The sequence below is a fragment of the Scomber japonicus genome, chromosome 18 (genome assembly GCF_027409825.1).
Source record: "Scomber japonicus isolate fScoJap1 chromosome 18, fScoJap1.pri, whole genome shotgun sequence".
Classification (NCBI taxonomy): Eukaryota; Metazoa; Chordata; class Actinopteri; order Scombriformes; family Scombridae; genus Scomber; species Scomber japonicus.
In genome coordinates, this window is record NC_070595.1 from 1040709 (window position 1) to 1184887 (window position 144179).

General features: G+C 39.9%; 1 protein-coding gene across 1 annotated transcript; it reads right to left on the reverse strand.

The window, feature by feature from the left end:
* Positions 1–111414: 111414 nt before the first annotated feature.
* LOC128378531 (transcription factor Adf-1-like) lies at positions 111415–112870 on the reverse strand. The gene is made up of 4 exons (XM_053338094.1): positions 112741–112870; positions 112325–112597; positions 111849–111962; positions 111415–111701 (listed from the first exon to the last, which is right to left on the reverse strand). The coding sequence occupies exons 1-4, from the start codon at positions 112868–112870 to the stop codon at positions 111415–111417; spliced, it is 804 nt and encodes a 267-aa protein (XP_053194069.1).
* Positions 112871–144179: the final 31309 nt, after the last annotated feature.

Sequence of the window (144179 nt, forward strand, 5' to 3'; positions counted from 1 at the left end):
TTAAAATGATCATTCATCAAACACTGAGACAAACTTCACATTTAACCTAAAGTTACAGTAATAAAACATAATGTTTATGTCAGTTTGTCTTCATTGCTAAAATTGTAGGAGGAAAACTCTGCCCTTACGCGTGTTTAAACGTGTTTAAACCAATTTCTCTACAGAATCATGCAATATTTTCATTTTAAAGAAAACATGGCATTCACAGGGCTGGTCACAACCTTGTATAAAACTGAATGTTAACTAGCTAACATTTTTTGCAACACAGGCAACCTGACAAAACAATATATGAAGTTCCAACAATGACAGCTTAATGTTTCCCACAAATAGATTAATTTATTCATTTATTCATTTGTAGTTCAGGAACTCACCTCCTCAAGTCCTTATCTCTGCCTCCTTGACTTGATTTCTCAAACTGACAGAGTCGCATTCTGCTTTTGTCGGTTATAATGATGCGTTCAAAAGCATCGGTAATTTGGAAAACTCCAACTTGAAGCGAAAAAAAAACTCATAACGGCAAATATAGTTTGAATAAAGATACGACTTACAGACTTAATTAACGTTGAAAGAAGAAAGAGAAAACACTGAAAGACATTGTTGGTCAATAATTGTAAGTTATTTTTATATATATATAAATTAGTTAATTTATTTAACCTTTGTTGACATCTCAAACAAGAAAAGATTTTATTGATCCCATATCAACAAACAACAAATTCATCACAGTAGACACATTATTTATACTATACAAGATATAATATTTAAATATAATGTATTAAGAGAAAAAAAAGTTAAACTTGACCAGGCCGAATTCCTGCTGGTATTTAAGAGTGTCAGACTTGTCAGACTGATCTGTAACAACTCTCAGAATTCACCATCCGCTTGTTGTGTTGTAATATCTTTTTTTCTCTCAGATGTATGAACAGTGGTGTTTCTCTTTGTATCATGGGTGCAACAGACGGCTCACCCTGGGATGAAGGGTGTTGCTCATGATAGACATTTGCTTAATTGTGTTTCCTTATATGTGGGCCACTTTAGGCTCACATCCGGATTAGTCGATGCTAACTTGCCATATTTTGGCCAAGACTGGCCCAAATATGTTTCAACAAAGGTGGGCCAAGTGTATTTCCTTATATGTGGGCCACTTTAGGCTCACATCCGGATTAGTCATTGCCATACTTGCCGTATTTCGGCCAAAGATGGGCCATATTCATTTTGTGATATTTGGCCCAAATGTAGCATTTACTACATGGGCCAGTTTAGGTTCACGTCTGTTTTGTCCGGGCCAGAAGAATGCCTACAGTGCCGGATCATTGCCTTAAGTGGCCCACATCCGCATGCTATCTGGGTATGCTGTCTCCTAATTGTACAATAATATTTGTTTAATATTCAACCCGGCAATGTTTTGTGTGTGTTTTCAGACAATTTCCATGACACATTCTAAGCAGGTGCCCAAACCCCCTCAGCTGGCTCCTTGATATGTGAAGGAGCACCAGCTCTATTCCGGTCTCACCCCGATGTCTGAACTCCTCATCCTGTGCTTAACATGATGACAGCTGTGCATAATGTTACAACACTTCTCCCATTAACTGTATGCTTTCCTCTGGTTTTTCACTATTGTTGCTTATAACCAATTTGTGTATGCTGACCCTCTCTGCTGACAATACTGCACACTCACTTGTGTTGCCACTCTATTACATTTTAAGTGAGTCCAAATGTTCTTCTGTTGCCATCATGCAGTGATCTGACTGAGCTTCTTCACCTACAGGCTGCATAGACTGTTTTTATTTTGACATTTCATTTTACATTTTACATCATGATTTAAAAAAATCGTCAAATATATGAAATTAGGCTTCAAAGTTGTGTAAAAATCAGACTACATTTACACGTGCCTGGCTATTTTCATAAAGGGACATTTCATCCTCTCCGTTTACAAAAAAAACTGCATGCACACCAGTCCGTTTTCAGAAAAGTTTCTGTTTACACTAACCTGTGTATATATGCCAATCAGAATCCTGCATAGCAACAACAACAATGTCACTTCATTCCTCCACATAGAACAGCACTTGTATTTACAAAGGCAAACAAATACAATGGGATTGCACCAGCATAAATGCGACTGCTATTCTGCATGCATCCATGATCACCATAGATTATAAACATAGACTGTAGATTATAAACAATCGCAGTCGCATTTAACCCAGGAGCAGTTTCCGTCGCACAATCTGCCGTCGGCTCCCCAAATCTCAGTTTTTCTCTGTTTACATGCAAACGTGCAAACGGAGTTTTCAAAAATCTCCACTCTGTCAAACCATGGTTAATGTCTCAGTTTTTAAAAATAACCGGGTACGTATAAACGGGGCCTCAGTCTCTTTCTCTGCTCCCAAACGCTGTGGGAGTGTCCACCAAGTTCACTGAAACCCCGCCCCCTACCAAGTGTCACCTGTCAATCAAAGTCACCACCTCTACCAGAAACATGGACGCTATGTCTGAGAGCTTTCTGCTGCTAACTCAGCTACTAGCTCAGCGGCTAACTGGCTAACTGTAGACTGTAGTAGTAGTAGTGTGTGCTGAATGTATTTATACCTCTACAGCAGCAGGGGCGGGTTTATGCTAATTGGTGATTTTCATCTTTTTTAGAAATACATTTATGACCTATTTAATGTGTTTAGAAGAAAATGTCTGAATTCACTTTACACGGTCTTTAATAGTTTTGATAGTAGTTATGAGGATTTCTTTTTATGATGTAGCAGTGAAGACTGATGGCTCTAATGGTTCTACAATAAACCCCACACTTCCATAAAGTTCTGCTCATTTTACCTTTACATTAAATACATTTACATCATTATTGCTATGTTATATTTTAAAAGCTAAAAAATACACTCTCTAATCACACGTATAAAGCAAACCCTTAGCTCCATCACTGAACAATAAAGCACTATTAATGGACATGCTTGCCACACCATCATTCAACATGATCACTCCTGCATGGACATGAAATTCCAGGCAATTGAATACATCCTCATAATCATGATCACCACCTTTTACAAGTGGAGGCCAAATGGATATATAATAACCTGTGCTTCCCCTCTTGGGTTAATTGAGCAGTTCATGTTTTATTTAAACCACACAAATGTCAAATATCTTTGTAGGTACATCTGTATCTCTGCAGAGAGATGAATGAATGGAGAAAAGAGCTTCTCCTTCAACGCTGTTTTATTTTAAAGATAATAGTAAATGAAGGTAGTTATTTCAGTAATCACTATGTGAAATGAACCCGTAAGAGATACTGAATGTATTAGACTTTTAATCTTCACTGTGTTTGTGCTTATGCATGTGTGTATGTGTGTATACTATGATTATAGTGCAGCTCGGGGACAGTCAGTGATGACACTGCATCCTGTTACACACACACATGCACACACTCATGTTCTCTCTCGTGCAGCATTTCTCTCTGTCTGTGCTACATCAGGGCTTTCATCTTAAGTGAGTTCATACAACACACTCCCAGTATCTCATTTAAGAACACCTCATACACACACCTGGAAAAACCACCACTCACAATTCCTTCACTTCCTTTTTCTCAAGTTAGCAGACAGGTCTTTTTCTCTCCCTACATCATGTTCCTTCATGCTCTGCAGTCCCAGAAGTGTGTGCTCATTCTCTGCATGGCTCACTATCTCCTGTTGTTGCCTTTTAACACAGCACCGTGACTGATGATTTGCCAGCGATACGCAGCTCCAGCTCTTGTCATGCTGGCACGTAGCTCGTTAATTTAACCACCGCGCCATCACTTCAATTAGATAAGGCTGCTAGGTGTGCCTTCCTGGGCTGATAGTGATCACTCCTTTCTGCAGGAAGCTGAGAAGATTTGTGTGTGCATGTGTGTGTGTGTGTGTGTGTGTATGCGTGTGTGTGTGTGTATGCGTGTTTCCATCTCTTTTTTGTGTGTATGTCAGTAAACTGTTTCAGGATTTGTAATACACTGAAGTTTTTTCAGCCAGTGAAGCGAATGGATGCTGATGATAGTTGATTGTCTCTCTGTCCAACACTCATCAGTGCAGAGCAGGGTGCTATAGTATACCATCATAATCATCAAGTGTTCTGTCTATTATTACTGTTAGCCTACTTGTTTAAAAGTATATCACATACTGTAACTGCAACATTCATAGGTCAATTCCAGCTGCAGACCTTTGTTGCATTTTGGACCCCTCTCTCTATACCAATATGGACTGCCAAATAATTAAAATGCCAGAAAAATAATCCTAAAAAAGGTTCATTATGACCATCCTCCTACACAGTGGAGAAGTTCAGTGAGGGGGATGATAGAGAGAGGGAGGTACAGTTGGTCTGGGGACAATCTAACCAGAGCCGTCCAAGTCAGAAGCAGTTAGCATTTCCCATAAACCACTGGTCGCCATCATTTACGTCATCAAATCACAGTCTTTACAGCAGTATTTTTCATTGGAGCCTGTACATCTTTCATTTGGATTACATTGCTAAATTACTGACTCCAACTCTCCACCTCTGTCTGAGTAGAAAGGACAGAATGTCAGTTTCTCCTGATGAGCAGGTTGGCACCCAGCGGTGTATCTCCTGTCATCAGTGTATGAATGCATGTGAATGGGTGAATGTGACATGTGCTTTGAGTCTAAAGACTACAGAAGCGCTACATACATAAGTACAGTTCATTCACTTTTTATTTCATTCATCTTCCACATATGTGGAGAGGAGGCCTGCAAATAGTTCTGTTCATTTGTTTCTAAGTAAGCCTACACATGCCAGTGGACTTTTTTCCCTCCTCTCTAAGAGTTTGGTATTTTCATTTGTTATAACAGGTAAACATAGCAATAAAATGTCAGCAGTTTTCTTTATTGTAATTCTATAGTTTCATTAATGCAGCATGGATTATAGTTTTATAGCTGTGTTACCCTTATTTTAAAGTTAAAATATGTTTTGCAGGGGCCACAAATGTCTCTTTTGTTGGTAAAGGTTGCAGACCCCTGCCATAAACTATTCAACATCTTAATGCTAATTCTGGTTTATTTCAATCTGCTATATTATCTATAAATATGGCCAAGACAGAAACCACCTGAGATGAAGACAGGAGTGCTGTATGACATATGACATTTGGGTCATGCATTTTATTTTAAATATATAGAATTAAATATAGATTCATCCCCTCCTTCCACTGCAGTCATTTTCATGCTGTCTCTGAAGCTTTATTGGGATGAGATTTATCTAAGGTAGGTGGGGTGATTTAAACATTACGTGCTGGTCAGTGATTGTAATCCAATCTGGAGCACGTATGTGGGTCATTCTTCACCCCTATCGCAGTAATAATGACAGCTGCCATGGCATATTGTTTTTCAGTGAACTGTTTTTCAGTGCTGTTTGTCCCACTACAAACATTATTTTGCTAGTCTGATAGAAACATGCTTACACCAACATATAGGAACCAATATGATAAAACAATCAGGAGAGCAAGACCCTATATAAGCTCTAGCTGCTATTCTCTTTTAAGCTCTGTTTATTTGACTACATTTTGGCAAAAAGATATCCTGAATTTACTATTGACAGTTCCTATTTTCAATGTACCGATGCAAACTACTGTATCTCTGGATCATTTTACTGCTAAAGAAAAATGTGATAATGGTCATACAAGTTCTGAAGACTCTTTTTTCCCCTGATTTCTCTAGCTTTATTGGCAATGGACATCAGATATGTGATATCCTTAAGAACAATAAATCACACTGAATTATATCAATATTCGTTTATATCTGGTCAGATCTGACTCAATTGCAGAAGAACACAGTGCATATTTTATTCCCCATCTTCTCCCTGTAGTGTTAAATTCCTTCAGAAGAAAAAAATTAATGGTAAAATTTTCACCCACAGTCTGTGATGTTTCAGGTGAACTCCCTTTCAATTTGACTGAATTGTTTGGTGGTTGGATGAACATCTTACTAATTGTGTTTATTTCAATTAAAGGGAAATTATTAAGTATGATGAGATTTAAGGAGGATTATTGGAGCAGCAGAGAGATAATTAACCAGGTACATGGAAAGTGTTTATCAGTATAATTACAAAGGGAACAGGACTATCAGATTATCCAAACTACTTTATTAAATATAAACCAATCATAACCTAAACAAAAAAGATTTCCAGTGAATTGAATGATTACTTTACAAATTATAATATGGACTCAATAATGAAGGAGGGTGAGGATGATGACATTATTATTATGAATTCCAACACCAAGGACCTAATTGACATACAATATAAAATGTATATTGGTATAAAATGTTAAGAATAAAAATCCATTGATTGTACTGATATTGACATGACACAGTAAAAGGTTACAGAGTAGCAAAACCACTGACCCATATCTCTAACCAGTCCCTCCAAACGGATTTCTCAACATAATGAAAGCAAAGGTCATTCCTATCTACAAAATTACAGATAGGCACTTTTTTTATTTATTTTTTTTATCTCTGGACCAGTTTCTGTCCTTCTGCAGTTCTTGAAAGTTTTAGAAAAAATCAATATGGTTTCAGATCTAATTGGTCCACTGCAATGGAAGTGATATCCATATAATATAAAATAAAGCATATACTGTAGGGGTATTCATAGATTTATAAAAGGCATTTAAAACGATTGATCATAGAACATTAATGGGGAGACATGAAATATATTGTATTGTGGGGTAGCATACTCATGGCTTAGTATTTTGATAATATGTGTAAATAAACACATACAATACATATCTATATGTAAAAACCAATGATAAACCTGACTTGCTGAGGATCACATGTGGGTCAAAGTGCTGGGTCAAATGTTGTTTATATTGTACATTAAGTGCGATGTATCCGCATTTCTGTGATGTGATTTGTTTGCAGACGATGTAAATGTATTTTGTTCTGGCAACTATTTGGAGCAGTTTCTGGGTACAGTGGAAATGGAATAGAAAACTTTAAAATTATGGTGTGAAAGTTGTCATTAAATTGAAATAAAACATACAAACAAACAAATACATTTACAATATTTTCATGTAGAAACATCAATAAAGAAATACAAATCATGGTAGATAGTTGAAATAGAGTTTATGAAAATACTGTTTTGAGAGTTGTTATGGACCACATACTATGGAAACCACATATAAATCATATGAAGGCATTTCACAACACAAAAGACATCCTCAATCTATTCATTCAATTCATTACATATATTGTACTCTTCTTTAAAATTCCATACATGACCTACATTGGGAAAACACATACAAAACAATCACACATCCAATTTTTATCTTACAGAACAGAGCTACAAGAATTGTAAACAGAGCTGATTATCATGAACCAACCAGCATATCATTTATGAACTTCTTTAACTACCACCATCAGGCCAAATATGTTAATGTCTTAAATGTTTTATTTTTACTCTTTTACACAATAAATATGAAAATAAAGGTACTGTAGCATAATTTCACTGAGAACACCCATGCTCCCCAGAGGATGAACCCTTTTTATTTATTTTACTGCCTCCCTCAAGTGACAGACATCTACTTATTTTATTGTGGCATAGCAGTGACAACAACAGGAAACAGTCAAACGGGTTAATGGTGAATCACAGTGTCAGGCTTACATACTGTGATTTATACATTCTCTACACAATGTAAGTATTGGGCTGCCATTCACTCAGTACAGCACACACACACACACACATGCTCTGTACATTATCCCTTATTAATATTTTACAGTAGAGTGCAAATCTCTTACCAGTCACCAGGTCAAACATCACAGCGATAGTCACAAAAAGCCATTGACCAGTTTTAACAATGAGGCCATTAGTTATAAGTTCTATTCAATAAAATGTGCTCTTACTTAGGCGTCTGCATCCCTGCCTTCTCTGCTCTATGCTCTGATTCATTCTCTTATGTGGTGCAGTGTTAACCTCTCACCCCAGATGATCACTCAATTGGAACCTTTCCACTTTAAAGAAATCTCTCAGACTGCATTACAAACTGTGGCTTAAAAAGACTAAAAGTACCACCAGGCTAGCAGCTCTGTGAGACCCCTCATCACATAACATTACATTCTTTTGGCAGATGCTTTTTGACGAAGTTTTGAATGAACTAGTAGTACTAAATAGACTGGTTTGAAGATTCATTCTAGGATGTGCTGGGACACATAATCAGTGATGTTCCTGAGGTCATCGGGTGTTTCTGGAGACACCATCACTCAAGTGATCCAGCCAGGGTTGATCAGATCCCATGCAGCATTGGCCCATGATTCGGACCTCATGATCCAAAGCCACCTAGAGGTCTTCTATACAACCTCTATGGTGGACTTGATGGCTCTCCTTTTGTCAGCTCCTGTGATGCCAAGGAGGGTGTAGAGCATGCACAATGAGCGGCCAGCAAAGCCTCTACACCCTACCTCAATGAGCTCACAGAGAGCTTTCCAGCCGTGACTCCGACACTGTTCCACCAGCTCTTGGTACTTTGACCACTTCTGTTTATTTGTTTCTTCTTTGGCAGGCATATTCAATTAAAATTCACTGAGGTCCAATTTGTGAAGATTTCCTCAAGTGAAGGTCTGGAACATAATCATGTCTGGTGTTATTAGGGCCCCAGCGATGACCAGTGCGAAGCCCTATTGTATCTGTAAACCGACATGCATGGGAGGGTGAGGGCCCATTCACCGCTGCTTGCAGATTTCATTTTTATTTATTTTATTGTAGTTCTAGTGGGTAGATCATAGACCAGATGTCACTATTAGGCGGACCGCAGGGTGGATCAAGACTCAGATGCTGACCTGGACCTGTAACTGATGAAATACTGCGGATTGTTAGATTTTGTCTGAGCGTTTCTATTCTATTCTACAGGCGCAACCACTGTGCATAGTGAATCTTAACATGTGACGCTAATCATCTGATCAAATCTGTGCATTCTTACATGTGGAGAGACTCGACTGTCAGTGAGATACACACAGAGAAAAGAGGAGGGACAGAGCAATCCTCAATATTTCATCAGTTACAGGTCTGGGTTCGGATAGGACTATTAATGTCCTCTGTTCTATGGAGTCCTCACAGGGGACATAGGTTAGTATGATGTGGTCCAGGAACTGGAGCTGCCTGCCCAGGTCTAGCCCAAGCTCCCAGTCTGACAACTTGTAATGCAGTTGTCTAACACACGATGCAAGTGCTTGTCAACTGCATTGCAAGTGTGTTTGTTTTGAGAAGTGAGATATGAGATGGAAATTATAGCATGGCATGTTGAAGGTGCAGTGTGAGAAGATGGTTTTCAACCTGCAGTGAAAGATAGGCAGTGACTGCTGTCCTGACTTCAGTGGGTAGTTCATTCCACTGCTTGTGGGGCCAGAACAGGAAACATCCTTGGTCAAGATTAAGGAGTGCAAGGTACTCAGAGCCAGTTGACCTGGATGCAAACTAGTGTTGTGAAGCTCAAATGTTGCGTTGCCTCAGTGTAATTGGGTACAGACTTCTCAATATATTAAGTATTTCTAGATTTTTAATTATTTGAGTGTTTGATGTAGCATATTTTTCAGGTCAGTATAGGGCAGGACACACTAAAATTACATGTGGATGCCGGATAAATCAATATGTTTTAATATACTCCCAAAATATTAGGTGATAATTATTATTTAGTTCAAACCACAGTGATGTTTTAGCAAGTATAATGTTAACCAGGTATGATGTTTACCATGTTCTCCATCTCAGTTTATTGTGTTTGCATAGTAACATTTGCTCATTAGCTCTAAAGCACAAAGTACAGCTTACTGTAGGTTGATGGGAATGTCATATTGGTTTTTGGACACAAACCAAAGTAATGGATGAATTTTGGCCTAATAAGGGAGCTAGATGAAAAATCAGCTAGGTCATAAAAGTTATTAGTATACATCATCTTGAAAGCATGAATGTCTGAACCAAATTGTGTTCTCATCCATCATCCATGAGGTAGATTTGGAGATATTTTACTGAATAATTGAAAAATGTGACCTGCACAGTCACACAACACTATTTGCTGCAACACACTATATTGAACACACACACACATGCACACACACACGCGCACACACACACACGAGCGCGCACGCACACACACACACACGCACACACACACACACACACACTGTTCCTACAATATAGAGTCTTATGCTGTAACTGTATAAAATACACTCTTCTGATGTAAAGAACTGTGTTTCTCTGGGTTAAGAATGGCTCTCAAAACAATATATTATGTCCTCATTCTTCTATTGCTATTTTATTCTCCAAGATTACCACAAATGTGGAGTCACATGTAAATTTGCTTTTGCTTATTTGTTTTTTCAGGGAATCCTAATGTGAGCATTGTCTTTTCAGCCTACAGCATTCTGGCAGTAATCATTCAAGCATTAAATTACTTTGAGACAGCCTACTGAGTGACCAGGCAGCATGCCAATAAAGCTGTATGAATTTGGAAAGTGTGTCCGCTGTAGTTTATGTGTTACAACACATGAAACCCTCAACACCTCCTGGTCTCTAGCCTTATCACAAGAAAGGGACAGCAAATGCCATTCCACAATACAGTGCTTTGCAGATTGTGTCACACCAAAGTCATACAAACAAGAAGGTACCATTGCTCTTACTTCATATTTGGATGAGCAGGGTTATATATAATTGGGTGATGCAACACAACTCTACTACTACAAATAAATTTAACTAGCCATGACATGGAGCTTTCCATAACACAAGCTTTGACCAATGGACTTTGGTCCAAGGTTCTGCCTTGTCTTCCCACTGTGTTATGTGAACCAGAACATTTTGGTCATATTCTGTATATTTAATCCAACTGTCCTTCTGTGCTTTGATGAATACATATCCTTTGTTATTAATGTCTGTGTTTGGTATGCTCCAAACATACATTCTTTTCCCCTGAGAGTATATGGACTTTAGATTATGATATGACTTCTGGAGCAGTACAAATACATAGGTTGAGGAACATACCCCAAAAATTTATGTAGAACAGAGAAAACAAAAATACAACCTGTGATGTGACGAGCTGTTGCATTCCTGTGGTGAAAAATGCTGTTCCCTCAAAGATCAGCACAATCAAGACCGCTTGCGTTCCCTTAACAGCAAATATATTTTTGTTGTTTGCCTAAAACAAAACATGGCCTCTGGTACCAGATTGCTTTCTTCATTTTTGACTGGCTTTCCACTGACTGCTGACCAGTGACCTTTGACCCCCAGTGTCTGCTGTAACTGGTTTGGGAATGGTTAACAAAGTGAGATGGTAACCTCTGGTTACCATGTATGGCATAAACATTTAACCACCTGTTACTATGTTGATTGAAGTTTCAAAAAAGCTAGTAGGTGGACCTTGATGTCAAGAATGAACTTTTACACTTAAAGGATACATTAACAAATGTTCAAGTCTGTCAGTCAAGTGTCCATATGATCTCCTTCAAATGTGCTTTCAATGGAAGTGATGGAAGTATGGAAGAATCATTACAGCAAAAGAAAACAAGTTCCAATGGTTTTGGGACTCTTGATTGTAGTTTTAGGACTGTCATGGCCTCATGGCTTTTGGACTCTTTGTGTTTGTTCTCGTTTTCCAGTGTGTTACTTTTGTTTTTGGCTTATTTGGTTTTGTTTATTAGTATTTGGGTTGTGTAAGAGTGTGCTTTCTGGATTTTGATTTTCAGTTTAGTTTCCCTTCTGTGTTACTGCACTCGTGTCCAGCCCATTCAGCATCAGGTTCATTAGCCCTGCTCTGCCCTCAGTATTTTTTCCTCAGCCTTCACACCTGTCCTGTATGAGTCCCATCTGTCCTGTCCCCAGTGTCCTCCCAAACAATCAACTCCCAGTCTGCCCTTGTGTAGTCACCTGTTCTCCATTGACTTATTAGTTCAGTTAAGTCTTGCTTTTCAGTTCAGATCCTTTGTCAAATTTGCATCAAGTCCTTTCTGTTCTGTTCAGCCTGCTTTTGGTTTTAGTGCAGTCCTGCAGTCCACTCCTTTTTCTGCACTCATGCTTTTGCCTTTGGTCTTTTGCATTTGGGTCCACCTGTTCTCTCTGTTCTTCCTGACAAAGATGGGCTTGGGGAAACTGAGAACCTTTAACTTTTTTGTTTTGTTGTCCTGATGTACAAACTACATTTTGGCCCAACTGCTGATGAGGCTATGATAATGTGTTTACCCTTCAAATTTAAATTATTTGCAACATTGATACAATGGTCCCACTGCTCAGCTATTATCACTCTTGATGAGTTTCCTTGAAATACAAGTAACATCCCCACTCTCCCCCACCCTAACCCTAACCTTAACCCTTACCCTAACCCTTTTTATGCAAAAGTCTTAACATGTGTATGCAAAGGTTAGGCAAGGCCCGTTATTTTATCCTGTTCTTTTCTTAGTCCTCCACACTGTCCAGCATATTATGGATTCAGCACTTTTCCAGCAGGAAGGGCAGGACCTCTGTGTGTGTTTATGGAAATTAACAGATGGTTCCACACACATATTATAGCAATAGGTTCCTGTTTAAATAAGTGGCTGCACACACACATGGCAAGAGGGAGAAGCAATAAAGTAAATAGAAGGCAGGTCAGATGCGTCAGGCTGAAGTTTTTTTCTTCTTCTCTCTTGTTCTCCATCAATGATGACAGTGAAAACAGTGTGGCTCAAGAAAGTTTGACTTTACAGTAACACAACATTGTTTTATTGCAGCTTTCGACAGCTCCAGTTATCACTTCATGACTCACCTGACTCTTTTTTTAGAAAATGTAATTTCTTCTACAGTCTATACTTACATGAGTTTCCAACTTGACCCACTGCACTCGTCAACTATCTAAAAATAACCATATGTTGTTACTTTTCCAGCACTGATGCAACCCTGCGATGCCCAACAGGGTGCAGTGATGACTTCAGCCTACAGGGGGAGGACTGACAGCAGGGCTCTGTCCATGGTGCTGGGGCTTAGTTAGTGTTGCTTTCGTCAACGAAAATTATGACGAAATATCTTCGTCAACGAACCTTTATCACGTGACGAAAACGAGACGAGACGCAACGAAAATGCTGGTCACGTGACGATAACAATAATAAAATGTGTAATCCCATTTTGTTGACGAATAAAAACGAGACGAAAATATTTTGTTTTTTTGGTTTTGTTTTTATTGTAGCTTATTAAAATGCAAGATATTTTTTCTGACTGATTTATTGCCCAATATCGCCGTGTATCTCACTTCTTTCCCCCGCGTCTTTGTTGTCACTTTGTAGCCGCTCCACAGAGGGCACATGGCTAATTAATATGCACGTGTTGACCATACAGTGAACCCTCGCTATAACACGGTTCACTTTTCACGGTCTCGCTACTTCACGGATTTGCATCGTGCATTGTGTTCTGCATTCTGATTGGCTAAACAGTCTCTCCGCTTCTTCTCTACCTGTGCGTCAATAACGTTGAGGTTTAATATGTACACTTACATAAAACAGCTTGCCAAATTTACGTTGCGTACGTGCAAATTCTCTTGCAATTTCAAGTTTCTCTAAAACCCATAATGTCGACAAAACGTTCTGCACCGACAAAGGCACCTGCGGTCGGGCCCAAAAGGCAGAGGAAGATGCTAACTATCGCAGAAAAAGTTAAACTTCTGGACATGCTAAAGGAAGGTAAAAGCTATGCGGCTGTAGGTCGGCATTACGGAATTCATGAATCTTCCGTTCGTTCCATAAAGAAGGAGGAAAATAACATAAGGACGACAGCAGCAATAAGTTTTAATAAGGATGCAAAAAGGGTTGCAACTGTCCGCAACAAGACCATGGTAAGGATGGAGTCTGCATTAGCTTTGTGGATTAATGACTGCAGAAAAAAAAACATTACGCTGGATACGAACTTTATCTGCACAAAAGCTAGAACACTGTATCAAACCTTTGCTGACAGCGACAGTGACAGGGAAGAGGAGGAGGATGCAGATACCGGGCCATCATCAAGCGCTGTTCACGCAGTACCAAGCGCATTTAATGCTAGCAAGGGCTGGTTTGAAAAATTTAAGAAACGCTTTGGACTTAAAAATGTTTCTCTGCACGGAGAGATCGCCTCTGTGAATACCGCTGGAGCAGAAGCGTTCGTGAACAATAAATTTAAAGCGATCATTTAGGAAGGGGGATATAAGCCTGAACAAGTTTTTAATATGGATGAGACAGGCTTATTTTGGAAACGAATGCCCTCCCGCACCTTCATCATGCAGGACGAAGCCAAAGCCCCAGGATTTAAAGCCCAAAAAGATCGTTGACTCTGGTTATGTGCGGAAATGCTGCAGGTTTTATGATTAAACCAGGGCTTATTTATAGGTCTAAAAATCCCAGAGCACTGAAAAACAAAAATAAGGAGGATTTGCCCGTTTACTGGATGCACAACGCAAAGGCTTGGATGACAAAAGCGCTCAATCTGGATTGGTTCAAAATCTGTTTCATCCCGGAGGTCAAGTGTTATTTGAGAGGAAAGGGACTAGACTTTAAAGTGCTTCTGCTCGTTGACAACACCAGAGGTCACGCTGATGATTTGGCGTATGATGGTGTGCAAATCGAATTTCTGCCACCAAACACTACACAGCAAATGTGCCAGTGTTATTTTTTTGGTGTTGGTGTAAATTAACAGGGGTTACCATTAATTTTACTCAGAATTGATCAAAATTCCCCCAAGAGTCAGCTCCTGATAGTGTTAGAGTTGATATCCATCGTTCTGAGAATCACTCTGAATTTACACTCTGGCTCGTTCAATTGGCCACACCCACCATTTGAATCGCTTGCCTTGGCAGTGACTGGCACACACACCCTCACTGGTGGCACACACGGAGTCAGCACTCAGACTGCAGTCATACTTGCTTCGTCCAAATCTCTTCTTTCTATGGTAAGTTAAGTTTCGGTCGATAAAATTGTCGCTTTTGGATTGATATTAGCGTTTTTTGTGGTTGATTTTGGCTGCTAGCTAGCTAGCCAACTTCGCTAGCTAGCTAACGTTAGCTTAGCTCGCTAGCACTGGCCAACATGCTGCCTGGACCAGGGTTTATCTAACATTAGTTTCTCAAATTATTAAAAGTGTCTATAAAGGAAAGGCTTTTTGAGTAATAGGAATTTATCGAAAAGATACACACGATACAAATATAGTATGACAACATTACCCATGTGCATGGCACATTGTAAATAGGCCTACATTGTGTTTGGTAGTGTTGGGTTAAATGTAATTGTGTAGTAATACAGTGTTAGTGTTTTTTTTAACATTTTCATCTTCCTTCATCACCGTCAGTGTCATGTTGGCTGCCATGTGCGTGGTAGTCCGGTAATTGTACAGTGTTCAAATTACCCGCCCACTCCACCCCAGGCGGGAAACACTGAGTGTAAATGTAAGAAATTACGAATAATAAGTTATGCCATTCTTGTCTTTGAAGCAACATGCTGGTTCCTGTAGAGTATAAAGGAGTCAGCAAATGGGTCAGGGTACCACAGGTGGAGGAAGAGTACAATTACTCCCAGTTTTTGCAAGCAGGTAACTGTTAGGTTAATTTGACTGTCATGTTTATTTGTGCATTTAGGGTTTTCCAATGTTTTTCCTAGAGACTACAGATGAAAATTAGCTTTCCTGCTAACTCCGGTGTATAGTTCATCAGCTCTGTTCATTAATGCATGTTTGTCCCTCCCAAATCTTGCTTATCTACAGTATCTTATGTTTTAGTGCTGGCAAAATTCAATTTGCCAGGTTCTGCTTCCTTGGGCCTGAAGGATTCCTCTAACGTGGAAGTGGATTCGGACATATTCGATGAGCTCTTGAAATCATCTGGGGTGTCATTCAAGGCCGAAGAATGTGATGGTAAGGGATTGGGGGCTTATATTTTTAATTTTTGTTTTCTACAAAAGGTAAATTGAGCTGTAACTTGTTTCCTCTCATGGTCAATTGCGTCATTTACTATGCAAAGCTGTGTGTTTTCTTAGGTAGCAATGCTGAGGAGTTCACAGAGGGCTCATCTTTATCAGACTGGTCACCATCACCATCACGTGCATCCCAAGGGTCATCATCAGGTTCTGACTCAACGCTGATACTGGAGTCTACCAAAGCTAGGAAAAGACAACTGGTTGAAGGACCCTTGGATAGCAACGTTGCAAGAGATGTAAGTTAACCACCTGATATTGACCCTGATGTTAATTAGACCGATGTCAAACCTTACATTAAAATTTCACAATATTAGTACTGCAGCTTCAGTAGGTATCGGACTGAAAACCCAGAGCTCCGTTATGTTAGCTAATTCTCATTTATCATGCACCCCTTAACCAACTGTTACATCAGCTCGGGGTACAGGCTGAAGTATCTACTGTACCTGCAGTGTGAATGTTATGCTATTGTCATTTCAGAATGTTAGAGACGCTCTGTTTTCAAAGCCTGGTGGAAAAGAAATATTCAAAGAGTACGAGAAAACAAGCTCCATCAGTGATGTTGCAAGAAGAAAGATGGTAAACATTCTTGTGGCAGATATGGTGGAGAGCCATGGGTAAGTGAATGCACTTGCAATAACAGGTTGTAGTTGTTTTTTTGTTTTGTTTTTTACCTCTAAAAGTCGCTGCCAATTATGTCTTCACCCACACCCATGTGCACATCAAGGTTATTATAGTTTTAAATTTTTCATTAGTTTTTATTTTTATTTAGCTATTCAATTTGCTTTTTTGTTTCAGTTCAGTTTTCGTTCGTTCAACAAGTGATGAAGCAGTTTTAGTTTAGTTTTTATTTTGAGGAATTGACTCAGTCTTAGTTTTAGTTTTTCAGGTTTTAGGAGAAAGCCTCTGTGAGACCTCTGAAAATTAACTTTTTCCCTTTTAGTTGCATCCCATAATGTTCCCATCACGTTTCCATTCACTCTTATTTACCTGTGGGTCATACTCTAAGTTGTACCACATTGAGCTGTGGCGTTTTCTTCCAGCAACTTTAGCATCTCTAACTACAACTAAGCTGATGTTATCTGATATTCACTTTAGTTTTAGTTTTTTTATTATTATTATTGTAGTTTTTATTTAGTTCTTATTTTTGAAAAAAAAGTCATTTTTATTATTTTCTATTAACTAATTTTGGAGAAATTATCTTTTTTTTTCAGGAGGGTCCCTCCGGTGAATGTGCGGATCCTCTACGCACTTGGGATTACAACACTGTTCCCTAAATTGAAGGACCCTGATTCCAAGAATGGCTATGTGAGTATAAACAGTAATGCATCCCCATACATTCTGTGTTGTAAACTGTTTTTGTCTGACATTTGAAGTTTGAGCATGGATTGTATCCTGGAAGGTCTCTGCGCTTGAACTGTGGAGAGCCTGGTTGTTCATTTGTTTTTTGTACATTTTCTGGTTACCAACGTCACCTATCTCGAGCACTTAAAGACTATCTTGATCCAGATCCCGTCAGCAGTTTTGAATCTGAGCCTGTAGCTGGACCTTCCACACCAGTGAATGTGGATCTTCCTGTGAGGGTCACTACACATGTTCCAGTTGAAAAGAAGAATATACTGGACATGTGCAGCTCTGTTATTGCTCAGGTTCAAGCCTCAGGTGTTCCAGAGAGTACTATGCAGTGTCTAGTTGGCTCAATGGAGGAACTGGTTAATGACATCCATGCTCACACAAAGGAAGCTGTTGTTAATTGTTTGTCTTCTGATGCATCTAAAGAAACTTTGGAGAGAGTTGAGAGTTGTTTTGATCAACTAGAAAACCCATTTTCTTCTCTTAACACAGAATCTAAAAGGATGAGGCATTTTGAAAAGAAATGGAATATAGTAGAACCTGTAGAGCATGTTCTGGGTGTCCGTTTTGATGTAAGAAGAGATAGAATAACAGGCACGTATAGGCAAGTTCCAGTCAATGATAAGTTCATGTACGTACCTATCCGGGGGTCACTCTCATCTATGTTTAGTAACACTGAACTCTGTAACAGTTTCCAAGAAGTAAAACCACACCAGGAGGGATTTTACAGAGATGTGATGGGTCCTACTTTAAAAATCATTGTTTATTTTCTCAACAAGAACCTGCTCTTCAGATCCAGCTCTACTATGACGATTTTGAAACTGCCAATCCATTGGGCTCAAAAAAGGGAGTGCACAAACTTGGATGTGTTTATTTTGTTTTGAGAAATTTATCACCAAAGCTCAATTCTGTGTTAATGAATATCCATCTTGTTGCTCTCTTTCACTCAGAGGATCTTAAGAAATATGGGTTTGAGCCAATTCTGAAGCCACTTATTGATGATCTCAAGATTTTGGAGACTGAAGGAATACAGTTGCCCTTTTCAGCTACATCTGTGAAGGGTTCAGTCATTCAGGTTACAGGAGACAATTTAGCTCTACATGCACTATTTGGTTTTGTTGAATCATTCAGTGCGACGTACTGCTGTAGGTTATGTCTAACTGATAAAAGTCAATATCAGTCAGTTTTCAGTGAAGATCATCCAGGTTTAACTCTACGTTCAAAAGACCTTCATGTTGAACATGTTCGTGTCATCCAGGAAAATCCTGCTTTGAAATCAACATTTGGTGTCAAACGAGACTGTCCACTCAATTCACTCCAGTTTTTCCATTCGTCAAACAATTACGCTGTAGACATAATGCATGACCTGCTAGAAGGAGTGGTGCAATATGAGTTAAAGCTGGTGTTTCAGTATTTGATCACAAATTCAATATCCCTGAGTTCATTGTCTGAAAGAATTGTTAGCTTTAATTATGGATACACTGTCCCTGTCTCCAAGATAAATTTCTCCCTAGGGAGACCAATAAAGTAACCTAACCTAAGGATACACACAGAGAAAGAACAGGCCTGGTGGTCTTAAGCTGGATGACAACAGCAAAGATCTTGGACTTAATGCAATCCAGTCTTGGTGCCTCCTACGCAATGCCCCGCTGATATTTGGAGATTTAGTTAAAAGAGAGGATACCTTTTGGCAATTGTTACTCCTTTTAATTCAAATTGTAAACATTGTGTTTTCACCAACTGTAACTCATGGTATGACTTGTTATTTGAAACATTTAATTTTTGAACATCACAGACTTTTTAAATCCATCTTCCCAGAGCACAATCTCCTTCCAAAACATCACCATATGATCCACTACCCAAGCTGTATTAGAAGAATTGGACCACTCATACACATTTGGTGCATGCGATTTGAAGGAAAACATAATTTCTTCAAGAAATCTGTTAAAAACTTCAAAAATATTGCTAAGACTCTGGTTAAGAAACACCAGGCTCAGTTAGCATTTCATTTTGAGAACTTCTATTTCCAAAGATTACAGTTTGGTCCGATCTCCGAAGTCCTGGTCAGCAGTATAGTGGGTGGAGAGGTGCTGAATGAAGCTTTTGATGTGTTGTCAGTTTCCACCACTTCCTGGGTCAAAAACTATGGCACAGAGTATCAAGTTGGGATGTATGTGGTTACTGGAGTTGAAAATGAGATGCCTTTGTTCAACAGGATTGACAGTATAATTGTTAAAGACAACAATGCCTATCTTTTGATTTGTAAAGTCTCAAATATTTTTTTTGATGATCATTTAAATGCGTTTGGTATTGAGGAGAAAAATGAAGTTTTCACAGTGACCTGTGTAAATGAACTGGTATATTACAGACCTTGTGATAGGCAATTTTCATATGACACCGATGACCAAGTGTACCTTGTTCCATACTGTAATTATATGTGAATCCATGCAAACTGTTAATGTGGTGTGGTGGCCATTTAATAAGACTATTTTTCTAAAGAAGTGTTTGCCTTGTGTATTTTTTGTATTAAGTTTGGCGGGTGGTTGTGTTTAAGGGTGGGTGGGTTTATTGGTAGTCAAATTTTACACCCATTGGTCTGAATGCATTGGTAATCAGTGTAACATTTTATTGAAATGACACTAATGTAGAGTACTATTGACACTACACATATTAGCTAGTGTTAATTTTGAACTCCTTGCAGTGTTTAAATTACTATAACTGAGTGTAAAAATATACACTGACACTAGTGTAGAGTACTATTGACACTAAATAAGTGTTGGCCAGTGTTAATTTTGAACTCCCTACAGTGTTGAAATAACTATAGCTGAGTGTAAAAACATTAACACTAGTGTTAGTGTTAAATTAACACTGAAAAGAGTGGACGCATATACACACTTTCTTGGTGTTAAATTTAACACTCTCAGAGTTGATTTAACACTGGCGTTTTTGCTGTGTACATCCCTTATTTAGCCCATGGACCAAGGCATCATCCGTGCTTTCAAGGCTCTCTATACGCGCAACACCCTGCAACATCTTGTTGACGCTATGGACTCGGATCAAGATTTCTCACTAAAGGACTACTGGCGTGGATACACCATCGCATCATGTCTCCAAAATATTCAGAGGGCCATTCAGGAGATGAAAACTGAAACTTTGAATGCCTGCTGGAAAAAACTGTGGCCAGAGGCAGTGCAAAACCCAACCAGAGGCTCGCTTGACGAGATCCATCACTCTGCCGTAGATACAGCTGTGAATCTCGCTAAACAGCTTGGAAGAGACGGCTTTAATGACATGACTCCGGATTAATGCCCTGATTGATGCAGACGCACAGCCGCTGACCGATGCAGACCTGGCAGAAATGACAAAGCCACCAAGCGACAATGAAAGAGAAGAGGAAGAAGAGGACACAAGTGTGGATAAAGATGAGGAGGATGGACTAACACTTGGTCGCTTAGCAACCATGCTGAGAATGGCCACTGAACTTCAGCTAGCAGCTCAAGAATGGGACCCTTTGATGAGCCGTTCATTACAGTTCTCCAACGTAATCGATGGTGGCATGTCGGTGTATAAGGATCTTTTTGCCCAGAAGAAAAAAGAGCGACAACAATTGCCTATCACTATGTTCTTCTCTCGAAAAAACACACCTGCACCGCGGGCTTCAGAAGAAGAAAACGCTGCAGAGCGGAGTCAGGATGCAGCGGCTTAGTCAGAAGAGCAGTGAAATACACGCGAGTCACTATTTGTCCGACTGTACTTTGTATTTTTTTTCATAATCATTTTTAATTTTCTCCCGTTCGAATCCAATTACTCGGGTCGCGGTGGGGCAGTGCTGATCTCCGCAATTTGAAGCCTTCAGTTCACATTGATAATTAAAATTATTATTTGACAGTACAGTAGTTATTTGTAAAAAAAAAAACAAAAAACAAAAAAAAACGTTTATACAGTACTTTATTTGTTAAACAAATGCTTGGGCCTGTAAAAAGGGTTTGTTCTTTGGTTTCAATGTATAATAGAGTATTTAATTGTATAATAATAAATAATAATTGGAACGTAACCCCCGTGAAAAACGAGGGTTCACTGTATATGGTTGTGTCCAGGCGTTCCGGGGGCGCAGTATGAGGTGTGTTTACGCACCATTCTTGGGTCCGGTGTGATATATCAATGGAAAATTGCGGAGAGTTGTGCGTGAATATTTTGGGTGTACGCCATTTTTGTCTTTTCACAGTATGCAAAAATGTAGTAGCAGTTTTACACCCTTTTTGACAAATTAGGCCCCAGATTTGTAAGTATATATTTACAATGACCAGTTACCCTCACTCATGTAAACCTATCAGTGGGTGTTGTTGTTTGCTTTCTAAAGATAACAATATGTGTACTGATTTTTGTTGTTGTTGTGTTGTTTGTGACAACCAGTCTTAAAATAACACCTCCAGGAGGTTACAGTTTCATCTCTCTACCACTAGGGACTTATACTATATTGACGGGGTTAGATAGAATAACATTACTGAAAAGAGATTAATACAGTTTTCTTTGACTAAAACTAGACTAAAATAGTCAGGGACAATTCTGACTAAAACTAGACTAAAATGCTCAGACTTTTCGTCGACTAAAACTTGACTAGACTAAAAGGAGTATGAACTAAAACTAATAAAAACTGAAACGACCGCTTGACACAAAGACTAGACTAAAACTAATGGATGTGATTGTTGATTTATGTCTCTAGGTAGTGATTTTCAATGTCATTTTTCACCCCACCTTTCACTGGTTTGGTTTTTGTTTTGTTTTTTTGTTCGTGCTGACTTAGTCTCTGCACCATTTCACATTCATACAATCCCCTGCAGTCATTAATAAATGTTTCATAAACCTTAATAAAGCTGTCAGAGAGCAAACAGTGTGTATTCTATTTATTTATGGGGGGAAAAGACATTCACAATATTTTATGATCATTTCATAGAATTTGAAGAATAGTATTCTTCTTAGTGCCTGGCCGATTTATTGATTAGCTGATATGAGCCTTTCACAGATATATTGGTATCGGCAGGTTACATGTTTTTCCATATGCAGAGAGAAATGCAGAAATTGATGCTTGGACAGATTTACACATGGTGTCATTACTTAGTTTGTCCAGCAGAGCGCGCTTCGACTCATTGTTCACAGTACTGTCAATAACATGTTACTATGCTGTTCATTAGTTACCGTATTTTTCGGACTATAAGGTGCACTTAAAATCATTTAATTTTTAACTTATAGTCCAGTACGCCTTATATATTAATTCTGGTTGTGCTTACTGACCTCGAACCGATTTTATGTGGTACACAGTGCTCAAAAATCTGTCAAAATGACGCATTACGGCTGCCGTAGTCAGGAGCCGCGCAAAGTTGGGAGCAGTGGATGACAGAAGGTGAACACACATTCACCAAGACAGGGAGGCAATGCCAGGCAAGTTACGGCACTATCTGCCAATGGATCGTGGATGCCTGGGCTAAGGTATCAGTCTCAAGTGTCGTCTGAGCTTTCATGAAGTATGTATGAAAATAGACACGTTCATTGATATTGCGCCTTATAGTCCGGTGCGCCTTATAGTCTGATAAATACGGTACTTGTTTAATAAATCAGCCTCTTATCAGTGAACAATTCACATAGGTCTATTCATATCGGCCACCATATTGGTTATCAGTGAATTTTTCCACTTTAAAATCAGTAACGGTTTCTAAAATCCCATATTGGTCGGGCTCTAGTTTTAACGGTGATTTTTAAAAACTTTTATTTAATAAACACAGGTTAATTTTGTACATGTCCATATATAAAAAATGTGTATCGGCTTCACCCAAAAAAAAAGTAAAAGATGCATTTTATTCCCATTTTTAACAAGCTCACTGTGAAATTTGGCTCCTATGTGCAGATGAAGGAAGTCATAAAAGTGAAATTGTTTTACTAACTTGATATATATAAACACACAGGCCTATTTTGGGAACAATACAAATACAAAAAAAGGTCAAAGCATCCTGTGATGAAATTCTGCATTCATATAGCGCTCTAACCCGGTCACACATTGATAGCAGCAAGCTACCATGTAAGGTGGTGACACAAAAATCTGGAACAATTTGGGGTTCAGTATCTTGCCAAAGGACACTTTGACATGTTGACTGTAGGAGTCCCTCTGATTAGTGAACAACTTACTCTACCTGGTGTCACAATTGATCCTATATGCTGTTGTAATGTCACCTCCAGATAGGTACTGCTATTCCCTTTTGAGTCCCTGTCAAAAGGTTGCTCTTCGCTCTTTTTAACTACTGTTGTGTATTAAGTCACGAATTTCAGTCCAATGTTTGTTAATGTATCAGTCAAGTTACACAAACAATGGAATATGGTTTCAATTAAGTAGTTTGTGTTTCACAATGTTATAATTTGGCATCAGTCCTCATGTGTTCAGCATATTATCTGCCTAATAGTTACAACAAGTGTGCATCATTAGCTGCACTAAACAGATAGTCATTAGACTCTGTCAAGGTGAGGTAAGAAGGGTAGAACTATTCTGTATTAAATGACAGTCTGCATAATTTGGTGCACTTGTGCACTGTGCGTGTGACCACAGAACATTGCAACAGAAACATAACATAAATATTGTTCCACATGCTTTGAAAGCTTGGTATCGGTCTATCTCACCACTTCAGATGGATTAGAGGAGCTGGCAGCTTGTTCTGAGACTGCAGGTTTCATTTGTCTGCTCTCTGCTTCAGCTGAAGTTATTTTGTTGAAATTTCCGGGGTTCATTTTTTCCAATGTTTCACTAAGATTTTTGTTAATATAGACATCACCTTTTTTACACATACTCTGGCCTGCTGACCTGCATCTTTAACATCCCTTTATAAGATTTGATTGCCAAACATCATCTTCATTTGGGGTGACGGCACTGTCACATTTTTAGATTTTATTAGGTTATGTTTTGGCAAATTGCCAAAAGCCCCATTCAGACAGGACGCTGGATCTTCCATAAATCTAATCTACTTTTACACTACTGCTCACAAAATGCTTTTTGCTCTTATTGCTCTATTTTTAAATGTCCTTGTTGACAATGGTGGTGATTATTTTTAAGTCAGTAATTGTCATGAAAAAAATTATCCACTTTCTACTTCAAATGATGGTCTCACACCCTTCAGATCATCAAAGTCACTAACTGTCAAATAAAAGACCTTATAGCCACCTATCCAATGGTATTCAAGATATTTTACTCAAAACCCAGTATGTGTACTAAATTTCAGGCCATCCATCCAACAGTCCCCCCTCAAAACTACAACTGTAAACCTCATTATGGTGGCGCAAGAACTAAAATCAAAGATTAGATTTTTGTACTACATATATCGCAACCGCTTGACTTTGTACTGAAGTCACTTTAAAAAATTGACGGTAAAAGATCAAGCAGTTGTGATATCTAGCATAACAAGCTAGTGAAGCTCTGTGAACAGTACCATGTTCCTGTGCATGTGCAGTGGTGTCTGCCTTACAAAGAACTTCTCCCCTGAGACAGAAAATATCATCTCTATTATAAGTCTTTGGAGCCGTTCCTTAACAAACTCAGATGACACCACAGATGTAATGATTGGTATTTCTTGTAAAGCTTCTGTAATTTCTTCCTTTACTATTTACTATTTTCCTTTACACACTTGGAAATAGTTCCAAACCACAGACATAAGCCCCGTTTCCACTGCAGGAACTTAGGAGGTGGGACCTTTACACTCTCGCTCGGATCTCTCAGCTGTTGTGTCTCCAGCAGAGTAGGACCTAGGCTGTGTTCGAAACCGCATACTTCATACTTCTATACTACATACTTCCTGTAGGATGGAAGTATGTAGTATAGAAGTATGTAGTATGCAGTTTCGAACTACACACTAAACAACCAGATAGTAAGCAGACCGTTTACACTGTGGCGCCGGAAGCGGGGGGGCCACTTTTACCCTCCTGCCACATTATTTTTAAACCGAATCAAAAGGTCCCTATATTACATTACTTGCGGTAAAAAAGAGTTTTACTCATCACTTTCACTCATACGTTACGTAAAATACAGAGTGGCCATAGAGAGAAAGAAAACAGCCTCCAGCAGGCACTCAATTGTGCGTACAGACTCCACAAACCTCCCGCCTTCCTGCCTGTTACTGCCTCACCAGCCCTCTGGCTCTAGCACCAGCAGTAATCCCAACAAACAGTTATAAAAATAGAAATAAATAAAAAAGTGAGCCAAATTGTGTGTCTATCTGGTTCGCAATCAAACAATTTCTAGCGCTGTGTTTTTTTTTCTTCTCAATGGCCCCTCTGCGGCTCCGTAGTACACAAACAAAAGAAAAGAAGAAGAGAGTATTTACATTTTTAATCCAATAAAATCACATCATACAATTCAAAAAAACAATACAATCATTTACTCGATACATTGTGTGTTGCCTGTTTGAACTGCTGTAGCTGCAATAGACTGCATAACCTACTCCTGCAAACATGTCAGAAGAACCGGCGAATAAGAACATAAAACACTTCCAAACAAACTGCCGACTGCCGGAGTTGGCAATGAACCCAGCCAGGCTGGTTCCGACTGCGTGGGGGATTGTTGCCGAGATATCGAGACGGGTAAAGCTGTACAGCTAATCATCGGCAAAAGGAGACCGCTAGATCATTTGGCCAATGCAGACTGGTACAAAAACAGAGAGTGGTTAGTCCTGTGTAAAACCACCAAGTGAGCCTTCTGCGAAATATGCAGATTTGCTGCTATCAAACAGCTTGTCACTTTCTCCAAATGTGGAGACGACAGCTTTGTGAAGTCCGGAATAAATAACTGGAAAAAATGCCCAAGCCTACTAGACAGCCATGAAAAATCTCAATTTCACAAAGAGTATGTCCAAAAATAGTGCGTGTACTTCTGCCAAACACCTGTCAATATTCAGCTTGTAAAACAACAGCACATTGAGCAGGAAAACAGAAGAGAGGGGATGATGGAGCAACTTCGCTGTCTACAGTTTCTAACCCGGCGACAGGGACTCGCAGTCAGAGGGCATACTGATAAGGAGAGCAATTTCAAAAGCTAGTTGAACTGGAGAAAAAGCCCACTCTGAAAAGCTTTATGCTCACCGGGAAATATGCATCACACGAGACCATCAATGAACTTATAAATGTGATGTACCGGGAGTCTCTCACCACTCTCTTAATGGAAATAAAATCCAATGCAAGACACTATGGGATTACCGTGGATGAAACTGGCGATGTTGCTGGGCGTCAACAGCTGTCTCTATCTGTCCGATGGGTATCTGCTGACTATGTTGTCCATGAGGACTTCATAGGAATGTATGACTGTCCAAAACTGACGCGGAATCAATAACCCAAACGATAAAGGACATATTACTTAGATGCGGCCTTGACATGAGAGGGCAAACCTACGATGGAGCATCCGTTCTTCAGGGACAAATGTCAGGTGTGGCTAAACGGATAAAAGACATAAATCCAAAAGCACTCTCAATGCACTGCACTAATCACAGTTTAAACCTCATACTACAAGAAGCTGTGTCAAAGTGCAACATTGTGCGTGGTGCCTTCAGTTTAGTTCATGACATACATGAAATAATAAATAACTCACTGAAACGACTTGCCATCTTTAACACTATCAGTGCTGCATCTAATGTCACACCTACTGGCCTCAAACCGCTCTGCCCCACTCGTTGGACAGCCAGAACCAGTGAAATAAAATCCTTGCTGGATAATTATGAAGCGGTGTATGTCACTTCTCTCACGCTGAGAAGTGACAGACCCCACCGCACAGTAATATAATATATTATGTCATCCATACATCCCAACTCTCTGCATATTGATAGCGGCTCCTTGACGCCCGCAAATGAGACACAATCTCCCAGAGTCAGGAGTGAACGAGCAAGAGCGCGCACTAGAGAGTGACTGCGGGCGCTTGTGTGTGTGTGTGTGTGTGTGCGACTATCAATGCAGCGCGTGTGAGAGCGCAGCGTCCTGATAGCTGTGTGATCTCACTGAAGATGTCCCAGTCCTACCTTTCTTCTTGTCAACCAAAGGCCTTTCTGTCATTTTAAATCTCCCAGATCTGCGCAGAAACACACCATTCCTCCAGCGGGTCTAACATAAGGGGCGGGACACAGAACTTGCTGGGAAAGACGGGGCCGTTGGATTTATGTCACAGGTGCGCCGCGCCGGGCGGAACAATAATCGTTTTATGTCAATTATTACGTTTTTATAATCGCGGGAGACCAAAATCGATATCGCGATTAAAATTCAATTAATCATCCAGCCCTACCGCTGATATCGATACAGGACCAACAACAACTAGGTCCACCGCCAGTTCTACGCAGCCGAAGATAATGGGGGCCTTCGGGAAAACAACAAAGTACAAAAGGGACAGTGTCCATTGGAAAACCTGTACTGATGCAGTGACAAAATACTTGGCGAAGGAAATGGTCTCTTTCCACACGGTGGAAAAAAAGCCCTTTAAGGACATGGTAAAGGTCCTAGATGCCCAGTACGAGCTGCCTGGACGGAAACATTTCTCACAAACAGCCGTCCCACATTTATATAATAAAGTTAGAGACAAGGTTCAAGCGCTGCTGTCAGAGGCAGACAGTTATTCCTTTACAACTGACATGTGGTTGTCAGTTAACATGACACCATATATGTCCCTGACCACACCATTACACCTGAGTGGAAACTTGAATCCAAATGCCTCCAAACAACATATTTTCCTGAGAGTCATACGGCGGACAATCTTGCTGCTGCGCTCAGAGCTGCACTTCAGGACTGGCAACTTGAAGAGAAAAAACTTTCAGCCATAACCACTGACAATGCTGCCAACATTTCTGCCGCAATCAGGTCCCTACATTGGCCGTGGCTTAATTGCTTCGGTCACAATCTAAACTTGGCTGTCACAAATTGGCATTGCATGACTGAGCGCACCCCCCGGACAATGCCGTAATATTGTCAGGGCCTTTTCACACAGCTGGCAACGTAAGCGTTCCACAAGAAGCAAGTGGAGTTGGGACTCCCAGAACATAGTCTCATAACGGTAAGCATAAATGTGTATCTGAATATCTGAATCTGTTAAGGTTAGATGATGTAACTAAGAATAAAATGGAATAATATACATTAATGTGCTTATTTATTTACTTATTTATTCATTTATTTAGGCCTATTCATTCATTCGTTTATTAATTAATTAATTAATTCATCCATCCATCCATCCATCGGCAGGACTGCGCAACTCGCTGGGGCTCCAAACTGGCAATGGTGGAGCGCATCCTTGAGCAGGCCCAAGCGATCAGACATGCCTGTCTCATGACAGAAGGAGCAGTCTGTTCCTGACCTGGCAGGACATGGACCACTTGAAAGCTGTTCACGACGCACTGAAACCAATCGTTGACTTCACTGATATTTTGTCAGGAGAAAATTATGTGACCAGTTTCTCTATCCTCCCCATCTCATGTCTGCAGGGACAATGTGTTGGCTGTGTCAGAAAACGGCCTCCAGCTAACAAGGTCAATAAAAACTGGAATTCTAACAAAGATGGAGGCCAAGTATGAATCCGATTCAGTGCGCAAATTAATGCGAAAATGTACATTCCTCGACCCTCGTTACCGTGGAGGATATGAGACTGATGACAACGCATTGGCTGAGACCAAGGCTGAATTACGGGCTGAGATCGTGAGTTTAGACTGTTTGGAGCCCGTTATTCAAGGAGACGAGGACCCACTTCTCTGGTGGAAATGTGCTGCCGGGTGTTTTCCCCAGATGTCGCGAGTAACCCGAAAGTATCTGTGCGTCTGTGCCACAAGCTCACCATCGGAACGGGTTTTCAGCACCGCAGGTAAAGTTGTCAGCCCACAACGTGCCCTGTTAAAGCTGGACAAAGTAAACATGCTGGTTTTTCTGGCGAAAAATCTGGACTAGATTTGTTGCCACTTGTCACACAGTTCCTATTCGTACTGTGTGTGTGTGTGTATTTTTTATTTAAAGGGGCTATATGCAAAATACAGCTTTATTAGCTTTCAGGAATTTTATTTTTGCTATGTAACCCACTAATGGTGTATTTACATCTGGAGTAGAGAGTTACGTCACACGCCCTCTGTGTGTGTTGTTCTGGAGCCTCTGTTTTGGAAGCTGTGCCGGCAGCGCGTTCATGTTAGTGCATGTGAGCCACCTCCTCCTCTCCTCCACCGGAACCGTTAACCCACTCCCCCTATATAACCGGGACCGTAATGCCACTCCCCCTATAAAACCACTGAGGCAGTGTTGCCAACTTGGCGACTTTCTCGCTAAATCTGGCGACTTTCCAAACCCTCATAGCGACTTTTTTCCTCAAAAGCGACTAGCAACAAATCTAGCGACTTTTTTCTGGTGTTATTGGAGACTCTGAAGTGAAAGCGTTACTGTCGTCAATGAGTAGTGGGTGCTGCCGTGAGCCCCTCCCCTGTCCCAAAGCAATCACAGGCGGTCAGGTTCACAGTAGCCTCATACAGCTGCATGCAGAGCAGAGAGGAGACCCATACCCCCCCCCCCACCCACACCCACACCACTCCGCATCCACCCTGCATAACAGCCTTTTGATTCAATTTGATATTCTAACATTTAACAATAAATATCAACATGTATTTACATTTTAAAAAACAAACAAACCAAGAATCAACATAAGAAAGCTCATTTGTAGTTCTTAACATATTTAGGGTTTTTTAACTCACTTTTTGTCTTTATTCCTCTTTCTTACAGCGTTAACATGCAAATGGTAATTATGCAAATAAGGCGATGACGTCATTTAGCGACTTCTAGCAACTTTTAGGACAGCCAATAGCTACTTTCCTTACTGAGGAGTTGGCAACACTGCACTGAGGACCGGCTGCGGACTTAGCGAAAGCGACATGGTGGAGGAAAACCCCATGAAGAGACCACGCTCAGTTGCCAAGAAACTCTCCGATAAAGAGAGGAATAAGACCCGGGCCTTGCATTTCCGAGGTGGAGAGCCCTGCGAGAAGAAAAAGGGATACATTTTGACTCGGAGCTAGCTCTTCTTCTTCTCTTGGACCAGTAAGGCAGTGGCTACCCTGGCCAAAGGCCAAAAATACAAGACAAAGTGACATTTAATTAAAATAGTTTACAGACTCAATCTTGTAACAATTTGTAATTTATTTGCATACTTTCATAATAATTTTGCCCCAAATGTCGTTTGGGACTTTTAAAAGTCATTGAAACTATGATGGAACAGCCGCGCAGCTTGCCTGTATCGAAATGAATGGTGAAAGCTCTGCTTTTAATCTTCATTACTTTCAACGGTGGGAATATTTGAGGTTGCGCATGCGTACTGGGTGGTTTAATCAAACGTCTATGGCCTGGGAAAAGCACTGCTTATTGGGGGAGCGGGAGCCAATCAGGGCGGAGAAAATGCGAAATTGTTACAATCAGATACGTCAGATATTTATCAGAAATTTGCACTGTCACTTCCGAGTCCGACATAATGTCCACCATTGAACGTTTAAAAAATTTCAGCAGGCTGGATTACCAGCAAAAAATGCTTATCATCCAACAAGGCAGGTGTACACCTCCTCTCCGTGACCTTCAGCAGCGTAAGGGACCGAAAATCGTCCGGTCATTTCAACAGGAGTGGTACTCTCGGAAAGAGTGGCTGTGTGGATGCGAAGCTAGCAGCAAACTTTTCTGCTTTCCTTGTCTTCTCTTCTCAAAAGAGAAGGATAATGTGTGGGTAGGTCCTGGCTACAGTGATTTAAACAACTTGCCTACAGCTATAACAAAGCATTAGCATCAACACCAAATTGCGGTCAAAACCTTCAGAAAATGCACTAAGATCAGCCTTGCTTTAAATGAGGCTAATCGACTGCAAGTCTCCGTGCACAACGCCAAAGTGCGGGAAAACCGGGAGATCCTCAAGGACTTAATACGTGCTACGTATTTTTTGGCTAAGCAGGAGCTAGCATTTCGGGGGAATGATGATAGTGAGGGCTCCAGTAACCGAGGCAACTATGTGGAGCTGTTGAACGTCCTTGCCGAGAAAGATGAACGATTGGAAACTCATTTGCAAAGTTTCCACGGTTTTTACTGGCACATCTAACCAGATCCAGAACGACCTTATTCAGGCAGTGAGTGAGACTCTCCGGCATGATATTCAAGTGGAGGTAAATGCAGCCCCTTTTGTGTCTGTGCAAGTGGATGAGACAACTGATGCCACAAATAAAGCTCAACTCTCCGTCATTTTAAGGTACGTCAACCAAAGTGAGGTAAAAGAGGCTTTTTTGGGCTTTACTGACGTTAGCAGTGACCGCAAAGCAGCCGCTATAACTGAGCATATCTTGGCCATTTTGGAGTCCTACAACTGCACTACTAAACTCGTTGCTCAAACGTATGATGGGACCGCTGTGATGGCATCTCAGCTGAACGGAGTTCAAGCAAAGATAAAGGAAGTTGTTCCCGAAGCTTTTTTTATCCACTGCTATGCGCACAAATTGAATCTTGTGCTCTCCCATTCAGCAAAGTCTATCACTGATTGCAACGTGTTTTTCAAGAGCATCGAGGGTTTGGCATCTTTCTTTAGCAAGTCTGTGAAGCGCACGCAGTTCTTGGATGCTGTTGTGAAACACCGGATACCTCGGGCTGCTCCAACGAGATGAAGTTCGCATTCAAGGTTAGTCCAAGCTGTAAACCTTTACTATGCTGAACTTAAGAACATGTTCCACCTCATTACGGAAAGTCCTGTTGCATGGGATGATCAAACACACAAGATGTCTGTGGGGTATGATGCCTGGCTGTCAAAAACGTCCACCTGTTTCCTCTTGATGGTGTATGGAGACATTTTTAACGTCACTGATGGACTTTTTTCTGTTCTCCAAAAACAAGTCCATGGACATTGCTTTTTGCTGTCAAATGATCAGTGACACAATGGCTGTTCTACACCGCCAGAGAGGGGATTTTGAGTCGTTCTATGCCAAGTTTGAGGAGAAGTGTCAACTGTTGGGCCTGACAGATCCATCCACAAGGAATGTACAGCCAATCAAAGAGCATAGGCGGGGGTTGTTCCACAACATCTATGAGGATGTAAGCACTCAGATGAAGACCAGGTTTGACCATTATGGCCAGCTCTCCTTCTTTAGTTTGGTTGACCTCCGCAAATTTGAGAAGATGTCCAGCAGCTTTGATGACCGGTCACTGAAGAGCTTGGAAGAGGCATACGCCAAGCACTTCGACTTCATCAGGCTGAAGGCAGACTTGACTGGACTGTACAGCTCACAATTAATTCGTGAGCAGTGCACAACCCCCGCACAGCTCCTCAAGTTTTTGCACACAAACGATTTGGTGGTGACTGTGCCAGAAGCAACCAAACTGCTGTCTCTCATCTTAACACTTCCAGCCACTACAGCCTCAGTGGAGAGATCTTTTTCAGCCCTGAAAAGAATCAAGAACTACAGCCGAAACAGGACTGGAGAAGAGCGCCTATCATCCTTGGCCGTCATTTCCATTGAGGCAGAACGTCTGGTGAGACTGCACAACAGCCGAGAACGCTTCTACAATGATGTCATTGAGAGATTTGTGGAGAAAGATCGCCGGATGGACTTCATCTTCAAGTAAAGGTAAAGGTTTCATTGTAATGGTGACATTTTGTATAATTAGGTTGTATACAACTGTCTTTTTCTACACAGTGTTTTAATTTGCCTGTTTCTGAAATTGTCTTTTGTGTAGAATACTGCTGTGTGCCTCAGAGATGACAGTCACTCCACCAGAGACCACCACAGACAACTACCACTCTACCAGAGACCGACACAGACAGTTACCCCACTAGAGACCGCCACAGACCAAAATCACTCCAGCAGAGCCTGCCAGGCTGAGGAATCATCTCAGATTAATCTACACTGGTTTTTCATCTCACTCTTTTAATACTAATAGTTGATAATCCAATCAGTTTCATAATTCATAAGCCTGTATATACTGTTCATTTTTACAAATCTATACAAAGCCCACAAGGGCATTTATTGTACATATTTACAAAGCCTGCAGCATATATTGTTATTTTATTTTTATTTTTACAAATCTATACAAACCCTGCAGCATATATTGTTTTTTTTTATTTTTTTTTTTACAAATCTATACAAACCCTGCAGCATATATTGTTTTTTTTATTTTTTTTTACAAATCTATACAAACCCTGCAGCATATATTGTTTTTTTTATTTTTTTTTACAAATCTATACAAAGCCTGCAGCATATATTGTTTTTTTTATTTTTTTTTTACAAATCTATACAAAGCCTGTAGCATATATTGTTTTTTTTATTTTTTTTACAAATCTATACAAAGCCTGCAGCATATATTGTTATTTTATTTTTTTACAAATCTATACAAAGCCTGCAGCATATATTGTTATTTTATTTTATTTTTTACAAATCTATACAAAGCCTGCAGCATATATTATTTTATTTCTGAAATAGGTTGGTGGTTTTCTGTTTTTGTTTATTTCTGTCAGTTTTGCACTTATATTAATTGCTCATATGCACATCATACAAATGTATACATTGTGCAGGCGTTGGCCCTCAATTTATGTAGGTCTGTTGTTATTGTAGTCATTATTTGCAAATTAATAATTATTTGATATATACTTCTATTAAATTTCTCATATTTTGAACAAATGCCACTGTGTTGTTAATTTCTACCTTGTAATAACACCAACATTTTATTGTATTATAATTGTATTCTGAGCTTTTGTGACTTTCACAATGGTATAAGCTTTCATAATAACTAAACCAGACAAACAAACTCTCACATGTGTAATTTACGCCAGCATGGCCCTTTATTTCAGATATTTAAAGCAGCTGATTGAGCTTACTGATATTGGGTACAACATTTTATGTATATTAGGGTGGGGTTTAGATTTTTGAATGCCCACTGCCTACCCAGCCACTGACCTCACCGCACGTCACTGGTACTTTGTTACTTTAAACTACTGTTCCAGTAACTGTAGGACATTCAAAATCTCCCCTTTTATTTTGAAGACATAGCGTACTCTCTCAGCTTCCGGTGTGAGGGGCTGTGTGTGGCGAGCTTTACAGCCGCTACTGATGCTGGGAGAAGCAGAGAAAAGGAGACGGAGAGAGAGCGCGGGTCTCAGCAGCTGTCAGTGTCTCTTCACCGCGGAGTGTCCAGCAGCACGCAGCCAGGTGAGTGAAGCGGGGACCGGGGTTTGAAAGACGGGGGGAATACCTGCACTGTTCCGCTGTGTGATCGCGGCTCTAAGCCTCTACCTGCTCACTGATATATTATAGGAAGGTGAGGTGTTGCTTTTTCTTAATGACTCTGGTCGCCTCCACACGAAGATAAACGAAATATTTGTAAGCTCTTGCGCAGTACAGTGTCTGTGACGATGGCTGCCAGTTAACCGTGATACATTGTGTTGGAGTTGGAGTTGACGTGAGTTCATGTTTGGAAGGAGCGCTGCATGTGTGATGATGAATGATGGCTTCAGGGTTTGTGGAAAAGTTGTTTTATTCCATCACGTTGAGGTGAAGCCAGGTAGACTATCTGCCGCCAGGAAACTGACTGAGACTCTCTGTGTTTCTTTAATAACCACCTAGATTGTTCTGACTGGATGAATTGTGAAACCGGCCATTATCTCTCCACATAAATTGCCTCCTTTTGTAGTGCTGAAGATGTGACTGGATGTCACCCTCTGCTGAGTTTTCAGGTTTGATAGACGCCTGGTGGCTACCAATCAAGCTCTACCTTCTCATGTGTTCATAGACCTGTATATTTATCTGTGCAGTCAGGGATCTTGGATTTCAGCTCAGAGTCTGATAAAAGCAGTTCTCACATCTCACAGAAATTGAACAGACATTTAACTTAGTGCACACTGCTTGTTTTAGGAATTTCACAAAGAACATTTTCTTAGCTGGACAGTAAGCTTGGCATGAGAAAGTTACCTGGATGTAAACTCTTCAGTATTGGTTTACCTGACGAGGTACTGCCTTGCCTTGAGAAAGATCTTTGCACTCACCATCCAATCAGGAGGTCTCTACCACACAGTTCCCTCCCTTGTAAAGCCCCTGCACACTCACTGCTTGTATCCCTTTGAAACTGAGCAACAAACAACTGGGGCCTTTTGCTATGTCGTAGTGCTCCGCCCTCTAACAGGCTTTGCTATTGGTCCACAAACACCTGAAGTCTTGGAGGTTCATTCTGAATCATAGAGACGACTACAGCCAGGAGACTCAACGTCCATACCATGAGGCTTCAGTCCAGAATGGCACACCTTGCTTGACATAGAACCGTGGACAGGTCTGATACCGTCAAACCAGGTCTGGGAACCAGAGGTTAAAGTGGGATTTGGCAGGTCGGGTAACCCTAAGATCTGGTGCAGTGGGGAAAAATGACTCCGAATAATACATAATACAATAAAACTGATAGATTAAGTACTGTTCGCTGCAGTGGACAAGCTGCATTTCTAGCCGTGGCTCTGGGCTGTGCTGCATTTAAATGAACCATATCACTTCAACGATGCATCATGTAGCACTGTCTGACTAAAAATAATTCTAAAATTAGTGAAGTGACTTATACCAGCTTTAAATTTGATCATTATCACATATTAATGTTAATAATGCACATTGTAATTGGGAAATACGCACTTTATGCTGCTAATTAGGGCTATTTATTAATTAAAAGTACCGGAACACACCTTACAGATCACTCCAACCCACTTTAATGAATGAATGAATGCCTTTGTCATTGCATGTTCACATAAATGAAATGAATTCTCTCATAAAAGCAAACTGTTTCCATTCACTCTGCTCAAAACACACACTCACCTACACACATAAACTAGAATAACTGTTAAATAAGGTCAAATATGATATGAAGTGCTGTGAGAAGGACAGGCTAAAGTGCATACGCAGTTATTGCACATCAGTCAGTGGTGATGCAGTTAGATTAGATTATGGTGGTGGGAGTGGGGGTTACCTCTGCTGGGAGCCACCTGGCACCTGGACTGTCAGGTATTCCACATCATCAGTGGTAAGGGAGGGAAGACATACAGCAGGACCAGGAGTGCTAAGACATTCACCTCCAGCAGGGGGTGTAGTGAGTGGGGTAGTTACCTCCCAGTAGGCGATGAGTGCAAGGTGCAGAGCCTTATAGGGTAAACTAACAGCCAAGCCTGTTAGAGGACAAAGCACATATGACATAGAAGTAATGTTTCCCAAAACCAGATGATTTTACAAAAGAAATGACTAAATATGTTTGATGGTTGGAATGCTTTTGAAGGTCTACAATTCCCTCTTGTAGTGGAAGGGATCATGATATTCTATATTGTTCATGTCAACAAATCTCATGAATCAACAATGAACTGATGTAAAAGCATTACGGGTGGGACGGTTCACAAAATCCACGGTTCTGTCCGTATCACGGTTTTGGGGTGACGGTTTTGGGGTCACAGTTTTCGGTATGGTTCAGTTTATGTTGTTCTCCTCTGGTGTCATTTAATAAAGATTAATAAAAAAATCTGTCATATGTATCAAAGAAAACGGCTGCAGGCGGAATCATATCATGGACACACAAAACAAAACACACTGCCTAACCCAACAGATCTCCACTGACTCATTATAGCAGAAAAAAAGCTGAGATAAAAGAAATAAAAAGCTTCCTGGATGCATTAATCTTAGTGGAAATAAAACATACTCAGACTAGACAGTCAAATATTGAATTTATGAAAATACCGGTGAAGTAAACCTACTGTACAGAACCTGAAACTTCTAAATTAGTGTCTCAGATGAATTAACATTATTTTACACACAGTGACAGCGTAAACACAGGTGGGGGTCTGAGATTCCCCCTGGAGAAATACATCATCAGGAGGGATTCCCACCTGACTGACCCTAACTGATGAAGGAAAAGATGATAAAGAGCTGTCGCATGAAGACCATCGTGCATGCACCATAATACATTCATTAGTTTGATGAAGTTTCTAGAAATGTCCCATGCTACTTTGTTTTTCTGTGTCAGTTATTTTTTTTATATGCGCATTGATTTATTTACAGCTGTGACAAGCGTACCAAATGGGACGGATTTTTTTAATGACCTGTTCATCCCTAAAAAGCATTGTTTGTATCCAGAGCCTGATATATCTTTTTTTTCTCTGTGCTGTAGAACTCCATGTTGCCAGTGAGCCACACCACTGCACTGACTGACATGTTCCTTCAATACCAAACACACACTGTGGTGTATTTAGACTGAAGCCCACACTCACTGTTCTGCTGCAGGAAATACTCTTGTGGATTAATCCACCACTAAATATAGCTCCCAACTCTTCCCTCCTGTGTGAGTAACATTTGTTAAAAACTGTAATGCCCAGCTTTGACAAAATGAAATTATTGACAAAAACCTCACTCTACTCATGAATTCCTTTTTGAAGATTTCCATCCTCAGTAGGAACCAAATGATATCAGGGCTGAGGACTACAGAGTAGGGATGTTGTTTTTTTTGTCTTTTCTTGCACTTTCTTTCTTCCAGTTGTTTGTTACATGTACTTTAATATCTACTGCAGCTCTTTTTGAGTGACTATCCTTTCATAATTGATTGTCTTGCCTCACTTGTATGTCGCTTTGGATAAAAGCGTTTGCCAAATGCCAAAATGTCAGATGTAAATGTTGAAGGCCTCCAGGCATCAATAACTTGTTTTTGTGAGTAACATGAACAGCTGTGTAAAGGATGATGTTTGATGGTCTGTGGCTCAGGAGGTAGAGCGGGTCATCCACTTATTGAAAGATCAGTGGTTTGATTCCCGGCTCCTTCTGTCTGCATGTGGAATTGTCCTTAGGCTATATACTGAACCTCAAATTGCTTCTGATTAGCTCCTCCCCCTCCTGATGAGCAGGTTGGCACCCTGCTGGTAGCCCCTATCATCAGTGTGTGAATGGGTGAATGTCACCTGTGTATAAATTCAGTGTCAAGGAGGATGTTGGATGCTGTGAGCTCCTACAACAGTAGTTGGTGACATTGGTTATTATTTGTAATATTGCACCTCCTGTTCTATAAATCACTTCACTTTATTTAGTGGTTTCATGCTACGTGCATACATGCATCCATCCATCCATTTCCTGCCCTTCTCCGGGGCCGTGTCGTGGTGTCATTAGGCTGAACAATGGATCCCACACAGTTCCTCCTGGGGGGTCCCAAGGCATTCCCAGGCCAGGAGAGATGTAATCCCTCCAGAGTGTTGTGGGTGTACTCAGGGGTCTCCTCAGGGGTCTCCTCCCAGTTACACATGCCTGGAACACCTCTAAAGGGAGGAGGCCAGGAGGCATCCTGACCAGGAGCCCAAACCACCTCAGTTGGCTCCTTTCCATGTGAAGGAGCAGCAGCTGTACTTCTAGCTGAACTCCTGACCCTATCTCTAAGGCTGAGCCCAGACACTCTCTGGAGGAAACTCATCGCCTGCATCCAGACTAAAGATAAAACCCGCAGTAACTCTGAGCTGTTTCTGTTGCTTATTGTACAACAGAACAAACTTTAGTTGTGGTCTTTCTTCTCAAATGCTGTTGTTAAGTGAGAGGCATTGAACATCTACTGAGTTTGTGTTGTCTCTTGTCATTCATTGATTGTAGGTATTGAGTCTGACATTACCAAGAAACAGACTAAAGCTTTCAGCTAGCTGCTAAGTAATAACTACTCCTATAATATAATATAAATAAATACTCCTCTCCTATTTGTTGTCTCTTTCAATGAACTGAGCAAAAGCCAGATCAGCATAAACTGAAGATAGATAAAAGTATTGAGTTTACTGTATTAATAATGATAACATTTCAAACAACATTAGTGAGATTTGGTTTTATAGGTTCACTCAGCTTTTCAAATTTTTTTTGTCATTTTTTCTGTTTCTTAGAAATGGAAAAAAACACTTTAACACTGCGCTTCATAAGTTATCAGGAGTGGTGATCTCTGTGAATGTGCCCACTTCACTGTCTGCCATTTCTGTTGTGACGTCATATTAGCACTCTGAATGTGAGTCAAACTCACAAAACTTTATTGTTCAGACGTGACAAAAGCATTTCATTGTCACATGCAGGTCAAAATGAGGTTGAGATTTGCTAATGTTAACCAACACATTTATATAAAAATCCACTTTTGAATAGTAATTTCAGCATTGGATTGTTGTTTTGTTTTTTTACAGTTTGAATTATATTCGAATACCGACATTTCCAACAGCCTTAGTAGAGCATAATTGTGGAATCTACTCAAAAGGTCAGATACTAAAAATGAGGATTCATCTCCTGAGGATTGCAAATAATATATGAGACAGAAAATGTGAATCTATCCTTTAAATGCCAGAGCAATCCTGGCAGGAGGAGAGAGTGAGAGGAAAAGTGTTTGACATGTTTCTTTCTCTCCAATGATGAACATGTGGATGAAATGTGCAGTGTAATCCAGGATTGCATATAGACAAAGATTATGAGGCAAAGTGACATTCAACTAGCTCCAGCCTGTTTGAACCACGGAGAGAGAGAGCACACTCACTTTCCAGCCATCTCTCATGTGGTTAATATGCAAAACGAGGTAGAGGAGCATCTGCTGTTTGGCTCGCAACAAGCTGGCTGTCATGTAGGCAGGAAGTGTGTATTGATTGCCTCATGAAACTGTATTGCTGTTGAAAGAACTATCACATGCCGACAGACTGCGCTGGTTACAATGGAGCAGCACTGAGGGAGGCAAAGAGAGGATTTACAAGCTACTGAAACTGTTTACAAGGTTTGAGTTAATATTGGAGGAGCTCAGGCAAAACATGTTCACCTGCTGACTCTGAAACTAATCAATGAGAACACTTTATCTGCGTTCATTTGTTGGTCAGCAGGAGACATTGGGGTCAGACTGACTGACAGACTTTTAATTAAAAAGAAAATAGAATGTATATAAATAACTGGAAATACTACAGACTATACCACTATCATTACATTTGCTTGCCACAATGTTTTAAACAGCTAAGTCCATGGCTTTATTGGTTGGTCCATCACTTTGACCCATACTGAAATATTTCAACAACTATTGGATGGATTTCAGTTCCTCTTGTATCATGAGGGCCCAGGCCGATACTGGATCTTTGGGGTCGATATTAATATTAGGTAGTAAGAAAAGGATCAAATATAGATAGAAATCCTTTCATTTTTCCTCTAGCACCACCATCAAGTCGAAATTTCATTGTGGCTGTGCCTTTGTCGAAAATTACGGCATGTGATGGTGATTGGCTCAGCTATTTCAGAGCTATGAGTCGTAATTGGCTGAGAATGTATTTACCACACCCTTATATCTATATTCACCTTCATCCAGCCCTTTTGCACTTTGTACTGCTAATAATAATAATAATAATAGGTGTGATTTATATAGCGCCTTTAACAAACACAAGGACGCTTTACAGGAGATATAACAAATAAACAAGACAAACTAAGAAAAAAAAAAAATATATCAAGACTGAGCAGAAGTGTTCATTGAAGAGAAAGCTTTTTAACTGGGACTTGAATATGGAGACGGAGGGGCAATCACACATAAACCAAAGCAGCAGGTGGAGACCAAACACTTTGCTACCTTGTTGGCAGCCATTAAGATTTGACCCTTTGTCTTCCTGGTGTTCTGTGTGTAGATGCATTGTCTAAACACAAGCCTTTCCATTTATTCTTTCTATTAATACGCATTCATGTGATCTGTCATTTTGAGCAGATTTCACTATGCAAATGAAGCAGAACTGTTAAACAATAAACATGGTGAAGGTCATGTAGGCTGCTTTTCTGTAGCCTTGCTAACTATGTTAATGTAATCAAAGCCAGTGGAGAAGCTTGCTAACATTACTGCTGGTTTAAACCCATTCAGACCAACAAAGTGATGCAGTGTGTCAAACCTGTACCAGGGTCTATCTGGTGTTTGTACTAGGAATGGAATTCAATCACATCAATGTTTAACTGTGATTGAACCAAAGCTGTGAGAGAGGAGGACAGGCAGCATGCATCTAGAACGAAACTTAACTTCTATCTGCTAATTATGAAGTGCATGAACTACACAGACTGGAGTCTCTTCTAACAGTGAGAAGCAGAGTGACAGCTGTCATCACTGGTCTACTCAAAGTGTGTTTGACCTCCGTCATAAGTGTGTCTGCTGTCAGAAAAGGGAATTGGCTAGCACAATAGCTCAGGTGACCCTTGCTCTGCAGGTCATAGAGGCACTGCACTGGGGCCACATGACTCGAGGCGGGGGGCCCTTAAGGCACCAGACTTACTGTATGCCAACTGTTTTTTTTTCTTGTTCCTTCTGTTGGATGTTAAAGCTTCACTGAGCATGATGATGTATGTTCTCACATTCATCTGCTAAATATCAGTTTAAGGTCTGTGCCTACAAGCATTTGTGACACCATAACAAATCTGAAGCCAATTGCTGTCCAGAATGTAAATTGCATGAATGTGAGGTTGAAGCTTCTATTGCACACACACACTGCGGATGGACTTATGAGTTATGGAGACATATTGAGTTCAGCAGTTCAACTTTAGAAATGAACAACATTTGCATATTTATAGATTCTGTATTTTTCAGGGAATATAAACTACTTTAGCAAAGGGCTTTAAAAGGACATTCAGATCTATATTTATACTCTGGCTCTCTGCTGGAATGTCTGTGTGATTTACAGTTAAAACTCTATCTTATAATGGGTCGTCATTACGATTCATTACTACTTGGTATCGATTTATTTTGGTCGATACCTTAAAGGTATCAAGTACCAGTACCCAGCCCTAGCCCTGGCTTTTGACTTTAAGGGAGCTTCTGTTTTTTATGTATTTATTTATTTATTTTTTTTTACATATGTTCACCTCAAGTTTTGAACCTTTAACAATATTTACCATAGATACCTGGCATCATAGTCATATTTCAATCAGGAGAGGCAAGTGAATCAAGCAAAGAGTTTATTATACAGATATTGATGACTAGGTCTTTCTTTGGAACCTCATCCTGAACGCACTAAGGTAGAGAGGGGGAAAACAGTAATGATAGGCTGACAATGAAGGTGTGTTACCAGTGTGTGACCAAGTGATCATGTGAACAGCTCTCAAGTGACACTCCCGACAATGGCAGCAAGGAAGTTGTGAGTGAACATGCGTCAGGGATGGGAATAACACTTTGAAAAATAAAACAGATCTGATTATGTAGAAAATCAGAAGTATCTTTTGACTGAAATTTGACTACGCTGCATGTAAATAAAATCACAAAAAGAACTATGTCCTATGACATGTGAATGGCAGCTTGAGATGGTATAAAGAGGTGGAGTTAGGTGGCATTTGAGCTCACTGGATGAATGAGGTCACACTGAAAACCTGGCAGAGATCATACTGCTCTGATCCAGGGCTGTAACTAACCATTATTTTCATTTTCAATTCATCTGCTAATTATTTTCTCCACTAATCTTTTGCTTTTGAAATGTCAAATGAAATATGTCTGTTCTGGAGCGCTGTAGCTGAGTGCTCGCAGCATATGCTACATACCCGCCACGTCCCTGCTTCCAGAACTTTTACTGGGGGTAAAATGAGTCCCTATGTGGCCCCGAAGAATTCCTGGGTGGGGCTTTAGATTGACTCTGTGCTGATTGGGTATTGTTATGCTTTTGGTGCATCGCCTCAGTGACGTCACGGTAAAAAAACTGTCACACAATGATGGAAACTGTTGCAGAATGATTAGGTTACCTCCAGAGTCTGGTGGATCCTATCAAGGTCCTCCTCTGCAAACAGCTGAGAGGACATTTCTGTAAACTTTCTGCTTCCTAAATTGTACTCAGAACTTCCTCAATGGAAACGGGACTTTTGTTGCATGTTGTACCCATCTCTCTCTCTCTCCTTATTTTCTGTTGGTCTCTCTGCCATTAACAATAATGATAATAATGATAATAATAATAATAATGATGATGATGAAAAAATGCCCAATATATAATGTTTAAAAAAAAGCATATCATAATTTCTTAAAGACCATGATGACTAAAACTAATGGACTGATCACTGCAGCTTTACTCTGATCTCACTCTTGTGCATGCTTAACACCATAGACTGTAAAAAGAATGGACGTAGCACCCGTGACATCACCCATTGGTTTGGGGGAGTGTGTTTTGTGCCTCTACTATGGGCATTAGGAGTGCGCCATCTTGGATTTTAGTGGGTGTGTATTTTCCATATTTGGAGGACAGGCGATAACTCTACGGGTCAGCTGGGGTCAGCCGGCCGAGATCCAGCCCACTGAACTCGAATTAACAGCGCTGAACGGAGCTAGCCTAAGGCTAATCAGCTAGGCTAGGCTAACAAGCAGCTACTGGCAGCAGCTACACGGCAGTCCAGCCTCCAGCACAGCGACCTGACAGCGACTGACTCAACCGCAGGTAACGTTAAGTTCCTTATAAAACAAATATAACACTGCAGCACTTGAAATAATGATTAATGTTTTATTGAGATTATACTACATAAGAAATAAAGTTAAATAAGTCCGCTGGGGACCAAAACTCATCTTAACCCTCAGATCCTGTTGTTTTCAAACACACACCATGATAAAGTTAAAATAGGTATTACAATATATATATTTTTGTTGCTTAGGGTTAGGTGTCTTCTAATGAATGATGTGTAATTTTAGCAATATTTTTTATAATTTAACCCTTTCATGGCCTGATTTAGTGAGGGACCGCTAATATCCGTCATAAATTTTTTTGAAAAACTGCAATAAAATAAAAATAAAAATTATTTCCTCCAACTATTATGAGAACAGTCATATGTCTGCCTTTGAACAGGGCCAACATTGATTTGTTTGTAGTCTTTCTATGAGCTTTTTAAAAATGTTTATCAGCGATAAGTGACGTGCATTCATGGTTTCATGTTAATGTCATACAGTGATTATTAGTGTGTTTATTTGTTCTATGTATATTATCTAGCACACACTTTATACATTTCTGTTTGAGTATGAAAGGCATCAACATTCAGCTCTCTAAAGCGGTGGCTTGGCTGCTTCTTCAGTAAGCAGTTATCAGCCACCTCATCCTTTATATTTTTCATGTATTCTTTCAGATGGGTAAAAGTCACAACGCACTTCATCTTATTAGTAGTGTACTCTTACTAATGTAGTTCTAATGTCTATGTGTAAGCATTCAAGTTGCGGGCTGGGAGAACGAACAGGGTGCAGGATTTTATACATTGCAAATATGATTAAGATGCATTGTAAATAGACCAGAAGTCATAACAATCCAACCTGTAAAGAGGGCCCCTGTAGACTGCTGGTGACTGACATCCAAACATCTCTTCACAACCTTTCAATACTAGTGTAATCAGTAGAAAATTATGGGGTTTAAGATTTAGACATTTTCAGCACAGCATTTAAAAGACTATTTTTATCGTTAAACAATAGTAATAAAAATAATAATAATAATATATTTTACATTTGTATTCATTCTGTTTTATGAATAGCTGTGTTTATTTTTTATTTATTTTTTATTATTGTTTAACGATTAAAATTGTCTGAACGTTGCCCAAGCATCCTGGTGCCTTTCATACTCAAACAGAAATGTATAAAGTGTGTGCTAGATAATATACATAGAACAAATAAACACACACTAATAATCACTGTATGACATTAACATGAAACCATGAATGCACGTCACTTATCGCTGATAAACATTTTTAAAAAGCTCATAGAAAGACTGCGTGCTCTTACTTTGATATGAGGAAATGACGTCACCAGTAGGCGATCACTTGCTATCCGACAATGGCCGAGTCATACTACTTGTCGACTCCATATTGATCTGCCAAAGCCTCTGTCTTGAACTGCTAGGGAATGCCATTGCCCGGCCTGCACACTGCCATCTGGTGGATATTCCGTGAATTGAGGGCTTTGCCCTTGTTCACATTCAAATCGGCATGCATTTGTTTGTGGATCTTGCAGCACGGTAGGAGTGTGTCAAAATGACGCCATGGACACGAGAGCATAAAATAGATCCACAAATGCGAACAATGAATACACAAATGCAGACTGCACACACAAAGTCAAGCATATTTATTCTCAAATCTCGACAATATATTAACAAATGTATGTATATTTATATACATATATACATTTATTTGTGTGTCCCATTTTTATATTTATATTAATTATATATACATTTATAAATCCGGTCATATTCATATTAATCCGGTCATATTCATATTAATTTCTACTCAGATATATCTAAATCTTAAAGTCCCAATTCTGACGCCATATTTTCTGACCTTTCCAGGGTGTCCATGGAACCTTAGAAAGTCATTACCAGTAAATTTTTTTTCAAATGTGCTAAATCATATGTCTATGTCTTACCTTTACTAACAGTAGAACTCTAATATGTAGATAATTATCTACTTGGATGAGAAATCTCTCCACATGATTAACTGATTTTAATAAGGTTTAAGATGCATGTTATACAACTAGTTTTAAGAAGGTCAGAAAAAAGAAAATTTCTGAGTATCTGTGACAACAGGTGGCAGGCAGACGCTGAGTTCACGCTCAATACAGATTTATTGAAAGCACAGGAGAGGATTGGGGCTGGAGAGCAGGGTCCAGTTCTGTCTCCTCATGCTGACGACCCACTTGTCCAGCCTGTCCGGATCACCTAGAGGGAAACTTTAAAATGACACATATAGGTGCTCAGCAACTTATAGATCAGAGGTCACAAACCTTTTTGATACTAAGAGCTATTTGAGGATATGGAGTAATAAAAAGGGCTTTGCTTGATAAAAAGTTCCTTAATAACAAAGTTACACAGTTCACCTTTAATAATAATACCAACAATGAATATAATAAGAAGTATATAGGCTATTGTATTTATTTATGGGTGGCCTGATCTTGTTTTTGAACATGATTAACGATTTCTGAAATCAGTATCGCCAATACAATACAGATCACACGTTCTCTGAATTAGAAGCTTGCTTTTTGCAGTGTGGCATTAATTAGGCTATTAATTTATTCATTTAAGTTACTCTTGACACTGTATAAGTATTATTAAATGAAAGATAATAATAATAATAATAATGTTAAATATAAGATAATACAGAACATTATGTATATTCTATATTATATCCCGCATTAAACGGACTCTAAGAGCACAAAACACACCGCAACAGCAGCTAACATTAGCTGCTCTGGTCATCTGTCTGTATCAGCAGAGACCATGAGTCGGCAAAAAAGTCATTATAAGCTAGCGGCAAAATACGCCGATACATGTCAATAAGTGCCAAAATCCAGGTAAAATATATTTTATACAGTCTATGGGTAAAATAGTACTATGGTTTACTCACCGAAAAAACTGCAACACAGAATACTTCGTTGGTCGGTTAGTACAATCAACAGCACAACCCGCCATATTGCCAGAAAAAAAAACTACCCGAAAATAGGCAAACAAACGGACACCGCAGCGCCTGTCAACTGCTGGATGTAGCCGCGGACCTCTGGGTGTAGCCTAGCCGATGCTTTAGCATAGAACTAACTGCTGGCAACTGTCTGTGAACCTGTCACTCAACGTAACCACACCCTAATTTATGCCAGAATTTTAAGCCTAAATGACACTCAAACGGTTGTGGTACAAAAGAATTCAACCCCCCCCCCCCCCCAGTGTTCACTGAGGTGGAAACTATCAGTAAAGACCAAAAAAATAAAAGGGACCAGGGACCTTTAAATATGTTTTTTTAAGCTGTAAAGTCGGCTATTTTAACATGGGGCTCAATGGGAAATTGCTCCCTTCTGGACCAGCCCCCAGAGGCCGCAGGGGTGACTGCAGCTTTTTGAACGCGGAAGTGGTCTTCACTCGGAGAACCCACAACTCCCCCCTTGCTTAACACCTGCATATATTTCTGGATTCAGATCTCAGATCAGTGTTTCCCATGTAATTGTACAGGTCTGGTGGGTTGCCAGGCCAACAAGAATCTCTGCAAGGAAAACAAGAAAAACATATTTTTTAATGCCAAAACTAATGCCAGATATCCATTCATATGACAAATCTATAGTGTTTGGAGGCAGTGCTGTTCCAACAAGTGAGTCAACCTCTGTGTCACTGCCTGGGAAACCTGGTAGTTTTCAATCTGGCAGTAAATGTACAGTGCAGGGTACAATGTGTCAGATGATAAATGACAAGTTACATCTGTTGTTTCCTCAACTGCTAAACATAGAAACAGAAAATGGAGTGTGTGGCTCCTGAATCTCTCCTGAGTTTTTACCATATACTGTATAGAAGAAATAGACGTAACATCCGTGACTTCACCCATTGGTTTGTGGACTGCTGCTCGGAAGCCAATAGTTTCGGATCTGGGCAGCGCCATCTTGAAAATTTCAGGTGCATGCTGGGAAAAATAAAAACATGGATTCTACTTATATGGGCATGAGGCGGAGCCATGGGCGGAGCGGGGAGGTTACTATGGTTGCGAGGGCCGGATCTCGAGGACATTGGGCAATCAACCTGTCAATCAGGACGTAGCCACGCCCTAATGCATACCCTGCTTTATCATCACATATAAAATCAGGGAGGCCAACATTTTACAAATGAACATCAAAATGAAAATGTTTACTGAGGTTAGAAATCAAGTGAGAAGTTGCTGAATTCTCCATTGACTTGTACTGAGACTGAAGTACTTTTGACACCAAAACGGTCGCCCCCTGGTGGCCTATTGATAGAATGCAGTTCTAAGTTACTTCTGTGTTGGCCTCATTTCAGAGGACCCGAACTCCTCGCCTGGTTTTTACCCCACAGCCATCACTGCCCCATATCAGTCACCTGAAGGGAAATACTGCAGATACAGATCACATGTTCAATTCAAGGTGTAATTAATGGCTTTATTTGTATGAAGAGATTCAAGTTAAGAAAAATGTATTCTGTTCTCCATTCCAAAAGACAAACGTGTTTAATTCTGCATATTTGTTAAAGCATCCAGAAGTCAGTAGATGACAGGTATAATTAGAGCAGTCAGCTGTGTTATAGTAGAGTCTACACTTCATTGTTTGTACTCTATAATGTCAGCAGGCGCTTACAGTGCCAGGTCAAAGGTGTTGCCTCTGCAGGAGGCCTCTCACACACGTCATTATATTAGGCAAAGGCAATAAATGTCTGCCGGCCCCCGTTCCTCACTCTACAAGGTGAATGATATCTTTCATCTCTCATTATTAATATTTGTAGCTGCAGAGTCAACAAGAGCACACACTCACCTCCCCCACTCTCCCTAAAGGGGCTTCTTCACCTCCCTCCATCTCTCAGGAAGCAGCAGATATTTTTCATCTTTTTCTCAACCCCCCCCCCCCCCCCCCCCCACCGTCCTCTACCCCTTTTTTATTTTGTCTGCCAGCAAGTGATTAAAATGTGCCTGCTGCTGCCACAGAGGAACACACTGGCAGAAAGCTCAGTAGCTGAGCCCAGAAGATGAAGACCTTTGTTACATGCTGATGAGCTGAACATGGACAAAAACTATGAGAACACAAGGTAACCATGTACAGGTGTCTCCTGTCCTTCCAAACCATCTCAATAAGATATTTGAAACTCTTCCTGACAAACACTGCAGCATAGAGTGATAAATAAACTAGGATTGCACCAATCTGGTCAAAATGACAATCCTATTTATTTCTGCTGAGAAATGACATCATGATTCTCTCTCACAATTCTTAGGGACACCATTTTTATAACAGAACTGTAAAGTATTTATTGCAGACTTTATTGTCTGATGGAGACAGTAGGAACAGTATGATCATTAGCTGCTGGTGAAGGACGCACTGCTTTTATGCAGCTGCATGAAAGGCTAGAAAGGAAACTGTTACAATGTTTGATCTGTTTTTAGCAAACAGTTTTTCCACCTCAGACCTCCAGCAGGTATGAGCTGCTTCAAGTTGCTCATCATAAAGTCATTCAAGTCAGACTGTCAGGCTCATGTATGATTTTATACATCAGCATCTTTTCACATTACACTGAGGTGTAAAGATTCATTTGATTACATTTTACAGGGGTAATATATGCCCTATTCTTCTTTTTTAATTGAATAATTCAAAACCAGACATTCTCTATTCTCTGCCAACTGGCTGTTACAAGAAGTGTCCCCATGTCTTTCTCCAAACAAAGCTGTGTTGGTTAATTAGTCTGGGCTACAGAGATGTTCATAAGTGTATGCTAGACACCTGAGCAGACATAAAACAACAGTCAGGTGCCCAAATGAATTGGATTGTATAATTGGAATGATCTTACTGTAATGATTCCTCCTGTTCATACTGACCATTAGAAGATCTCTTCATAATACTCTTACAATGGAAGTGATGGAGGACTAAATCCACAGTCCTCCTTCTGTGTAAACATGGATTTAAAAGTAGACGTGAAGCTAATATGAAGCTTCAGAGTCCAAATGAGTCAAATCAAGTCTTCTATGTTTCAATGTTACAGTGTTTTTAGTGTGGACAGTCACTGAGCAAAGTGTTAAGCCTTTGTTTTGCGATGCAGACTGGAGTCATATGTTTGGCTGACGTTAACTGTTGTAGTCTCTTTAATGCTCTGCTGGATGTTTGACTGCTCGGGTGATGAGGATTTTCTGCTGAACCTTTTCGTGTGATGTTTTAGATGATTGTACTAATCAGTGTTCATTTTGCTTTTAACTGTGGTACTCATCATCTGTGAGGAGACTGTGCACTCTTTTACGATACAAGCACATCGTTTTTTGGAAGTTGGAGAAATGTATTAGCTCTTCCTGGTATATTGAACAAAAATAATTTAATCTGAAACAGGTAAACAAATCAAATGTGCAGGGTCTGTTGAAAAGGTAGAGCAGCAGCCTTTTTACAGTCATCTTTGCTCACATCCACACTCGGTCAAACTGGGTGGTGTTAGGTAAACCCAAATGGAGGTTTTAATATCCCTTCTTAAGCCTGGCAGAATTATTTCTGGGATACAACTGCCCCATCAGGAATAAACTATGTTTGTATTCAATTTAATGTAATTAACAGTGACATTCCCAGCACTGTGTGTGAAAGCTATTTCACCAGATTAGGTTTGAGAAGGTTTTAGTTTGACTGATAATAAAAAAATCAGGCTTAAACTTGTTGCGTTGTTTGCTGCTGTTCTTGCGTTTTACATCACTGAAAACAGAGTTGCAACATATCTATTTTTATGATATGTCGAATGTTAAAAGGAGGTGTGTTCTCCAGACTGAAAAGCCTCTGACACTCTTCCCTGGAGTAGGGAAGAAGACATTGTGCATTTATGTTGGTTTCTCATTGTGCAGGGTCATTAAGGTCCCCCACTGTAATCAATAGCAATGTCAGTAGGTGGGATACAGAAGTGAATGCTAACAAGTACGGTTTGTGTGTGTGTGTGTGTGTGTGAGAGAGAGAGAGAGACAGAGAGAGAGAGAGAGAGAGAGAGAGAGAGAGCTGTGTGCTGCTATCAGTATCTCCAGCAGAGGTGGAGCAGCCTTTCATGCGATGATGGATTTGCTCTCAGATCTGGGCTTTTGAATCCAGACACAGTTTGCATTGATAAACAGGCATTAGACTAATCTTCATGGGCTTCACGGTGCTGGAAAAGCAGCATCTAACACTGCCATCACCTCAAGATGAATGTAGTGTGCAGCCATCACCACAGTCTATCTCCACCGCTGACAATGATTTTTGTCATTTTCTTGGCGTGTGTAAATATTCATGAGGTAGCTGTTAAGTTTCCTTCATGTTGAGGCAGGTGGTTGGTACAATAGTTACAAGGATTTAAATGCAGGAATGCATCAGTGTAGTCATAAAGCTGCTCTGTGCAGCCTCGTGTTGCAGAGGAAGGTTTGAAAAGTATGTAGTATTCAAACCTCAGTAAGATCTGTGTGCAACTAACTATTATTTTTGATTAATAAGGTATTTTCTCTGTTGACTGAGTAATCATTTGTCTGTGAAATGTCACAAAATTGTACAAAACCAATCTAAATCACAAGTAGTGAGTTGACATATTAAAATATATGACTTTGTCCGAGCAACGGTTCAGCAAATATTCAGTTTATGCAGCTAGAGCTCCACTGATACATTCATTAAATCCACAAATGAATACGGTATATTTCTGTATTTGTATAATTTACAGTAAAGAGCTGGCAGCAGGGACGCCAGCAATATACTGTCATTTTATGGTGTTCATACTGAAAATTGACTTTACAGTAGTAGTCTGTAAACTGGAAATACAGTATGTTTTTGTATTTACACTGTTAAATGATTTCACAGTGTAATACAGTAAAAGAAAAAGCAGCATATTTCTATGATTATTTGGAAATTACAATAATATTTGTTTGAACTCAATAACACAATGGGTCTAAGAAAAAGACCAACACAACAAATACAGAGGAAATAAGAGTTTAACCTTTCCTGTGAGGTATACTTATGTTCTTGTTTACTTCTTAAAATAGTCCTGTGAGGTAGGTTTGTGTTTTTACATCTTCGTTCCGGTGGGAGTCTGGTTGGGTGTGAACGGCCCTGATTCTTGTGGATCCAGGAGAGATGACCATGTTCCTCTGCAGCATTATTCCAGTGCTTCCACTGTCAAACAATAACAAACAGGACATTTCATTAACATTGTGCACCCTTTACCTATAGAAATAGATAATGTATCAGGTAAGAGAGTGAGAGGAAGCAATGAAGGAGTGACCGTTCAATGTAAAAAAAATTGCCCAATATAAAGCATCAATTTGATTTGAATATGACAAAATATGAGGTGGTGTGCCATGGACAGTGTACTCAGGTGAGGGATAGTAATCTAGCAGATTCTCCTGATTAATACAACAGTAGCTTCTCTGCATCAGTGTGAGGCTGTAAACACCCATGTCAGCAATACACAGGGCATGATACCTTTCAGCAATAAAATATACTGCTGAATCCTTATGAAAGAGAACCACTTCCAGATTTTTCCAGTAACAAGCCTGTCATCATCATCATCATCATCATCATCATCATCAATCACAATGAAAAAGTTTTGGAAAGTCCGACTGCAATCTGGCAAAACACACTTAAAAGTTAAATTAGGTGTATTTTTATGAATCCTCACGTGTCTTACGTATGCCACTATTGTGGCACAGTTATGACATTGGGCAAGATATAATTATTCCAGTAGCCTAATGCTATTTTCCTGCTAGTTTAAGATTACCTAAAATTAAACAACAACAAAAAACCCAAAAGTAGCCTAATATTGTTTCGGCTAGCTTATTCAAATCTAAGCATCACTGATACATAGCGAGACAAACTCCTGAGCGTTATCTCAAACATTCTTGGCAATATCAATAAGATAGCAAGCCCACTCACAGGCAAATAAAATAATATTTTAATTAACGTACCGTTTAATTTTGTAGCTGTAAGGCCAGAGTGATGGTAATGAAGACTGATGATATGTAGCACATGTCCGCTAAATTGTGCGTCCTGCCGTCCTCTTCTGGAAATTTCCAAAAAGTACTGTAGTGTCCTGTAATTTAACACATCAGCATACTGTTTACAGCTTCTGTCCTGTTGCTTCCAAGTTAAGAAGCCCACAATGCATTGCTAACTACAGTACTAAACTGTTAAACATGAAAATAGTATTTTAGTGTATTTTAGTTTAGTGTTACAGCAATTGCTTACAGTGTAGATATAATAGATGATTTAATTTCTAGTGACCATATACTTCATAAGATAACTCTTCACTATATGAAAGGTGTGCTTAGGTCTATCTCCTTTTTGAAAACAAATAATATGGGTGGTGTGTTCAAAATATATGTAGAGAAAATATTAGGAAATATTTCCAGAAAAAGACAGAAAGAAAATCAACAGCATCAGGAGTTGTAAGGATGGGACACACGTTTCTGTTGTAGATGGAGGTTGTGATTAAGATTGATACATGGATATAGTGTGTATGAAAAGCCTGATTTGAGAAGTGAATTAAAACAGGACACAGGCCCAGCTAAGCAGATCCTCTCAGGAAAGGTGCAGTCACCCCTGGTCTTTAGCGATTGTTAATAGGCCAGTGCTCAAGGATAACAGGTCATTTTAAGGTCTGTATGAACTTAACAGTGCAGTGGTGTGGTTGCCTCGCCATGTAGTGCTTTCAAAGTCAGCTGTAAAAAATTGAAAGGTAGAAATGGTAGAAATCTATTCTAACATGACAGGTAGTCAGTGTAGATATGGAGGTGTAATATTATGTGTGGTAATCAAGATACATTGAAATCAAAGAGTTTAGACTTTCAGGATCTTTAAATCCAAGGATAGTTTGAGTCTTTGCAAAGTCCCTAAACAGGATATTGGTGTTTCTATATATAATATGACAACTGATCAGGTTGGAGCAGGTCTATTTCAGTCTGGATATGTTGCCATGTGTTGCTTCATGCAGGGTCACATTTACTTTGCAGTGACCATTTTGGCACATTAAATCTATTGGTCGGCCGGAGCAGGAATGGTGCTACCATGGTAATATTATTTGTCTTAAGGATGGGCCGTGAGAAATCACCCAGTATTTCACCTTAAAGGTTACTCGCAGCACTTAAACAAGTTAAAGGAAAAACCTCCAAGTGCTGGTGTTTACCTCACACTCTTCATCCAGTGTCACAACATGACTGTCAGCTCTGGTCACAACTGAAAGAATTGACCACATGCTGCTGTGACATGACACAACTAAATGTTTCCTTTAGTGTGCTGCAGTCTGAGTCATGCTTTCTATCAAACTAATGGTCCACCGCTGTCTGACTGTTTATGTATCAATCTATGTACATCATATCCAAGTCTTGGTCAACCTGTGTGTAGCCAGAGAAGGGTTTTATATGATCACGCAAGATTTCAACGATGTTTACAGCTTTAGCAGTAGATCAGAGACTGGTGACACTTTGGATTGAACGTGTGAAATATGAGCCAGTGCATGCTGAATATAGACATATAGAGCAGGGGTATTCAATTAAAATTCACTGAGGTCCAATTACGTAGTTATTTTTCAGTAGCTTGAAGTAGCATTGTAGTTCCATCAGCATCTGTGTCTAGTGGCTAGATTGTAGACTGTCAAATATATACACTAGAATTCCAGAATATGGCAACATTTATTCTTATTTACACTCAACTTGTGGGATTCAAATAAATAATAAAATACTACGGTTTCTAATTACTGTGCATATTTTGTCAAATTTAGTCAGCTGTTTTCCCAATTCACACGTGGTGTTTGTGTGTTTTCTGAAGCTGCACTACATCTTGCTCTCAGGGCCACTATACTGTAGCATTGTTTGATTTAAACATTGTTAGCCATCTGTGCTTACTTCTGTGGTGCTCTGTTTCATGCCAATAGCAAGGCTTCATGAATAAATACATAAAGGTCAAATGTAATCTTACCTGTACTTAAAACTGAATCATTAAATTCATCCCTGGGACTCTAAAATCTACTGTTTTATTAAAAGAACACCGTCAAACAGTTAAATACAATAAGATAATTGACATAAAAGTCAAGACAATGAATCAAACAACGTGCAACTACGTGCTTTCAGCAATAGCCGTGTCCATAGCAACCAACATAGCAACGACTGCAGGCCTTCATTCACTGAATGAAGATTATGAAAATAAAATGCACATTTCTTGCTAGAAATGTTATCAACATGCATTTTAATGCCAAAACTATTCATATAACAATATATTTCCACAGAGAATAAAAGGAATGGAATACATTGTGTTTGAGCTGACAGAAGCTTGACAGTCATTTGATGTGGATGCAGGCCAATAGAAAAGAACAGAAGGCATCTCACCATTTTAGAGCAGTTATTTTCATAGTAACATGTTTTGCACTGTGGACCAACGTAGCTATTACATATTTTGATGTGAGACTGGGTTGTCTTTTGTCTGCTTAATAATATCTTAGCTGTCTCATCATGTTTTGTCCAAGTGGTATTTTTGCTCTTTGTAGTCTCTGGGCTTCTTGTTGTTTGATATAGAGTTACCAAATCTACAGAGAATGGAATGTACTCTGTACTCTGAATATCTGAGTCTGTATGAAGTCAAAGCAAAGCACTGCTTTAGACATCCCATAGTTATAACATACCAAAGTAAATGCTGAGTACAGTCTCATCACTGAAACAATATCGTGTCAAGATCAGACAGGTTGGAAACAATCAAACAGTTTGTCCAGATTAATGTGCAACAGAAACCATGGCATTACAGAAGGTCTGAGCTGCAGCAGGAAGTATCCTGTTTTTCTTTTTTCTGTTTTAATATATTGTCCAACTGCTCATGTTTTTCCTGCTGGAACTGTTTTTAGTGCTTCCATGTCAATGTTCTGAGATCTCACTGATTTAACTAGTTAACTTAACCTCCCCTGGAAATCTAGTCTTTGCTGACCTTCAATGGCTTAAAGTCTGTGTAAAGTAAGAATAAATATATGTTCTGAGTTTGACATACCACAGAAAAGTGTGTTGTTAACCACCCTGCCAAATTTGAATGATTAAAAAAATCGGCAAATATATGAAATTAGGCTTCAAAGTTGTGTAAAAATCAGCCTCTTTCTCTGCTCCCAAATGCTGTGGGCATGCCCACCGAGTCCGCTGAAACCCCGCCCCCTACCAAGTGTCACCTGTCAATCAAAGTCACCACCTCTACCAGAAACATGGACGCTAGGTCTGAGAGCTTTCTGCTGCTAGCTCAGCTGCTAACTCCGTGGGATCAACATATGTTAGATGTACAGATGTACAGCTGATGACATAAAACAACATGAGTGTGGTTACAGGTTAATAGTACATTAAACAGTGATCACCATGGGTGATTGGGAAACACATTGCTGATCAGTGCTTCCATCAGATGGATGAGAACTTGTTTTGCATTCCATTATCTAGCTCAGTGATTTGTGCAGCCTGCTCAGGTCTAAAGTCTGTGCCCTGTACTAGTCGGACACGTTGTGCCACCAAGACCACTTGCAGTGGATACAGAAAAGCTCTGCTGAGGGAAGTACCAGGTTTTTCTGTGGGGATTACAGACATGGAGACCTGACACCAGAGAAAGAAAAGCTAGTGCTGATGCTCGCCTTTCACATATCTTTACATAATTAGTGCAGAGCCACCTTCAATGGACAGAGATCTCTCTGCAGACGAAGTGAGCCTGAGGACTTGAATGCCACCTCAGACGAATTCCCTACATCAGCAAGTGACTGAATCATCCACCTTTTTATTCATCTGTCGCTCTGCCACTCTTTTGCCTACACTGTCACACAGAGCCTATCTTACTCTTTCATTCACCCTCTCTTAATTTTCGTACTTACTGAATCAGCAAACTTTATCCACCTGAAAGAGCCTTTCCTCTTTCCCCCACCCACCCCTCTCTAAACGCTGACTTCTCCCATGCTGCGTTCCAATTACTCCATGCTGTCAAAAAGCTGGACTGTACCTCCTTATCTCTCCAGCAGGAGAGAGAGAGGGAGAGAGGTCTTCAGCTGGGCTTATCAAAATGCTAATGCATTTGAGAGGAAACATTAGTCTTCCCTGCATAAAGGAGGCTGGAAGAAAGTACGTTATTAAACATTCGCCTGTTTCATCTTGTAAAAATTCACTATCTCCCTCCAGGATTGCGAGATGCTCAGGTGCAGCTTTTGGCGCATTCTTCATTCCCATGCAGGTGCTGTTGTTTGGGGTGAGGGACAATGGAGCCCAGTGAGAATTGTGCAGCACCCTCAATCACCCTGAGTAAAAGCTTTAACAGTTAGAGTGAGAACAGGGAATGGAAACATAAGTTGCTGTTTGCAAAAATTGACTTATGTATATTGCATGTGTGTTTTCAAGTGCCACATAGAGAGACAGAGTTAACAGCTGAGTGAAGCCTCTTCAGTATAGCAAAGTTTACCCTCAGTGTTGCTCTATTACCAATAACAACAAACTCTTCTGGGAACATCACATTGTGTTCTGAAAGAATGATAGAGACAATAAGTTAATGCCAGTCTCCGTCATTGTATAATACTGAATTTGAAAGTCATAATGCAGTTGTTTCTGCAGGGTTTGGAAATGTAGGCTTTATTAACTGGTACTAACTTTAAGGACAGTATTTTAACTACAGGATCATGGATACACTTTGACTTGATTGATTTTAATGTGCAATGTTTAAAAGAGAAAAATACACAAGGTTGCACTGGTGTATTGTAGGAGTGTGACAATACACTCAGCTCACAAGACGAGACACGATATTGGGTACACGAGATCAAGATGAGACGAGATTTTAACTCTATTTTTAAGAAAACTTCAATGAGGATATAAATGACTGTTCTTTTATTTGAAATTCACAAAATGGAAATTGAATTGAAATGTTTTAACTAATCATCTTGTAATGAATCACTTTAGTTCTACTTTCTAAATATATAATTATCATATGCAGTATGCAGCACTATAAAAGGTTTCCCCATATAGATATTTTATAGATTTTGGTATTTATGGAAATAACAACCATAAATACAAAAGTTAGATACAATCACAAATACCAACAAAAAGTGAATTATAAATAATAGAAACAATTCTAGTATATAAAAAAACACAGAAATAAAAGTAAATTGCACAAATCCTATATCACACACATTCACAAGTAGAACATATACATTGTGTTATAATTTGGTAGTGTGACTCATTTTACTTTTTGCACCATTAGGCTTCCATAGCTGCGCTAGATTCCTCCGCTCCTCCTACTTCAGACTCCGTTCAGTGTAGAGACCTGAGGTCAACCTGCTGCTCCTCTCCTCATCTCATACTTCTGACTAAGATCTTCTCAGCAACCCTTAACATTCACCTTGACGAGAATTATCAGCACGTTTTAATCTGGTCACACCCCTACTGTATTGTATTGCCTGTGGTACAATAATGTATGTGTTTCAGTCATTTTTAACAGATTGGACTCATTGTAACACAGTTCTGTGTGTTTTTACATGTTGGAGGGCTGTATAGTTGCTCTCAACCACACAAAAACAGAGATGTGCTGCATGATCCCTGTGCCCAACTTCCGTTGCCAGAGTAACAACCTCGTTGACTATAATTGATGTACTCTGCTGGAACAAACTTGTCGTGCTGCATCTGTGACAGGTATATTATCACACAACGTAAACCATACCAAAACTTGTCTAATCCTAACCCTTACCCTAACCATCATCTAACCATAACCTGACCTTAACCACTGACCCAAAAGTCAGATATTTTACCAATTAGCTTGTGTCCCCGATTGCGCAAGCCGTCCCCAATGGCCTTAAGCCTGGGGCTAGTCCTTAAAAGTGACTCAAGTCACACAGACACACAGATACACACACACACACACACACAAAAAAGAGACAGATTTAGCTGGGCATCCAGTAAGAGGGTTTTACATGCCGTTTGATGTTGCATCCTGGCTGGTCCTTGGTTAGAAGCTGGCTCTAGCCAGATGGAGTCTGGCAGCACAACATGCACTGAACACATTAGATAAGTTGGACATCTCACTCAACTTGCTGTGTGTGTGTGTGTGTGTGTGTGTGTGTGTGTGGAGGGAAGAGAGAAAGGGGAAAGGAACAGCCGCATGCAAAATAGTACTGCACATCAAAGGGCTGTGCTGCGATACAAACAGAAGCTCAGTGTCCCTGCCAGCAGAGACCGCTGCTAATACTGAGCTGTGTGTGTGCGTGTGTGTGAGTTTGAGTTTGAGTGCCTGATCTCCCTAAGACTCTTACTCAGTTAGCCTGAAGGCTGACACCTTGAAATCCACCCAGTAAATAGCTGAGCCATCTTCAAGCAGACGTTTAGTTCTGGGCTCTGCTTCATTCATGTGATACAGTGAACCCTTGTTTATCGCGGGGGTTACGTTCCAAAAAGAACCCGCGATAGGCGAAATCCGTGAAGTAGTCAGCTTTTTTACAATTATTATACAATACAATACTGTACTATAGAATGAAACCAAAGATCAAAACCTGTTTTCAGGCCCAAGCATTTGTTTAAGAAATAAAAATATAAACGTTTTCTTACAAATAACTATGATAGTTTTTAGAAATACTGTAAAATAATAATTTTAATAATCAATACGAGGTTGGACACATTGTGACTGACGCGTATTTCACAGTTCCTCTGACTGTGCCTCTTCATCCTGACTCCACTCCGCTGTAGCGTCTTTTTCTACTGGAGGCTGTGGTGCAGGGGTCTTTTTCTACTGAAGGCTGTGGTGCAGGGGTCTTTTTCTACTGAAGGCTGTGGTGCAGGGGTCTTTTTCTACTGAAGGCTGTGGTGCAGGGGTCTTTTTCTACTGGAGGCTGTGGTGCAGGGGTCTTTTTCTACTGGAGGCTGTGGTGCAGGGGTCTTTTTCTACTGAAGGCTGTGGTGCAGGGGTCTTTTTCCGAGAGAAGAACATAGTTATGGGTAGTTGTTGGCGCTTTTTTTCCTTCTGGGCAAGAAGACACTTATAAACAGACATGCCACCCTCGTCGACATTGTGGGTTTTGTCATGGAGAAAATTTGGCGAGCTGTACAGAGATGAGGCACGTAGACTGTTGACAGTCCCTTAGCCAATCAGGATGCAGAACACAATGCACTGTTAAAAAAAAAAAAAAAAAAGCATAAAAAAAAACTGCACTAAAAAAATCCGCAAAACAGCAAAGCCGCGAAAGGTGAACCGCATTATAGCGAGGGTTCACTGTACACCCAAACTATATGTGCACGGTCACTGTGCACACTTAACACACACAATATGTACACATTCTCCTGAGTAAAAGGTTAGTACAATTTGGATTAATGGACGGGTTCAAAATGTTTCAAGTTTGTCTGACAACAACAGTCAGGAGCCATGAACATTGAAAGCTGTTTTTCTTGTTGTAATGATTCCTCCTGTTCATACTGACCATTAGAAGATCTCTTCATAATACTCTTACAATGGAAGTGATGGAGGACTAAATCCACAGTCCTCCTTCTGTGTAAACATGGATTTAAAAGTAGATGTGAAGCTAATATGAAGCTTCAGAGTCCAAATGAATCAAATCTTCATCTTCTATGTTTCAACGTTACAGTGTTTTTAGTGTCAAAGTCTTTTTGTTACTATACTTCCACCACAGAGAAACAGGAAACACTAAGAGGGAATTTGATGCTAAAAAGACTTTAAATGTTGCCGAAATTAAACATGTTTTCGTCACTTGAAACTTCACATATAACTTAAACCATTTGGACAAAATTGGATTTTCCTTCTTCGGAACTACAATAAGAATAATAATATATACTTACTTACAGTACAAATCAACAGCCTGGAAAGTGCTGAATGAGTTAGGACAGATCCACCTGTACTGAACAGTGATCCTAGGCAAACTTCTAGATGTGAAACTGATCCTTCAGTACAGCATCACTTCACATAGATCATCACTTTTGATGTAATTAATGTTACAAACTTTGTTTGGTTGTGTGGATTAACTTCTTATGTGGCAGTAACAGTAGCCCTCTGTATTGAATTAAGCATGTATGCTTCTGGCTTTTATAGTAAATGATAACTGAGAGAGATGCTCCCCACCCTACAGTATGCGTTTTCTAAAAAAGTGGCAAACGGTACTCAAGCATCCAAGTGTTCAGTTGTGATTGTCTTCTCTTGGGTAACTTTCAAGATGGCGCTTTCTCTTCCTTCTGGCACTGACTGATACACACATGCAGTATGCACATAGACATGTCAGATACACATACGCACCAAAGTGCGTTAACGCACACACCACATCATTTATCTCCTGTGAGACCAATTACCCATCGACTCAATAACTGGAACTGCCACAGCTGTCAGTGCCAGCCATATTGCCACGGAAGGATGGCTACTACACTGTGTACACACACACAAACACACACACACACACACACACACACACACACACACACACACACACACAGGTTCTTCTATCTTCTGTAAAGACTGATTTATTTTCAGCCATGGCATAAAGCAGGATGTGTTCTGGTTGAAATTCTGTGTAACGATGACACGCAGGTTTCTGACTAGATTATCCCAGCACTGAACCGCCATTCCACCTGGAATAAAAGCAGGATCAGAAGTGGGTTTTATTGAGCATAAATACGTATAAATGATGTCATGGTAATCTCTACCAACCACATAAACACTGCATCATCTTTCAGTTACTTTATAGTCATTAAGGTTACAAATTGGAGTTTTTGTGTGAGACTAGATATTCATACCAGATTATCAATTTTACTAGTAAAGGCATAAAAACATTGCAAGTTGCATGTGGTTGCATAACAGCACAAATGGACTAGTGCTAATGTGTTGTCAGTTTGTCAGTTTACTAGGATTATAATATGTAAAACTTATATGTTCTTCTAAGATGAGGCTACAACAAAGCATCAGCATTTTACCCTTACGCTACTTGTGCTAAGCACTCAGAAACTGTCTAACATCATCCAATTCAGAATCAAGATACAGTTTGGATACAAATAGACTTAAAGTGCCTGTGGCATAGTAGAGTTCATTTCATGTCCCCATAAGATACAGTAGATGGTTCTGACACATTGATTACTTGCCATGACATTTCAAACCCTCATAACTTGACTCCACATGGTCTGAGCCTTTCCAAATGTCAGATGCTTGTTCAGTGTCCTGGTCTGAACACATGTACAGTCTCATATTTAGTGACAGTCATAGCGCCACCTACTGGCAACTTGCAGTTTTAATTATTATTATTCTTTTTTTTCTTGCACAATGACAGCCTTTTTGCCCCCCTACTGTTAATACTCTGGGCAGAGCAGGGACTGTCATTACCTGCTATGACCTGTGCATGCGCAGGACGGTCCCTAACCCTCATCCTAACCCTTGGACAGCATCACCACTTGGAAAAAAAACACATTAGTCACCAACCTCAATTGTGATTTGCAAAAAAACACGAAATATTAACTTTTAACTGCTTTCTACATCTGAAGGTGAAGACTGAGGTTAGAATAAGGTAGCTCTAACAACAACAAAGACATGTTTAAAAATTCACACATCTTACCATACTATATTTCTAAAAATACAAGTAAAATCAATGTTATTAGGGCCCGAGAGCTGACCAGCGCAAAGCTGTATTGTATCTGTCAAGATTATTCTTGTTCTCTCACAATGACGGCCTTTTTGCCCCCCTAAACGTGCCCCAAAACTCACCAAAGTTTGCATGCAAAAAGGCAAGGGCCCGTTCATCGCTGCTTGCAGCTTTAATTAGGGCCCGAGCACTGACCAGCGCGAAGCCCTATTGTATCTGTCAAGATTATTATTATTATTCATCTTTTTCTTCTGACAAAGTAACAGCCTTTTTGCCCCCCTAAACGTGCCCCAAAAGTCACCAAAGTTTGCACGCAAGCCAGACCCGGCGAAAAAAATTGATATTTTATGGTTTGCATAAATGGGCGTGGCAAAATCAATAAAATCGAGCCCCTCACCACAGATTGACATAGACAAACGAAACTCGGTACACATGTTCATCATGTCAAGACGCACCAAAAAGTCTCTTGGACACATACCCTAACACCAACAGGAAGTCGGCCATTTTGAATCAAATTATTGATTTTAATGCCGATTGTGGCATCATATTTGAATGAACTAGTCCTAGAGATTTCATCCCATCCACTTCAAATTCACACAGAATCATCTTGAGACATTGGAGATGACAAGTTATCAAAAGCTTTTTTGTCTGTCATTCCTGGTTGCCATGGTGACGCGGCGAATTTTGATGTCTCGCCACCAAAAAGTCTCTTGGACACATACCCTAACACCACCAGGAAGTCGGCCATTTTGAATCAAATTGTCGATTTATTTCAGTGACCTAGTGCTAGGGATTTTATCACACCAACTTCGAATTCGCACACAATCATCTTGAGACATTGGAGATGAAAAGTTATCAGAATCTTTTTTATGACTTATTCTTGTTGGGCGTGGCTGTGTGGACAATTTCGATGCTTCGCCATAAAGCAGGAAGTCCTACAGACTTTGTCCCATCTAGACCAAATTCATCATGCATGTAGAGGGTCCCACCCTGAACACATCTATGCATCAATACTGTGTCATATACACCGCACCACCTACTGGACACAGGAGGTCAGCCTCATATGACAAACATTATCCTATTTATATGAAATTTACAGGATGTGTTCTCCACATCATACACTGCAACATGACTTGTGATTAGTGGCTGTGTGTGTTACTTTGGAACTAGCTTTTATTCAGAATTGAAGCTCAATGACCTAAGTCACTTTTAGGGGGAACAAACCAGACTTCAGACCAGTTGATCACCTTCAACAAGAAAGTTGACCTCAGCAGCAGCTAGCAGCAGTAAGTATTGCTTTCTTTTGTCTTTTTCTTCTAATGCTTTATAAAATAAGATATTCCTTTATTAGTCACATAGTGGGGTTATTTAATTTTAAGTATTTAATATCTCATAAAAAAGGCACAAAATATTTGTCTTTGGTGTCTTCTGAAAGTGCTAACAGGCCATTTTTAGCTAGCCTACTGTTAGCTACTGTAAGGTTAATTAACACAAACTTTAACTGTTCATGTAAAGTAGGATTTTTTTGATTATATTGTGGATAAAAAAATTGTAATAAAAATAAAATACATTTTTGGACATCGCAGACACTGTTCTGAGTTTAAAGTTGGAGCTCTTCCTCTGTAGTCTTGTTAGCTAGACATCATATACACTGAGATACATAACCACTCACTGTCAATGGTCAATTATGGACAAAACACTTATTAGCTGATGACATTAAGACTGCAATCTAAAAATGGGGTCACAATTGTTTTTGTAACACTAGCTTATATTCAGTAGGTTATGTGTGACATATCTAAATGCTGGGCCTTTGGAAACAGCTAACAACATACAAAAAGGTATGATCACAAATTATGGTGTAACATATCCTGTGTCCTCACCTTAATTGACATTTTGATTTGATTTTGACAATTCAAAACATGATAGCAAGACTTGACAAATCACTACATGACAGACAGTGTGTTATGTATTTCTAATTGTTTAAATATATTTGCACTGGCTCCTACTCAGTGTTGGAATATATTTCAAGATGTTTCTGATCAGTGGTAGCTGGTTGAGCTGACCATGGACTGTCATGCCACAGTCCAGAAAGAGCTGGTCCCAGTACTTTCTGGAGCTCCAGAATAAATTGGAGAAACTGCCCCATGAGGTAGGTGTTTCAATTTCAGGCATGTTTTTTTTTTAACCCAAACTGATTCAAAGAAACATACACATCCCTTTGTTTATAGTGTATACTTGTTTGTATTTAGTTTATTCATTTATTAGAAATTGTGTCTCTTTTCTGTGTTTGATTTAGACTTGCTGAGTTTGCAGTCCTCCACACAGACAACCAGCAGAGAGTGACTGAAACAGTTAAGTGGGTCAGTGGTGGCATCTTTGGGTGAGTAAGACTTCTTTACATTCTAACTGACTGTTTGGACAGAGAGTTCAAAGTATAAGAGAAACTGGAATGAGGATGTCATACTGAAGAATTTGTTTGTGCTCACATTGAGAATGTTCCCGGACAGTTGATCAAATCAGAGCTTAAGTTCAGTAATAAATGATGCACATGTTTCATTTTCCCTTTTGTGCATGTCTGTGAAGCTTGTGCCCAACAAACCAACTGGTCAAGCTTTTGCCATGAAAGTCATCAAATGACAGAACTTGACAGAGGTCGAGGTTGACAAATCTTCAGGTCATTACATGAGTGGAAGGGTTTGAGTTTGATCATATTTCTCAGCTGGAAAAAGCAACGTTTCACAGATGTGCCAATTTGTTGGTCAAATTTTAAAGTTGGATTGAAGATGACACCAAGATTTCTGGCACAGGCATAAAGGTTAGGTGCCAGGGGCCCTTTGTGATTAGCTATACCCCTGATGGAGTTAAACCACTAACTGAGACCACTTCTGTCTAACTCTATCACTTCATTCAGTTTTTTGCCGTCCAATATTTCATATCCTGGAGGCAGTCAAGGAAGGACATTACTAATTATCACCAGGTTCAAATGGGAGGGATAGATGGGTGTCATCTGCATAGCAATGGTAGGCGATATTGTATTTTTTGAGGCTAAAGGACGCATGTAGATAATATCGGTCCTAAAATGAAGCCTTGCAGCTCTCCACAGGTCCACAGGAGAACAGAACAGGTTTTCAGTTTTCACAGGGAAAAAATCTATATGTTAGGTGGGAGGTGAACCACTGGAGGGCACTACCCTGGATACCAACCTGGTGCTTGAGACAGTTCAAGAGAATAGTATGGTCCAAGATTGAGCTACGGTTTAATGGAATTAATATGGTACATTTATCAGACTCAAGAGACAGCAGTAGTTTGTTGGAGACTTAAATTAAAGCTGACTCCATGCTGTAATGTGCCCTGACTGAAATTCCTCCATAATATTTTCTGAAAAGGACAAAACCTGCAGTCAGATAATTTTTTTCCATGACTTTAGATAAAACTGGCAACTAAGAAATAGTCTGCAAGGTTAGGCTTTTTGATAATGAAATGTCCTACTGCATGTTTATAGCAAGAGGGAACAGAACCATTAGCTAGACTACTGTTTAAGATGAGTGAAACTGTAAGACCTATAGTGTTGAACATTTCTTTCAACAGGCATGTAGGAACAATTTCTAGGGGACAAGTAGGGGCTCAAACTTAATTATGACAGCAGAGCAAGGAGGGAGGACGGAAGGGTGAAGGCAGGAGGTGAAATAGCAGGAAATGAAATCACATATTGGATGTTATCAATTTTACTTGTGATAATGTTTTGAAATTCATCACAAGTGACTGTGTGGCATAAGTCAGGCAGTAGCAGCTGGGTTAAGGACTATTCATTGTGTCAATTAATACTTTCTGTGTGAATTAATATCAGCAAAGCCTTTTGGCCTTGTTGCTTTAACATATCGGTGATAATGAATTGAAAGCATGCATGAAATGCACCTTTTGATTATTTTTTTATCCACCCAATTTATACATAATAATTGAAGAATTCATGTAAGGTCGCATTTCTTTATTTAGTAACTGTAATGTGATAACTGAATATAGACACTGTAACGTGTTACATTACTGCGTTACAATGTAATCTGTTACACCCAACACTGAAACTGATACATATCTGTGATTGGCTAATTCGACAGCTAAATTCTTAGTCTGCACACTGCATGCACATGCACACACACAACACAAACGTCCACGGTCTCAAGATGCTGTTATGTCTTCTGAGTCATGAAAGCTGTTTAGAAGGAACAAAGTTATAAACAGAAATTTTTCAAAATAATAATTATTGCTCATAAAATTTCAATATTATTCAACTCTCCTCAAAGCTTAGACCTCAGCTGAGGTTTTTTCCTTATTCCAAAAAAATGATCAAATGAAGTCCCAACTTCACCTCAGTACACTTGAGCTCATTTAAGTAGTTGCTTTTAAACTCTCATTTGAACATCTTCCATTGTTTGGTCTATGTTTTGTATCCTTTATCTCTCTCCCACATTTTCAACTAATCACACTGCTTTAGCTGCTTTTACAACTCTTATCTACCGATTCATTCAAATATTCAAATGTTCTGCATCTTTCTTACATTATAGGGTTATAGTTATTCAACTTTTGAATCCCATTCATACTTTTTGGAAAAGGTCTGGTCTGGTCTGCTAAAACTGACATGAGGAGCAGAACTGAAGCTTTTGGATTAATTGACTATTGTGCACTAAAGGCCAAACACAAGCCTTGCTGACATAATCACTGCTGTTGCCACTAATTAGCCATTAGTGCTAAACTGGTCTGACTAAACTATGAGTCATTTTGGACTGCGGCACACTTCACTTGTGTGTTGCACAGGCTGTGTGTGCATGTGTACACAGTGGCCTCCTGTGACTCCTTAGTGCCTTAAACTGCCTCTGTTTATCTTTACCAAGCACGAGCCAGAAGCTTATTACTTCTCACAGTCATGTGCTTCACTGTGGAGGAGTGTCACCCTGAGCTTAGCTTTCTCATTCTGTTTTCCTTCACCATATCTCTGCAACCTAAGCTTTCCATGTGTTCAAATCCTCAGGAAGTATGTTTTTCATTAATTGCTCTCCATGTTGGCCTCCACCAGCATTGGAGATTTTCCCAGTTGTCTGTATGAGAGACAATATTCTTATACAAGATATACATACATGCAATGGATATACTGTACACTCTACATAACATGCTGCAGACTTCATTAAATATGGAAAATAAATGAGGACTGATGAAAGGTTGAATTTCAAAAAAATCATTTGTAAACATGCAGTCTGGATGGCATTTAGAAATATACATCGAGCCCATATTCATCTGTAAGATCACAAATGATTTTATTTGTGTATTGTTTTCAGAATTTTTGAATTATTCCTTTAAACTGGGTTGACTAAAGGGGCTAGTACACTCTGTCAGATGATTGAATACCTTCAGAAACCACTTCCACCCACATCTTTCCAGTATCAGGTTAGGAGGGCCTGAGTATGGCTGTTTTTGCGATTTAAAAAAAAAAAATAAGTCTACAGGTAGAAACTTGGAGGCCTGCCCCGCATTGTCACAAACCTATTCCTTCCACCTTTACTAGCTCCTTCAGCAGTCAGCAGGGCTTTCTTCACCAAGCCAGGATATGACCCCAGCAGAGGAGCTGGCACTCCACCTTAACAAAGGGAGGCCAGTGATTGAGGGGACCCTGGGAGGGACTGTCACAGACTGTGTCCCAGCAATGGACACTGACTGCTTCATACAAGGTATATAGTTCAGCACTACTGCACATGAAAACAATCAAAGAAAATATTACTGTCTGACTTTGGATTTTCTTGCAGTTTCTGGGAACACAGTCACTCTATTGGAGCCACCAGAAGACGATCCGGTGAGTTCATTTTATTGAAATCACAGGCCTGGCATATCCTGTCAAAAATCCTAATAAAAGTTCTTGTATGTATACGGCAGGGGGAAGGCACATCTGCAGCTCCAGGATGCACTTCTGCAGATGAGGAGACAGTGTTGCTGGACTCCAGGCTTGAGGTATCATGTCAATTTTGTGGAAATGTCTTGCTCATTTAGCCCATAATGGATATGAAGTCAGTGATTTGGTGCTAATAGAAAATAACATGTGTAACAGGACCCAGATGCTGTGAGGCCTCAGAAGCAGCCAAGTAACATTGTGAGTATTGGCTAAAGTAAATCTACATTATGCACAAATCCTGCTGTGAGTCTGCTGGGCATTTCTTTTTTTTTTTTAAAGATTTTGTTGGCATAGACACCTTTATTTATCAGTAGATAGACAGGAAACATGGGAGAGAGAGGGGGGTGTGACATGCAGCAAAGGACCTCTGATCGGGATTCGAACCGGGGTCGGCTGCGTATATAGTATGCGCTCTAACCACTCGACCACCTGCGCGCCCCTAATCTGCATTTCTTTAATTCACAAACTGTCAGGAGCCTGTACATTAAACACTTAGGTGAAAATTCAAGTAAAAAAGAGAGAGCTTATAGACATGGAGCTTGATTCACAAATGAAGCACAAGACCCTCAGGAAACTGGACCTGGAGATTGAAAAACTAGAGAGAGAAGTGAGTATGTCAGTGCACACTGTAACCATAACTGTATGTAGTGTATTAATTGTTACTTTTTCCCTCTGTATTCCAGGTTCCAGACAAATGAGGACCGCAAAATAAAATAAAAACTTCAACTGGAAAACATTGTGATGTCCTCCCTCCTTTATGAGTGTGTTTAGTGAAGTGAAAACCAGGGCCTGGCTTCGTGCTGTCTGGTGCTGTATTTTTGGCCCCAGCAGCCTACATAAATATCTCAGTCCGTCGTCCGAGAATCGATACCTCTCAATGAGATGGTCATCTCCAAAAGCCAATGGGTCCAACCTGTCCCGGAAGACTCTCTCACACCTAAATGCTCGTCTGATGATTAGGGCTTTCTCGTCCAGAACATCCTTCAAAAAGGGCACGCCATAATGAAGAGGGAACAGGTGAATGGGAATTGGACCTATATATATACTATATTACCCTCGTCACAGACTTAATTGATACCACCTTTGCAACATTATTGGTCACTTTTTATAATCTCAATAACAGCAATAATACACATATTCATCAAAGCTCTGATGGCAATTTCATTAGCATAGCAATATAACACTAGGCCTGACAGTAATAATGATACCACATGAATGACTATAAAACAACTGTTGCAATTAAACATTCAACAGACTTTAATGAAACGACAATATAGTCTATCTGTAATATTTTAATGCAGGATCATTAAAATGATGCAACATATTTAGAAAGACCATGGAAATGCTGTAAAACCCATTAATTTGTCACAAGATAGACAGTAGAACTGCCAGATGAATCCCTGGGAATAATCTTAGCCTGGTTGTTAGCCTGGTCTGGAGCAGGCTAGCTGCAGAGAATAAATCACCATAGTAACTGGGCCGGGTTAAATTTAACCTGCTTTCATGCAACCGATTTGAGGCTAAATTCAGCCAGGATAACTAACATATGCCGGCTTAATCCCTTATCTTGGTTTCATGCAGTACCCCTCTGGTCTGCTCCCCACAATCAACCAAGGTATGTGGCAGTTTTCCTGATTGCTGAGTTTGAACACCTTGTTGTCAATTACATGTCAAGGTGAACCAAGTTTAATTTATTCTAGTCACAGCTAGTGTTTTTCAAAAGAGATGGTGTCCATCCCAATTTTAAGGCATCATGTATGCTCAAAGCTCATTTATTTTATGGATTAAATTGCCCAAACTAAGGTATGTGCCTCTAAATGATGCTCCCTCAGCTGGAACCCTTTAATTCATAATGCTGGCTCTACTTCCACAGGGTGTGGGCTATGTTCTGTCCCCTATACTTTTCTATATACCTGAAGGTGTAACCACCAGATAGCCTACAAAACAGCTCATACAGGTTCTAACACATCTGATCCATTTATCATCCAACCATAGTAAAACCATGCACCACACTCCTTAGGCTGTACTTCTCACCAACATGTCTCTTTTTAAATGTCAGGTCACCCTCCAACAAGTCCTTCATTTTAGATGATTTTATTCTAACATGCAAATTAGATTTCTTTTAAGATTTCTAACAGAAACCTGGCAAAGACCCAGGGAAATCATGTATTTTTTTGAATTGTGCTCTCCAAACTATGCATTATCTCCTCATGTCTGACAAAATGGTGGCTGGCTATGGTTTTTTAATGGTAATCTTTTTAACTAACCTGATACACCAGATGGTTTGTTACACACAACCAACTGAAAAGTTGTCTTTGGAAACTTTGGAAAAAGGCAGGCACTTTCAAAAAGTACCTTGCAAGTTGAATCATCGATCACTGTCTTACTATGCAGCTGGATACAAGGTTACACGAGAATCCTCATAGAACACTGATAGCCTGACAAAATAAGCAGCACAGTTAAGGACCAAGATAGGACCCAACAGCACACTAGTCTTCCCTAACTTTGCCAGACTGGGGAATTTGGTACACAAAGTATCCTACTAGTATCTGAGATACTGTCTGGCTAAATATCAGCAGTATTTCAAATCAGAGACAAACATTTTTGGGGTATTATCACAACACCCCCCCCCCCCCCTCCCCAAAGTCTTCCTTAAAACAATACAGCACAAATTGTCCTGAAGCACCACCTAATATTTTCTTAGATTTTTATTTAATACAAATTTAAACTAATTCAACACATTATTTATTAATTTAGCACATAGTATCTCAAATATGAATTCTAGTACTTGTCCATTAGACATTATTACTTCACAGCTGGACATCATGAGGCCTAGCATAATATCAGTATAACAGCTCTCTGATCAATGGATATGTCCCATCTTGCTTTAAACATGCAGCTCTGATTAAAAAAAAAAAAACTACGTATCTCGTTTTTGGACAATTTTAGCTTTCTAGAGAAATTCCAGTGAGGTTTTAGATAGCACTGCATTATAGAATCCACTCTCATGAGGGTGAAAAATTACTTTTTCCTGTCCTCTGACTCGGGTAATCACACTATTGTAATTATTTTAGACCTCTCTGCTGATTTCAATACACTGGATTACGCCATTCTCCCTTGAGCATGTTGGCATTCAGGAAAAGGCCCTTCAGTTATTTGCCTCTTACTTTCAAGGCATATCAACCTCTATTAAAACTGATGATGTGTCCTCTCTCTGCACCCATCCCACGTGGAGTACCACAAGGTTCCATATTAGGAATCTTGTTTTTTTCCCATTTTATTTATTCCTGTGGGGGCTTTTTTTTCTTTTTTAAATATGATATCCCTTACTGTTGCTATGTAGACGACACTCAGCCATAACATAACCTCAATCTTGGTGACCCAAGTTGTTTTACCTCCCTACTGTGCTGATAGAGGATCTAAAAAATGCAAAAATGCTGCGTCGTAATTTTCAGCCCCACAGGTTGCAAGATATCTCAGTATTATTTTTGATTCTGGTTTAAAATGTGATCTCCATCATCTCCATTGTCAGCAGCAGCTCCTTACATCTTAGATCACTTACAAAACATCATTTTGGTCTGTTACAGATTCAGACTTTAGTTCATGCCTTTTACCATAAATGTTTCCATTGTAATTCTCTGTACATATGAATTCATCAGTCAGCTTTATCTACAGTTTGACTCAAGGATGTACAGAGTAGAGTAGAGTAGAGTAGAATTTGGTGTTCAAAGGTAAACGTCATGGTCTCTGTGACGTCACAAAACATTATTTTGGCCATAAGTAAGAATGCATATGCTATACTAATGACAATGTTTCACACATATGTCTAATAGGATGAAGTGAAGACATTTTGGCTGCCTTCACACTGCAAGCCAAAATCTGATATTTAGCCCATCTACATTGGAACCAGATGGCTTTTATGAAGTCTGAACAGTCATAAATCACATGAGATCTGATTTTTGCAAACCAGATAGAAACCACCTTTGGGAGGTAATTTCAAATCTCATTTGGACAGATGTGTCTGAGTCTAAAACATCAGTCCATGGACAGAGGACCAAACCATATCCTTAATCATTGGGGAGATGCCTCGGTTCAAGCGAAGCTCGAGGGTTTGTTGTTGCTGTCGCTGTGGCAATTATATGACATCACAGATGACGCCTCCGCTCTGACAATGTTGCCACAGCAACCTGTCAGACTGGTCATTAATGTGGCCCAGTCTGAACAGAGCCAAATCCCATTTGGACACTTGCTAAAAACAGTGTGGACAGTCAGGCCTAAAAATCAGATTTGAGAAGGAATCAGATTTGACTCAGATTTGCCTGCAGTCTGAACGCAGCCTTTATATCCAAAAAGTCAACTTGACCATGACATCCCAATGTTCTACAAAAAGATTTTTCTGGCCATTATTCAACAGCATGACTCTGGAACAGAAGGGAGGATTGTGACCGTATTTCTCATTTGGTCAAATACTGAACACTAATCTTGGGTTCCCATCTTGTACAGCTGGATTGTACAGCTCAGTGCTGCCAGGTTGAAGATGTACCTGAAGTATACATGTTTTAGAATGTGTAGCTTCTTTGCATTTTACTGCCTCAAAGAGTCCACCTTCTTCACTCCCTCTCCCTAGATGACAACCAGGACAAGAGCCTCTTATTCCTCATTGGTTTTCTTGGTATTATGCTCGGGGTGATTATTGTTGCACTGTGTGACAAATCTATCAGTCCTCTGTACTCCTCTGATATAAGTGAATACAGCAGGTTTCTCTCTTGAAATTATTCACAGGAATCATACATCTATATAGTAATCATTTCTCCACAACAGGATCTTCATTAATATATTTGGACAGACATGGATGGAAACAGCTTGATTCATTGACAGAGACATGAGGATCAAGCAGTATTTCCGGATATGTTTTATTTTCTTTCTCCATTAATTATTGTTCTCTGTGTAATGCTGCTGAGTTTTTAGGATTATTTATTTTCCTCTTGATCTCATAACTACTCATCTGTGTCTTTTCATTGTATTTCTCAGTCTTTGGTCAGCTTTTGTTTTTTTTAATGTGCTCGATAAGTAAATTGACTTGACCCTCAGCCTTACCCATCTGTTTTGTGTTTGAGGCAGACTTTGACGGTATATTAAGTCTTAAAAAGATAATATAAGATAATTGTTGTAAAGTCTGATGGCTGATGGTATAAAAGAGCCATATTCTACTATAGTAATACCATCATTTTTACTGGAGCAACTCATTTTCATTTCTACAAACATTCACATAGTTCTTTTGTTATTTGTCTATTGAAAAATGATATTACAAGGGCTTGTACTCATCATGCTGGTGTGAAGCTTGCCTGCTCAGTGCAGCCCTATGAGAGAACAGTAGCATGTATTGACAAGGTTTGCTAATGGGCATGTGCATATTTATATGAATGTCTTTATGAGCTAAGCAGTGGCCAAAACAAGCTAATACCAGCACAGTAATGTCAATGTGACACAGTAACATATGGAGCAAGGAGAGTCGTGAGTTTAAAAAATGACAGTAATGTGTGTTGTTTTCTTCTCTTTGTATGTGTGTGTGCGTGTGTGTGTGTGTGTGTGTGTGTGTGTGTGTCAGCATCCACAGCAGACGCTCAGCCATGTGTGGGCTGCCTAATTAGTGTGTGTGTGTGTGTGTCTGGGTCTGTTTCTGTATTCGTCTTTATTTGTGTGTGTGTGTGTGTGTGTGTGTGCCAAGGACCCCCAGAGAACGCTGTTTTCCTCATTTGTGGTGACAAATAGGCAGCCTGTGGAGAAAGGGCGATGCGCTGTGTCGCAGTTGACCCTTGACATCTCATTTGGGTCTGATAGATGACCACAGTTGCAGGGTTCTGTTTCCCTTCCCATCTGAAGAAATGACCAGGTAGCATACAAAGGCTCTCCCCAACACACTCCTCCAGCACAGGGTGGCTGCCTGTATAAGAGGATATTACTGCACATGTATTGGGTGTAGGCAAAACTGCTGCTATTATTTTTATTTTCATGGTGAAGTGTATGTGCTTATTGACTGACTTTTATGTGATTGTTTCTTTAGTATCAACAATATTTCAGTGATTTTCTTTTTCTGTGGGATGGGAGTAGATTAGAGTATGGACTGTAGGAAAATGTCCTCATCAGTGTTAAGGTGTTGATGAATTGTCCCTTCCAATATTTAAACTGATCTGAAATTATCTTGTATAATATTACTAGTATGATCTAGTAAGATCTATGCAGAGTTGCCAGGATTTTATGTTTTCTGTGTAAAGTGGGTCATTATGATTATAAAAAGTGGAGTAAAAAGGGATATGGGGGATACGATGATGATCTGGCAACGCTTCAAACTGTATAATGCATTGCTGACTAGCTTCAGCAGTTATATCAGCAAATACATATGCATACACACATTCCAGTAAACTTTACGCAGAGCCAGACTCTTTGTTTGTGTGTGTACATGTATGCATATGAACCAGCAACTGCACATACACAACTATTTATTTTGGCAATTTGTGAACAAAAACTGCTAGTAGCAAAAGTAGCATGACCTTTCATGGTACAGATTTATTTTCCAAAATGTGACAATCTAACTAAACCAAAAAATCATGAGCAGTTTTAAGTTTTGTATTCAGACATTTGCTGAGGTTACTCATCAACAACTTTTGAAGAATATCATTAAAATATCTTTATCTGTTTCTTCCTCTATCTCTCCATCTCTCTATCTGAAAAATTCAGCAGGAATTAAAGGCATTTTACTTCATGTTGTAGCTCTTAAATCATAAGTAATAAAACTAAATCTAAATCACATAGCAAACAGTCTTTTCTCTTCAGATAGACATTAAACCTTAAATGAATAAAGATTTTCATACATTTACAAATTAATTACATTGTCAGTTTTGTAGTGTTAATTTGCACTTGACTTGGACTTCTGTTGATCATCATGAAGCTCTGGTTGCTCTGAGTATTTGTAGCTTTCTCCACCTAATACAAAACAGTACACAGCTTTTTACCATTTCCACACATAAGCATCTCTTGCTTTTAAATCATCCGTCCAGATGATTTCCATCAAAACCTTTTTTTCTGATGCATCTGTTAATCCAAATGCAGATGTATTTGTGCAATAAGCAGATAAAGTTAGAGGTTGTAGCTATGTGTCACACTGTTAATATACATTGTGAATTTTGTACTTTTTTAACTGTATTTTTGCACAAGGTTGTGTGAGCATTTTGACATTTTTGCTCCTAGTTAGACCCAAAATTGTCTTTCTTTTTGGTTCTTAACCATCCAATGTCATTTGGAGTTTCTACCTGAAACACTATTTCTCATTTTAGGAGTGGGTTGACAAATGCTCTGTTAGCACCCATAATATGCCTATTCATGCTTGGAACATCTTGGTAAAGCTGCTATCCCACTGCTCTTCATCCCATGGGGTTGGGAGGAGGTTCACCACACTCTGCATCAAATTGGAAAGGGTTGTGAAGGAACACGCTGGCCACACTGTAATGAAACCTGTCACTGTAATAAAAATAAGATAATGATACTTTAAAATGATCTCATCTGTGAATAATGGTCCACAGTAATGATCATTAATGCTGTTCCCCCTGAATCATCATCTGCAACATTTTTCATCACAATCACCCAGTTTTCCATCCCGACTGTCACCACATACCCCAGAGGCCTTCTAATTACAGGCAGCTCCAACAGTGGACTGTACTGATGCCATGATGGTATTTATACTCCAAAGCAATGAACTGTTTGTTGGCAACATCAAGAGTCACTTGCAGTCTTCCTGAGACAATAATAGAGTGGTGAGATAAGACAAAGCATTTGATATTCAAATGTGAGTGGAACATAAGGGAGAAGGAGCGTCAAACTCCCAGAGTGAGAGGCATCAAGAGATATAGAGAGAAAGTGTGGGTAGTGAATGAGAAGCGAGCACAGAGGTGGCATGTGCATGATTATAAATAGATAGATTTTCTTTAGAAGTGGCATATGAAGGGTTAGGTACGAAGGTCAGGAGATATGTGAATATATCTTTTCTTAAATGTGTAGGGGAATCCAAAGCTCCAAAGAACTTTTTCGAAATGAACATTATTATACACTCACCACTTCATTAGGAACACCTGTACATCTGCTTATTCGTGCACTTATCCAATCGGACAATCATGTGGCAGTAGTGCAATGCATACAACCCTGTCCAAACAGGTCAGGAGCTTCTCTTCATGTTCACATCAAACATCAGCATGGAAAAAAAATTGAATATGACCCAGGCATGACTGTTTGTGCCAGGTTGGTTTGAGTATTTCAGAAGCTGTCTCTAGAGTTTACTCAGAATGGTCCGAAAAACAAAAGGCATTCAGTGAGCTGCAATTCCACTTTTTTGTAGTGAGAGAGATTAAAGGAGAATGGACACTGGTTGGAGCTGACAGAAAAACTGCAGTAACTTGAATCTCTTACATGCACTACAATCCTGGAGATATATGGACATTACTCAGAGAAGTTGTTAGTGTGAAAGTAAATGTCCAAATTGAAGTGACTATACCCTGCCAGCCTAGTACAAAGTCTGTCTTGAGCCCATGAATGAATACAGCAGTAAATTGAGAATTCACAGTGAGCAAGTGGGCTACAACTGCTGTATGTCATAATACAGAATCATGCAGTAAAGGAGACAGTATGAGCAATCCTAACAACTGTTGAACAAGCAGACCATAAGCTTAAAGAAGATGTCTTTGACCTCCAGCAGTCGAGACTCCTCTTATCCACAGCTGTTATTCTACACATGATACCAGACAAGATACTTTTAACCCTTCGGCTGGGCCTGGAGATTCTGTTCTTTAGACATCAATACCCAATGTGAACATGCACGTATTAGATGATATGTAGCAAAGGACCAGGGTGTCCCAAGTGCATTGCAAACTTACATCCAAGAACTCTTAAATTGGACTAAATCATGTAATATCAGATTGACTTTTCTTGTAGATTAGTCATGAAAAATGACAACCTTGTGAGTTTTCCTTTGTAGCAAAAAAATAGTAGTATGATGTCTTTGAGTTAATTTGCCTTACTTAACCCATTGCCTAAAACGCCTGCTAAAAAAAGCCTTTGTATGCCTAAGCACTTTTCTGTAAACCCCCTCTCAAAACCTGAGGTTTTTCAGAAGAATATTCCAAATTTGGCAACGCCTACTATAACCTTAATTTCTCAGGCTCTATAGCAGATAGAAACATGAGATAAAAAGCATTTGAAAGCTCACTTCCTTGGCTGTCAACTTGACTGACTTGCTTGGCCATAATCTTCAACTGCATATTTTTTAAAAATCAATAAACATCAAAAACATCAAGAATATTTTGAAAATCAGTACAGACCTGTTTTATTTAATACTTATGGGGTACCAAAGTGACAAGTTAACATCACTGAAACACAGATATAGAAAAAAACCCAAAAAACAGAGGGTTACTACTTCTTATAATAATGTCAATTGTAATTTATGTTCATTTTCTTTGTTGTATTATTTTGAATAATAGCATTTTATTTCTCTCTTATTTCTCTCTTTCTATTTTTCTGTATACTTTGTTTTTATTATTAGTGGGGTAGGGGGTGGGGGTGGGGGGGTTAATTGTATGTTTTAATGTTTCTCAAATTACATGTTTTACTGTTTTATGTAAAGCACATTGAGTTGCCATTGTGTATGACATGCGCTATATAAGGCATTGCCTTGACTTTACTGTCGAGTGCTGTGGTAATGCTTTCCAAAGCACTCAATGTGCAGTGGCACATTGCACTGCCTGCAGCCATACACTGTTGCACCAGGACGGGCCAACGAAATCGCGCATATCCTCCTCTCCCTCTCGAAACATTGCTAGGATCCACTGCTCTCTAACTATGCGATCGGCAGGTACATCTACATCATCTGGGATATCATTTACATCTGGTCCTGTGTCATCCTCCACAATTTCATTAAAATCCGAATCAATTACGTCATCAATATCACTTCCTTCACTTGCATATACTTCACTTGAGTCAGCCTTGACGGATCGCTTGCACAGTGTTTACAATTTTTGACCAAACCATACTCCACATGTAGGCTTATTTTGACCAATCACAGCGCATTTGTTTTAGTCACATGAGTATAAACAAATCCCTAAACATCTCTGTCACTCGCCCCAAGAGTATTTCAGCAAATCACAGTGCATAGAATTGGCCACGTGCCTCAGAAACGACGATACTGCTCGAAATGACACAGACGCGCATACCGGCATTAAAGGTAAATACACATAGATGCGTGATCCGGTCTTAATTGCATGTCCTGCAGTGACTATTGTGCATAGTTGATGCTGAAATGATCATGCAGGCCTACCCTCATTTTAATAGAAAATGTTTGTAATTGTTCTTCTGTCACATGTTGCTATTTTCTTATATTGCACAAGCATTGGAGAGGAGGTACAGTATAATAAAGTGGAACTTCATGCAAATAGTCCAATTTCAGGTGTTAGGGTTGTGTTGAAACTACTAATTGGGTATTTTCTGTTTAACTGAGAGTAGTGGGGGAATGATTCATCTCACTTCACTCAGCTAGTAATGTTGTTACTCCATCTATTGAGGCATAATCATACATACTGTGAGACTTTGCTAAACTATTTATACATACTGTAGGTAGCTAGTATTAAGTCAAGCCAATCGGAGGTTCCTATATTCAAAAAATAATAATAATTAGCCTCCCTGGGAAAACTGATCACTGAACCTAGATTTAGGAGTACCAGTGCAGATCCCATCCTGGTTGTGGAAAGGTGGACCAGCTCTTTACTTCCAAGGATAGGTATAGGGTATAGGGTAACTTTATTCAATTCAAAATTGACATAACAGTATCTCCAAAAGTAAAACAAAATAAAAAAATAAATAAAATAAACAATAAAACCATCTCAAAATACTATACAATAAAAATACAATAGATTAGTGGAAGTGGGAGGTACAGGGAGCTGTGGTGTTGTACAATTTGATGGCTGATGATTAGGGATTAGGGTTAGGGTTAGGAGGAGCTCCTCACGTGAAGCCTTTTGTTGTTGTTTGATGGTTGCTAAGGACGTTGCCATTCACATCTTGCTGCCACCGCTGTCAAATCTGGTCCAAAAAAACTCACACATTGCTATATCACACAAAAAACAAACTATTACAACTAACTATTTACACTGAAACACAAGCTAAAATGAAGTTTAAAAAATCTTAAAAGTTTGTATCATGCACTGTGCTGGATGACTGATAACTACACAGACATAGACATCTTGCTCACGGTTCATTCTGGCTGTTCTGTACTTTTAAATATGCATTGAAATAAGATAGCTTCCTCATTTCTTTACTTTATCCTCTTTTCTTCCTCCTATAGTCCCCCAGCTCTCCAGTCTCATCATTATTCTTCCACCACCCTTCCCTCAAGCTTCAAATGTAAGCTGCCTATTCTCTGGCCTACCTAATCCAAACTTAATCAGAGGTGCACATATACACTGCTGCTGCAGAGAGGGAGAGACAAGGAGGGATGGGGGAGATGGAAGGGTGAAGGAAGAATGGATTGCAGAAAGAAATAGCACAATTGAGAGGGAGATAGGTCAAGCAAAAAATAGGGGGGGAATTAAAAACATGCGAAGCCAGAGACAGAATTTGAGTGACAGACAAACGAGAGGGGGATAGAAAGGAAGAAGCACAGATGGTTCTCTCCAATGACAAGCAGGTAGGATAGGAACACCTCTGCCACTGAGACAGTGGATTCATGGTGTTCCCTTTTTTAAGTGGCACTTATCTGTTAACTAAAGAAAAATCTCTAGGCATATCTATGGCTGGATGCAAACTGGAAATGGGCATTTGACAAAATAATCGGAACACAATGTTGCAATTTGCTTAGTTATGTCAGACATAGCCTGGAATGTTTGGTTCGTCTTAAATCAGCTGTTTCCTGCAAAAGTCAAATTCATCAAATTTTTCAAAATAATTTGTACTGACTAACACATTTAGGATTTAAATGGAATCTATATGAATAGTGTTCCACTTCTCGTCTCGTTTTCATGCCGCTTATCCGGGGTCGGGTCGCGGGGGCAGCAGCCTAAGCAGAGAAGCCAAGACTTCCCTCTCCCCAGCCACTTTGTCCAGCTCTTCCCGGGGGATCCCGAGGCGTTCCCAGGCCAGCAAGAGGCATAGTCTCTTGGCTGGCCTGGGTCTTCCTCGGGGTCTCCTACCGGTGGGACGTGCCCTGAACACCTCACCAGGGAGGCGTCCGGGAGGCATCCTGATTAGATGCCCGAGCCACCTCATCTGGCTCCTCTCGACGCAGTGCAGCAGCGGGTCTACTCCGAGCTCCCTCACCCTATCTCTAAGGGAGAGCCCAGCCACCCTACGGAGGAAGCTTATTTCGGCCACTTGTACCCGCGATCTTGTTCTTTCGGTCACTACCCAAAGCTCATGACCATAGGTGAGGGTAGGAACGAAGATCGACTGGTAAATCGAGAGCTTAGATGCCTTTATTTGACAGTAAGTTATGAGAGAGAGAGAGAGAGGGGCGTGTGACATGCAGAAAGGTCCCCCGGCCAGGACTTGAACCAGGGTCCACTGCGTATATGGCATGCACTCTTAATCACTGGGCCACCTACACACCCAGTATTGCTGTGCTTTGTTATTCTTGTCTTGCTGATTCAAACAGCATGGCTAATCCACCCATTATTTCATCTTAAAAGTCTGACATGGTGATGAATGACGAATGCAACTCATTTAGAATCAGTTGTGTTGCATCTAGCATAAAGAGATGATAAAGATGGCTCCAACTGTCCTTCTGAATTATAATGATTTCTTATCTGTTGTCATAGCTGCTAACGATAGCATTGCTTATTTGCTATCATCTCTGCTGTGACCCTTCACCTCCTGAGCAAGGGCTCACGCATGTCATTTGGTAACACCGAGGCCACAGATGCACTTTGCACAGTTTGCTTGCTGTTGCACTAGGTCTGTCTGTCAGACTTCTCTCTGCTGCATGAGGTGGAAGTGTTGCAGGACAGAATGACTATGGAAAGTCACTGGACTAGAAGTGCCTTGCCTACATCTTAAAGATCTCTGATGCTCTTTGAATAAACTGGTTAAGAAAGCCTGGACTGCTTATTTTACAAATTTAATTTATTCTTCAAGAAGAAATCCTAAACTTTTATTTGACTATAAATAACATTGTTTCATCAAGGCCCTCAACATTACTGGCTTTCTCCAGCAATGATAGGGGTGGCTGTGGCTCAGGAGGTAGAGCGGTCGTCCTCCAATTGTAAGATTGGTGGTTTGATTCCTGGCTCCTCCAGTCCACATGTCCATGTGTCCTTGGGCAAGGCACCAAATTGCTCCAGTTGCTGCGCCGCCAACGACGTGTAAATGAGAATGAATGGTTAAATTCCCCCTTATGAGCAAGTGTTTGGTAGCCCCTGCCATCAGTGTGTGAATGAGTTGTAATGTAAAGCGCTTTGAGTGGTCGTAAAGACTAGAAAGGTGCTTTATAAGTGCCATTTAGCATTGTAACGAGATCTTCTTTGTTGATAAGGTAATGGCTATTAGGTCCAGTATTCATCCTTTGACCTTCCCACCCTGCTCCAGCCCCTGTCTGTCTCCTTCTATTCTGGGCTCGTTCCAGCTCATATCTCTTTCCAGCTTGATTAGGAAAATTAAGTCATCTTCTAGCAATGGATGTAATACCATCTTCTGTATCTTTAAGTCTTGCCAATTATTGGCCTTGATTTATATGATGATATTGTCAATTCTTCAGGTTGTGTCCCTTCCTAATTTAAGCATTTGACTATCCAGCCAATATTACAGAAACCTAATGTAGATCCTGCGTTGCACAAACATTCTAGGCCCATATGTAAACTCTCAGTCTGTCAAAATATTAGAGAAGATTGTGGCTGATCAAATCACTGCTGCTTTGAGGCAAAATATTTATGATCAACTTCAGTCTGTGTTTCAGAAACAGCACTCTACTGAAACTGCTCTTCTGAGGGTCCCTAATGATATTTTAATGTCTTCTGATGCAGATAATTGATAATTGTTCTGTACTAGTACTACTTGACCTCAGTTCTGTGTCTGTATTAGACCATTGTATACTGATAAAGAAGTTACATAAGTGTGTAAGCATATCAGAGACAGCACTGGACTTGTTCATATCTTATTTCACTGATCTCACATTTATGTCTAATCCCCCTCCTTTCTTTTTTTTTTTTTAGGTATTTTTTTGGGGCTAATGTACAGGTTCAGTAGAGAGAGACAGGAAACTGGAGGCAGAGAAGGGGGAGTGACATGCAGGAAAGGACCGCTCGGTGCGGGATACGAACCGGGGTCGCCTGCAGCGAGGACTGTAGCCTTAACACATGTGTGCTCTACCCACTGAGCTAAACACGGCCCCTAATCCCTCTCCTTTCTTGTGGTGTCCAACAAGGTTTGGTTGTGGGGCCCCTGTTATCCTCTTTATATATGCTGCCCTTCAGATGGATTATATACAGATTAGATGTTATCATTTATTTGCAGACGATATCCAAATCCAATTTTCATTCAAACGTAGTGAGGTTTTTAGGCTATCTAGACTGTTTTAAGGCTAGCAAAGACTGCACAGCAGAACATTTTCTACAGTTCAGTGCCGATGAGACAGAGGTCTCAGAAAGGTTTCCTCCGTGATTCTAAAGTATATCAGGCCTCTTTCCTCCACTGCCCGCTCCAGTCGGCATCATTTAGAGGTAACATATGATTGGTCCTCGTTGTTCAACGCCCATGTTAAGCAGCTGAGTAGATCTTGTTTTTTCCACTTAACAAATATTAAACGAAACAAAAGATTTGTAGCTTCAACAACTGAATTAGAGATGTTCATACAGGCTGTTATCTCTTCTTGCAATGACTACTGTAACACACTATTCTCCTCAGTATCTCTGCGCTTGATTGACTGGTTTACTTCACAATTGTCACTCTTACTGCAAATACACAAACAGCATTTCAATCGTGATCAGTGCTGTCTGATCTTTCAGTAAGAGATTTAAAGACTACTGGGAGATATTAACATCACTGATTACAGTGGATGGTATTGTTGTTAGTGTAGTATCCTCTGCCTTGGGTGAATAACCAATCATATCCAGATGATGTCATTCCTTTTTGTACATGACGTTGATGTTGATAGACATGACATAAAGCAGTAGTATCCTGCATGTCATTGTGGGAGAGTTTATATTTTGGAAAGCAAAAGTGACAATGTGATACGATTCTGAGTTTGACATACCACAGAAAGATGTGTTGTTAACCACCCTGCCAAATTTGAATGATTAAAAAAAATCACCAAATATATGAAATTAGGCTTCAAAGTTGTGTAAAAATCAGCCTCTTTCTCTGCTCCCAAACGCTGTAGGCGTTTCCGCTGAGTTCGCTGAAACCCCGCCCCCTACCAAGTCTCATCTGTCAATCAAAGTCACCACCTCTACCAGAAATATGGACGCTAGGTCTGAGAGCTTTCTGCTGCTAACTCGGCGGCTAGCTCGGTGGCTAACTCAGCTAACTGGCTAACTGTAGACTGTAGTAGTAGTAATGTGTGCTGAATGTATTCATACCTCTACAGCAGCAGGGGTGGGTTTATGCTAATTTTTTACCTATTTAATGTGTTTAGAAGAAAATGTCTGAATTCACTTTACACAGTCTTTAAATAAAGCATGATAAAAATATAGTTGAAATTCCATCAGGTCACAGAATGCAGTGTAACACCTGTTATCTTATAATTATTAGCTCATTTCTTGTACTTTTTAAGATTCAGATCTTAAAATTATTTTTTTCTGATAATTATGAGATAAGTTCTTAATTTTTTCCTTCATTCTTTAGTGAATTTAACGCACTTCTGTACCAAAGCACACAGTTAGGCCAACTGAATGAACCATAGTTGTGTCATTTGTCATGTTTCATTGATTTACAGTATACAGAAAACAAAAGGGGAGTAAAATACCGCCTTGTCCTAATTATACATTTGTACACATTCTTCCGTGTTGACCCTCTGTGAGCGGTTTCACGTCTGACACGTATTTTTAAAAGAAGACACTGGCAGACAGCATTATGCCATCAATATGTAATTAATATTTCAGTGAAAATTTCTTCTTGTGAAATAGAATGTAGACCCTTTTAGGATTTATCTAGTCAATTTATTCAAATCCCTTTATAGTTTGCTTCTTATTCACCCAGTCACACACACATTTGGACCGGACGAACTGGGAATCGAACTGATGACTCTGTCATGAGTGGACGACCTGCCAAAATATGCACTGAGCTACAAAATGAAGAGAAAACAAATATCCCCCCAATAAATCAAAATGACAGAAAACACAATTACATTATATCAGACATATCTCTGATACTTCTGCACTCACTTATTTTCAAAAGCTAATTCTGTTGAGCTAAAATTGTAAAGACTGTCTGGATATTTGGATCAGCTGTTTCTATTATGAAGAAAATAGTATTTTAAATCACAAGACAGCATAACATAAGTCACAATTCTTTTCAGTCCATGATGATGATATTGAAGAGTTCATCAGGGTTGGTTACTTGTATTTTGCACAGTACAGTGGAAGATTTCACAGTAAAATCCCCTTGGCATTTTCACCTTGACCAAATGATGAACGCTTCTCTGGCATCACGTTGGGGGAGATAAAACCCCTTCCTTGGGAAATGGCAAGCAATTAAAAGTATATTAGCCATTCAAGGCCAAAAATAATTACTGTTCCTGCACCATTGTGTTTTAGAAAATAGCTGCAGGCTGCAATCATAAGCTGCATGTACTCACACATGTGCACAAACACAGCCTGCACTGCAGTCACATTGTAGTGTGAAGGACAGACACATGCACACTACACACTCAACCAGCAGGTAGGCAGAAGACCTGCATCAAACCAGCATGGAGCTTTCTGCTTGACTGTTGAGCTCATCTCCAACACATGGCCTCTCTGAAAGGCTTCTCTTTGATTTCACCTCTGCTCGCTCCAGCCTGTGGCCTCTCTTACTGCACATTCTGTCCTTCACGTTCTCATTTGCCGCTAGAATAAGACGTTATCTGCATATTAATCAAATAAGGTTAAAGCTGGCCCTTTCTGTAATTATGTAAGGTGCTCATGCATGAGACACAATACAGGGCCAACACAGCATGTGTTCATGCTTAAAGTAAAAGGAATAGTACTTGTAAGGAAAAGTATATGAGTGATGTAGTTAAAGTATTACAGTAAAAGGGGGGGGGGGGGGGGTGATTAATGGGAGAGGAAAGAAGAAAAAACAAATGTGTTTTCAGTTTTTGGACTTTTTCTCTAATCTTTGATTTTTGCTGAAATATTGGATCATTTGAACATTTATTGAAATGAAAGCATGTGAGAAGTTCAGAGGTAAAAATCAGTATTTGGTGGAGCTGTTAACAACTCATAGACATCTGAAATGTGAGCCGACTACACACTGTATGTGTAAAAATAAATAAATATATATCTATTTTAATATTCATAACGAAGTCACTCATTTTTGATGACTCACTTTGGATGCATTATAAAAGTGTAATCCAATCAGATGTGGCTTTAGGGCTACTAACTCTGCCCACCATATTACACAAACTTGTTGAAGTTAAGGTTGAAAGGTTCCCTACTTCAACCTTTACCTGATATCTCCAGCTGTAAGTGAAATTATGGAAGGATGAATTCAACTATATTTGTAACTTTCCAAATGAGACAATCCAGTAGCCACGCCCCCTTTGCTCCATGATTGGCCAGGTGGATGAGTGAAAGTAGCAGGGGTTTGAACTTCTGTCTTAAATGTTCTTTTGTTATTCTTAACACCACTACTTCTTCATGTGAACACCTGACTGTAACACTATGAAAGTGTTGCAGGAGAGACAGTCTCACAGCATGAGCTTTCAAACATTCACTGTGTCTAAACTACAAAGAGACGTCAGGCTTTTCACTCTGCCTTCAGCTCTGGTCATTTGGAGCAGCTTTCCACACTTAAGACGTGTTCAGATGATTCCTAATGTGAACCAGTTTGTTTGAAGCAGAATGAGGCTTTCATGGAAGCTGCATTACAAAGCATGAGTGTTCCACTTATTGTGTCTATATGAAAGATAGGAGACGTGTGGGCAAGTGACAGAGTGTGTGAGCACATATGATGAACAGACAGTGTTAGTTCTAGCTGGCCTGGAGGCAATCCTCTACTCTTCAAAAGGATTTACTGCTTGGAGATGAGAGTGTGCCCTGCACTGCAAACACTATATATACCCCCTACTGAACACACACACACACACACACACACCTCATCTCTCCAGGCTGTGTGTGCTATGAAAGTTTTGCAGGACTGTCATCAGTGTAAAGTATCTGCTGCTGATGTAAAATACCGAAAGAGACAGCTGTAAAACAGAAAGAGACCTTTTTGTTGAGTGAGGGCCAGAAATAGTTTCTGCTTCAAGAAAAAGATAAAAGAACAAACAAACAAAAAAGATCCACAGAACAACAGGGAACACACACACACACACACACACACACGCACACACACACACACACGCACACACACACACACACACACACACACACACACACAGCTGGAAGAACTAATCACGAGCCACCACAGAATAGGAAGTGAAGGAAAGGTGGAAGTGTGTGCATTGGAGATAGTTTTTCCTTTCCTTCCATTTACCTGTTGTGGTCTTTCAGTCTGCTGGAACATTGCCCTGGGGGGGGGGGGGGGGGGGCAAACGGTCTGCTCTACCTGAAGGAAAGTTTAAAGAAAATCCATTGAATGTAGTGTGCAGAATAAAGGATAGCGAGAGGCATACACAAATTGAATAATGTCACCAATACATTTCCACTAATCATTTTTGTTATATTATTTCTCTTTGCTTGAATTGGTGATTTCTCACACATGGGAATCTAAGGTATACATTAAGGATGTATCCACTGTTTCTATCTTAAAACAAGTCTCACATGGAATAGTTGGTTGATGTAGTCAGTGGTCCTCTCCATACTGGCTCTACACTGATCCTGTCAGTGTGTTTTCACTGTAAGAGTCCATTCATTGTGTCATGTTAAGATAGACTTGAATACATCTGAACATACTCTAGGTTGTACTTCAATAGATTCTGTAGCTATAGTGACCCTTATAGTGACCATGTTTTCATTGACTGAACACCTGCTCTAATAACAGCCTCCACTCTGGTTTCATCCTTTCCACCAGATGTTGGAACCTGGCTGCAGAGATTTGCTCCAGTCTGGACACAAGTGCATTACTGATGTTGATGAGCAGTGTTGGGGTCTTTACTCAAACAATGTATTACACATTACTCATTACTTTCAAAACAAGTAATTTGTTACTTTACTTATTTACTCTCTGTGGAAAGTAATCAGTTACTTGTTACATTACTTTTGTGTTACTGCTTAGCAACGCCTGCAATGTTGTGTATCAACAAATCAAATAATATGAGTCCTGACCATCATATCACCATGTTGTGCCCCAAAATAATATATATTATATAGTCTGTTCACTATTATCTATTATATTATTACCTTCACCTTTGACTGACTGTTTGATATGATCTTTTTGAGGATCTTAGCAGATGGAAGTTTAGTGTTTGTCAGGAGCTACTGTATTAAGTGTATTTTTTCTGGTACAAATCTTTTATTATGTGATTACTTTCACAGGACAGCAGAAACTCTTTGTCTCTCTTCAGATTTGCAAAGGGATTTTCTTCTCTTGGTGTATCAGTTTCTATCTCCTTTATCCATTTCCTGTGTCCTCCCACTGTCTCTACTTCACTGTCTACTCACTCTCACTCTGTCTATATCTTGTCTTTCTTCTGCTTATTTCTTCTCTCTTTATCTCTCTTTAAAGGCATGCATCTAGCGCTTTTCTAGCCAGTGGTTAGGTTTCCTCCCACAGTCATGTTTCACTTCCATGTTTCTGTCTCTTATCTTCCCCTGCTGCCAATAAGGAAGGAAAAACTATTATCTTTGCACCGCTTTATGATCGGCTGTTTTTCTTTTTAGTGTGTGAATGCAAGTCAAGAAGATGTGAGGCTGGAGTTTCATGTTGAAATAAAAACTCAAAAGTTCCTATTCCCACATCACATTTCTCCCATGAACTGCTCGCTGCTTTGTATTCATATAACTGGAATTTTAAACCAACGATAGATCGGTTTCAGAAAGTTGCAACAGATACTGTTATGTTATTGCCATTTAGTTTTTATGCATATATCATCTTTATTTGAATGTCCTACTTATATTTTAGCTGTTTAACAGTGTAGATCAATCTGTAGTTCACATTTTCATCAGCTCCTTATGAAAAGAGGATAACAGTCATATTCCCATGTTGTATAATATGCACTAAATGTAAATCTTAGCTCAAGCTTCACTTATCAAACCCAAACATCAGTAACTAGACCTTGAAAGATTTTGTCACACGTTGGAGCCATTTTTGTGAAAGTTGCAAATTATGTTTTCACAAATTTCTGGATTAAAAAATGGGAGTAACGTTAAAGTCCGTGTAAAGTAAGAATAAATATGTGTTCTGAGTTTGACATACCACAGAAAAGTGTGTTGTTAACCACCCTGCCAAATTTGAATGACTAAAAAAATCACCAAATATATGAAATTAGGCTTCAAAGTTGTGTAAAACTCTCTTTCTCTGCTACCAAACGCTGTGGGAGTGGCCGCCGAGCCTATCAAGTTTCACCTGTCAATCAAAGTCACCACCTCTACCAGAAACATGGACGCTATGTCTGAGAGCTTTCTGCTGCTAACTCAGCTGGTAGCTCGGTGGCTGTCTCAGACCCCCCCCACACTAAATCCTGAACACAGAAATCTTGAAACACAGTTTGTGAAGCCTAGCTCCACAATTCAAATCTAAATGGTTGAAATGCTTTTTACACATTTTTTAGAAATACATTTATGACCTATTTAATGTCTGAATTCACTTTACACGGTCTTTAAACCCACAGTTTGGAATTTTTGTGAAATGAATGTCTGTATTCAAGCCCTTACCAAAAGAGCTGACACACTGCCAGATGAATCTCTGTATTTCACACTGTACAGTTTTTAAATCTCATGCCAGGTGTGACATTCTGATGTTGACCATTCATTGTCATCTAGACTTTCCAAATGTCATAAGACCCAATGGATCAAATTCTGATGGTGAAACATTCTGTGGGGGCTGTGATGCTCAGAACAATTTATCCAGCGCTTTAGGTTACACCCAGTAGTGTAACTATTATATATATATATATATATGTATATATATATATATATATATATATATATATATATATATATACACTGGGTGTAACCTAAAACGCATGTATCTACATGACCGTTAAAAAATCAGTTTTTCGACCAGTGGACTGCTTTTACCAGGCCTCTGTGTGCCCATCATTGCCTGTGTCAATCACTGCTGAGCATCCCTCTTTATGTTCACTGCCAGAAGGGGGAGACAAAAGTCCTGCACTCCAGCTTTAAGGTGGAGTTCAGAGGAACAGTCCACCACTACAGTAAACCTTATTTTCCATAAAATGAAAAGGTTTGCGTAACATCTACCTCCTAAATATTTTTAAACAGACATGAGACTCATGTACAACCCTGTGTATGTCCTCTGCTGTATGTGCCTGTAGTAATGTATGAGCTGTGTGTGTGTGTGTGTGTGTGTGTATGTGCGTGCGTGCATGTGTGTAGGTATAAATCCTGTTTAGTCATAGAGTAGCAGCCTCCTATCACAAAAAAAACCTAAAAATGTGGTGCTATCAACACACATTTCTATCAAAATAATACATGTTGAACAACTTGCATTACATTCATCATATCATCACATTCTGCAGTGCTGGTAATTCACTTCTTTTTCTGTAACCACATCTGTTCCACGAGACTGGCTCCCAGCGGAGCGAATCATGATAAAACCCTCGTATCAACTGTGAAACATGATGAAGAAAACAGAAGGTAAGCAGATCAAAAGGACTGTGTGTTACATAAGCCCAAAGCCTGTAACAGTGCTACACAGTGAACCTGTTCACACTGACTAACTCCACCACACTAGTGTTTTAGTGTGTGTGGTGTAATATGATTATGGAGTGTTGTCAAGTAGGTGTCAGGAAATGGAAAATAAGCCCTGAACTGTCTGACGCCTATTAACTCACATTGAGCCTCATTCACAAGTATGTGTGTAGAAATGTTTGTTCTTTGAGCACAATATATTGGCGCTTTTCTACTATACAGTTCAGCACTACTCGGCTCGACTCAGTACGGTTCCAGAAACAACCTTTTCCATTACAAAAAAATACCTACTCAACGTGAGGGGGGTCACCACAGCACGGCTCAGCGATACTGCCATGACTTGGTTTTATACACGACACAAACACATAAACAATGGAGGACATGGAGGCGATGTGTACTTGCTGCTGTATGTGGCTTTCTGTCACACACAAAGCAAGAGAAGAGAAACCAATGACTGTAAGGCCTGGTTCTCACTGGACACGGAAGCGCCGCGATTAGCTGCGAAGCGCCGAGGAGCGGAGCTACTTTCCTTTTCGCATCCATGTTAATCAATGGTGTCATTCACATAGGAAGCGCCGTGGCACTCTGTCCCACTGCCGGCTCACGCCGTGCAGCGATTATTCCGGCGTCTGGTCTATTTTCTCCGCTTGCCAACCGGCGTGGAGAAATACGCTTCTGGTGTGAACTGAAGGGCTGTGGCATGTGCGAGAATTTCCAAGCGTGGCACTTCCGCACCCGGTGTGAGCCAGGCGAAATGACCATCAGATTCATGACACATGCATCCTGTTCTTACCTACTTACTTACTTCAGTGTGTTTGTGATGGTAAATATGTAGAAAAACATTCCTCAACGTTTCTGCCTCTGTTGAATGTACATAGGGGATTCTCAGCGCTGCTGTAAAAATGACTGTGCTTGAAGTAACGTGACGTTAACTATGTTGATCACTTGCTCGATTTCATTAGAAGTTGCTAGCAGCTAGTTAACCATATCACTTCGCTTTTGGTTTCGGTATGGGCTTCATAACACAACCTGCTCCTCCCTTTATAAGCTACTGAAGTAGGGGGAGGATAAAAGCAGACAACCCGACTCTCCCACATATTGATAGCGGCTCCTTGACGCCCGCAAATGAGACACAATCTCCCGGAATCTGGTGCGACCAAGCAACAGCGCGCACTAGAGTGACTGCGTGCCTGCACAAAAAACGATGGGTTTTCTATCGCTTTTACGCGTCATATCAATGATATCATGTCACTGTGTGGATCATTAACCCTGTTGCAGTGTGCTCCCTGGTTATAGTAAGTGATCTATCAGCTTCTACCTGCTCAGATCTCACAGTCAGCAGCAGGAGATGAGGAGAGCAGCATGGGAATCTAGTGCACACCATTATTATTATCTATCTTTTATTTACAGAAAATACCTATTTTTGTGTAGCATACATGTGTGTGTCATTTTGTTAAAGCTATCAGACATTAACATTTAGTTGTTTTGTTTAAATTATTATTTATTTAATATTACTTAAACAGCTCAGGAACGTCCAAGCAGCAACATGTTGTTTGAGCACTTTTTTGCATTGTCATTTGAAATAATGTTTTTGTTTTTGAATGAAGGGGTGGAAATGTAAAATATATTCTTTTATCTGATTCATTGATTAATCGAAAAAATAATTGACTGATTAATCGATTATCAAACTAATCCTTAGTTTCAGCCCTATTATTTTTTTAAATTTTCTTGCGGGGGAGCATACACCCGGACGTCCCTAGTGTTGCTAGGTTAGCGCCACTGCTACAAAAATTTCTAGGGGAAACACTGCATTCCTGCTAGAGAAATGCAAACAATAGTTTCAGGAGAAGAAGCCACAAATGTCAGATTTGGCTGGTAAACTTAGGCTCAATCGTACAGCCTGCATATCTGCTGCACCTCTCACTACATCTGTGACAAAATAAGAAGTTAGTAAATGTGTACATCTGTGGAAATGTCTTGTGCTGTGCCAGGTGTGTACCATGTTTTGATGTGGTGTAGTGAAAGCAGGACTTCCCTCCTTGTGTTACTACTGAGCAGTCACATTGTGAGGAACACTGAACCAGCTGCATACATATATCACAGTCACATCTGATAAAGCATGGCTCTTACATACCAATATGGAAACTCCAATATCGAAGCTGTTGTCATCTAAAAGTGGGAGAAGGACAATTCGAATACATTATTAGATTTATAATAATGATTTATGATTACAATGTCTTAGCCATGAATTATATAATTAGTCAATAAATTGCATATTATTAACAATTGCAAAATTGCAAATTTAAACAATTAAAAAATTGTGGTTGTAATTGTGGTACCGTTTACATTGAATACATATCAGTTTTTAACACTGGGGTATTTCTAATGTGCATGGCTGTTCTCAATTAGTCTAGAGTAAGAAAAATTCAGGTAAGAACATACTGAGGAACCATGTTATAATACCAACCGTATTTAATTGAGTTTAATCAGTTATATTTATCTTTACTAATAATACATTGTACATTCTCCTACCAAATCCCAAACACTGGATTTGTCCCAATGATCTCTCCCTTTTTCACCTAAAAAGAAAATGAATACATATCCATCAACAACAGCATTGTTTTCTTTTTAATGGACTTTAGATATTCTGAGGGAATCATTCATAAAAGACAGTCTCAGAATATGTTGAGAAGAAAGGAGAAGTCATCAGTCTGTGTAATGCTGCTACTTGTTCAATTAGAGTACTAATTCAGAGGCAGTCTGACTGATGAGAGTTTTTAATTATAATCATGCCGCGCCACCAGTGTGATAAATGACTGAATTAAGGGGCCTAAAGTTTGATAAATGTTGTTGATTGCACAGATCGGTCCAATCAAGGCCAACACCTTATCTGTCAGAAAGCTTCAGTAGCTGAGAGAGGGAGGGAGGGAGGGAGAGAGAGAGAGAGAGAGAGAGAGAGAGAGATGTGTGAAGGAACAGAGCTTGGGGAAGGGAAGGTATGTCAACATTTGCTGGAGCTGACAACAAGATGAGTATCAGAGAGATGTCTTTGAATCACCATCAGCTTTTCCCTGTTGTATTACTTCACTATCATTGTTTATCAGAATGATAAAGGTGTACTATCTCATGCAAGAAAGGAGAGAATGTGACAATTTCAGCCTTCTTTCACCACTTAACACACGCCCCTGTTTTTTATGTTGTTAGCCTAAACGACAGGCACTGATCCCACATAGTTTGAGACTCAGAGAAGTGTCTGGTATCATTGGAAAGGAAACACTCTCAGGATTCTTGTAAAAGTGTCTGTGTGATTCTGTGACTTACTGACAAAGAGTGGCAGAGGTTACAATGATGGGGTTGTTTACTCGCCCATAGGTTTGCCTTTACAATGACATGTGTACAGACATTCAGGGACCTCTCAGCAGGATATAGACACAATGAGGCCACAGCCACAGGTCTTGGCTTCATGCAGTCCAAATTTGGAGTCAAAAGACCAAAAGATGAATTTTTCAGAGTTATTTTTCAACAGGTATGTCCATGCGTTTTCCTCAGGTCCTTTTTGGAGACTCCAAATGGACACTTGGTTACCAAAGCTGTATAACCGCAATCAAACACCTATAACTTCACATCCCCTTTGCCTACAATCAAAATCTTGGTCTCTAATGAAAGCTGACGCCATATTATTATTATTATTAATATTATTATTATTATTATTATTATTACATATAAACATATTTTTTTGTTTGGCCATATCTATCTATCTATCTATCTGTTTATTTTGGTATAAGTCATATGTCAAGTCGAAGAAGAACCAACCGTGTACCAAAATGCCGAGTGCGTAATGATATACGGTTCAACTCTTTTACGCACAGGGCGCACGCCGGTTACGCTTGGAGTTTGTTTATGGACAGCCAAACCTGATAGCTTAGTGTCATACACCGTTGGAAACCTCTGACTATTGGCTAAAAGGTTATCAACTTCATTTCACCGAATATTTCCATAGGCTAGAACAGCAGTCAATCAAAGCCATGTCGTCATTGTTGTCGGTCACATGTCCTCATTGGCTTTGGAGACATGTAGGCTACTGCCTAATCCTAAACACTGATTGGCTTGTGTGTGGTGTCGTCAGAAGCAGAAGAGGCTCACGGTTGTAAACATCTAGTCACGTGTACTCTGAGATGGACGTGCAGGTCAGGAAATGACGTAAACGGACCGTATATGGTTTGTTCCGTGTGTATTACGTTACGTGTTGGACTAAATACATGTTGACATATTGAGGAAAGTATTTCGGTTTTATGGAAACGGATTTCATATTTCACAAGAATGGATGCTTGGCGAGCTGTACAGAAAGTCCTGAGTCATAAGATGATCGTTGTGGATAAAGGGAAGACTTTGAAGGTATGTAGGCATTATAGCTGTTCTTACTTAGCTCAGGGGCTAGCCGAGTTAATCGCTAATACTATTACGGCTGTGAGCAACCATATAAGTCGTGAGTGGTCTTGAATGAATCAGGACAATCTAAGCTTTCCAACGATGTACGGCATGAATATATATGTTTAAGGGTTGGTGTTTAAAACATTCAGAAGAACTTGTCGCTACCTCCTAACATCCGTCCCGTCCCGTAGACGGAACAGCGTGCGTTAAGTGGTTAATCAGCAAATGGATGGCTCAGTTCTCCTCACATGACTTACTGTGAAATGTGTCTTAGTGACATCATGCTGTAACTATCATTCTCACTTCTGATTACTGATGGACTGACTGAAGTCAAAATCTGCAATGTTACTAGCAGTCGAACACAAAGTGAGACTGAAGCAGTGTCTCTGGAATAATCCTGGTGCTGATGTTTTGCCATGGCCCTCCACACTTTTTAGACCAATCCATGATTTAATGGAGCGGCTACTGGAAAAATAGGTCACTGCAAGCAAACAAACAAACTCTGTTCCTAGGGAAGACAATACTGATGCACATTATGCATGTGTTTTTGTCTGTATATGCATAAATATATTGTGAACAACAGAGCAACAGTTCTGGCAAGAGGACTTTGTGTTGCAGCAGTCAGAGGTGTGAAACAATGTAAACATTCATGCATACCAAACAATTAGACTCATCAGTGGACATAGAGTGAAAAATCAAAGAGGACATCAACATCCAACACCAGAGAGCATCATTGAACAGGGACAAAGGTTACTATACTATCCCTCCATATCATACCTAGATTAGAATATGACTTGGTTGTAATCACGTTGCACTCTGATGGAAAGGAGGATCTGTATAAAAAGTGAGTGTACACAAACTACTAACTCATAATTAGTCTCTACACCGATTCACATTCATAAATTCCCCATCAGTCATTAATAGATATTTGATTCATTTATGGAAAAACTACATTCACAATTACTTCTTTATGTTCCAGGAGAATATTTTATAGATTATGATGACTACAATATATTTTAATGCTGATTTAGGAATGTTTTAAAAACCACGTCATCATTGTACATTTTCATATATAAAAATGTGTATCAGCTGCACAGAACTTAAAAAATGATGCATTTTATTTCTATGTTTGTATACTGTGGGTCACATTAGGAAAAGTCTGACTAAAAGAAATGTGTATATGGTGTTTACAACTACAACAAAATTGGTCAAATTTGACCCTGAACAGAATGTAAGGGTTAAAAAGTCTTCCTGTTCGGGGGGCGCTGTTGAGCTGGCGATGGAGTAAGATGTGTTTGTTTGAGCTCCCGTCGAACTTCTTTTTTATTTTAAATTAATAAGCGCGCAGTACATTAAAACATTGACTAATCTGCTCTGAAAATATTTCCAAAGCCGAGAGAAAGTCTACATTTGAGTGAATGGCGACGAATCTGCGTAAATTTCAATATACTGGAGCATCTCCACCACAGCTACGGTCAGCTAACGTTAAACCAGAGATGAACGCTAAATCCCTGAAGTCGGAGATTATTCTCTCGCTGAAAACTGAAATTTCGGCGGTGATAAAATCAGAAATGAAAAATGCACTTGCCGACGACTTCGACTACCTTAAAAATGAGCTACAGGCATTAAAAGCAGAATTTAAAATAACACGGCGGCGATTCACTCGAAGATCGACCAAGTGAAAACCACAATCCGAGACATGGAGACCGGATTGTCAGCATGGTCAGACGAGGTGGTGACTTTGCAGACCACGGTGAACAGCCTGAATACGGAGGTGGCGGAGCTCCGAGACAAATGTGAGGACATGGAGGGAAGAGCGCGGCGGTGTAACATCAGAATACTGGGAGTGCCTGAGACGCCTGGATGGAGCTCCACAACATCGGTCTCAAAGCTGCTACGAGAGGCGCTGCAGCTGGACAAGGGTGTGCTCATTGATCGCTCACACAGAAGTCTGGCTCCAAGAAAACCACGAGCGATAGTAGCCAAACTTCACTATTTCCAAGACTGTGTTGAGGTACTGAACCGGGCGTGCAACCCGTGCTCCACTTCGGTACAACGGAGAGCCAGTTGCTATCTTCCCGGATTATACTACAAGAGTCGCCAAAGCTAGAGCCGCATTCACCGAGGTTAGAAAGCTGCTCCACAACCGCCAGAACGTCCGGTTTGGCATACTGTTCCCAGCCCGTCTCAGTGTCACGCACAACGGGGAAGAAAAGGAATTCACCGATGCAGAAAAAGCGATGACCTACGTGAGGAACCACATCATCCCCTCAGAGGAGCGTGAGTGAGACTGTTATCGTGTTTTCAACTATTCTGACAATACTTTATTTGTTTTCATCCGTGGAAAGGCAGCTAAATTGGCTGCACCCAGTGGACTAATGTCACTGTTGTTAGACTGTTGCAATTTCACCAGTTTATGCTGTCAATATTTAAAGTGGAAAACAAATGTAAAATGACTGGACCAAGAGACCCCTTCTCTCTCTCCTTTCTTTGTCAATGCTGATTACTTTTATTCATAGGCTTATTGTAATAGTTCTTTGTTTTTGTTTTTCTTACAACTTAAAGGTTGCCTTATAGTGAAAGGGCTTGTCTGATTGAATATATTTCTGTTGATTACAAATTTAATTTTATATGATGTGGCTAATCCACAGTGTTTAATTTTAACACCTTTTAAACTATTGATTCCATAAGAGATGTGGGGTTTGATGGCCCCTTTTATTTTATTTTATTTTATTAAAGTAATTAATTAATTTTCTCTCCCTTTTTTTTTCTCTCTCCTTTCTCTTACTTGAACACATAGCAGATGTTGAAATACTACAATAACAATGCGCTAAATTGGTTTTCATGAAGCGTTCGATGGGAGCCTGAACAGTTGGCTCTATAGAGTTCCCCAACACAAACACATATGTGTGGATTTGTTCTTGAGGGGTACCATGTTCGCCTTGTTTCTCTAGGCACTAGGTGGGGTGGGGGAGCGTGGGATTATACCAGACTTGTTTATTTCTTGTATTTATTTTATGTATGCCTTTCTTCCTTTCTATTTGCTCAGCCAGATGTAAATTTCAAGTGCACTAAATCTCTTACTCAGTAGGTTATGACTGATCCTAATTCTACTAGAGGGCTGGGTGGACTCTCATCAGTGGACTTTGTGAGTTGAAACGTGAAGTCACTTAACCATCCAATTAAGAGAAAAAAGGTATTTACACACTTAAAACAACTTAAGACCGATATTGCGTTTCTTCAGGAGACGCACTTGCGCACAACAGACCTGTTCCGAATAAAAAGAGGATGGTCAGGACAAGTTTATCATTCTAATTACCACACAAAGACTAGGGGGGCAGCCATCCTCATTGATAAAAATACACCATTTACAATGACTAATGTCAATTCTGATTCTGCAGGGTGCTACATTATTGTGACAGGGCAACTTTTTTCATTTCCAGAATTCTTTTCAAATTTTTTTTCTCGTCTACCAAACATGACATCACACCATCTTATCCTTGGTGGCGATATAAATTGTGTACTTTCCCCTACCTTAGATCGCAGTTCCTCCAAAAAGACGTCCTTGTCTAAATCGGGACACACAATCCAGCTTTTTCTTAAAACATATGGTGTAGTGGATGTATGGCGATTTCGTAATCCCTCTGCTAGAGCATACTCCTTTTTCTCCCCAGTGCATAAGAGCTATTCTCGCATAGATACTTTTTTCCTGGATAGAAGACTTCTATCTTCTGTAACTAAGTGTGATTATGATGCCATAGTCATTTCAGATCACGGTCTGCTGACCACGAAAACACACAAAATAGCTACCGCCCTTGGAGACTCAATCCTCTTCTCTTATCAGAAGAGTCTTTTGCCAACTTTATTTAATCTGAAATACAATTTTTTCTTGTTACTAATCAAACACCAGGAATGTCACATTCAACTATATGGGAATCTTTAAAAGCTTATCTACAAGGCCAAATCATTTCTTATTGCGCTAATAAGAAGAAAACAAATACAGTGCGCCTTAAAGAACTAACAGATAAAATACTGGAATTAGATATGTTATACAGCCATCAACCATCTCCTGACATACTGAAAAAACGTCTGTCTTTGCAGACCGAATTTGATATCCTGTCAACGCAACAGGCGGAATATCTCCTTTCCAAATCTAGACACGGATGCTATGAACATGGGGAAAAAATTGGACGTATTCTCGCACATCAGTTACGTCAAAGAACTGCCAATCAGACTGTACCTGCAATCAATGATGAACAGGGTTCAAAGTGTACAGATAGCCTCAAAATTAACTCCTGTTTTCAAAATTTCTATCAAGTATTATACACATCAGAATGTCCAACTGCACCCTCCGTGTTGGAGGATTTTTTAAGATCCCTACATGTTCCATCCGTAGACCCAAACATAGCTGATTCATTGGAGAAAGACTTCTCGGCCCTGGAAATAATGTATGCAATCAGATCTATGCAAAGCAGCAAGTCTCCAGGGCCGGACGGATATCCGACAGATTTCTTCAAAAAATTCTCAGACCAACTTGCCCCTTTACTAATGTCAGTTTTTGAAGAATCACTTTCACTTAAGACCTTACCTCTGACCATGCGCCAAGCAGTAATCTCTGTAATTCTCAAAAAAGGGAAAAACCCTCTAGAGTGCAATTCATTCCGCCCAATTTCTCTCCTTAACACGGATGCAAAAATCCTTGCCAAGGTTCTGGCACGCCGGCTGGAAGGTGTTCTTCCTTGCATTATATCGCCTGACCAGACAGGCTTTATTAAGAATCATTACTCTTTTTTCAACGTCAGACACCTTTTTAACATCCTTTATAGCCCCTCTCCACCTGGTGTGCTGGAGGTCGTCCTCTCACTTGATGCTGAAAAGGCGTTCGACCGGGTGGAGTGGGGCTATCTTTTCAGCACACTAGAGAGGTTTGGATTTGGAAATAAATTCATATCATGGATCAGACTTTTATATACTTCTCCAATGGCTGCTGTTCGTACTAATTATAATTTGTCCCCTTTTTTTGAGCTTAAACATGGTACAAGACAGGGATGCCCCATGTCACCGCTTCTTTTTGCGGTTGCAATGGAACCACTAGCTTTAGCTCTGAGGCAAAATACAGATATCAGAGGAATTCACCGAGCAGGGGAGGAGCACAAAGTCTCGCTTTATGCGGACGACATGCTACTATATATATCACAACCCCTTTTGAGTCTTCCTAAGTTAATGGTCTTACTAACAGAATTTGGCAAACTATCCGGCTACAGGGTCAATGTTCAAAAAAGTGAGCTGATGCCTGTCGGCACTAGTAATGATGAGACATCCTTAAATTCACTCCCCTTTAAAATTAGCCCCAAAAAATTCAAATACCTCGGCATATGGATCACAGATAAACATAAAGATCTTTATGCTGCTAACTATCAGCCCCTGTTATCTACCTATCAAATTTAAATCAGGCTATTGAACGATGGGATCCCCTGCCTCTCTCTCTGGGTGGAAGAATTAATACAGTAAAAATGAATATACTGCCCAAGTTTTTATATATATTTCAGTGCCTTCCCATCTTTTAAACTAAGTCTTTTTTTATGAAATTAAATAATCAGATATCAAGTTTCATTTGGAACAAAAAGCCGCCCCGGATAAAAAGAAATGTACTTCAGAGACCTCGCTCAATGGGAGGAATGGCACTCCCTAATTTCTTGTATTACTATTGGGCGGTTAACATTCAAGTACTGTTATATTGGATGGATAACGATAATAATAACACTGACACTGAATGGCTAAACCTGGTGGGGGCATCTGTGAATTCCACTTCTTTAACAGCCTTACTGTGTTCTAAGTTGCCATTTAGTCAGCCCATTTCTAACTTTACCTCTAACCCTGTTGTTTTGCACTCAATCAAGATCTGGAACCAATTTAAAGATCCTTTGCACTTACAGATCTATCTCAGGCTGCACCAATTGCATTGAATCATATGTTTGTCCCATCATTAATAGATGGGGTCTTTGATATGTGGTCCAGAAGAGGTATGGTATCACTGTTTGATCTATATATTGATGGTAGCTTTGCCTCCTTTGAACAGTTGGTACAAAAACATCACATTCCCAAATCACATTTTTATCGATACCTGCAACTTCGGAATTTTGTATTCTCAAACTTGATATGTTCTCCCTTACGTCCTCCAACTGGCCTGTTGGACTCAATATTTGATTGTAAACTAGTCAGAAAACGAACTATTAGCACAATATACGAAATATATTCACATAACGTGATGCCTTTGGACCTCCTCAAAAATAAATGGGAGACAGATTTAAATGAGCAAATCACAGACGACACTTGGCACAAAATAATACGGGGAATTTTTTCATCTTCCATCTGTCTTAGACATGCTGTCATTCAGTTAAAAATTGTACACCGTCTGCACTGGTCTAAAGTTAGACTCTCTAAGATCAATGCTGATATAGACCCTGCTTGTGATAGATGCGGGCAAGATCCAGCCACTCTCCTACACATGTTCTGGACATGTCCAAAGCTTTGCGCTTTCTGGCAGCCCATCTTTGAGACCTTTTCTAAGATCTTTGCGAAAAGGCTTGCACCGTCTCCATTCATTGCACTTTTTGGTGTAACTCAGACAGACTCCCATCTGGAGATGTGGGAAAGAATAATGGTGGCTTTCTGCTCTCTCCTAGCTAGGAGACTGATCTTTGAATGATTATTGAAATGGAAGGACCCAACACCTCCAACATACAGTCATTGGGTTAGGGAAATCATGTACCATATCAAATTGGAGAAGATCAGATACACAATCAGGGGGTCTACTAGAAAATTTTATAACATATGGCAGCCTTTCTTAATGTTTGTTGAAGATATGGAGGCAGACAATATAGCACTGTAAACCTCTGTTGTTATTCTCAGTCATCTTTATTATTGTATTTCTTTTTTTCTGTTGTTGTTTGTTTTTTGTTATCTGGCTATATGAGTTCTGTATATTGAACTATGTATTTCATGCTGTGAACTCTGTATGTCTGGTATTTGTGGGGGGTGGATGTGATTTACGGTTTGGTTTTTCTATGTTAAATTGTACACTATAACTTGTGAAACTAAATAAAAATACCTTGATCAAAAAAAAAGTCTTCCTGTTCAAATCCCCTGTAAAGAAATCAGGGCTTAAAGTGGGCCAGAACAATCTGGAACAGCATTCTGACTCCTTCAATTAATTAATAAGTAAATACTTAATCTGATTGGCAGTTTCATACATAATACTGTCAAGAAAGTTTTTTGGTGTGCTGCAGCTTGGCGTTGCTTCCAGCTGATGCCATCAAGATCATCACTCAACAAGTGACGTCACCTCACAGTCCCACCCCTCACTCATCACATCTTTTTCTGTTCTCATCACTTCCGTCAGTGGGTTCATGCATGCACATGTCCATAAACTCACATTTGCTGTACTTTATCATCTAGCTAGTGTAAATAAAGTTGTTTTTTCTGAAGTTGTAGGTCATTTCAAATGCAAAAGTTCTGATCAGCATGGTACACTGCTATCCACAAAGAAAACAAGCCCTGTGGATATCACAGTACAAATCATTTTAGTTTTGAATCATTTTTTTTTCTTCCTGAAAACATGTTTAATAAACTTTTTACATAAACTTTTGTACGAATACACAATTTGTGCTTTTCTGAATACCGTGTTCAGACTTGGTTCCGCCGCTAGTATTACTAGATTTCAGTGATGGGAATAACGCTGTTTAGATAAACGGCGTTACTTTTTTCAGTATTCGGTAATGTAACTAATTACTATTTCCATCGTTACAACGCTGTTACGTTACTTAATTAAATGAGGCACATTACAAACTGAAGCTAATCTACTCAGTGAACCTGTTCTCATCCAACTTTGCTCTCAGCCACAAAAGCTGCAAAGTCGGATTTTTTTTTTTTGGAGAGGGGAACGGGAGAAGGGAGGGGCGGGACAACCGTGATGATGATTGGTTAAGGCAGAGTAAGATTTCATGGAAAGCCAATCAGAGGCCAAACAGTGTTTACACACACACACACACACATGCACACAGCAGCCTCACACACACACACTACCAGAAGCTGCAGCAATGGCGAGTTTGGAGGAAAAGGTTGCGTTTTTAAACTGGAAGTACAGACGCTACTTTAATCTCCTTGAGGTAAAAGGCAGGAACATACATGTGAAATGTACATTATGTATCAGAGCGAAGTATTTGTCCACATCCGTTACAAGCAACTCTAACCAAATGAAGCATCTCTCAACGGCACACGCCACTACAAAACTTGTGGCCAAAAACACAGACATATATATACTTTTTTTTTTTATTATTATTTTTTAAAGTAACGCTTTAGTTACTTTCCCTGGTAACTAGTTACTTTTATAATGGATTAATTCAGTTACTAACTCAGTTACTTTTTGGGAGAAGTAAATGTAACTATAACTAATTACTTTTTGAAAGTAACGTGCCCAACACTGCTAGATTTAAATGCAAACAGTGCCTCCTCCAGACAGTATACATGTAGATTTAGTGAATGTCATGATTATTAGTTTATGATGTTTGTTGTGTACAAATGGAAATATTGGCCTTTTCCTCTCACCAACACATGTGGTCTGGCTAATCTGGTCATGCTTCCTATGTGCACACCTTGCATTTCCTTTTCCAGATAAGATATTCAGATGCAGATCACATGTTGAAGTGTAAACTGGATCTTTATTTCCCGTAGTTGTGAATGTGAGCCAGCTCCTTGTTCTGGAGAAGCTTGATGACAGTACAGCTATAAAATGACAATATTTGAAGAAAAAAAAGAAGAATGTTGTTTTGAGTGACCTTGTGTGGGAGACAGGGGAGAACACATCCCGTCTCAGGGGCTTCACAGCCGTAGGCTATTTAGCGACACGAAGGGTGCAGCTTTACAACAGTGATGATTCATTTAGGCTGTAATACATCAAAGTTGGATTGTTCTTCCAGTGCTTCATGTCTCAACATTCTTCAGTGAAAGTGTAGAAATTCACAGAGGAGCCACTCAGTGGACAGACTCAGGCCAACACATACTGTAGGCTAACAAGATTGATTCTTTAAACCTTTAAATACCATTCATATTCTACACCCTCACAGTATGTCTAAGAATCCTCTCATAAAAAGTGTCTGTACCATATTTGGGTTGTTTTTACAGCTGTCAAATGTAAATATGGATCAAATTTGAAGTGATCAGTATGTAAGAGTTAAATTCCACCATCCATCTCTTAACATCTCTAATATAACTTGAATTGAATATCATATCAATTTGGTACAGTATACAGCACTGCAAGAGTACTTCTTTCCAGGCCAGTAAAGCAGATATGAATTAGACAGAAAATATACATATATATACAGTCAAGCCCGAAATTATTCATACCCCTTTTGGACATGCCACTTTTTGTTCAAATGTAAATTAAAGCTGACTGAAATATTTTTTTTACCACAATGATGCCTTTTGTACATCGTCTTTTTATCTTCTTGGAGACGCCTGTGTCACTTCCAGTCAAAAAACAACTTGCTGGTTGAATAAAAGTAAGTTTAAGTCAAAATTTGCCAGGGGTATGAATAATTTCGGGCTTGACTGTATATATATATATACAGTAAAGTATTAAAAATAGTATTTACGGTTTTAAAATTCTATTTACACTTAAGGCAGCTACTATGGACCCAATAACTGTCTTTAATTAGGTTTCTCCTTCATGGATGGAGGGAAGACTTCAGAAAGGAGACACAAAGGAATTCTTCAGACAATACTTGTCATCAGATTTTGGCCCCAATCAGATTGTGTCACATCATCATAAGTCCTGCCTGCCTATCTAGTGTCCATCTGGATTGTGCCACATCATTGGAAGTCCCACCTTCCTGCTGAACATCTAGTAACCCTACCTCATTCAATCAAATCATTCAATATCATCATAAGTCCCGCCAACCTCATTTTCAAATCAGGTGGCATTAAGTCAAATTCAGATGAGCTGAGAGCAGGTGGCTGGTGATGAAATGAATAAGACAGTAAGGGGCTTGGATGTCCACCACCAGATGACTCACCAGTTCTCCAGAAAGCCAAAATCACAGGCTTCACTTCCAAATCTTAGTTGTCATACACATCTACAGATGGTCCGTATTATCACAGGATAGTCAGTTATATCTTGGATTAGTGTGAAGTAAGTTTAAAAATGTCTCCACACTCAAGCTGCTATAAGATAAGTGATCTTAGTCTGATCATTGATGGACTGTAAAGACTATTATCTTCATACCTAACAAAATAAAATGCTCAGAGGCATGGGCATTAGATTCATTTCAGAAGTGCACTGTGTGAGGAATGAAGCCCACACTATCACTTTTTGGTAACAACAGACTTGTAGGTCTCCAAAAAACAGTTTTGTGGGTTTTCAGGGAATCTCCAGAAAATACACACATACAGGATATAGCAGACTAGTAGCAACAGTTTTACATGCAAGCAAAATGAAAAGTATTAGTACCCTGTGGGTGACTGTGGCTCAAGAGGTAGAGCCACCTCTCAGAAGATTGTCTGTTCGATTCCCGGCTCCTCCAATCCACGTGTCCATGTGTCCTTGGGCAAGATACTTAACCCCAAATTGCTCCTGATTACTGCACCTACAGTCTCCATATCATGAGCAGGTTAGCTCCCTGTATGGTGTCATCATTGTGTGAATGGATGAATGTGACATGTAGTAGAAAAGTGCTATATAAATACAGTCCATTTAATATTGTGGTATTAGGTCTCAGATATCATGTTGTACTCAACAAATTACTTCATGCAAATTACAATCAGTCAATATCTAATACCTAATATCTAAATATTATCTCAATATATACAACACACATTTACCATTTAAAACAAAGTTGTTAAAGGTATTAACAGAGCTTATTACATACCGTAAAAACCAGTGTATAAGACACAGTCTATCTTGGGGGTGTCATGCTGGGAAAAACACTTTTATATTAAAAGTCTACTGTACCTATAATCATACCCAGATCCAACCTCTCTCTCTATTTTACTGTTGAATAGGACACACAGACACAAAGACACACCTCACTTTTAATGAAAAAATGTTGCATTAAAGGTTCGTCTTATACACCAGTTTTTACGACAACTGGCCTGCAGACCTGCTGGAGTCTAGTTTGCAGTATTGTGATGTACACCATATGCATTTGATTCATAATACAATGTCCTCTTTGATTGGATTAAAATGTAAATATTCTTCCTGTCATATGTTTGCCTGCTTTATTTTAACCTAATGACTTGTGTGGCTGGGAATGATTGAAACATCTCACCATCTGTTACACACACACTCTGACTAGGTTTCAGGTGGGGCCCAACTGTGTGAGATCTGAATGAACCTTAAATGGGGCCCATTTAGCCAGCTCACGTGGGCTTCACTTGTGGGGCCAATGTTTCTGAAACAATATATAACAACATTTGTTGTTTTAAAAATCCGTTTTTAACAGACGCATTTTGTTGAACACTGAGACATCAACAGTAATGGATTCACGTTACCTGCTTACGGTGAGTTTTACTCACACTCTACACATTTCTTCTATCTATTTAATGTATTTCTGTACCTTAACATCTTCTCTCTCTCTCTCTCTCTCTCTCTCTCTCTCTCTCTCTCTCTCTCTCTCTCTCTCTCTCTCTCTCTCTCTCTCTCTCTCTCTCTCTCTCTCTCTCTCTCTCTCTCTCTCTCTCTCTCTCTCTCTCTCTCTCTCTCTCTCTCTCTCTCTCTCTCTCTCTCTCTCTCTCTCTCTCTCTCTCTCTCTCTCTCTCTCTCTCTCTCTCATATGCAGTTTGTCTTGAAGTGTGAACTAGGGTTATCCCCAGCTCATCCAGATCAAAGTACAGCCGTCCCGATCAGCCCAGCGTTACAAACTAACAGTCCAATCCCTGCAGACAACTCTGGACTAATTCATCTGACTGAACCATGACTTAGCTGGAGCCCAGTTAACCCAAAGGCTGCTAGACACTGCTCCTCTAGAGACAAACCAGTGACAGCAGATCAGCCAGACTTGTATCTGTGTCTGTCTCACTACATGTGGCATGCTGGCACCATAAGGTCTTAGCTCATCAGTGTTTTCGGTCCTGTGCAGAACAAACAGCAGCATATCAAAGTTTTGTAAGTGATGCAATGAACAAAAAATGAAATGGTGACATCTGCTAGGTTGCTAATGATGTTGCATCTGTATAACTGCATTATTTGAGACAGTGCTTCTGCTTTTCTGTTCAAAGGTATTGCTTTCCTTTTGAAGTGTAACTATTTATATATTGCTCCAAAGTTTAATCAGTATTGCCTCATATTCAATTTGTTATCTGCTGCATTCTATTATACATTGCTGGGAAATTAATAAATAATCATGATTCATATTCTATTTGTGATTTTTGTGTTTACATTGCTTTCCTCTGAAGTAAACAGAGGATTTTTTTTTAATGCTTGTCCTTAATTATGACTAACTAATATGCTCATTTGTCTCTGACACACACACACACACACACACACACACACACACACACACACACACACACACACGCAATGAAAAAACTTGCTCTCTCTGTCTCTCTCCCCAGAAAACAGAAGGTAGTTGGATAAATGATGTTGCCATCAGACACAGGACGTCCTCTTTGTAATGAGTGAATTATTGGATATTGGATAATGACCAGGACTTTATCATGTTTGTAGCTTTGGTGGTTTGTGGCACTTGTATGTACTGATCTGTAGAATTGGTGCAATCGAGTGACATTTCTAGGTTCTTATTGATGGAAATTACAAGGTTTATTAGATCAACTATGCCAAAATAATTTAAATGAAGTTGAAGTGCTAGGAAAATTACAGCTTCTAATAAATGAGTTAAACCACTCCATTTCTGAACTTCTTGACAATACTGTAAAAGCAATGGTGCCCTCACATGCAGCTGCATAGATATTAAATACAGCAAAGGGTAAATAAATCAGACACAATCCTCACAACACTAGAACAAACCCTCAGACTCCCTACAACATGGGTGAGATGTGGGTAATATAAACGATAAATCATCCCAGCCAAGGCTGCTGATATGAAACAGATTTAACAACAATGAAATAAGACTGTTTGTGTCCTTCCTTTCTCCCTCAGACATTCCTGATTGCAGGTCATTTTATGGGGGTGTGATAGGGCGTGTACACAACCTGTCTGAATGGGTCTTCTCACATGTGATGTGTCAAGACATGATACAACTCTCAAATCATCCGTCATCATAAGGGGTGACACTGACATGGATATGTCTGGTTTTAGGCTCTCCTGGACCAAATTGTTCATTCCAATATGTCTGTTATGATAGTACTCTTGAATTGGCTGTATAGGTGAGCCATAACATTCGAGGTGGTGGTAATATAGTAATGGAAAACAAATGTTAAACAGAGAAATCATTAAATGTATATTGTAGAAAACCCTTACACCCTTATGCCATCAGTTTTCCTCATTTGCTTTGTCCCAAACTTGCTGATAAAGATGCTGCTGTGTGTAGTAGAAAGATTCAGAATAAGGTGGGATTGAATGATCAGACGGTGGTGATCTTTAAAGTCCGTATAAAGTCAATTCATTGATTTACTTCTAAACATATTATACATGTTGGAAAATGGTTACAGAAAACATGTGAAAAGGCTGATAACTATGCAGTACTGAATTGTGGAGATAGAGCCTTAAACTGTTTCTCAGCCTCTCATTTTTCCTGAATTCTGAGCCTGCAAAAAAGGGCTACTCCATGACGTAGTGGCGAGTCCACGCTCCTCAGTGGTTAACCCACCTAGTGGACAGTTATTGTTACTACATCTAACACTACTACTACTTCAACTTCAACTTCAACTCCAACTTTATTTATATAGCACTTTAAACAACCACAGCTGAAGCAAAGAGCTGTACATAAATAGATAAAACAACACAGGAACATAAAACAATTAACAGGAAATGAATACTAAAATAATTGTTTATTGTTTTTAAAACAAATTAAAAACAATAAAACAATTACTAAAAAACCAAACAAACCATAAAACACTAAAACAGGAGCAGAGTCTCATGCTGGGTTGAAAGCCAAGGAATAAAAATGGGTTTTAAGACGAGTTTTAAAACTGGACAGTGAGGGGGCTTGTCTAATATTTAAAGGAAGCTCGTTCCATAATTTAGGAGCAGCTACAGAAAAGGCTCTATCCCCTCTGAGCTCCCGCTTTGACCTCGGTACCTCCAGGAGCAGCAGATCAGCTGACCTGAGGCACCGAGCAGGAGCGTGGGGGTGAAGGAGCTCGGAGAGGTAGAGCGGGGCCAGACCATTTAAAGATTTAAAAACAAATAAAAGAATCTTAAAATGGACTCTAAAGTGCACAGGTAGCCAGTGGAGGAAGGCCAGGATGGGCGTTATGTGCTCCCTCTTACGTACTCCAGTTAAGAGGCGAGCGGCTGCATTTTGCACCAACTGGAGACGTGCGAGGGAGGACTGACTGACTCCAAAATAAAGTGCATTGCAGTAATCCAGCCGGGATGTGATGAAGGCATGGATTACTGTTTGAAAGTGCTGTTGTGTGAGGAAAGGCTTCACTTTTGCCTTGTCTAATATGAAAAAAGCTGGACTTCACCACAGCACTGCTACACTACAGTCTACAGTTAGCCAGTTAGCTGAGTTAGCCGCCGAGCTAGCGGCAGAAAAAGACGTACTGTCCATGTTTCAGGTAGAGGTGGTGACTTTGATTGACAGCTGACACTTGGTAGGGGGCGGGGTTTCAGCGAACTCGGCGGCCACGCACACAGCGTTTGGGAGCAGAGAAAGAGGCTGATTTTCACACTTTCTCATTCAAATGAATGGGAATGTGTGTCCAAATTTGAAATATAATCTTGTCCAGCAGGAGAACAATTTGCCATTTTCTCAACTGTTTCCACTTTGTTTTACCTTAAATCCTTTTTCTATGAAAAGGTTATGGCTTGGTCGGGAAAAAAAGAAGTCAGTCAGAAGATATGTTTTTGCTTTAATTCCTGAGTTAACACATTGCCGACAGCTCTACATCTTTGCCAAAAATGCCCACATTTGTTTTGGAATATGTGAGCCATATTTGTTAATTTACATGGCTCACATCTCATTAAGCCGTGTTCACACCAAGAGCGTTGGACGCGATTTTGCGGCGCGACAAATGAAAATCTGTTGCGCTGTCGCTCAAGTTTTGAAGCGTGACCATTTTGTGTACAATCGCGTCATCGCGCCATCGCGAGTCCGCCCATTTTCACAGCACAACAACATTGCTTTCTTGTCTCTTCAACCATGGTCGAGATAACAACATTTGCTACCACCGCTGCCCTGTCCATCTGTCTCCGGTGAGTAGCTGTGTATTGTTGTGTTAAAATCAATAAATATTCACTGACAGGGAGATTTAGCTGCTGCTGCTTTGCTGAGAAATGTTGCTTCACAGCCGGTGTTTCGGTTTAACTGGTTACCGTGTTAATAGGTGACTTTCTCATAACTCTCTTAAAAAAGCCATTGATTGTAGTTTAATCCTTTAAAAATACACAATAATAACTAATCATTTATGTAAGTTTGGTTTTGTTCAGATAACTCGTTGACTTTTCGTAACGTAATGTAATGTGAGAAAGTCACCAGTTAACACGGTCACCAGTTAAACCGAAACACCCGGCATAATTTCAGCAGTGAGCCTCGTTATTGCCGTTTTTTGGAAAACAGGACCAGATCGCCTTTCACCAATACTGATCTTTATTTGTATAGCACTTTTCATACATGAAGTGCAGCTCAAAGTGCTTTACAAGAAAGACTACATGCATTGATTGCTTGAGCACTTTCACATATGACATATCATATGTGATCATTTATTTGTGTCTTTGTGGTTGTTTTGTATTTTGAGTCTTGAGTATGGATTTGATGCATGCTGTAGGCCTATGTATTTGTGTATTTTCTGATCTAAATAAAATATAAACTGCCACATAAAGTATCACTGCATGCTACAACTCAGCTTAATTTAATGTTTTCTATGATGCAGATACCTGGCCACTGGTGACTCCTACAGGACCATCGCCAACAGCTTCCGTGTTGGGGTCTCCACTGTGTCCATGGTCGTGGCTGATGTGGTGTCCGCTATCTGGGACTGCCTTTAATAAAGCTTTAATTTGGCATGTCTGCAACAATACAATAAACATAACATGTGCATGACATGATAAATATGCTAACTATCATATCAATGGTGCCATCTGATATTATTCTGGTATTGTTTTGTCCTGTAAATGATTAGTCAGTGTCCCACATAATGCTGTGACTACCTCCCAACCTCTGACCCGTCCCGTAGATGGAACAGTGTGTTTTAAGAGGTTGAAATAAGTTGTTTAGTTTATGTGAATAACCTCTGCACAGCTTGAATCAAAGTTTACAGTACACAATGTGGGTGTGCAACAAATATCTGAAGTCTGGTGAGAATGTTCATTATAGGTAAGAGTAGACGAAAGACAGCTGAGATTTTTATATTTTATTAATTAAATTGTCATACAAAAAACAAAAATATATATATGTACAAAAACAATAAAAAAAATAAATAATGTATGGAAGAGCCTCAGGGACACATATGAACAAAATGAATGATTCCTCAAAAGTCTGATACGTTCCCTGCAGTGATTGCTGCCCCATTGCTAAATAGCTACTCGGCAGGTTCCAAATTGAGCACAACAGTGCTAGCTTCATAAATAAGTTTATGAATTTGAAATTTAACGTATGCCTTCTTATGGGGCGACAACTTCTCCAGGGAAGGAACCAGGCTTTTGAGGAATAGTTCATCCTCTGAGGGGGGAGGCTGGGGAGCAGGTTGAGCTCGCTGCTTCAGGCCGTTGAGGGTTTCCAGGACGAGAGCCTCTAACTCCGCCCGTCTGTTGGTGGAGTCGGCGGAGTTTTCCTCCTCCCTGGCTCTCTTCCTGGACCTCTTCGTCGCTGTATGAAATAGAAAAAACATTTTATGAAACTACTACCGTCCAAAAAATGCAATAGTTAGAAGTAACTCAATATCCAAATTAATATTTGTTTAAATATCTTAAATTAATTATCTATTAAACTATCTTAAATATGTCTTGTACATACCTCTTGGCACTGAAGCAGCAGGGGAAGCAGCAGAGACAGCAGCGGGAGAGACAGCTGGACCATCATCAGGGGGAGCACCAGCAGACTCTGGCTCAATGTCAGAATCTGCTTGGGCTGTAGTAGTGACAAACATGTCTTAGTTTTTTTTGTTCATACAGTATATTAATTGTCAAGGTTATTCTAACAATTACAGCACATAAAGCATTTTACAGATGCAGTCATTTAATACATCATACTGTTCTAGCCATAGCAATATCTATCCTCCACAACACTTTAAAGCAAATGGTGTTTTAGTGCCCTTCATTCTTCACATTTTAACTTGTAGGTTTGGTATAGGTGAAAGTTATTTTGACATTTTTTTAGTGCAGGCTGTGAAAAAAGTATCTGTACTGACACATCAATACAAGTCAGTTATCATTTTATACAAAAACTAGTTTCCATGTCGTTTCTGTGTGTGTGTTCATTCATCAACAAACCTCCGATGGTAATCCCTGATGGGCCTGCTGTCTCTCCCTCGTCCTCCATGGACCCTACACTGTACTCCATGGCCCAATCTTCCTCGACCCCTGCCCCCATGTTCCCGCTTGTTTCACGGGGGGCAACAAAGGGGTCGAGGAAAGACAGGACCGCGAAGTACTTCCACTTCTTCGCTGTCCCTGCTGCTGCCCCACTCCTAGACTCTGTCCCCTTCCTCCTCTCCCTCATATATCTGTCCCTGAGGCTCTTCCATCTCCTGCGACACACATCAACTGACAAGAACACACGTAAATTAACTGTTGAATCTAGTAAACCAGTAACTTTATGACGGGAAAGCCAGCTACGCTAACTGGGGCGATGCTAATGCTAACCAATAGCTGCAAACACGCAACAAATACATATTTACAGAACTTACCAGGTAATCCAGCCACCTCGCTTACTTTACTCCACGCCTGCTCCTTTTTATACCGATCCCGGTAAAGGAGACAGGACGTGTCGTAAAGCACGGGGTGAGCTGTAACGGCAACGATCAATTTGTCCTCCATCTTGTAGAAGAGTGATCCAGGACAGCGACGTCAGCGACGTCAGGAGAATCTCAACGCTGATAGGCTGCTGCGGAATGGCGTCACGCGATGTCGCTGCAAAAATTCAATATTTTCAACTCGAGCGTTGACGCGATTTTCGCAGCATCGCGTCCATCGCGTCGCGTGTGACGCTGTATCGCGCCGCAAAGCAGTCAATCGCGTGTTTGCATTGACTTTACATGTAATCTCGATGCTCTTGGTGTGAACACCCCTTTAGGCTCACATCCATTTTGTTAGGGCCACAAGAAGGCCAGCAGTGCCTCATGACTGCCTGAAGTGGTCCACTTCGACATGCTTTCTAGGAATACTTTCCTACCTTTCTACCTACCCAATAACTGTAGACATCAATTTTCAATCAAATTCAAATGCCAACATCCAATGGTTAGAGCGAGTACTGCATACTGATGGCATCCTCATTCAGCATGCTCTGAACATGGATAGGACGCTACTTTATGGATGGCTTTGCCAATGTTGTACATATGGAAGTTTCTGGGTTGTTTTTACCATGGCTGTTCTTCATGTTTCCAGCCTCATGAGACCTGTCCTCTGATGGACAGACCATTTGAATAGTAAGATGTCCAACATGGTGAGATTACAGACATTACAGTCTACAGTCCATGACATCAAAGTGATCATCATGAGAAAGCTTAACTGTGTGAAGATGAAAAACTTCCATCAAGGGTTAAAGGATTTCGTCAAGCAATGTAACGCTGCTCAACCTCTGACACTGCACACCGCGCTACAGCAGTAAGACCAGTACCTTTCCTTACCCTTTAGGTCACCATGAAAAAATCTACAAAGATTTACTTTGGGTTAAATCACGAAATGTGTGGCAGCTTGACTGACAGGATGAGCCCATATTAATTGAATACATGTGCCCTTTACTGATAAACAGGAAGGATCATGATACCTACCTGAGGAAACAGATCAAGAAAGTAGGGAAAAATATATTAGCCACTATAACACTAATCAGGGCATTTTGCTGGACACTAAATGAAATCACACCCTGCTAAAAGACAACTTTGTAAATTGTGTCTATTCAGCTTTTGGGGAAGCTTTGTGTAGCACGAGTTAGACCACTTTACACTGAATTAGACCACTGTACACTGTACTGAATATTTTAGCTAAATATTTGTTTTTCCTTCCTTACAATTGAGTGGATGTGGTTCAGTGGATTCATGGTTATCATTATATCACACCCCCAAACAAGGTGGATAACATCTTTATTGGGTCTTCCCCCAACCTTCAGGTATCTGAAGTTGTACAGCTATTTGGAGCAGAGGGTGACAGCATACAGGAATATGCAGTGGCAAGGGTTAGGCGAGAGTAACATTGCATGATCTGACTGGTATTTCAATGATGTGGAACGATCTGATTTGGACCTGTCAAAATATGATAAGTATTGTATGTATCCTCTAATTAGGTAGGAATGGAATTGAATGGGAAGGACAGAGGTACAAAAGAGACTAAGGGTGGTGAGAGAAAAGAGATTAATTTCAAAGCTCAGAGAGAAAGAGAGATGTTGGCAGCGGTACATGTCTGCTAATGGACTCATCCAACAGAGGTTGAGGGTCAATTTACTTTCCATTCAGCTTCTTCAGGAAGTCGAATTTCCTTCTAATTTAAAAGCTAAAAATCCTTTCAGCTGTAGGAAAAAAAAATCTCTTATCCAATTTGAAAAGGAATTGCCTAGAATGAAACACTGTGTTTTCTGCCAGTTGCAGTTAACAGAACCATGTCTTCTGCCCTCCCTGTCTCTTTAGAGTTCACTTAAATGAAAACATACCAACATCTTGACACAAAAGTGAATTTGCCTTCCCTTTCTACCAGTGTAGTCAGACAGTTGTATCATCTTCATCCATCTTCACTACATAAAGGAACCATTATTTCCTGAATTGGCCCTTCCGTAAACTATTTCTTCCTCCAATCTGAGTTTATGTATGAGACAGTCACACAAAACTAACCAGGTAGTGAAGTCCTATAGTACTTCTTGTGTCTTGCACATTACATAACTAAGATGTTTTCACTGTCAGAACAATTCAATTTGTAATTAAAGCTGCAAGCAGCGATGAACGGGCCCTCGCCCCCCCATGCACCGCCCCGTACGTGCATGTTGGTGCATGCTGCAGTCACATGGCAGACACAGCGGGCACATAGACTTCTTGGCACCCGGGTATTTATTGAACATTGTGTGATGGGGCTTAGTCACATTGCCTGTGTCCACTAGGTGGCTCTAGAGATCATCCACCAATTATATGTCATGTTGTAGTGTATGATGTGGAGAACACGTCCTGTAAATTTCATATAAATCGGATAATGTTTGTCATATGAGGCTGACTTCCTGTGTCCAGTAGGTGGAACTGTGTATTTGACACAGTATTGATGCGTCTATGTCTTCAGGGTGGGACCCTCTACATGCATGATGAATTTGGTGTAGATCAGACAATGTCTGTAGGAGTTATAAGGATTTCCTGCTTCTTGGAGAAGCATCAAAATTGTCAGCACAGCCACGCCCAACAAGAATAAGTCATAAAAAAGATTCTGATAACTTTTCATTGCCAATGTCTCAAGATGATTGTGTGCGAATTTGAAGTTGTTCGGATGAAATCCCTAGCACTAGTTCGCTCAAATAAATCAACATTGTTAAGGGGGCGCTAGAGAGCCATTTTGCCACGCCCATTTATGCAAACCATAAAATATCAAATTTTTCGTCGGGTCTGGCTTGCATGCAAACTTTGGTGACTTTTGGGGCACGTTTAGGGGGGTTGTTCTGGCAATTTTTATTTATCAATAAGCACAAAGCCGGTAACGTTGTCTTTCTCTAGTTTATTCAGTCGTCTGCAGACGGACTCCTTCTGTCTCAAGCGTGAGATGAAAAAGCGAGCCCCGAGCAGAGGAAACAGTCAGATTATATACAATACATTATCATAGAAAGGAAGACATTGTTCTATCAACAGAACAATGTCATCACAATAGGCACGTCATCACGTGTATACAATCAGGACAATAGTTAATCAGTAGACCAGGCCTGGCCAACCCGCGGCTCCCGAGCCGCATGCGGCTCTTTGCCTGGTTTCATGCGGCTCTAACGTTCATATCGAAGTTTGGGTTTGTGTTTTTTTAATGTGCGTGTTCGCTTTGCTTGAGTTCAATACGGTACTTTTGCCAAACGCACATGCGCGTTAGATGAAAATACCGCTAAGTCTTTTGAGTAAACAATTTGTGTCAAGTTCGCCTTCAAAATGGCAGGGAAAAAATGCACAGCCAAACGAAAATATGAAGATGAACACAGGACGTTTTTAACAGAATGGGAGAGTTTATATTTTTTTGTTGAGCGTAATGGCAAGCCATTCTGCCTTATATGCCAGGCGTCATTAGCGCATTTCAAAGCCTCAAATCTTCAGCGCCATTTCAGCTCACTCCATGCTAACATCGACCAGGAATTTCCAAAAGGAACTGAACTTCGCAAGCACAAGTTGGTCACTTTGAAAAGCCAGGCAGAAAAGCAGAAACAGTTTTTCCATAAATTTACGAAGTCCTCAGAAACCGTAACGCTTGCATCGTATCAACTGGCTTGGAACATTGCACGGGCTAAAAAGCCATACAATGAAGGGGAGTTCGTTAAAAAATGCCTCAGTGACGTTGTTGAAATCTTGTCTCCTGAAAACGACAAGCTAAAACGAATGGTATCAGAAGTCCAGCTGTCCCGCCACACTGTTGAACACAGAATATCGGACATTAACACGACTATTGAATCACAGTTGCACTCTGCCCTTCAAGCATGTGAGTATTTTAGTGTCGCATTGGATGAGAGTTGTGACATACAAGATAAGCCTCAATTGGCAATATTTGCACGATATGTGTCAAACGATTGTGTGATCAAAGAAGAACTCCTTGATATTGTGCCATTAAAAGACAGAACCCGTGGCATAGATGTGAAAGAAGCAATGATGGCTGTATTTGCGAAAGCAAATCTGCCCATACAGAAACTAACTGCAATAGCCACGGATGGAGCGCCAGCCATGATCGGATCTGTGAACGGGCTTGTGGGGCTGTGCAAAGCTGACCAAACATTTCCAGAGTTTTGGAATTTCCACTGCATCATCCACAGGGAGCAACTCGTGTCTAAATCATTGCATTTAGACAACGTCATGAAGCCTGTGATGGAAATCGTCAACTACATCCGTACACATGCGCTTAACCACAGGCAATTCAAGAATCTCATCGCTGAGCTGGACCAAGGACTTTCAGGTGACCTGCCGCTGCACTGCACTGTGAGGTGGCTATCAAAAGGCAAGGTACTTTCTCGCTTCTTTGAGCTTTTGGATGCCGTGAAACTGTTCATGGAAGAGAAGGACAAGGACTATCCCGAGCTCTCGGACCACGAGTGGATTATGGATTTGGCCTTTTTGGTCGACATGCTGTGTCACTTGGACAGACTGAACCTGACCCTGCAGGGTAAGTTTAAAATGCTGCCTGACCTGGTGCAAAGTGTGTTTGCGTTTGTCAACAAACTGAAGCTGTTCAAGGCGCATATTAAAAAGGGAGATTTAACGCATTTTCCCACTCTGCTAAAAGCCAGCGGGCAAGTCACCAGCGTCGCCCTGAATAAGAAAAGAGCTAGATATGCAACACTGGTTGAAAACCTGCACGAAAGCTTCGTGACCCGGTTCCGTGATCTACAACTGAAAAGGCCACAGATTGCATTCCTCGTTGACCCATTTAATGTGGAGACGCACTGTTTGAAAGCCCCGCTAGTCACAGATGAGGCTGCGGCTGAGTTGGAGATTATCGATCTTTGTGAGGAGGACCAACTGAAACCTGCTTTAAGGGAAGGGACCACTGAGTTCTGGAAAAGTGTGCCAATGGAAAAATACCCCAATGTCAAACGGGCTGCGCTTAAGATACTGTCAATATTTGGGTCAACATATGTCTGCGAGTCTGTGTTTTCTACCCTGAAACACGTGAAATCAAAGCATCGATCTGTTCTGACTGACACCCATGTGAAAGAATTGCTTCGAGTGGCAACAACTGAATACAAGCCAGATTTGAAGAGGATTGTTCAAGGCAAGGAATGCCAGAAGTCCCACTAAGCAACATACATAGTAAGAGGAAAAAAAAGATATTTTAATTATTATATTTTTGTTTGTGGACTTGGTTGAACTGAGAGTTTGTGTGTGTGCGAGACAGTGCACACAATGTTCATTGTTGAAAATGACTGGCCCGTGGTCTGTAGAAGTCAAATTCTGTCATTATCATGTTGGTGTGTGACATTTACAATAAATCTGGCTAAGCAGAGGTCTGTGTGTGTGTGAGGAAGGGATGAGGTGATGTTCATGTGTGCCCATGTGTATGATGTGGCTCTTTGCGGTAACACAGTAAAAAAATGTGGCTCTTAGGTTCTGACTGGTTGGCCACCCCTGCAGTAGACTATAACATACATGATGTTCTAATTCAAAGTTCAATGATATTCATTAAATCAACATTTCATGGCATGGTCAACAGATTATGACACACACACATACCTCTAATCAAATAACATAACTACTCATTTGCTCAGACAAGATGAATAATAAGAATTTCCATTACAGGGTAAAAAAGGCTGTCATCGTGAGAGAAAAAAAAGAATAATAATTAAAGCTGCAAACAGCGATGAATGGGCCCTCGCCCCCCACGTATGGCGGGCTGTGGCTCAGTCGGAGAATATAGCATCACTAAGGTCTTATGTCTAAGGTGAGTGAATTTCAGGTGTAAATACTAGTTCGCTCAAATATGATGCCAAATTTGGCATTAAAATCAATAATTTGATCCAAAATGGCCGACTTCCTGTTGGTGTTAGGGTATGTGTCCAAGAGACTTTTTGGTGCGTCTTGACATGTTGAACATGTGTACCAAGTTTCGTTGCTCTATGTCAATCTGTGGCGAGGGGCTCGATTTTCTTGATTTTGCAGGGGGCGCTAGAGAGCCATTTTGCCTCGCCCATTCATGCAAACCATAAAATATAAAATTTTTCGCCGGGTCTGACTTGCATGCAAACTTTGGTGAATTTCGGGGCATGTTCAGGGGGGCAAAAAGGCTGTTACTTTGTCAGAAGAAAAATAAAGGGGAATAATAATAATTAAAACTGCAAGCAGTGATGAACGGGCCCTCGCGCCCCCACGCATGTCGGGCTGTGTCTCGGTCGGAGAATGTAGCATCACCAAGGTCTTATGTCTCAGCTTTGTCAATTTCAGGTGTAAATACTTATGATTATGGGAGTAATTAGTGAAAGAATGAAGCAAGTGACTTCCTGTTGCCAGTAGGTGGCGCTATGACTGTCAGTAAATATCAGACTGTACATGTGTTCAGACTAGGACGCTGAACAAGCATATTAAATTTGGAAAAGCTCAGACCATGTGGAGTCAAGTTATGAGGGTTTGAAATTTCATGGCGAAGCATCGAAATTCGCCGCTTCACCACTGCAACCAGGGATGGCGGGGCAAAAAGCTTTTGATAACTTGTCATCTCCAATGTCTCAAGATGATTCTGTGTGTTCAGGGCGGGACCCTCTACATGTGTGATCAATTTGGTGTAGACGGGACAATGTCTGTAGGAGTTATAAGGACTTCCTGCTTCATGGCGAAGCATCGAAATTGTTTGCACAGCCACGCCCAACAGGAAGAAGTCATAAAAAAGCTTTCGATAACTTGTCATCTCCAATGTCTCAAGCTGACTCTGTGTGAATTTGAAGTGGATGGGATGAAATCTCTAGGACTAGTGCGTTCAAATATGAGGCCTGGAAATGACCACAAAACTCACCAAAATTGAGCATTTTTCCCAAGATGGCCGACTTCCTGTTGGACTTAGGGTATGGGTCCAAATGGCGTTTTTGTGCGTCTGGAGATGATACATAAACCTACCGAATTTCATTCTTCTATGTCAATCGGGAAGTCTGAGGTTCAATTATGAAATATTCAAGGGGGCGCTTTTGAGCCACTTAGTCACGGCCATCCCATTGAAGTATATAGGATGTGAAATGACCCCACTCCAGACGTGTGTGTTGAGTTTCGTTACCGTGGAGGCATCCTTTGCCCCTGAAAAGTGTAATCGTATTTCATGGCGTTGAATGCGTTGTCATGGCAACAGTATTTGATGATGGGTCACGAGTTGCAGAATGTAGCATCACCAAGGTCTTATGTCTCAGCTGAGTCGATTTCAGGTGGAAATACTTAAGATTATGGGAGTAATTAGTGAAAGAATGAAGCAAGTGACTTCCTGTTGCCAGTAGGGGGCGCTATGACTGTCACAAAATATGAGACTGCACATGTGTTCAGACTGGGACACTGAACAAGCATCTGAAATTCGGAGAAGCTCAGACCATGTGGAGTCAAGTTATGAGGGTTTGAATTTTCATGGCGAAGGATCGAAATTCGTCGCGTCACCACGGCAACCAGGAATGACGAGGGAAAAAGCTTTTGATAACTTGTCATCTCCAATGTCTCAAGATGATCCTGTGTGAATTTGAAGTGGATGGGATGAAGATTATGGGAGTAATTAGTGAAAGAATGAAGCAAGTGACTTCCTGTTGCCAGTAGGTGGCGCTATGACTGTCACTAAATATGAGACTGTACATGTGTTCAGACTAGGACCCTGAACAAGCATGTGAAATTTGGTAAAGCTCAGACCATGTGAAGTCAAGTTATGAGGGTTTGAATTTTCATGGCGAAGGATCGAAATTCGCCGCGTCACCACGGCAACCAGGAATGACGGGGGAAAAAGCTTTTGATAACTTGTCATCTCCAATGTCTCAAGATGACTCTGTGTGAATTTGAAGTGGATGGGAAGAAAACTGTAGGAGTAGTGCGTTCAAATATGATGCCACAATTTGCATTAAAATCAATATTTTGATTCAAAATGGCCGACTTCCTGTTGGTGTTAGGGTATGTGTCCAAGAGACTTTTTGGTGCGTCTTGACATGTTGAACATGTGTACCAAGTTTCGTTTCTCTATGTCAATCTGTCACGAGGGGCTCGCTTTTATTGATTTTGTAGGGGGCGCTAGAGAGCCATTTTGCCACGCCCATTTCTGCAAACCATAAAATATCAAAATTTTCGCCGGGTCTGGCTTGCGTGCAAACTTTGGTGACTTTTAAGGCACGTTCAGGGGGGCAAAAAGGCCGTTGTTGTGAGAGAAGAAAAAAAAGAATAATCATGGCAAAAACAATAGGGCTTCGCGCTGGTCAGCGCTCGGGCCCTAATAATAATAAAAACCAGCACAAAAACAATATTGTTCCTAGCACCGCTGGTACTAGGAAACCTAGTTCCTAGGTAGGTACTAGGAAACCTAGTTCCTAGTACCTCGGTCCCTCGGGCTTGGCCCCCTAATAAAAACGCCTAGGGTCTTCGCACTGTTGAGTGCTTGGGCCCTAATAATCTTGGCAAAAACAATGGCCGACTTCCTGTTGGAGTGACATCATGTGTCCAAGAGAGTTTTTGGTGCGTTAGGGTTTTTGGTGCGTCTTTACACGATACATATGTGTACCAACATCTACGTCAGGGGTCTCCAACCTTTTTTCCTCTGAGAGCTACTTTTACAAAATGAAAATGGTCGAGAGCTACTCATTTTTGATACATTTATTCTCATAGCTTATTTCAACCCAAACAAACTGAATAAGCTTATTTGCCTGGACATTAACTGAATGCTGGTGTCCACCACTCACATTTTGTATTAAACCATCACAAAAACATTTAGTTCACCTGCATCTGCATTTAGTATTTCTGTATGCAGTTCTTTTAAGTGTATCTCACATTATTAACTGAAAAGTTGAATGCTGTCAAAACAAAATATTGCAATTACAAATACACAGATATTGTTACTTATTCACTTGTCATTTTGTTATCTATCCACATGTCACTGTATCACTTCACAATAGTACTCACAATCTCACATGTCCAGATATGTGTGTGTGTGTGTGTGTGTGTGTGTGTGTGTGTGTGTGTATTTATTCAGTCTTTTTTAGTGAGATGGCTGACACTGCATGGAGTCAGCAAGGGAGGTGTATGGTGGAGTGTAGCCACTTAGGTTCACTCTTATGGAGTCATTTAAATGTTCATCTGTCAGTCTTGTTCTGAACTTTGATTTCATGACATTCATGTCAGAAAATGCTGACTCTCATAGGTATGTAGACCCAAACAAAGCACACATTTTCAGAGCTGCTTGGTGAAGATTCTTGTAGTTAGCTGGTTCTACAAAGCTCCAGAAATGCTCAGAATGCTGCTGAGACTTAAGTTGCACATTATTTTGAGGGTTTATAACCTCAATTTCCATTTCTACAGGATCAACACAAAAAAGTTCAGCCATCTGTCCTGAAATCTCACTGATGTCCACATTCATGAAGGGTTTGGCCATAAATGTCACACAGGGCTCAAGTTTTCAAAGTTACTGAATCTGTCTGCAAACTCCTGTCCAAGCCTTGCCAAGAGATCACAGTACTTGGAAACATTTAAAACGCTAGCTGCGCCTGTGTGACTTTCCAACATCTTTGAGACAGAGGGGAAGTGCTGAAACCTTTTGTTTTTAACTTGCAGAATGTACAATGACAGTTTTGCACTAAACCCCTTAACAGCACTGATCATGTCAGATATGTTTTTACCTTTGCCTTGTAACTGTAAGTTCAGGTGGTTAATTTTCTCCGTTACAGCTGTCAGAAAAGCAAGATCGAGTAGCCACTCTGCATCAGTTAATAGGGTGGTGTCTTCCTCCCTCGTTTCCATAAAAGCCTTGATTTCACTCAGCAAAGACAGAAAGCGCTGCAGTATCTTACCGCGACTGAGCCATCTGACTTCAGTGTGGAGCAGGAGATCCCCGTACTCTGCAGAGCATTCCTCCAGGAACAGCTTGAAGCTCCGGTGTTGCTTTGCCTTTGCTCGAATGGAGTTGATGATCTTAACAACAGGCGCCATGACATGGTCAAATCCCATAACTTTTGCACATATAGCCTGTTGATGTATGATACAATGATAGTTCAGAAACGTAGGGAAGTCCGGATCCGCTTTGCAGTGCGCAATAAATCCCGAGTGACGACCCGTCATGGCAGGTGTTTTCCAACAGGGACCTTTTTTTGTACAAAGCAGTCTTTCACTGCATTATAAATATCGACTCCTCTGGTTGTGGTTTTCAGTGGAAGTAAGGTCAAAAACTCTTCTTTGGTTGAAAAGTCATCAAACACCATGCGAATGAACACAGCTAGCTGAGCTGTATCACTGGAGTCAACTGACTCATCATACTGAATTGAAAACCATTTGCACTTGTTCATGTGTGACTCCAGCTGGTTTACTGCATCCGCAGACAGCAAAGACACTCTTCTTGCCACAGTATTTGCACCAAGTTGTACATCTGCATTAGCAGACAAAATCTCTGTCTTACTTTTATGGTCCCTGAATAAGGTTTCAGCCACGGCGGTCATAGCCTCCTTTACAATCCCGCCATCGGTGAAGGGCTTTTTGTGCTTTGTTAAGATGTGCGCCACTTTAAACGAAGCCTCTGTTGCTGCATTGGCCTTCTTCGTAGGTCTGGTGAACAGTGACTGTTGTCTTCGAAGCGTTGCTTTCAGCTCCTCCTTTCGTAGACTGCTATCCTCAGGAAAGTCCAGTGAGAAGTTGCTGTGGACCTTGGTGTAATGACGCTCCACGTTGCATCTTTTACCGACTGACACGCTGGCGCCGCAAATCAGGCATACACACTTGTCGTTTACATTTGTAAAACAAAACTCGGTTTCCCACTTTTCATTAAAGTAGTAAGTCTTCAGGCTCTTATTTTTGTGGGTACCTGCCGCCGCGGTCATGGTTACTCTCCACATCGCATCACTCTGGCTGACTCATCAAGCTTGACAGCAGCGCAACTGTTTGATTGACAAGTAACAGGCAAATAATGATTTATGTTAGTGTAAGAAGGGGGCGGGACATCTATGAATTTGATTGGATATATACGGAAGTTAGTTTTCCGTGTGACTAATCAAATTTGACTTGTCAAAGATTTCAAATTTATGCAGATTCATTAACCCTTTGGCGAGCTACTCGGAGACAGGCCGCGAGCTACCGGTAGCTCGCGAGCAACGTGTTGGAGAACCCTGGTCTACGTCAATCTGAATTGAGGGGCTCAATTTTTTTTTTAATTTTCAAGGGGGCGCTATTGTATCCAGTAGGCGGCGCTATGGAGATGACACAGTATTGATGCATATACGTGTTCAGGGTGGCACCCTCTACATGCGGGATTAATTTGGTGTAGATCAGACGATGTCTGTAGGAGTTATAAGGACTTCCTGTTTAATGGCGAAGGATCGATTGGCGAAGGAAATTGTCGGCGCCGCCACACCCAAACCGGATCCTTAATTAGAAAGTTTTTAGGAACTTTTCATCTCCAATGTCTCAAGATGTTTCTGAGTGAATTTGAAGTCGGTCGAATTAAATCCCTAGGACAAGTTCGTTAAAGTACGAGGTGTGGAAATTGCCAAATGGTGCCAAAAACGCAGATTCAATACAAAATGGCCGACTTCCTGTAGGAGTGAGGGTATGGACACGTCTGCTTGCATACGCGTTCCCTCGCCCCTCGGGCTTGGCCCCCTTAAAAACTAGCACAAAAACAATAGGGTTCCTAGCACCGCTGGTCCTAGGAAACGCGTCTGCTTGCATACGCGTTCCCTCGGCCCCTCGGGCTTGGCCCCCTAATAATAATCTTGACAGATACAATAGGGCTTCGCGCTGGTCAGCGCCCTACCACCCTGTATACAACCTGAATCTATTGTCCCCTGTTTTACACATGTAACTACAATCATTGTGTAGTAGTGCTTTTAAAATGCAGGTTAAGGGCAGCCCATGCATAGACATAGGCCAAATGAGTGCAAAGTTTCTTTTTCACTATGGGATGTGCTTTTGTAAAGCCTTAATAATTATATTTCTCTGTCTTTTTTTTCTTTTTTCCCTACTGACTTGCATGGCTTGTCATCTGGTTTGTGGTTCAAAGCCTTACTGGTTGTCACTTTTAGACCAACAGCCACCAAACTTCACGTGCTACCTCAGGCCATGCTGCCTTGACCCCTTCTTGCCTTTATGTCTTTTGTCTTTTGCACTGTTTTGGGGGCATCCAAATTTAAATCCAATGGGGCTCCAATCTAAAATCTTGCCAAGGGCAGCAATTCAGACAGGGCCGGCCCTGGCTTGTTGTCAACTGTGTGTGCATGAATGTGAGTGTGAATTGGTAAATAAACAGCAGAAACATTGAAAAGCTTTGTATAGGGAGCATAATATGGCCTCATTAGAGTGGATTGGCGTTTCTCTCTTACCAGCTTGCATAGCTCTCTCCTAAGGGCACATGGATATTCTTTCTCTCCCTGTTTGCATGCGATATGAGAAGATTTCACTCAGTTTGAACATGCTCCATTTATTAACCTCACATCTTTTAAGGCCGTCACCTTGTGCATGCTCTACTTCATCTACAAACTCATCCATAATACGACTGTCCTTTGTAATGTCACTAGTGTCACCAGTGAAATCTGTCATTGACATGGCACATACGCAGACATAATTATGTTGGCCCTCAGTGGCAAACCCAGGCAGGTGGTTCAGTCTCTCTGTGATTTGCTGGCACTGGCAGGGAGGACATTTTATCTAACTTTGCAAACCATCATCAGTGTTGCTAACAGTTCTGTCTGTAATTTTGACCCATGGTAGTGGCATGGATTAGAGGTGGTAATGTCAGTCCACTACTGGGGTTTTGATATTTGACATTTGTGGTTTAGCATGAAAAGTCTCGACAACTATTGGATGGATTGCAATTCAGTGTGGTACAGATCCAGGATTGAAACTGTCAGTGCAAATAAATAGTTTTTTTCCAATACTTTGCTTGATGACCAAATAGCCTACTGACAAAACTAAAGACATTCCCTTTAAATTGTACATAGTAGCTAGTTAGAAAATGTGAGCATACTAACAGGCCAAATTAATATGGTGAACATTGTAAATATTAAAACTGCCAGACATCAATATGTTAGCATTGTCATTGTGAGCATGTTAGCATGCTGACATTGGCATTTCACTTACACACGTTGAGCACTGCTGTGTAACTTTTATAAGCTGTTCAGGGTCAAATTTGACCCATTTTTACATTTGAGAGCAGTAAAAACACCTTAAATACTTTTTACTTTGGAAATATTTATAAAAACATTTATGTGCAGCTGATAAAAAATACTGTTACATGGTCTGAATGGTCTGAATATGAACAGTGCATGAGGGTTAAGAGGCTCATTTGGGGCCAAATAGCTTTTTTTCCTTTTTGATCCATTTGTTTAAAAAAAAAAAAAAAAAAAAAAAAAAAAAGCATAGATAAAACAATTTATTTATTTAGCTGAATTCGTATTTTATTGGATTAACCCATTATTTTCATTTCTATTTGTGCTGGTCAATTTTGAAGAGTATGTAAAATTGAATTGTTTTTTAAGTATCAAAAATAATTGGGAGAACTGGACGGGGCCGAGGGGCCACTGTGGCCAAAACACACAGGATTTTGAGTCACTCCGGCCCTAACAGATGTCATCTCACTCCAAACTTTTCGTGAAACTTGAGAGCCCTGCTAATGATATACTAATGAAAATGATATCTGCCTTCAGATACAACCTTAAACAGTGTTATAAATCAATATTATTCCTTAAAGGATTCAAAATAAATAAAACATACATTATATATGTTTCCATTATGCAGTTTAACAGCCACCCAAATAAAAATCCATGATAAAATGCTGATGATTGAACTGAATTGCTAACCCCTTTGATAAGCCTTTAGACTCATGGATCAATTACTGAAACCAGTCTTCTTCCTGGATCATATCATTATAATTTGGCCTGAATCAACGCCTTCACTTGAAAGCAGTCCCCTTGTATTTTTTTTAAAATACAGGGTGCTCAGTAAAAAGTCAAACTGATCTGCCCTGTGTGTGTCTTTGAACCGTACAGGGAAACCCAGTCAGACACACAGTGAGAAGATGCCCCAGCTGACTGCTATACTCAACCCGTGACCTTCTTGCTGGGAAGTGACAGTGCTAACCACTGAGCCACTATGCCCCCTCATGCCACTATCACTGATCAACATAAATCTACTGCTGCAGTCTTTGGACCTACTCCAAGTGTGCATACATGTGTGTTTGTGTGAGTGAGATGCAGGGACGGCAGATTTTAGGGAGGGTCTGCTGGCAGATGGGTAAGACCTGACACACTGTAAATCAACACACTCAGTCAAGCACACACACACACATACACACACACACACACACACACACACACACATACACACACACACACACACACACACACACACACACACACACACAGTTCCTAATCAAACATGGTGCAGACATGCTGTTCTTGCCAAGCCTGACTATGTGGGTGTATGAGTGGGTGCTCGGTGTTGTGTGTGTTTGTGTGCCGATAGCAGATGGTGACGATCTGCTTACCTGTGTGTATGTAGAAAACTGAGTTGATTAGGAAGATCAGTCAAACACTCAATGATGAAATATGAGTTCTGCAAACACGAATGCTTCTTTCTCATTAAGATATCAAGTGGACTGTGTAGCTGTGCTCTGTCTGCCTGCCTGTATGTCTGTTTGCCACTCTCTTTCTCTGCCTGTCTGTGTTTCTGGCGGTGGGCTATGTTCCTTAGCTGCCTGTCATTGTTACAGGCTCTCTTCCCTGTCTCTGCTGTGTATGTCTGTTATTGTCTGTACACACACTGCCTGTTAATAGTGCCATCTACTGGAAAACTAGTCAAGATATCAGGAACTGTATTTATTTTATTATTTATTAAGTTCCAGTAAACAGTTTCCTTTCCTGTCTGTTGCCATGGCCGATGTTACGGTGACTGATCAACTGGTCTGTGTTCAAAACACCAAATCAGCCTAATTTCATTGTTTGTTGTGTTTGGTGATAATTGATGATTACAATACATTGTTTCCAGATAGCACGTATGGTTTGATGGATAAATCTGTCTTCATCAGTGTTTGCATAATTACATTTACATCCAGTGACCAAGTTGTGGAACGTTGTGCAGACTTTTATCTCCAGGGTTACTGCATTTCTACTAACTCCAAAGCCATCAACACCTCCTCATACCCCACAATACCTCAAAAGCATTGACAAGGCCAAGTACTGTACAATTGACTGACTGTGAGCAGATATTGACTCCTCTGGGTAACCTCAAACTTCATACAGACGTTGGAGCTGGTTTAGTGCTAAAATGCTTAGGATCAACTAGTGCTGTGCGATATGGACAAAATGTTATATCCCGATAAAGGTATATAGCCCAGTATAGTATTTTTTCTTAAAATTATACATATATATATATGAAATGAATGGCAATTTCTCTTATCGTTTCTCCTTTTATTTATAAAACCCATATTATATACATTACATTACATACTCTTTGGGTTGTGTTTCTACTGTGTTCTAAGCTCTCCGCCTCTGCCATGTTGTTTACATCTATGCTCTCCTAGCAGCACTGTAAACCAGTCTTTGCGTGTGATGTAAAAATGCTACCACAAAGTTGTAGCGTTGCTGCAGTTACATTAGCCTTCATTCATTGTTCATAAAACATGAACTCATATGATACATTTGGATTATCCGGCAGTCATTCCAACGTTGAGTTGTACTTTACACTGCGTACCTAAACCACAACCATAGTAATGTTAACGTTAGTGTAGCAACAGAGCTAACCCAGTACCCCACACGTTAAAATTACAATATAAACAATAGAGGGTTATATCCTACGGTGGACATTTTTATATCGCACTAAGATATATATATCGTAATATTGCACAGCACTAGCATCAACACACTTTGCCACTTTTACTTGTAGCAAGATGCTTTTCAACTATATGTGTAACTATATGTAGTTATTGTATTGTCTTTTTAATCCTGATTCTACCTCATAAAGGCACTTTATGCCTTTATCAGATGCCAGGAATCAAGGGAAAATACAACAAAGCTCTGTGGTCAGATTTGAACAGGAGACATTGCAGCTTAACAGTAGTCTGCAACTGATATTCTCAAATTTCCCTTTTAATTCTTCCTAACAATGGATTAAAGTAAATGGAGAAACAAAAAATTGCTACATTGTGTAATCCTCACATTGAATAAAATATGAAAATCATTAGTTGGGTGTGCTGCTTCTGCCAGAGAATGTTTAAAAACAAAATACAAACATTGGGGGCTCCAGGGTTGGAAATGGCACTTCTACACAAAGAATGAATTAACATTGGCTTGAACCAGGCCCAAAAATATACTCACTGTTGAGTCATCTTGAGTCAAATACAGTATCTTTTCGTTAGCTGGGTTTAGTCAACTCTAGGTTATGCTATCCAGCTATGAGAAAGTTCTTGTGGAAAATGCAAGGTTGTTCATTACAAGCAAAATCATCAGAACCATGAATGAAGTACATATAACAAACACTGATACCAAGTACCTGCAGAAAATCATTTTAGGGGCTGTGTGGATGTAGCCTGACCTCAGTCAACACTGTTTACCACATATCAATCACAGCATAATCCTCATAAGCCAAAACAAGAATAAATCATATGAATACTAAACTAAACATTTAACTAAATAAAATAAAACCAGTGTATAGATACAGGAAGTAGTTGGGCTTGTTGAGTGTATGGTAAGTAACAAAGACAATGCTATACTTATGAAACTCAGAACTAAACCAATAAACAATACTTTCCTGTGTTTTATTTTAATGCAAATGTTTGCTGGAATGTGAATTGTAATGCAGGGAAACAGGGATAGTATGTGTCTGCTAATGATTGATTACTGATAAACTAATGGCTTTATAAACAACAAGCAGAGTTAAATAAGTCATTTTTCATGGTGAAAAATGGGGAGAAATGGAGTTTTCCATCCACACGAGACATAAAAAGGTCATACTGACTGAAGTGAAACAGCCTGTAATCATTCAACAGAATAAGATCACGTAGAAACACCAGAAATCATAAGGCCTAAAATACATGTTATAATGATTATATATGATTTAAGTATGGATTTAGTATATTTTACTGTTAAACTGGATAATGATGATGCATATGTCACATAAAAAACAAACAGTAATGTCAGACTGTTTGCTTCTGCTGCTGAAGCAAAGAGTGGAAAAGTAGTTTATAATCATAACAGTATGTGGGTTATTTTTTCCAGTTATCATCACACAGTTGCCTCATGTTATTCTGACTGCAGTGATGGAATCAGAGTGTAAAATCATCCACACTGCCAGCTGTCACACTGACTAAAAATCAACTTTGCACAATTCAAATGCAGCTAAAATCATCATTATGTGTATAGTATTGGAAACAATCTCTCTGTTTGTTAGAAGCTGTTTCTTAAATCCAGACTTTCCAAACAGAAAGTCTGCAACAATAACATGTTACTGACCTATAAATAGCTCTTTTACTTGTAAACTCAGGACTTTTGTTCATGTCTGGATACTGTAGGAATGATGCATTTTTATTTCCAGTGCAGTGGTTGGGGTGTTGACATGTTGTGATCTGACCCTCTAAAGTTAACCTGATCTGGGGCAAGTTAGCTATTCAGCACAAGTTACCATGGTGATGTGAACCACTGTGGTAGGACTTGTTATGCCCCAATCTATGGGTGCCTAGGGTATAACCTGAATAGGCCCCATCTTCCCCAATTCCAAAGTAGCCACACACAGAATTAGTTTGTGTATAAGGAACATTTATTTACACAAATAAATTTATATATATAAATTAAATACAAAACCGAAACTTCAGGGTGGACCAAGGCCAAAATAACAACTAAAACAATCCTATCTAGAAATAAGAAACTTGCTCTAAGAAAACAAATGACAAGAACTTAACTCCCTAACTAAGTAAACAAGAGAAAACAAGATGAACAAAACTGGCAGTCCACCCTTACTACTCAACATAAACTATCAAAACCATCTCTACTTTCAAAAACCAGGACAGAACAAAAGTGTGGCCGGTTGGGAGAGGAGGAGGACGGGGAATTGCCTGCTGCCACCAGACCATCTTGGCTGTTTTATAGCTGGTGCCTCCCAGCTGCAGCCAATCACAGGCCGGGACACGAACCTCTTCCACCAATCGTAGTATCGGGATAGCACACCCCTATTTGCCTGTCAGGAAAAATCAAAAGAAACACAGGGCACACAAACAGACCAAAACAAAAATGACCAGTCATAACAGACTAAAAACCCAAAGTTAAACCTGAAGTTACCTCACTAACCCCAAATCTTCTTTGTAGTGGAGTCCCTGGATTTGTTTCTGTAGAAAACACGTTAGCGTTATCATGACCAATAGAGTTTATGGCTGGAGCTGCACAAATAAAGCAGTTTTTCTTTAAAATGTTTGTTATATCACCCAGGCAGCCTTTGCTAAACAAAGCATGGACAACAGCTGCTCACACCTTTGCTCCTACTGTGTACCTAGTCCCATCCAATTTCTATGTTGGGTGCAAATGTGTGTTCTCTAACTTATGAATTTAGATTGTTCTGTCACACTGAACTGGCGTCAGATTCAGAACCAGCTTGTTACCCCCTTATAATATTTTGTCTTTGTGTGTGTGTGTGTGTGTGTGTGTGTGTGTGTTTGTGTGTTTTTTTTGTTTGTTTTTTTTACAGTACTTCAGTGCAGAGAAAATCAGCTACAGAAATAAGGACAGCAACTTGGTGAGTACAGCAATGTCAATCTGTATTTGCTTTTATCAGTGACTTCAATCAAATGTGAGCCTGATAATCAGATTTAATCACCATGTAGTTTGTTTCATGATGCAGTCGGATACTGTGTTCAAGTTCTTGTTGTCCCCTAACAGGTTAGTAGTGAGTGATGTATCCATCCTCACTACATTCAGTTGGCATAGAAATATTTTCCATGAAGTATGCAGATTTGAACAGAGTTGTTATTTCTGTGAGTTGACCTGTACAGCTGCATCGCTTTAATTCAGACTTGTTGGCATTTTTCTGTTGCTGTTTTTATGGATGTGGCTATTGACTTCAGCATCTTACACAGGAAGATAACAGCCTTAACCTTCCAGACAGATGAATTAGCCGTGTTGTGCGACCAGTTGAACAATGAAAAACCTTCTATCTTTATCTGGTAAAACTGGATAATTTGGAATAATTTAGAGTTTCTTTGACTTTAGTGTGCAGATGTGCTTCTTGTACTGTCAGTAAAGATTAAAGACAATCATATTTTTACTGGATTGTTCACATGAAAAGTAACAGATGTTGTGATTGTTAAGAGTGAGAGAGAGAATTTTAGCAAGCTTAAGTTACAACATTATATATCTAGATATGAATGTGCAAGATATTAATTTTGCAAAAAGTAGTATCAAGTGTCAGAAATGGTTCATGTTTTATTTTCGCACTTTATGGGCTTCAAAAAAAACATCGCACAATACATTCAGGAAAAATCACAGACTGACAGGCTTGTAGTTTTTAGTTATTAACATTATAAAAACTCAAACTTTCTCAGCGGTTCTATGTATTTATTTTAATGCAGCCAAAGATTTAATTTTCACTGTTGTTACATTTAAAATATTGTTAAAGCATTGTTGCAAAGTAGAGGTTGCAGAAAAATATTAACTACACTGTAATGTCTATTTGGTATTGTCTTGCTTAATTTTCACTGTTGCTACTCTTTAAATTTCAAACAAGTGTGAAATCATATCGTATCGATATCAAGATATTTGGCTTCAATATTGAGCTCACACACACACACACACACACACACACACACACACATGAACACACAAACAGACACACAGACGCAGAAAAACACACACAGACCCACACAGACCCACACACACACACACACACACACACACACACACCAAAATAAAATACACAACAGAGAGCTTTCTAAAAAATCTATGTCCTAAACTAAAGTGTGTTGATCATAATAGTTTATTTTCTGTGGTGTCAGCTCAGATCATATGAGTGGGTACTGAAAGAAACATCTGTTCTTATATGAAACATACTGGTTTTGAGCTGCCTTGGGGAAGTAGGCAAAGACTCTGTCTATTCTAAAAGCTCTGTTTACTTTGTCTACTTTTCTCTTTTTAGAGCACGCTATGTGAAAAACTTTTCTTAAACTGAGCTAATACTAAAACGTGATGTGAAAACACTGTTGCCTCTCCTCACTCTGCCGCTCTCTCTCTCTCCCTCTGTCTCTTTCTTTCTCTCCCTCAGCGGCCATGCTTGAAACACAACACTTACACATAAGGAATAAACATAGATTTGTCCTGTTGTTCTTTGTGTTTACCGCTGCATGAGTTGCTAGTTATAAAGAATGAATGAAAAGGAGAGAAACAGAGGAGGAAATTAAACACAAACTAAGAGTGTCTGTCTCCACAGTAAATCATGTGTTGAGTGTTTTATGGTTATTTATTTGCGTTTTAAAATGTGACCACTGTGAGGGTATTGGAGAATAACTTATTTCTGTCATTCATAGGCTTTCTCTCTCTCATCTCCATTGCTGTTGCCGTATTGCTTGCACATTCAGTTTCAGAGCATTGAAGCCCTGCTCCATTCTCCAGCAGCCGTCACTTGATTGCTGATCACTAATATTAAATGTGAATCACACCAAATTCAACAAAACACTTCCTTGGGTCCCCAGACATACACATGCCAACTGTAGATTGACCAGGAATAAGCAGTATATGCAGTGTGCAGTTAGTAATGATAATGATAATAATACAAGTTTTGGTAATTTAATGTGATATGTTATGTTAAAACTCACAGATGTTCAGATGCATGGGATTTTTTTGTGTTGTCCTGTGTCTGTCCTTGTTGACGAGTCTGGCTGCAGGCAGGTTCTGTTCTTGTGGTGTGAGGTTTTGGTCTTGACAGAACCGTTTCAAAAAGTTTATGGGAGGGATCAGCCGTGACCTTTCCTGCTCGCCTCAGTGTCCTGGAGGGACGGCAGGTTGCAGCCAATCATCTTCTCAGCACAGCAGCTGTAGTCTGACCTTGTCCTTGGCAGTAGCAGCACCGTACCAGCTGGTGATGGAGGAGGTGAGGATGGACTCTTGCACCATCATTGACTTTGGTAGGTTGAACTTCTTCAGCTGCCACAGGAAGCTGCTGATGTTCTGTTCCCACTTGAGGTTCCGGGTGATGATGGTTCCTAAGAAGTGGAAGGACTGTTCTGCGTCGACTGGGGAGTCACACAGGGTGCTGGGGGTGGGTGGGGCGATGTTCCCTTTGAAGTCCACAACTATCTCCACTGTCTTTAGAGTGTTAAGCTCCAAGTTGATTTGTCTGCCCCGAATCACCAGATGGTCAACCTCCCACCTGTAGATAGTCTCATCCCCACCAGAGATCAGCCAAGTGAGGGTGGTGTCATCTGCAAACTTCAGGAGCTTGACAGACTGATGGCAGGAGGTGGAGCTGTTGGTGTACAGGGAGAAGAGAAGTGGAGAAAAGATGCACCCCTGAGGGTAACAGGTCCTGATGATCTACAAGTCAGAGACATGGTTCCCCATCTTCATGTGCCGGTTTCTGTCAGACAGGAAGTCTGTGATCCACCTGCAGGTGCATTCAGCTGGGAGAGTTGGCCATGCAGATAGAGTTTGGTATATTCATCTGGGAGAGCTGATCCTGCAGGTGGAGTCTGGTACATTCAGGTAGGAGAGCTGGTTCTGCAGAAGAACTGGGGTGATCAGGTAGAAAGTGGATCCTGGCATTGATTCCTGAAGAATCCAGCTGTTGTAGTGGAGGGCCATACTTATGGCATCGTCTACACACTTGTAGGGTCTGTAGGCAAACTGCAGGGGATCCAGGACAGGGTCTTTGAAGGATGAATGGAGGACAGTAGAAGGTGTTCAAAAGACTTAATTACCACAGAGCTAAGAGTGGGTCTGCAGTCACTAAGTCCTATGATCCTTGTTTTTTGGGAACAGGACTGATGGAGGAGGATGTGAAGCAGGCTTGCATGTGGCATCTGCAGTGAGATCTTTAAGATGTCATAAACATTGTGCACCGACACACTGCGGCAGCCATCTGTATAGTGCAATCTTCATGACATCAGTAGTGTTCCAAACTCAGACATCCATCTGCACTTGCTGTGTCATTTCTTTAGAAACACTGAATTTAAAAGCACAATGTTACTTCTTGTCTGTTCTCTGGTTAATTTCCTCTCTGCAGGCTGGTGTCTGCACTCAACCAAAGTTCATCTGTGAGGGAAGAGAACACACTCTGTAACATCACCTTATGATCCCGAGTGGGATGTGGGCTCTTGTAGTCCAACAAGCAGAGTGATGATTCATTTGGACTGAAATGACTTATTGCTTAAAGCCAGTTCCAGGAGAAAGTTGCGTTAAACTTTCATTCATATCATGAATATTTTAAGTCAGCCCCCAATTAGGACCTCCAGTATTGGGGGCAAATGGCTTGTGAAAAATATTATGTAAGAGTTAACAGACTAAGCATGTCAGATGCATGTTTAGTCAGTCAACATTTTCATACATTCTGCCACCCTGCTCATTTCAGACTGAAGCTGCTGGTTGTCAATTTTAATTAGGCTGACAATAAAAACTGTTTTTTTTTCTTCTCAGAGCACAAAAGATGATTATCAAAATAAATATGTGTGTGTGTGTGTGTGTGTGTGTGTGTGTGTGTGTGTGTGTGTATGCGTGCACATGCTGGAGCTGTTTCAGTATAAAAAATACATTTGCAAACTATTATCACCCTACTTAAAGCCTTTAACAGCCAGGCTGTGTGTTGTTTCTGCTCGCTCCATCAGCACTGCAGGTTTCTACGCAGGGTGCTCTCCAGGGTGCTGAATGTACAACACATGTACAAACAGATAGTGTACACTAGATGGAGCTACAATGCCATTTCTGACAGCTGAGCTGTCTCACCAAGAATAGGATGTTGTCCGTATGTGTTTCACAATAGAAACGGATATAGAAAAGAATGTGAAGTGTGAGACAAATGTTGAAAAGCAGACCCAGCAAACAGAGATGAAGACAGGTGCAAAGATATAAGATAAAAAATAAAAGTGAGAGGCTAAAAGTCATAAGAGACCAACTGACTACATTACTAATTTATTAATGATGTTAGTAGTTTTTTTGAGATTTTGAATGCAGATGAAATATTTTGACATCAAACTCATCTAATCTTCTTATCTAATCATCTACATGTGACCCTGAGTCAAAAAAAAGAATTGAAGGTTGGTCAGTGGTCATTTTGAAGAATGTTTCTCAAGCCTCTTTTCTTTTTTGTGTAAAATATAACAACACACATGAACACGCACAGATACACCTGCAGGGCCGCTGCTAAGCTTTTGGGGGCCCTAAGCATAAATGGTCAGGGAGGCCCCCCCCCCCAACTTATTTTAAAATTGACATGAAATATACATATAATTATGAAAATGTATATATTAAGCAAAATATATAAAACAAAATGTCAAAAACTTTCTTAACAGCAGCATTACAATATAATATGTAGCTGATAGTTATAATTTATCACTTTTTATACTATTATTGTCATTTTGTACATGTTTCAGGTGTCTTTGTGTGTCTGTGTTGCTTAAGAGGGCTGTCAACTTTTATTTTGAAAATACCGCTTTTATTTTGACATTCTGTGTTTTTGCTGCGCTGTGGCAGAGAGTGAGAAGTAAACAGGAGAAGGTGAAGACGCACATGTGCTGTAGTTAAGCTAAACTGTAAAGTTAAGGACCAGTTTCCATGGTTACAAGGTGTTTAAGTGTTTAAGAATCATCCGAAGACCAGAGATAATTCCTCCTTTACACAGCACGCAGCCAACGAGCTCATTCATGTGTTTTGAGTAATAGGGCACACAATTAAGAAAAACAACGGTGGGCCTGTTCATAACTAATTTATATAATTTCTTTAATGTAATAATATAGTAACTATCATGACATTTTTTTAGCAACCTTAATTTTGGGGGCCCTCGCAGGTACTTGAGGCCCTACGCGCTCTGCGTAGGCTACTCTGTGTATGGGGAGCGGCGGGCCTGTACACCTGATAATAACATGCCTCATTTTGTGGATGGATAGGATCAGTTCAGAGTGGACCTCCAGTTTTAGTCCACTGCTGCCAACCTGAAACACACACACACACACACACACACACACACTTAGATTACACTTAGAGGCAGGCACGTGCACACATAGGGCCCTTTTTGCCTCGTATTAAAAGGTGCCCTCTCTCTGTGTGTGTGTGTGTGTGTTTGTTTGTTTTAAATAACATTAATAAATTCCTGTTAGGGATGTAAAAAAAACAGCGGTACAAAAACTCCACGATATTCTACTGTACCCATTTCTTGTAATACAGGGTTGTTGTGTGTGTTGAGCCTGCTGCTTCTCTGTCCGTTGTGGCTCCGCTCTGAGAGAGAGAGAGAGAGAGAGAGAGAGAGAGAGAGAGAGAGAGAGAGAGAGAGAGGATAACTGAGGAGAAGTGACAGTGGAGCAACTTGAACCTGTGTGTTTTGGTCTAACTAGTCGCCGTCCACTTATTCAACGTGCTTAAATATGGGTAATATTTCAGAAAAACGCTCTATTTTAGTCAATGTGTCAGCTTCTATTTTTGCCGGACGTGGGAGCACGGCGCATCAATCACACAGAGCAGATCGTGCGGGACAGGAAATGGTATACAATTGTATAAAATAAAACACCGGGTTAATTTTCAAAATAAAATGCAGCGTGTTTACGGCGGATCATATTTCCCTCACTACAGGTCTGAAGTACAGGTCCGAAGTTTAGATATAAAGTTTATTGTGACTTTGCTACTAACGTGTGGGCTAACAAAATAATAATACTAATAATAATAATATAGTAATTTCAGCATTCTGGGGATATAAGCTGTATTATTACTCATGTTGACAATAATTTGTTGACACAAAATAAATGGCAATTGCATATCACTTTCACCTACAGGACACACAGCTAAGTAGTTAGCTTTCTATTAGCACTTTATTTTTTAATTTTACATTAATTTCCATATTGTGTAAAAAAAAAATTCTGCACACACATGCTGCCCTTTTCTGACTTTGAGCCCCTGCCTCTCTATAATCATGTGCACGTCCCTGCTTAGAGGTCAAAGGTCAAATGTGAAGTTTTTGGAACAGATTATCTTTATATACTGGGAACCAAATTCTACTATTAGAAAACCTAAATCACCACACATTGAATGTACTTTAGTGTGTGTGTGTGTGTGGATGGTTAGACACTTATTCATGGATCTTCAGTTGAGTCCTGATGTCCTCACCACATAACTTTTAATGTGATTTATTACTTTCACTTCTGTTTTACTTACATTCCATTCCAGCCTTTTATTGCTGTATCACTCACAGCAGGGCCTTCTGTCAGCTATGATCTTAAGTAACATTATTAATGTTTGCTTGCTATTGGTTGCAGCATGTTGCACCTTAGGTTAAACTTCAGTCAAACGAAGCCAGCTCAAAAACAAACATATACTGTACTACTATATTAATACTCTGTCCATTCATATATAAAATGTGTTTAATGAACTGATTTTCTTTTGAACTGTGACTTTATTTCTGTGTTAAGAACTGAACTGAGACAAATTTGTTTTTTGTTTGTTGTTGTTTTTGCTCATCTGAATCTAAATGAAGGGAGCTGGGTTCATCTGTGTTTGTCTCTTAATCACTGATAGTACAAACAGTCACAATCTGCTGTCATAAGCCTATGAATAAAAAGAAAGTTCAGCACTTTTGCATTATGGGTGCAATGCACATTGCAGCCAATTGGGTGCGCAAGCATGGCTGTAGACTTGTTGGTACACCACTCAAATAAGGCTGCAGAGAGCGAAGAGAACAGCTTCTTTTAGAGTTGCTGCTTGGCAGAAAATAGCAGTGAGATGCTTCTTTAAGTGGCTGCTACCAGCTTACATAAATAGTAACAAAAACCCACCCAGCATTAATGTGTAAAACACTTTAATCTGTAAAACCTTACTTAAAATGACCCATATTACATGTAGGCCTGCAGGAGGCTGTGTGTGTGTGTGTGTGTGTGTGTGTGTGTGTGTGCGTGTGCGTGTGCGTGTATGTGTGTGTGGGGGGCGGGGTGGGGGTGGGGGGGGGGCAGTGGAAAGATAACAGGAAACAAAAGGAGAGAGGTGGGATATGAGCATGACATGCAGCAGAGGTACACTGCCAGATTCAAAGCACAGATGTGATGTAGCATGTGTGTTTGGGGTTCTCCTGCAGTACTGCTGAGCTTCACATACTGGAATCACAGCATACACATAGATAGCCTGAACTAACTCACCTCTCTGCTGCATTCTGCAACACACACCAGCTCCACTCAGCACTACACACCACACACTCTTAACACAAGTCAACTTTCTAAAGATGAAGGAGTGAGGATGATGAAGTCATTATGATAAAGATGATGAAGACTGACTGAAGGAGATGGAGGATTTATTTGTCAAGTGGCTCCACTTCACATATATTTTTAAAAAATGTTTTAATATCTTGCATTATGGATGGAGGGATGAATGAAAGAGTGATGTTAGGCTCATCAGTCAAGGAAAAAAATCCCAGATATATGTGTGTGTGTTTGTGTTTGTGTGTTTGTGTGTGTGTGCGCACACAGGTGCATCGATGGACTTGCAATTTCATATCAGTCACAGTTTGTGCAGTTTATGGCTTTTACAATAGTATTATCTGAGCTGTTATTTTATGATTATTCTTTATTGTCTTGTGTATTTAGCCATGATAGCAGTGAGGCTGAGAGATGTTAGTGCTGGTTGGTCCACTTCGGTCCAGCAACTCATGGATGGAGTGTGATAAAATCTGGTACAGACATTCATGTATCACAGAACTCCTAATGGCTTTTCATCCAACACCTCACTTATTCAGGGAAGAGAGACACATTCAAACTCAGCAGGAACTAATTGCATGGATTGTAATTAAGTTTGGTACAGACAATCATGTTTTTAGATGAGATGGGCTGTAAGAACTTGATTCTCTGATGGTCCAGCAGCACCATCAGGTCAACATTTAAATTTGTGCTTAACTCTTACACACTGTTCATATCCTACTCCCTCACTGTCTGTCTGAGAATCCTCTCATAAAAAATGTCTATATCAAATGTTGAACTACAGATGTGTTTAGAAAGCATCAATAGTCAACCTGACTGATCAATAAATGTGTGATTAAACCTTGATGGATGTTTCAGAGAGCAGAGAGAGTGTATTTTTTCATTGTTGGAGAAAAAACAGCTACTATCCACAATATCATGTCCTATTTGACCTAAGACATGAAAATATAACATAGCAATAATGATGTAAATGTATTTAATGTAAAGGTAAAATGAGCAGAACTTTATGGAAGTGTGGGGTTTATTGTAGAACCATTAGAGCCATCAGTCTTCACTGCTACATCATAAAAAACTACTATCTTATTAAAACTATGAACTATTCATTTCACTAAAACACATGGCAATAGATACAGAGATCATTTGACCCAGAACAGCCTCAATGGACAAACATTTGTAGCATCTATACAAAAGTATAACATTTAAAATATCATTTTTGTGCATTTTGGGCCACTTTAGGAAAACTAAAATTAAAAACTTAAATGTCAAAACAGGTCAAATGTACCCAAACAGCATGTAAGGGTTAAATACAGCGTGTCTGAGCGAGCTGCTACCTTATTATAACTCTTTGTATATGATTGCATCATATGAATAGTTGTTTTATTGTTTTGTGTTTATCGTATAGCTCTGAGTATACAGAGCCAATGAGAATAAATTGAACCTTGACAGAATGTTCAGGTTGCAGTCAAAGTCAATGTTACTAATTTGTCTGAATGCAGGCATGCCTCTGCATTCATCCTGCACATCACACGCTGTACCAACACTATGCTTTTACTGCTTTTACCCAAGTGTGTGTGTGTATGTGGGTGTGTATTTATTTGACTCCTGTGAAGTCTGCCTCGTCATAATTCCAGTGTGTTCTCTAACTCTGCTCTTCACTTCCTCTCCGGCTGAGTGTGTGTGAGAGAGAGACACAGAGTGAGCGGCAGGGGGCAGAAGTTTTCCAGTTTGCGGTTCAGTGTGTGTGTGTGTGTGTGTGTGCGTATGTGTGTGTGTGCGTGCGTGTGTGCAGCCCACAACGGGACTTCATCAGTTAATTAGTTTTTCTCCCTTATTTTTACTCTAGTCTGCCCATTGGGGATTTCTCTCTCTCTCTCTCTCTCTCTCTCTCTCTCTCTCTCTCCATGAGTATGTGTGTGAGTGTCTCTCCTTTTCTCTTCATCACTGTATCATCTGTATCAGCAAATTATACTGCAGGGAAATGTTTTTTTTTCTTCTTTTAAATAGCCCCCCTTCTCTCTCTCTATCTCTCCCTTCTCCCCCCCCCCTCTCTCTCTCACACACACACATTTTTTCCTTTTTTGTTCTTCACTCCCTCACTCTCGCTTTTCTCTCACTCTTTCCTTATCCGTTTCTCCCTCCATAAGCCTATTCCCCTTGAAGTGTGCTGGTTATGGATGCTCAAGTTGTCGGCCTGAGACCAGGAGATTATTAAGAGGATACATGATTAAAGAAACTCTCATTTCCTCCATGGCTGCAGAGAAAACTTTGCCAGCAGACAGATTTGGCCCCTTTTAGTTTCCCTAACACGTCTGTTGGCACAACCAGACTACAGGGCAGGCTGTCTTACAATGTGGCATTAAAAGCACTGGCTGTTCTCTTTTTAATGGCAAAATGGATCATTCCTCGCGTGAAGAATTCTGATCTGAAGTGAAACAGAGCAGAATGAACAGCAGAAAAAGGAGAATGAGTGCCTGGTTTTTGTAGAAGTGTATCCTAACTGTGTGACACCGTGACACTGCAGGTTCATAATAATACTAAAATGAAATACTATTATGAGCTAAATGCTAGACAGCATACTGACATGCTCACAATGACAATGTTAACATGCTGATGTTTTTGGCAGTGTTGAGGAGTAACTAGTACATGTTACATCATTTAATTACAAAATGAATATAAGTGTAATCTGTTACAGTTACTGATGAGAATAAACAAAGGAGTTTACATCTGAAGTCACAACATTATGATTTTGCTGAGGGAGGGTTTTTTCCTCATTTTTTAATATTTAACATGTTACTGAATATGAGACTGTTTTTAATTCTTTGAAATCAATATTTTTTTATATTTTATAAATAAATCATGACTTGGGGTTGATTTGGAGCACAAAAGGACTTAAATGTTGTCACAGTACCAATTAAACTCATGCCAGACTTTTGATTTTTTTTAAAGACCATGTAAAGTGAATTCAAACATTTTCTTCTAAACACATTAAATAGGTCATAAATGTATTTCTAAAAAAGGTGTAAAAAGCATTTCAACCATTTAGATGTGAATTGTGGAGCTAGGCTTCACAAACTGTGTTTCAACATTTCTGTGTTCAGGATTTAGTGGGCGGGTCTGATTAGCATAAACCCGCCCCTGCTGCTGTAGAGGTAGAAATACATTCAGCACACTACTACTACTACTACAGTCTACAGTTATCCAGTTAGCTCAGTTAGCCGCCAAGCTAGCAGCATAAAGCTCTCAGATGTAGCGTCCATGTTTCTGGTAGAGGTGGTGACTTTGATTGACAGGTGACACTTGGTAGGGGGCGGGGTTTCAGTGAACTCGGTGGGCACTCCCACAGTGTTTGGGAGCAGAGAAAGAGGCTGAGTTTTACATAACTTTGAAGCCTAATTTCATATATTTTCCGATTTTTTTAATCATTCAAATTTGGCAGGATGGTTAACAACACACCTTTCTGTGGTATGTCAAACTCAGAACATATATTTATTCTTACCTTACATGGACTAAATTAAAATTAAATAAAATATCTTTATTTTATATTACAAAACCTACATGATCTAATGAATACATTTTCAAATGAGAGATAAATCTTCTTTATAAGAAATGATCTCTCTTATAAATCATGTCAGTATCCGTGAAAAACAGCTGAACTTAGATTTTGGTGCTTAAACAGCTGAAAACATTGGTTAGAAAATTAGAAAAGTCATCGAAAAGTCATCAAATGTAATACATTACATTAAAATTCAGTCATTAAAATAGTTACATTACTTATGTAACAAGTAATCTGTTAACAGTTACATTTCCAATGCAACCTTCCTAACCCTGGTTAATGGTAGTTATCATCTTAGTTTAGTGTGTTAGCATGCTAACAGTCTGTAATTAGCATTTAACACAAAGTACAACTAAGGCTGATGGGAATGTCATTCATTTTACAAATATATAGAATGTGTGCAGCAAAATCATCTTTAGCTATTTTCTTTAAGTGGAATTGAAAAGCAGCAAGTAGTGATCATCACAGGGCATGTTTATGATGCTTAGCTCTTCCCTCAATTACAGTGGTTTCTATTGGGCTCAAAGCCACTATATTATAGTTCTTAAAATGACTCTTCATTGAAGACCCACTTTATGTGCCTTGTCTGTATGAAAGTGTGATATGTTTTATTTCTGCAATGAAAAAGTGCTGCAGTTTTGGTATTGATTTCTGTCCCACACAAGTGTGATCAATTTGTTAAAATGTATACTCCTCCAAATAAAAAGATGTGTGTCCAGCAGCAGAGCTTCCAGAGGCTTCTGTAGGTGTACTGTGTGAAAAATATAGTAGCCCAGATGCTGGCGTCATCTACATATTTCTGCTCTGTTGCCCTGGGCAGCATCCAGCAGAATACATTAGAATAGCAAAATATTAAAAAGCATTGATTTTGTCATTTATAAAATGCTGAAGTCATGTATTGATTGCTGGCTGTGTTGCAGAGAGCACAGAGAGAGATACTGGCTCTCGCTGCCTGCTTCACTTTGCATTTTTGGTTAAGCAGCACTGTTTGGTGTTTTAGAGGATGGTGTTAGAGTCTTCTCCTCACCTTTAATTCACAACACAGACACTAATAAACTTACTTCATCTAGACATGAAATTGATTTAATTGTTAATTTTGTTCTGTTTTCATTGTCTGGTATGATGTTTTAACATTGCACTGATGATCTGATTTTCTAGCATTTATTTGAAGGTTGGAGCAAAATAATCAAACAGCTGGGAGATGTGTTACTTGCCAAAGTGGTTGATTAATCAGTTATTTTTTTGGTATATAAAATGTCAGATACTTGATGAAAGTCTATAAAATCTGGTCTATAAAAAACAAAACAAAAAAACTCACAATGTAGCAGCACACATTCTGATCTACAGTACCAGTCAAAAGTT

Coding starts and splice junctions, on each gene's coding strand:
- LOC128378531 (XM_053338094.1), bottom strand. CDS start 112,870: ATGGAGGACAAATTGATCGTTGCCGTTACAGCTCACCCCGTGCTTTAC. Junction 112,598..112,740: donor CGAGGTGGCTGGATTACCTG/GTAAGTTCTGTA, acceptor TGTTCTTGTCAG/TTGATGTGTGTCGCAGGAGA. Junction 111,702..111,848: donor TGCTGCTTCAGTGCCAAGAG/GTATGTACAAGA, acceptor TATTTCATACAG/CGACGAAGAGGTCCAGGAAG.